Below are 144179 nucleotides of genomic sequence, written 5' to 3'. Positions count from 1 at the left end.
ACAGCTGATAAAAACATCACAAGTAATGCACACCACTCCAGTCCATCAGTTAATGTCTTGAGAAGACAAAAGCTGCATGTTTTAACAAACAAATCCAACATTAAGACGTTATGAACTTCAAACCTTCAGGCGACAGTTTAAAGTTAATATGCCTTGACGGAGTTGTCTTAAAATCTGAAGAAACACACTGATCTACTTCTTAAATTTCCTGAGGGTGAGTACATTTTTTAGCAAATTTTAATTTTTGGGTGAAATATTCCTTGAACACCAGTTGGTTAAGGATCATTTTTCATTCAACATAATTTCTCAATCTAGAGATCATGTTCATAGACCTATATAATTTTCCCTCAATTCTCTCAGTTTTCTCTCAAAACTCAAATCTTTGTAATCTACTATCCCCTACAGTTTTCTTCAGTGTTGATGATGCTTTATTAACGTTTACAGACTGCAGTGATGTCATGCGAAGAGTCCTCTTCAACTTAACTTGATGTGAAGATGTGTTGCTCGGCAACCGTAACCAGAAGTGAGGAGTGGGAGCGGACTCTGACTGAGCGGAATGACGCAAAGCAGCATTTATCATCGCCGCACAGCTCTAAACAAGGAGGGAGCAATACAAGCGCACGCTCAATAGGCCTTCAAAGAAATAAACATGGTTATTGCTGCACAAAGAATATGACCTATATGAATAAAATAACACGTGTGAGTGTCGCCATAGCAACTTTTGGAAACTTTATCACATCTGTGATGATCTGTAATATCCTCTTTAATCAGAGCAAAACAAGGTAATAAAGCAGGGCGATAATGTGCTTAGGTTTGTGAATCACGTAAATCCAAGCTTGTTGGAAACTCTGTGTTGTGAAATCTTGCATACAGAGGTCATTTACTTAATTGTTCAATCATCTCTGAAATCTTTATAATTTAGCTCTCATTTTGTTGCTATTGTCCTTGAGTGATCTTTAGTGATAGCTCAGTTTGTTTCTATACACTACAGCATAAAAGAGTGCAGCAATGTCAGGGCCATGAGTCCCTGCTGATAAAATGTACAGTATTCCTTGAATGCAGTGTTGCAAACTGCATTGGGTAAAAGAATCATTCATCTCAAATAATATAGAGCAGCATCTGAACAGATCTCTCTCTCCCAGGACACATAATTGTACCTGTTTATCAGAGCAAAAGAGTTTCTTTTTTCAAAGACTTATTTTTGGTGTTTATAACTTTATTATGATAGTCCAGTCTAGAGGAGACAGGAAGCGAAGTGGGAGAGAAATCAGGAAAAGTCCTTCGAACTCGGGACGACCATAACTCAACGGCACGATATATCGGCACGCAGCCCACAAGGCTATTGGCACCAACAGCATAGGAGTTTCTTATATATGTTTATATAGGGGTGTAAATCGGACGCTTCATCACGATACGATATTATATCGATTCTCATACCCAGTGATACGATATTTGCAGATACCTCACAAAAATGACGATACGATTTGATTCAGGAGTATCTCGATCGATTTATCGATATTATGATATTATATACTTATTTTACACAAACAGTCAAATTTTTACTAACCCACAATTCCAACTAAACTATGTAACATGAAGATTTATCTGAAATTTGCACATTGTACCTCAATTGGGGCATTCACACACACACACACACACAAAAGTTTTTTTTAAATAATAAAGAAAATAAAGAATAATTGGAAAAAATCAAGTCACATGAGATCAGTAATCTTATGACATGGCAATAGTCAAGAAAGTCTTTCAGGCTGTGCAAAAATGTGCAAAGTGTAAAATATAGTGTAAATCCTCATTAGGAAACAACAAAAACAAGTAATTGTAGAAAAAAAAAAAAACATTCAGGTAGCCTATACAGAAATGTAATAAAGTAATCAAATGTAAAAGTCTCCATGGTCTTCACTGTATAAATTAAAGATTAATCCTTATTAAAGTTTCAAATGCTATTCAGTGAAGAGCAGCTTTAGTTTAAGAGGAATGCACGGATCTAGTGTACTGATACACATGCGTTTTCTTTCTCATCTGTTCACGTTAAGATATAACCATCTGTGTGTATTTGTTCGTCCAAGCACAAAAATGAGCAAAAGAGAACTCAATTCGGAAATGCATACACAAACATTGCATGAAAATGTGGACAGTGCCAAAATAAAGGTGCGTAATTATACTACAGTTATCGAGTTTTCATGTGCTGCATCGATACATCGTATCGTAAAACGTTGGATTGATTTATCAATCGTTACACCCCTTCTATGTTTCACCCAGACAACTCATACGTAGGTGAGAAGCAGTTCACTTGAACACCCGTTCACATTAAGCAGCCGTTTTGACCCGTTCCACATACCCAGGTTGAAAGTTTGAGTTGTTTTGTGCCTGCAGCTGCTGGCCTAATTTTAGCTGTGGGTTGATGGCTGAGCTCTGGCCGCTCTGATGTAAGTTTGAGCCATCACATTAGTCGCCTATTGTGCTGAATGCAGCTGGAATCGGATGGTGATCCTCTGGCCGACTTCCAAGCGCCGACACCTAATCCAGTCGGCACTCTGCCTGCATGTATCTGCTCGTTCACGTGGAGCCCTATTGAAGGCCTGTTTATACAGCCACAAGAGGCCATGAGGTTCATTCATGCACCGATAGCCTTGGCTTCTGTGTCCCTGACAGATTCTCACACTCATATTGCTTGCGGCAGCTGCTCTGCAGTTCACTCGCCATCAAATCCTAGCTCCCTTCTGTCCTGATATAGCAACTAGGAATTCTAGTAAGGATGTTGTACAAATAAAGGTACTGGTTTCATAACATTGGCCCATTTTACTTCAAAAAAGTTGATTGTGATGGTACAAAGTATACTAAATTTTGATCAGGCAAAGTGTTGTTACAGATGGGCATGCTCGCACAGGTAACATTTAGGTTGGGAGCATTGTTTAGAAGTGCTTCTAAAACATTGAAATGTCCAGTTTTCTTGTTGTGATTGTAACATTTAAAAAGTACATTTGTTACCATGTATAGTAATAACTTTATTTTCACCCAAAATGTAATTTTATTAGAATTTTTATTTTACGAATGTTGAAAATGTCTTTTTTTTGGTTATAATTAGAATGTTATTTAAAGGCTACAAAAAAAAAATTAAAAAAAAAAAAAACATCCTAAAGACATTCTGAGAATTTTGTTCTGAGAATGTTCATCAAGTAAAAATCACATCGTGAGAACGCTCCAACAATGTTTTTCTAAGAATGTTTTCTCTCAATGTTATACGAGGACATATATCAAATATTAATAATGTTCAATGAACATTAAGAATTTTTCATTTTGTTTTAACATTTATATAACTTTTCAAAAACATTGTGAGAACGTTCAGTTAGCGGAGGACACCATGAGTTAGTTTTGCATGTGAAATTGCATTATTCCAGACATTTACTGCTATTAAAATGAAGAATGCATATTTTTCACTTAGCCGGAGTTTAAGGAGAATCTTGCTGTGAAAAAAATTCACAAATCAAACAGGTCAGTATAATAGTGCTTTTAGTCTTTTTTTTTAAGATTCACGCATTATAAAACTGAGCAGCAATGAAAAAGTCAAGACAAGTCACCTTTATTTATATTGAGCTTTATACAATACAGATTGTGTCAAAGCAGCTTTTCAGAGTCAAACAGGATCATAGTTTGTCAATAATGCAAGAGGACAACAACAAAGAGTCATTTTTCCAGTTAAAGTCAATTTATTGATGATTCAGTGATGTCATCACCCACAAAACCCCGATAATATTTAAATGTGTACGAACTGCAGAAAGAAATTTGAATTTCAAACAGCAAACTATGTTAAGTTAATGACCACAGTTGTTGATCAAATCTTTCTCAGCCATAAAGGTCAACTAAGGTAAAGCTTACGAAATTGTGTGAACGCACACATAGAAAATATTATGTGTTATAGTAATCAAGAAAAATGTTATAGGACAGGCTGAACAGTGCAATTAGCCTGTCAATCACACCTCGACCACGAGCTTCTGGCAAGTTATTCTAGTATAAATCAATACTCCTGTATTACTTAATGAAGTCAAACACCGAAACACTATCTATTGTGTAAAACGTTGTCAGCCTACCAAAAACTCTGTAGCCTATCTTTTAGAGAAGTGGGGCTCTCAGAAGAAGGTCACTGCATTAGAGAGAAACCTGAGCAGAAGGACCCTGCTGTTTTTTTCTGTTCTTCTGCCCCCTTGTGCTACAGAATGGTATTGATGATCTAGTTATCATTTTGAAACAAAGCTGGATAACACACATAACTCATAAATCAAAGATTACTGGAGTACGTTTTAAAAGAAAATACCATTTTAGTATTTCTACGTCACGATAATTCAATGTGTTTCTTTGAAAATATTTGTGAAATTTTGTGAATTTCAGCTGCTCATAGAAATAGCCTATAGATGTGCTCGTCTGTTCTACAGTGAAGCCTACAACATTTTTTCGCCCACAACAAATGAAGCATATGCTGTTATAATTTAAATTGATCCAGTTAGCTGAACTTAAGAGTGATTTTCAACCCACTTACAGAAGTAGGACTTCTGCATTTCATAACATAATAACATACTTATATTGTCTTTGAAATATGTACTGGCTAATGGACCAACAAGCATTTATGGTTAATGTCATTTCTATTGAAATTTGTATCTCATGTATTTTAATATATTTGTAATTACACCATTGTAATGATAATGTTTTAGAATATTTGAAATGTATTAACTTTTAATGAAGTACTGAATAATAGACTACAGTGAAAATTATCACCAAACACTTTTTACCTTCACATATTCATTTTAAATGGCCCAAGTATAAATATTGCACATAGTGTAATTAATATGGTTTTCAAAACTATACTGAACTCTATTCAACTCTATTCTATAATAATGTTAAAATAATGATCAAAATGCTGTTTGAAATGATTTTAAATGGAGTAGGCTAATAGCATGTCACAGTGCAGGACGTCAAATACCTTAGACTTAAGCATGTTGAATTTTGTCCATCAGTTACCAACAATAACCCAAGAAGCAGCAGTTCAGACCGACTCAGAAGGCCATTCTTGTGTTTTAGTGTTACCTATCTGAACCATCTCTGTGCCAGTAACTTTTCTCATTACAAAAAGCTTCTTTCCTGCTGTAACCAACCCCAGAAAACATATATTAATCTGAGGTGCTGCGCCAGTATATGTGCTTCAAAACCGCAGCCGGTCCTTGCACACTTGCACCTTTCCTCTCAGATATGAAAAGCGACCCATCGCTTATAAGACTCCTGCTATGAAAATGTGTTTGCGTGTGTGTGTGCGAGGGCCTTGATGGAAAGGCTATAGCAAGTGTGTGCCGGATGCCGGATGCGTGTTGTTCTCTGTGGTTCTGTCCTGTAGGTCTCACTGGTATGTGAAAAAAAAAAAAATCTGCATTGAAAACAGATTATCCAAATCTGTATTCAGTTATTATGCCCTAAAAATGTTTATAATTGTAAATATTTATATCAATTTTGTAAATAGTCCAATCACGAACACTATAATTATAATTAGTGTCACTGCAATAAATAAATAACGGAATGGAAGCTACAAAGAATCTATTATTGTATTATTGTAATTCAGTAAACATCCATCTGTAGTTCTCATATTCATGGTTATTATTGGTTGCATTGTTTAAATGATAAAATACAACAGATTCACCAAAGCGATGAGTGAATACGTTACATTAAATTGTAATTCCAGCCTCCCTAACAAAGATTCAGCTTTGTGTATGTATGTAGAGATGGGAAATGTTCCCATTTGCTTTGTTAGTGGAAATATATACTTTGTTCTGCTTTATTATAAATCAAATGGGAACAGCTTTTCTGTAAGTACATTTACTTTTTTCTCAGTACAAATGATTAATATAGACTGATTGCAGCTCTTTTAAAATATGATTTATTTCATATTTAGGTTATTGAAGTTTAGGTTTTATATAATCAGGGTTTTTCACATTGTTGCCTCAAGTAGAGAAAGAAAACTGCAAAACTGGAACATCAGTAATATTTTCTAGTCATCATCCACACACACACACACACACACTCACACACACTCACACACACACACACACACACACACACACACACACACACACACACTCACACTCACACACACACACACACACACACACACTCACACACACACACACACACACACACACACACACACTTCTGGAACGCCCCCTTCCACCGGCAGAATGCAGCTGCTGATATGAATGAAACATCTTATTCTATTCTTTGGCGTCACCATCTGAGTGTGATTAGAATCATAATTAAATTGGCACCCTGTCTTTATTATACATGCGAGTGATTTTTAAAGAGCATTATGACGTGGAGGTTGTGAGATGTCAGTTTATCTGAGGAATCAGTGTGTATGGACTCACCGCTGCAAAGCGACTGTTCCTCATGATGTCCTCCAGGGTTCCCATGGTGACAAGCTGCATGATAAACATGAATGAAATGAGAATATGTGTGAAGCATTCTTTTTTAACAAGATCATAACAAGTTTAGCTTTGACATTGAGACCTGTCAATTCATGAAATTACAATAAAACAGTACATCCTATAGAACTAAACAGAACTGAAAGAAGAAGAATTTTAACATTTTGATTAGTCATAAACAAGAGTAGAATATAAAAGAACACAGGAATGTAAACATTTGGATGGGACATATTATAAATATAGAATAGAATAGAATAGAATAGAATAGAATAGAATAGAATAGAATAGAATAGAATAGAATAATGCTTAAATTAGAATGGGACATAAAAATATAGAAGAGAACAGAATAGAACAGAAAAATGTAAAAAGCATTATGGAACATAATGAAATAATATTGAATAGGACAGAACAGAAATTAATAATGTAAAAGTTAGGAGGTATAATAAAAGAATAAACAGAAAAATAGAATAGAATAGAATAGAATAGAATAGAATAGAATAGAATAGAATAGAATAGAATAGAATAGAAATGTAGACAGGAAATAAAATAACAATAAAAAGAGCAGAACAGAACAGAATAGAATAGAAGTTGGCAAGAAAAATAGATGAAGTCCCCTGGAACGTGCTGAAGCTCCCTCTGATTGGGAATCACTGGTTGAAGGAATAACCGCTAGAGTTGAGAACACACACACACACGCACACGCACACACACACACGCGCGCGCACACGCGCACACACACACGCACACACACACACAGACACACACGCACACGCACACACACAGACAGTGTTGTGTTGTGAACACAGGCCATACACTATGCTGTCAGCAGGCAGGGAAGTGCAGCTTCTGCACATGCTCAGTGTGTTTCAATCACACAGAGCAGCCCCTCCACCTGCCTCCTCCTCCAGGAACTGATGCTCACGCGTCTCTCTCTGAATCGCAGTCATCATGTCGTGGGCACCAGAGGGATTTCTCTAACGGCTGCATCCGATCTGCTATGGAGTTCAACTCTTCATCTGTGTTTGAGCAGCATAAAGGTAAAGCACTACACACACACACACACACACTGATAACAAGGAGGGGTTGCTGCCACTGTTGCCATAGTAATGCTTATCTACGGGCTTTGCCATAGCCCATCATTTGCGTGCGTGATGTGAGGGCTGCCATCTGTTTGTGAATGAAGAGCAGGGTGCCCATGACCGATGATTTGTAAAGCACGAAGTGAGGGTCACCATCTCAATGTTTCATGACAGATTCTGGGTTTTCTGTTGTAGTCGATGAGGTCTGTGATAGCAGCTCTTCTGTGTTGTTATATATGTAATACACCCTACACACTCCCTAGACCAGTGGTCGGCAACAGTGGCCCGCCAGCAATAATATCTATATCTGAATATGAACAATAAAATATTATACTGCCTTTCAAAAGCTTGGGATCAGTAAGATTTTTTATGTTTTAATGCAGTCTCTTATGCTCATAAAGGCTGTATTTATTTGTTCAAAAATACAGAAAGAATAGTAATTTTGTGAAATATTATTTCAATTTAAAATACAAGTTTTCTATTTTAATATACTTTGAAATGTAATTTATTTTTGTGACGCAGCGCTGTATTTTCAGCATCATTACTCCAGTCTTCAGTGTCACGTGATCTTCAGAAATCATAATAATATACTGATTTATTGAAACTGTTGTGCTTTTTTTACTTTTTCTTTGATTCTTCGATGAATAAAGTCTTTACTAACACTTTGCTGAATAAAAGTATTAATTTCTTTTAAAAAAAAGAATAAATGAATAAACACTGTTCTTTTTAACTTTTTATTTATCAAAGAATTCTGAAAAAAGAAGTATCACTGTTTCCAACACTGATAATAAATCAGCATATTAGAATGATTTCTGAAGGATCATGTGACACTGAAGACTGGAGTGATGCTGAAAATATACATTTGTTTCACAGGAATAAATTATATTTTAAAGTATATTAAAATAGAAAACTGTTATTTTAAATTAAAATAATATTTCACAAAATTTTGATCAAAGAATGCAGCCCTGATAAATATAAGATCTTCTTAAAAAGAACATAAAAAAAATCTTACTGATCCCAAACTTTTGAACAGCACTGTAGATCCTTTCTGAAGTTGTTGGGATATTTCGGAGTTCATATTGAGATTTCTCACTTTTGCTTGCAGACCTACAGAAAAAGCTGTAGCTTGAGATCTCTAAAAGGAGACACGTGAGAATACTGGGATCTTTATCAGAAACATTTGAGATTCAAAATTCTCCTTTTGCTCTCCGTTTATGTCTAGGAGAAACTCTGAAGATATCTTATTTGAGGTTTTTCGTTTTCATGGGAAAACATCTTGAACACCTGCTTATCTTGACCTTTTGATTTATTAGGAATCACAATCATTTCAAACAATTAGCATGCCTTGAAAGAACAATGATCATTTGTTGATTAATCCGAAGCTGACAAGTCAATGATAGGCAAGATTTTTCAGACTGCTTGTTTTTATTCTTCTAAAATCAGACATATCTAAGGAATGTTCATCTTGCACTCAGCAGATATTATTGATTGATTCATTTTCCTCTCAGAGGCTGCTGAGGAGGTTGATCTGAATGTGGTGTACCAGGCAGCAGCAAACGGAGACGTGAACACGCTGACCGCCACGATACGAGAGGACCCGTCCATCCTCGAGTGCTGCGATAGTGAAGGTATTCTTTCACATGACATACTGCACTTCTACAGTCTTCGTGGAGCTCATTTTGATGCTAGTTTTTCCATTGTGTAATTAATTACCAAACTTAATTTCACTTAATTGAGGTCAGTGTGTAGGGTAGTGTTCTTCAAATACTTGTAAACTTCAAAGTACACTGTAAAAAGTGATAAGTTGACTTAACTTAAAATTGAGGGAACCTGTTGCCTTAAATTATCAAGTAAATAATAATTTAAAAAAATAAGTTAAGTGAATTGTCTAACTTAATTTTAAGGCAACAGGTTCCCTCAAATTTTTTAAGTTGTCAACTTATCACTTTTTGGAGTGATATGTAAAAAAGTGCTTTTTAAGAATTTTATAATATTAAGTTCAGACCACTTAAGTGCACTTAAAGACAGTACACTTTAATGACTATGAAACTTAAGTACACTTTTAAAAAAAGCACTTTGTGATGTCAGTTTAAGTTTAAAGGAATAGTTCACACAAAAAAGAAAATTTCCTGAAAATGTGCTCACCCTCAGGCCATCCATGTTGTAGATGAGTTTGTTTCTTCATCAGATTTGTATCATTGCATCAGTGTCTCAGCAATGGATACTCTGCAGTGAATGGGTGCCGTCAGAATGAGAGTCCAAACACTGATAAAAACATCACAATCATCCACACCACTCCAGTCCATCAGTTAACATCTGGAGAAGACAAAAGCTGCATGTTTGCAAGAAACAAATTCATCATTAAGACGTTTTGAACTTTAAACCATTGCTTTTATCTATAATACGAGTCCATAATCCTTAACAATGCTAGGGTGGGAAATTTTGCTATGCCAAGCAACCAGTCACTTAGAACGGCCCAGCAGCCATCCACAGCTCTAGCACTGAGGTTTTGAGTTTTGCACAGGCAAGCAAGCTAAAGAAAGGGTATTTCATGAGAGCTTTCATGGATTGTCTCATCAATCAAACAAAAACTTGTAATCATTGTCATGCAATTCACACATTCAGCAATCTGACACGGAAATAAGCCATCATCACAAACGGAATAATAGATTAGAGCTGATTTGAAGGAGAGCTGCTCTTAAGCATTTCTGACTGCGAATGTCTTGATGACAGGCTCCACACCACTGATGCATGCTGTGTCTGGGAGGCAGGTGGATACGGTCAAACTGCTGCTGAAGATGGGAGCCTCTATAAATACGCAAGATGCCTGTGGACGGACATCCCTCTCTCTAGCGACATACCTGGTAACGAAACTCTCTGAGGATCATTGATGAGCTGGATCCCTTTAAAAATGCACATTGTGTGCATTGATGTCAATGGATTGTGTTTATGAACCGCATGTACGAAGTTGCAGTGACCTGCCAAGCTTTGACTGAATTAAATGCTTGTTTAGTTAGTTTAGTCTGGTGGTTTTTCCCTGTGCAGGGCTGGCTGGAAGGCTGTGTGTGTTTGCTTCGCAACGGGGCGAAACAGAACATTCCCGATAAGAACGGCCGCTTGCCAATTCATGCTGCTACCGCTGAAACTGACTTCAGGTAACGAGGAAAACAGATTTACAAATAGGTTAATGAAACGAAAAGTAGTAAGTGCTACAGTAACATTCCTGTAAACAAAAACATTACATCGACCATCCTGCATTGTTTTGTATTGAAATCATAGCAGAACTGTGTTTCACACATATTGTACAGAAAAGCCATTTCCATTTTCTTGTTTAGCCAGTTGGCTTTATCTGAATTAAACTCCTGTAAGCCATTTATTTGCCCCTGCTAGTGTGTATGTGCTGTCTCTGTAGAAGTCAAGTCACTATTATTTGTATCGCGCTTTTAACCATACAAATTGTGTCAAAGCAGCTTTACATTGCTTGAAATAAAGCTGGGTGGCTTTATATCAGCTTTACAGTATTTAGACGGGGAAATAGTTTGTTGAAATAGTGTCATTCTCCTCTGGCCAGACAAAATCAGCAGTTTAAATCTAGGCTAAAGCAGAATCAGATTGTGCAAAGGACTCATCATATTCCTGTGGTCTTGTCCCGATGGCCGTTTAGGAGACAGGGTCTTCACTGGGGATCAGTCTCTGGGGCTCATCTAAGTGTCCAGGTTTCCACTGACGTTCAGGGCTGTAGAGGTCATCTCTAGTGCTGATCCACCATCTGATCTGGATACAGTCTGGATCTGGGTGGATCCGGTGACCTCGGAATAAGAAAGAAACAGACTAATATTAGCGTAGATGACATTCTTCTAATGATGTAACAAGTACATCAGGTGTTTTGGGAAGTGTTCCCGGTTCTGGTTGACCTAATTAATGCAGCCTAACAATCCTTTAACGGATTTGAATTATAGAAATGCAATAGTGTATTATGTGTAAGCCAGGTTAAAGAGATGGGTCTTTAATCTAGATTTAAACTGACAGTGTGTCTGCTTCCCGAACAGTGTTAGGTAGGTTGTTCCAGAGTTTGGGTGCTAAATAGGAAAACGATCTCCCGCCCGCAGCTGATTTTGATATTCTAGGTATTATCAAAAGGCCAGAGTTTTGAGATCGCAGCGGACGTGAAGGACTATAGTGCGATAAGAGCTCACTCAAATACTGAGGTGCCAAACCATTCAGGGCCTTATAGGTAATTAGCAAGATCTTAAAATGTATACGATGTTTAATAGGGAGCCAGTGCAGTGTTGACAGAACCGGGCTAATGTGGTCATACTTCCTGGTTCTAGTAAGAACTCTAGCTGCTGCATTTTGAGCCAGCTGGAGCTTGTTTATTAAACTTGCAGAGCAACCACCCAATAAAGCATTACAATAATCTAGCCTCTAGGTCATGAACGCATGAATTGAAGTTTCTGCATTTGCCATTGAGAGCATTGGTCGTAATTTAGATATATTTTTAAGATGGAAAAATGCAGGTTTACAAATGCTAGAAACATGTTTTTCGAAGGAAAGATTGCTAACAAAAAGTACGCCTAGGTTCCTAGCTGATAACGAAGAATTTACAGAGCAGCCATCAAGTATTAGACAGTGATCTAGGTTATTACATGCAAAAGGTTTTGGTCCAATAATTAACACCTCTGTTTTTTCAGAATTTAGCAGTAAGAAATTGCTAGTCATCCAGTTTTTGATATCAACTATACATTCTGTTAGTTTTGCAAATTGGTAAGTTTCATCAGGTCGCGAAGAAATATAGAGCTGGGTATCATCAGCATAACAGTGAAAGCTAACACCATGTTTCCTAATGATATCTCCCAAGGGTAACATGTAAAGCGTGAAAAGTAAGGGGTCGAGTACTGAGCCTTGAGGTACTCCATACTGCACTTGTGATTGGTATGATACCTCTTCATTTACTGCCACACATTGATGGCGGTCAGACAAGTACGATTTGAACCATGCCAGTGCACTTCCTCTAATGCCAACATAATTTTCTAGTTTATTTAAAAGAATGTTGTGATCGATAGCGTCAAACGCGGCGCTAAGATCTAGTAGCACTAATAGAGAGATACAACCACGATCAGATGATAAAAGCAGGTCGTTTGTAACTCTAATGAAATGTATTTGAAATACATTTTTTATATACTATGTATATTACAAATACATTTACATATTTATACTTAATAAAAATACCCAGCAATTGTACTTTTGGTATACTAAACTGGTCTACTTAAAGCCTGTTAAAACTAATTTTGTGCTAAATTCATTTTAATTGTGCTGAAGTCCAACTAAAGATATACTGAAGTATATTTGATTGTGCTAAAGTGGAACTATTGCAAGTATACTTCAGGTACACTTTAAATATCTTGCATTTAAAGGCCGATGTTATTCAAAGATCATACAATCCTTATCAATAGTTACATAAAAACACATTTTAGGCTTAATATTAACATGCATTGTGCACAAGTACTGCACTAAACAGAGTTTAATAATATTTTTTATATCAGTAAGTCTCAAATGATATGCCAGTAAATATGTTAATAGATTTGAACTATACTTAGTATGAAATAAATGTATTTTAAATATATTACTTTTTTTTTACTAGGGACTGTTGTCAACACAAAATATGTTGTTACGGTCAACATGAAACCAAAAATAAAGCTCATTTACTTGTCCTTGATTTATCAGTACACATTATTCTGAAAAAGGGGGAAACATTCACCAATCCCCCTTTTTATCACTACATTTTTTTCTTGTTGATTACCTTGGTTCGGTGTTATATTATGTAAGTAAAATTGTGTATGCAGCATTTATAGAGTAATAATCATGTTTTGTTTGTTTGTTTTAGGCTCATGGCTGTGCTGCTACAGCAATCCACACTGTGTGAAATCAACCATCAAGACAATGAGGTGAGTTTCATTTGAAATCATTTGAGTTTCAGCTTTGTAAAACCCTTTTAAATAAGAAGTGCACTTTATAGTATTGATTGTGCATGTGTAGTGCAATTCAAATCTTAAAAGTATTATAATATACAGTGCCCTCCAAAAGTATTGTAACAGTGAGGCCAATTCCTTTATTTTTGCTGTAGACTGTAAACATTTGGGTTTGACATCAAAAGATGAATATGAGATGAGAGATTAACATTTCAGCTTTTATTTACAGGTATTTTCATCTGGATATGATACACAAAAGTATTGGAACAGATAGAATTAACATAGATTAAAGTGAAAAAGACTTAATATTTAGTTGCAAATCCTTTGCTTTCAATAACTGCATCAAGCCTGTGACCCATTGACATCACCAAACTTTTGCATTCTTCTTTTGTGATGCTTTTCCAGGCTTTCACCGCAGCACTGTATATAAAGTTTATACATTTTTTAAAAAGAAATACAAAGTTCTGTCATGAAACTCTAGATGTTCTAACTAACTCAATCTGATATAATGGCATAATTATTCACATGGTGTAGCTGATTGGTTTCTTTTCACATCAGCAGCCAATGAGATTGCTGCTCAACATTCAAATAATCAGCCAGTGTTTGCTGTAGCAGCACGCTTCAGAAACCCCCCTCCTTCCCCAGCTCCACCTGTATAGATCTGCTACGGGGTGATTTCATATATGTTACATATGGGGATATTTTATAGTATACATTAAACAGTATGCAGCAGCAGTATTTCTTACATGCTCACAGCAGCATGTCTGTGGATGTACTGGCAGTAGCAAATCTCGGTACTTGTGTGAGAGGGTTATGAGATGATAGCCGCATCTTTAGTTTAAAAGAGTACGAAGACATTTTTATTTAGGAAAGGTATATTTTTTGGAAAATTCAAATTGGCTGGAAAATTTTAATGACAGGAAATGACATCATAAGGTGCAATCTATTTGGCATAAGCCAAGTGAATAAAAAAGAAAGCTGATTCTAGTCCTTACGTTTCAAAAGTTATTAGCATAGACATGAGTGCAAATTTGATCTGTTGGTGAACCTAGAAAGTTTTAGATTGAGACTTCAAATTAGCTGTGGGTAAAATTGAATCCGTTTCATTAAATTCTGCATTTTACTACAAAATTGAAAATGGTCAACAAAGGAAATTGGGTACCTTTCGATTCGGTATGCTGTTCCGAATCTAAAGAGATCAATCTCAGGATTTTAGGTCAAAGTGTTCAGAAGATATAAGCAAAGACTAGAGACTGTCCTCTATCTGTGTCAAATTTCATAACTTTCCCACAAGCGGTTCTATGGGCTGCCATAGACTTGAGAGCAGATGAAAGCTAACAGATACAAACAGATATTCCTTCGTAGAAATTAGATATCATGTACTTAAGTCCTATTAAGGTGGGTATAAAGCACTCTGAAGTTCAGCTAATAACATTTAATACACATTTTGTAACTAATACAGTTTAATTAAATGTTAATTAATATGAAATAAGGCGTCTGAAACATGTTGTTTTGTTTAAGTATATTAGGATATTATTTCTATAGTAAGAGCTCTTTTTAAAAGTTTGCTAAGTGCACTTCTTTCTTGCAAGAGAACGTTCACTTGAACAAATCAAAGTCACTGCTTTGTGCCAAAAGGAACATTCTAATGAACATTAGTGAAGACAAGAGACAAAACAGTGAATGAATCTCATTCTAAATATGTTATATTAATTTTCACTTTATTTAGTGTTATTCATGAACTTATGTCTTTTCATTTGTTTTTGAAGGGTGAATGTAATGAATGCACGATGTATTGACATGAGAACATTATTTTATTGTTTTACTGTAGATAACAACGTTTCCAGCATCTAATATATTCATATTATGCAATGCTTTTATATTACTGATTTTATATAATTGCATATATTAAGGGATTTATGGTCACCATTAAACTATCACTGGAGTCCTCAGAGGGCATTTAACACCCAGTCGGTGACCATTTTGAGATGATAATGCCAATTATATTTGTAACGGGGCGAACGAGACGCGAGACGTGCGGATCCAAGTGCAAGCTTTTATTTATAAACCTAGTCAATAAACAGGCAGGGTCAAACAACGGCAAACAGATATGGTATGGGCAAGACACAGAGCAATCCTAGGGCTAGCGAGAGTCGACGATCGGCGAACAGTATCCAACAGGGCAAGGCAAAGGGGTAAATCCAGGAAATGCGGGCAAGAATCAAAACACTAGAAAAACACACAAGGCAAGACTATGACAACAAAGTGGGTTCCGTATCGCAGCTAAAACTAGGAGATTTATAAATGCAGAACAACACTGGAACTAAACAGAAAAACACAGAATGGCTCGGTAAGGCAGCTAACACTAGGGGAGTGATAAACGCAATACAATACTCGGCAGAGAAGAAGAGGAAGTCCATGGTTTATGCAGGGTGTGTGATCAGTGCAATCAGCTGTGTGTCGTCAGTGCAATGGATGATGGGAATTGTAGTCTGAGGTGGCGTGCAACGGTTAGTGTGGTGCAAGAGCCCATGTGGTGAGCGAGTGACCTCTGGTGGTGAGTTAACGGAAGTTCATAGGCCAGATTCATGACAATATTAATGATGCATTTTTACGGAAAGACAGATGACCCATGAAAATAGCACTGGTATGAACTAGACAGCAGTACAGCAAATACTCCCATGATGTATAATATCATACTATAATAGTAATATCAGAGTAATATCATATATCGGTAAAGCCTACTTGACTGGATGTAGTCCTTGGGCTCAAATGCAGAATAGCTTTAATAGTGTTTCTCTTTCCTTAATCCCCCCGTCTAGCTTGTACGAATCTGAGCAATGCCTGAAATTTTGTATTATGAGCACTTCCTGTGTTTATTTGTCTCTTTATAATGAATTGCTTGTTGCATTCCTCAAATGTAAGCCGCTTTGGATAAAAGTGTCTGCTAAACGAATAAATGTAAATGTAATAGTGTACAGATTGTGGAAATGATCTGTGCATGTGATGAGGCAATGCACAGGGTAGAAATTCTACTGAATTTGCATTAAATCTGGGGTTTTTTCTCACATGAAAAGTTTCCAACTTTGAAAAATCCCATAATTCTGCAACCCTAATAGGAAGTAACAGCCATCAGTACTTGGTAGGGTGCATCTGGTTAACTCTCAGACTGTGATTGGCAGGGAATGGCGGCTCTTCACTGGGCTTCTTTCCATAACCGGCCAGAACATGTGCAGGCCCTGCTGCAGAAGGGAGCCGACCCCACGCTTGTGGACAAAGACTTTAAAACAGCTCTTCACTGGGCTGTGCAGGTACAAATCACAAACAAACACATCATTTTACTATTGTTTTCTTACACACAACATATTCTACAACAATAAATGTCTTATATGATGACTCTGCTTATGTCTGTTGAATTAAAAAGTCACACCTTTTTTTTACTGAGCTTCTATCTGCAAACAGCTCTAGCTGCAAACAGCAGAGACTATTGCTTTTGTTGCTATAGTCTACACTGTAAATTAGCACCAACGAGCTATTCTATAATGTGTGTTGATATGACAAAAGAGAGATCACAGAGAATAATTGTATTACCAGTACAATGCCATTGACAATGATTATATATGAACCTGGAGCACAAAACCAGTCATAAGTAGCATGGATATATTTGTAGCAATAGCCAAAAATACAATGTATTGGCCAAAATTATCGATTTTTCTTTTATGCCAAAAATCATTAGGACATTAAGTAAAGATCATGTTACATGGAAGATATTTTGTAAATTTTCTACCATAAATATATCAAAACTTAATTTTTGATTAGTAATATGCATTGCTATGAACTTCATTTAGACAACTTAGATTTTTTTGCACCCTCAGATTCCAGATTTTCAAATAGTTGAAAATGCAATTTTCCTAAAATGCAATCTCTCTGTAGCGTTTGTCTGGGCCTGGTTACATGCTGTATTGTATACTGTAGGTATACTATAGTAAGGGGTGTACATAAGTGGTGCGCATACGTGACCAAAATAAAAAATGCACTGTGTAAATAAGTTCAGACCGTTCATTTTCATACACTGACGTCTGTTAATGTACAGTTACCATTTTATATAGGCAAACTGTAATACAGTATAAGATTTCTATTTGAATGGAAAGCATAAATCTAGGCTATTCGATGTTGTTTTCAAAGCACAATGCAAAACTGTGACATTTCATTCACTTACACGCATATACTTATTTGCCAGCAACCCAAATTCTTTTCATAGTTATATTTAATGGGTCACACCCCTGACTAGCCTATACTAATTCAGAAATGCTCTCTATATATATATGATTGTATTTCTAATAATAATATTAGTATTTTAATTTATCTTTAAAGCTAGAAAACTTTCATATTTCATCACATAATACAATTTATGTCTTAAAAATTAATTGTGAAATATGTACATTGCAAGTTGGTTATTCCTTTACAGTATATGTCGCATTGTTTTTAACTCTTTGGCAGAGCGGCAGCCGGTTAATGTGTTCTCTCATTCTTGACCATCATCTGGGTGCCTCTGTGATAAATTACGATGATGAGAACGGGAAGACCTGCGTTCACATTGCCGCCGCTGCGGGATTCAGCGACATCATCTATGAACTGTCTCGCATTTCTGAGACCAACCTGCAAGCTTTAGATGTGGATGAACGGTACGGTAACGCTGTGTGATATTCACATTAGTTTGTCAGCATGTGGAGTGCAAATCATTATTTTGTTTACCAGAGGGTCAACCAGGACAAAATGTATTGCTTAAAATGCATTATTTAACTTATACTTCATGCATTACTAAATTTTGTGTTTTCAAGTTTCGTTTCTCATTATTGTACAACAATCTGTTTTTCTGTCAGGACCCCTCTTCATTGGGCCGCTGCAGCAGGGAAAGATGACTGTGTGCAGGCGTTGTTGGAGCTGGGAGTGGAGCCCAACCCTCGAGATATTAATGAAAATACGCCACTCACATACGCCATGTACTGCGGTCACACTGCATGCATCAAACTCCTCTCCACTGAAAACAGGTTTGTTGGAAAGCAAAAACATATATTTAAGTTGGCGACATAGAGCAGGTGAATAGAGAGCGGGATGCGTCTTCTGGGCCATACTCCTCTCAAGTTAAGCAACACAGGTGTGTTTGTTTAAAGGGTTCATGAACTGCCTTTGTTTTTTGTACAACAAAAAAAATCATAATTTAGAGGTAATAGGCTATTTTCTGTCCTGTTTTTGACCCCCCTCATCAGAACGCTCTGTTTGAATAGGTGTGGAGGATTGAAGACTCAGAAATAAACACCCACTGCTATGATACTAATAATTGTGTGTGTTTGACAGCCTACATTAGGGGTTGGCAAGTAAGTTTGGCATCGGGACAAAAACAAATTCACCACTAGATGGCGGGCCAGAACATAGTCGAAGGATAATGTAAGATATTAATTGATGAAAAATGCAACCAGAATTGCCTGTGACTGACTGTTACAGTGTATTTTGTAACTGTTAGTGAGCTGTTACTCTGTGTAAAATCCTGCGACAGTCATTAACAAAAAGTCACATTTTTGTGGCGGTGTCTGATCAGAGTATGTGAGCGGAGCGTCAATAATTTCCCCAAAATAATCTGGCTATGGGCGTGGGCCAGATATTATTGCTGGCGGGCCACTTTTGGCCCGCGGGCCACCTGTTGCCGACCACTGGCCTACATCCTTCATAGATGGACAGTGCTGTGATTTAGTTTAAAAACACATAAACAGGCAGCGATGTAGAAGCAGGCATTGATCTTCGTCTGCGGAGGCAGTGTTTAGCCACACTATTACATCATAAAGTGGCACATTCCACAAGCTGTCGTTTTGGCAGATTGGCTTCAATATAAGCTGCTTTTAGACTGACGAGAAAGTTTTTGAAGAATTCTGAAACTTACAGGATGTTTTTATATTACAATGACCTCTTATATGTCAAAAGATCAAGGGAATTTTGATTTCTCAGTTCATGACCCCTTTAAGGAGACATGCATAATGCACTGTTGGGGGCTTCAGGAATGTGGTTGGGAACTGTGGTAATTTGAAATATGTAGCATTAAAATAAAGCACACTTATTAAGTTCTTTTATCACTCAGATGTCAAATGCAGGAAGAGATCCCATGAAGTCCCAGAACTAAACATGGCCATACTTTTCACAGGTCTGAGTCAAGCAGGCCACTGCACGCCCAAAACAGTGACCCTTCTATACGCAAGGAGGGGAAATTTCGCATGCTGAACCACATCTTCTGCAAGAAGAAGAAAGAACTGCATCCTTCTCAGCAGACAGACTTGAGTGAAGAATGTCAGCTGAAAGAAGAGATGTCTGAGGTGGACGACATCATCACAATGTTCGACTGTTTCGCTGAACCGTCAGCCAGAGATGAGAGCGAAAACAGCTCTACAGTCAGAAAACTAAATAATGAGTCTGAGAAAGTCCACCTCGTTGAGGACACATCCAGCAAGGACTTCCAAAGTCTCCCACCCATACGCACACAGAGTCTTCCTCCAATCACTCTAGGGAAGTCCCTGCTGGTAAACTCTCAGGCTTTGGCCCACAGGACCAGCGGAGGTCATGTGGCAGGACATTTGGCGCACAGGTCGCAGAAGAGCAAGAGCGAGCATGACCTGTTCGATGGCAAAAGTAAGGACCAAAAAGCTGCCGGACAGACGTGGAAGACTGAATCCAGTCAGATGCTGACTCACAAAGCATGGATCTCAACTCCATCTGAACGGCTGCTTGACAAGCTGCTGCATGGATCCTCAAGCCCTTTAGACGTGCTGTGCTCAAATCACACGCCGTACATACAGAGAAATGACCAAGGTGAGATATCGAATATTGCTAGTTAGGTTATTCTTCAATTATTAGGTGAACATTTTTGACTCCTAGGATTATTAAGTCATTCATTTTAACAATCTTCTATACAATTATTATAATAGCCAATGGTTCTGAAGTGTTTACCACTTCTGTTACTTTTGCCTAGTTTTTAGGCATTTGGCAGAATTTCACTAATTTGGGCTCAAGTGCACTTTTTTAAATTTGTACTTTTTTAAGTTGAAAATTATTTGTTACAGTGTGTAAATCTGACGCTTAATTGTATGTTAACTACAATTAATTGAAAATGTATTATAATTTACATTTATATAAAATAGAATTTGCTTGACTTTTTTGTGACCCACTTAAGTGCAACTTAAGTACATGTAATTGCATTACATATAAATGACTTCTGGTGTCTTTGAAACATGGGTAAAGTACTGCTGAACGCACTGACAAGCATTTATGGTAAACTAAAATATATGTATTTAGATATATTTGCAAGTACAGTAAAGTACATACAGTAATGTTGTAATATAGTAGAGTCAAATCATATGAAATATAAAATAAAGGTAAATAATAAAGGTATACTATATTCTACAGGTAAAAGTATATATAAAAAGTGTCATTCTTTAAGCCACATTAAAAGATTATTAAAACATAATGATTTAAAATGTGCTTCAAAGTAAAACTATTCATTTGACAAAGTACTTTTTTTAAAAGTCTGATTAAGTGTGGTAAGAAACAGTCAAGACGATGTAAAGTGGGCTTTCATTTCATTAAAATGACATTATTTGCTAGTACAGTTTTTAAAAATGTACTTTTCAGCTTCGAAGTTCATGTTTTAACATGTTTGTTTCATATTTTTGTTTTTTTAAATAGTTTTATTGAGATTTATACATCATCTGAAAGCTGAATAAATCATATTTCCATTGATGTATGGTTTGGACAATATTTGGCCGAGATGCAACTATTTGAAAATCTGGAATCTGAGGGAGCAAAAAAATCTAAATATTGAGAAAATCTCCTTTAAAGTTGTTCAAATGAAGTTCTTAGCAATGCATATTACTAATCAAAAATTATGTTTTGATATATTTACAGTAGGAAATTTACAAAATATCTTCATGGAACATGATTTTTACTTAATATCCTAATGATTTTTGGCATAAAAGAAAAATTAATCATTTTGACCCAAACAATGTATTTTTGGCTATTGCTATAAACATACCCCAGCGGTTTAAGACCTGATTAAGGTTTTGTGTTCCAGGGTCACAAATCAGTGAATTAGTCTATGACATATATATTTGTCAAATTCAGAATCTGTGTCTTCTTCTCTGAGCAGCTCAGAATCATCTTTTTCCTCTGAGGGTCAGAGAATCTGCTCTCACACGAAACAGTCTGGCTCCTATCCGTGACCACTGCACTCACAGATGTAAGTTTAATCCTCATATCCCAATATAATATTTTCATGCTTCATAAGACTCTATGTAATGCAACCCCCAGTTCATAATACTCAAGAAAAGATTTACTAAAACTGAAACGATAGAGCTTTTATCGCCTAAAATCATCTATGTTGTTCCATATTTATTTGCAGGTATTTGTTGTTTTGCTATCTTTATGTTTATAATTCAAATAAAATAGGTCAAATTTGTATTGTATTGTATTACAACACTTCCCAATCTTAGCATCAATTAAATGTCATACACTCCCAACTGAACATGAGCATTGTTCACATCTTTTGTCGTCCACAGTTTCCTTGCCACCTGACCGGGTCTCTCAGGGAGTGAAGAAGTCGAAATCCTCTTTAGGAGCAGGCCTGGCTGTACTTCCACCTCCGTTTGCATCCAAACTGCACCGAGCCGGCGTTCCTCAAAGCCAGTCGCTCGGCTCCTTCCCGACGCCGCTGACAGGAGAACCTTTACGAAACATTCAAGTTCTTCCTGCCATTCCTCCGCAGAGAAAACGCAGCCCGTCTCCGCTCAGAGTCTCTCAGACAACAGACACTGATGGAAACCTGCCTAAACTGTAACACTGTTCAGCTTTTCATGGGTTTATTTAGATCATGAGGATGCTGAAGAATCACTGTTTGATAAAGTCCGTTTTTCATACAATTTTACAACTGTGATCTTTTTGTATGGATATGGTTGAAATTTTGACTGTAACACTTAAAGACGCTTATTGTTTACTTATAAATAAAGGAAATTGTTGAAGTATGGAATCGTGATAACCTACTGTGATATGAATATATAGTCAGTTTGAGTCAAAAACTCAAAACATTTACTTGAATGTTGTAAGAGGTAATACTTTTTTTTACCTTAAAATAAGCAACTGTACTGTAAGTTTTTTAACCTTGAAATATCGTTTCAAAATCATTCTGATGGTACACTGACTTATAAGGCGAAAGGCTGTGTTTTTCCCCCAATCTCCCTCAAATGTCTGTTCTGGGAGTGTGTAAGTCTGAAATTCCCTGAAAAGGGCAGATTGCATTACGGCAGAATCAAATGCACATGTGCAACTTTCCACTGTAATTATGAAAGCGTGTAGTTATGACTGAATTCAACTCAGCTAACTGTAGGGGGCTCCACAGTCAAATGCACAAAACTCCACACAGTTGCTGTGAGGCAGGGGTCCTCAACCCATCAGACTTCAGTTGCACCCCTGCTCCAGTCCAACACTCCTGCCTGTAATTATCACGTAGCCCTGAACACCTTGATCAGCAGTGCTGGGCAGTAACTGATTACATGTCATCTGGATTAAAAATCCAGTTCCAAAAATTAAGCACTTGTAGACTACAGTCACTTTTATATTGATTACATGATTACATATTATACACACAATAGCGGTAAATTATACATAATTTAAAGATTCTCCCTAATTCTTCTTTTTCATCTTTTAAATTTACTTGTCTATAGTAGCCTACTGCTTATGTGTGACCCTGGAGCACAAAACCAGTCTGAAGTCGCTGGGGTATATTTGTAGCAATAGCCAACAATACATTGTATGGGTCAAAATTATAAATTTTTCTTTTATGCCAAAAATCATTAGGATATTAATTAAATATCATGTTCCATGAAGATATTTTGTAAATTTCCTCCCATAAACATATCAAAACTTCATTTTTGATTAGTAATATGCATTGCTAAGAACTTCATTTGAACAACTTTAAATTTTCTCAATATTTAGTTTTTTTTCTGCACCTTCAGATTCCAGATTTTCCAAAAGCTGATGTATAAATCTTAATTTCGAAAAGGTCACATTTACATTCAGAATGTCTTCCAGTCTCTAGTCAGGTGGCTATAATTACATAAATATTAATTTATACATTTCTATTACTATTTTCTGACTTGTTTTCTCTGAGCACAGAAGATTTGTCGCAGACATCTATATTTAGGAAATATTTAATCTTGTCATAACAACACATCCTAAAGAAAAGTGCATGGATGCCAGTAAAACTAATAATACGATAATTATAACGCAAGTTTTCATATTGAGAACATGCCTAAAAAAATAGCTCTAAATTGTCTGTGGCTGTTTTTAATTGTTGTCTTTATATAAACACGCAGAGCCAGCGCGAGCTGCCATTGGCTGCAGTGAGAACGCTGTTTTCCGGCAGTGGGCCGTGACTAACGGGAAAACTAATAGATTATGAATCACGGGGCGTGTTTAAGTGACTGACAGCTCTGCCGGCCAATCACGAGAGGAGTTTCGGTTTCTAGTGCGCATGCTCAGAATGCTTCGATCTATAGAACACAGTCTGGTCTTCAGTGATAGTGAGCGCAGCTGGGGGTCGGTCCTGATGAGTGTCAGCTTCTGTTCAAAAAACAACGGAAACGGCTTACAGAACGACCGGAAACGACATGTCGCCTCGATCATCCGCGATGCTTTTTAAGTATTAAAATTTAAAATAAAGGTAAGAGAACATTTTAATGTATATATATATATTATAATGTATGTATGTAATTCTATGATGTCGTTTAGTACGTTAAGTTGTATTTTAACGTCTGCGTACTTTACAGGCATCGTGTTACTGTGAAATGTGCGTCAATGTTGTGCTTTTTAGCATTAGCTCAGTCAATAAATGTATAAATGACTTCATATATATAAATCATTTTTTAAAGCTTGAATAGACATTGCTGATATCCTTGCCAATGATATGAATGTATTGTAACCATGTTATATACTTTAGTAGGTTCTTATATAAGTTATAAGCTTCAAATGAAATAAAGTAGACAAACAATATAGTCTGAAGACGAAAATATTGAATATAACTGATAACTAGTAGGCCTACTTTTCAAAAACCATATATTATTTACAGACAGATCATTTTGTGTCTCTATATTTATCTATTTGTAAATTAGGGATTTGTGGACACATTAATGATTTTAGATGTTTTAATATACTGACGTAAAAAAGTGAAAATTAGACCCTTGGGGTAACGTTAGTGTTGCAATTATGACAATATTGGCGATTAAATATAAAAAATGTACCTTTTAATACAAGGCTGTTAAAATGCTTTAAAGTATTGGTAACACTTTATTTTAAGGTGTCCTTGTTACATGTTACATGTACTTACTATTATAATAACGATTAATTATGCATAATTACATGCAAGTAACCCTAATCCTAACCATATAGTAGATACATGTAGTTAATTAATATTACTCAGTGCTTAAATGTTTTGTTACTGTGTAATATATATATAAATGCAATAAAAAACACACAATACATTGACAAATGCATTTATAACCTGTGCTAGACATTTCGGCGAGTCTGTGGCAGATTTAATTGATTAGACATGATTTGAAAAGACCTCTCTATGTAAGGCCTAGCAGCTGAAAACACATAAGGGTCTTAGAAAGAGAGCTGACCGAGAGCCTGATGCTCCAGTGATCATGTGTGGAGATGCTTGTTCTTCTGAAGGTTTCTCACAAAACTGTAACACTGGACTTTATGGCAGAGTAGCCAGATGAAAGCCTCAGTAAAGACACATAAAGATACGCTTGGAATTTGCATAAAAGCTCTTAAAGGACTCTCAGACTGAGAAACTCTGGTCTGATGAACCTCAATTTCAAGTGTCATGTCTGGAGGAAACCAGGCAACACTCATCACCTGCATAATGCCATCCCAGTGAAACACACACAAACAATTTGAAGCGTTTCACTTTCTAAATGCACTGTGTATATATGTACAGTTGAGGTCAAAAGTTTACATCCCCCTTTCAGAGTCTGCACAATGTTAATTATTTGACCAAAATAAGAGAGATCATACAAAATGCATGTTATTGTTTATTTAGTACTGACTTGAATAAGATATTTCACATAAAAGATGTTTACATATAGTCCACAAGAGAAAATAATAGCTGAATTTATAAAAATGAACCTGTTCAAAAGTTTACATCCCCTTGATTCTTAATACTGTGCTGTTACCTGAATGATCCACAGCGGTGTTTTTTTGTTTAGTGATAGTTGTTCATGAGTCCCTTGTTTGTCCTGATCAGTTAAACTGTCTGCTGTTCTTCAGAAAAATCCCCCAGCTCCCACAAATTCTTTGGTTTTCCAGCATTTTTGTGTATTTGAACCCTTTCCAACAATGAGTGTATGGTTTTAAGATCCATCTTCTCACACTGAGAACAACTGAGGGACTCGTATGCAACTATCACAGAAGATTCAAACACTCGCTGATGCTCCAGTAGAAAAAAACATGCATTAAGATCTTTCAGGTAGGAACACAGTGTTAAGAATCAAGGGGATGTAAACACTTTCACACAGGGCCATGTGGGTTTGGATTTTGTTTTCCCTTTATAAAAAAAAACCCTTCATTTAAAAACTTCATGTTGTGTTTACTTGTGTTATCTTTGATTAATATTTAAATTAGTTTGATCTGAAACATTAAAGTGTGACAAACATGCAAAAAAATAAAAAAATCAGGAAGGGGGCCAACACTTTTTCCCACCACTGTATGTGTGTGTACTGTGTATATTTAATATGTATATATAAATACACACACATACAGCATATTTAGAAAATATTTACATGCATATATTTATATTCATAAATTATATCATATATAAATAAACGTAACATATTTTTCTTAAATATACACATTACACACACATATATTATGTACACAAAAACGTTTATTTTGGATGCAATTAATCGTTTGAAAGCACTATAAAAAAGGATAGAGCAACTTGTCACTATGGCAGTAGAAACAAGTTTGTAACTTAATTACCCCTAAAAGGTTGAAGTAGTACCCTAAGGGTACATATTACTACTCTTTTGTACTAATATGCACCATTTACATTTTCAATCTATATACTATCTTTTGATTTCCGTCTTTTCTCAGATACCTGCTGGAAGTCACAATGGGCTCTTCCCATCATTTACTCTTGCTCTTGATGTTTTTGCACTATGCAGTTGGTAAGCCAAAGCCATGTCATTTATTACCTCCCAGTTAACGCTTATATCGTTGTTGTTTTGTTGTGATACTCAGTTCAGTGTTTTATCACACAGGTTCCATTGATAATTGTGTGAAGATTCTTCCAGACTCCAGAAGTAACATTGTTGTTGAGGTGGGAAAAGACTTCACCGCGACATGCCACCTCCTGAAAGGGTCCCCTTACACCTCAGATGACATTGAATGGCTTTTGGAGAACGTCAGCATTGCGAAGCAGTTATACCACAAAATAAATGAAACATCTGTGAGTGTTACTGTTAACATCAGCAGTGACATGAGCGGATGGTTGCGGTGCAGAGCCGCCAAGGAGTCCCTGTCACACATACCAACGTGTATCTATGGAATCTCACTCCGTACAGGATGTAAGTGTTAAATCACACGTGGTGCTTTAAAAGTACAAGGCTAATTCTTCATAACTCCAGCTTGTGTTTTAGTTTTGTACGTATTGTAGGGATGGCTCTCTCCAGGATGAGCATTTGTTGGGTCCCACTTTACATTAAGTGGCCTTAACTACTATGTACTAACATCAAACATTAAGTACTTATTGTGTTCATATTTGGTTGCAAAACACTTCTGCTGCTATTGAGGTGTGATGGGGTGAGGCTAGGAACAGGTTTGGGTTGGTTAAGATGTAAGGCATGGGTCAACAGTGTAATTATTATAAATGTAATTGCATAAACTACTTACAGATGTAATTACATGCAGGTATTTTTCTTTTTTAAATATAAGTACAATGTAAAGACATGTATGTACAAAATAAGTGCATTGTATCAAATAATTAATTTAAATGCAAGTACAAAGTAGTTAAGGCCACTTAATATAAAGTGGGACCATTTGTTGTTCGAAAACACAAAATATTGCAGAATATCCAGTGATACTATAGTCCAAGTATTCAGAAACATTTTCAAAAATATTTTTGAAATTGATTAAGGCTCAAATTCAAATGAAGTACTTTCTTCAATAATGTTAATCATCATTGGTTCTCGGATGTCAAATCTGGCGCGGCAACCTTTTCAAAGCATTTAATAACTTAAATATTCTTTTTAAGTACGGCTTCAGAACATTTGGTTTATTAGAACGACTTTCAGTTTTCGATGAGCTGACACTTTAAGAATCTTTTATGCAGTTGTTTTTAAACCTGTAGGAGGAAAATAGCCCCGCTGTGGTGGCAAATATTGACAGTCTGATAGGAATGTGAAATCTTTTCTCATTATTTGAAACCTTTTGCATTATCTAAACACTTTAACTTCAAGAAAACTACTTCATGCATCCATTGTTTTTCTGTTTGTGGTCTCCAGATCCTCCATTGAAACCAAAGAATCTGTCATGCATTGCTGTGCAAGAGGACAAGGATTTTTCCCATAACTTAAACTGTAGTTGGGATCCAGGATCGCGAAACCCGCTGATCGACTCAACTTACACCATTAATGTGTGCGTGTACATGTTAAAGTAACAGAAGTCCTGATAACACTGTATCGGCTTTTACACCTTTAAAAACCTTTTAGATTTTTTTTTTGTCTTTTTCCAAATGACTCAAAGTGAAAGACTAGAGTATCATTTACTTCCTCTTCTTTTTCTATTTTAGACTTGTGTTAGATAAAGCACAAAAAGCTGACTGTAATCAGCATTTTGCAAGATCCTGCATCATCAACCTGGAAACTTTTCCAAATCATATGCTTTTAAAATTGTGGGTTGAAGTGAAGAATGCTCTGGGGTCAGAGCGATCAGAAGAACTTCTAAACGATGCTTCCTATTTTGGTATGATTTCATCTTGTGAATTAGGAAAGGATGCATTTTACACTCTGTATGAATGCATCACTTCAATTGGCTTTTTTTCCCGTGTGTGTGTTTTGTAGCAAAACCAAATCCACCACTGAATGTCCAAGTCCTCACTGAAGTTTACATCCCCACAAGTCTCTTGGTTACTTGGAAACATCCCATTGACAGGACCGCTCTGAGACTCTCTTATGCCATCAAATACCGCAAAGCAGCATCCGATGTTTGGATCGAGGTACGGGAAAGCCAAAAACAATTAAAAAATTAAGATTTTATTATTTACTGTGAATTAGTGTTGTCAAATGTACTGACTTCAGCACCAGTTGGTACCGAAATTTTAAAAACGCAAATTTCCCGATAGCATCTGAGCGCTGTTGAGCCGATCCTTTAAAAAAAAAAAAATAATTATCAATTTACAATATAACAACAATCAAAACTTGAAAAAAAATCTACATTAAGTAGCATCAGAGTATGCAAATATGAAAACCTACTGATATCTCATTTAAGTCCACCCCAAAAAGATATATTAGTCTTGTGATATTTCTTCCCCAGGACAATCACAGAGAACTCATGTACACTATTCCCAAAACTCCTTTAATTTTTCGCAGTCCCAAAAATGTGCATAATGGTGCCCTTATGTGCCTTACATGTGTTGCACAAAGGAGATGCACCAGGATATATCTTACTAAGGCGAACTGGGGTCGAGTATATTGTTGAGCCGATTTGGCCATCGTTGTTCACGCGCTCAACAGATTTGACTGTGATTGGCTACAATGAAACCAGTACTTTTGACTACACTACTATGGATAATGATTGTTAGTAAAAACATGTGATTTGATACCCATGAGACATTTTATTTGCCTACTGAAACATTTCAGTAGGTTTTCTCACACTGTGAGTCCATGTTATTGTCATTCTAAAGCCCCGTTCACTGCAAGAACGATAACAATAAAGATAACTAAAAAGTAGTGCTGGCTAACAATTAATCGCGATTACAAAATATATGTGTGTGTACTGTGTATATTTATTATGTATATATTATATATATATATATTATTATTATTTATTATAAAGATAAGGCAGCAGCTACTTGCACTTAGTGTTAATAGTATCTGTTGCTAAGAAAATATGCTGTTTGCACTTAGTGCTAATAGCAGTAATTTTAACGATATACTATTTACTAAGTGCTAGATTCTATTTACACTGTTAAAATAGCAAGATTGTCTGCTATTTATACGGAAAACATGTAAAGAAGGAATGAAGAGGCTGTTTTTTACTTTTCAGGAAGAACTTGATAGTGCAGTACTAGAGCCGTTATGTAAAATATATGCAAATCAGAATGCTATCCCGGGGTTAGGAATGTACAAACAGCAGCTTATGAAGACCCAGAATTAATTAGTGAACAGTGTTAAGCAAGATAAGCTTGGCTTCTGCTACCCAGGGTTAAATATTTCAGGTGTGGAAAGCACTAGTATGGCTCAAGGGGTGGGAGCGGGTTCTTATCTCAGGCAATGCAGTACAAGCTTGAATTATTTTCATCTTGCATATAACCTCTAAAAAATGCACATACTGTTCCAGTAATGAATGATGATTGTTTTAGGTACCGGAGAGGTTCACCAGAGGGAACATCGAGTCGTTCAGACTGCAGTCTCTGGAGCCGTACACTCAATATGTGGTGCAGATGCGATGCATTGGAGTAAATAACAGCAGTTACTGGAGCAACTGGAGCCCCAGCGTTACAAACAGCACTGCAGAAGCCAGTAAGATCTGTATTATTCATAAAGGGACGGAATTTCTCTGAAACGCTGATGGAACGATTTTAAGATTGGGTTATAAAATAAATACTCCTTAAGAAATGTGTTGGAGGACGCTAGTCTGAAAATGTAGCTACCCTTTTAAAGAACTAGTTAGCTACTCTAACACTACTACTAGTGTATCTTTACAAAACATCAAAACAGGGATGCAAAAAAGCAGTTGATCTACTGTCAGGCTACTGGAAGGCATAGTTAATTAGTAGCATAGCATCACTGTTTAATTACTTCCCAGCATTAATACTCATCGGGCCATCTTATTTTCTCAGAGCCAGCAAGCGCACCAGATCTTTGGAGAATCATTCAGCCCACTTCTAATAGTAGAAATGTCACATTAATATGGAAGGTAAATTCCTTTTTTCATCTTACAGGTGTTAAAATAACCATAATAGTGTTTGTACAGGCTGTGAATCTGTGTCAATTGCTGTTTACAAGTTAAATAGTGAATGCTTTCATATTGTCTTCTCTTGCAGGCTCCTGTAAAAGCTAATGGAAAAATGCTGGTATATAACTTGAATATCAGCCAAGATTACGAGATGTTTAGAAGCTACTATATAAGAGCAGATAAGCTCAGCCAGACGTATTCGATGGAGCTACCCCCAGGAAAAACTGCCAGTATTGAAGTAAATGTTAACAATTCAGTTGGAGTGTCTCCTATTGCAACTTTGTTCATTCCAAGATCAGATAACGGTATGTTAAAGACTGCAGTGGTTTTGAGTTTGAAAGCTGTAAATTGAACATTTAACCCTTCTTTTGTCCTCTGCTCAGTTGTGCCCTTTTTTTGATAAAGAATGTGCAGCATCACTTTTGGCGCTTAAACCAGGCTTTGTTACATCATCCAAACAAACTAAATGACAGCTAATTTGCTGAAATAATATTGATATTCAAAATAAGTGATCAAATAATCTTCAATGACTTTAATAATCTTTGTTTAATTTCTAGAAGAATCAGTAATAGCCATTTACAGTTGGCTTTAAATTTTAAATCTATAAATAGAATTTGCCACTTGCACATTGTGTTGTATATGATAGGGAACAGCCACTGAGCGCTTCACCAGATAGCTTTATGTGAGAATAAAGTCAGCCATGTTCTCCAATAGGTTCTCTTTGAAATATACATCAACTAAAATATATACACTCTTCCTTTACTAACAAATGAATTAAAATATTACTGATAAAATATGAAATGACAAAATAATTGAAATTAACTTGGAAAAGGGACACAACTATTACAGATGGGTGCATTTTTAGGATATATTAATAATAATAAAAAATTCTTGAGCAGCAAATCAGTATATTAGAATGATTTCTGAAGGATCATGTGACTCTGAAGACTGGAGTAATGATGCTGAATATTCAGCTGCAGATCACAGAAATAAATTACATTTTATAATATATTCAAATATAAAGCAGTTATTTTAAATAGTAAAAATATTACTGCTTTTTGCAAATAAATGCAGGCTTGGTGAGCAGAAGCGAATTCTTTAAAAAACATGAAAAATCTTACAGTTCAAAATCTTTTGACTGGTAGTGTATAAATAAATTATTTTTTGAATATAGATTTAGTGCATATTTAATAAAACTGCTTTGTAGAGGCATGTGGAAGGTGTAATGTGTGACGTGTTTGTGATTTGGCAGAGCTTCCTGGCGTGGAGGATATGAGCTGGTCAGTGCGTGATGAAAAGCTGCAGGTGAAGTGGACTCTTCTTCCCCGCTTGCATCTCTCCGAGTACCTGCTGGAGTGGGTGAAAATCCCACAGGCTGTGCATCAAACAGAGCTGCAGGCCGGCTGGCAGAGGGTCCCTAACAATGTCAGCATCACCACACTAAACGGTACCAGCTCTCTATTTTCTGAAGCTCTGACTAATACGCTGACCCACATGGAAACTATGCATGTTTATTTACTAGTGCTGTCAAAATTAGCGTGTTACGCAGATGATCCTTGTTAAAATGTACTGTATGTTTCTAATGTCTCCCCTTGCAATGTTACATTGTTTATTTGAAAGAATTAAAAGAGTAGTTTTATGTCTATCCTTGTATTGTTCAACTGGTTGAGGCTGACCTGAGAAAGCTTTAAATATGTCTTAGAGAGTGTAATAAGTGCTATAATCTAATTACACTGTTGAAGATGAAATTAGTAGCTAGTAATTCGTTACTTTTTTAGTCTAGCTTACCCAACACTGTCAGTAAACAACTTGTTTAGTATGTATGAGGCGTGTTGCGTACATCTGTACCGGGTAAGTGTTGCTTGTTCATTTCGCGGCGTGACGTCAAAAGTAAAGTTGCAAGTTTTGCAGTCTATTTGCAGTCTATTCTTGGCTCAATGCTAAAAATTAAAATATAACATTTTAAAAATATGCATGGTTTCAGAATATAATCCTATTATTGGCCAAGTGCCAAAAAGTAATTTACTTTTTCAAATAATGTATAATTGTTGTCAAAGCAATGTGGTGAGGCAGAAATCACGTTATTTTCCGTATAGAGTCACAGGTCTGTTATAGAAGCTGTGAAAGTGTGAAACGCATGTCTGCTGTTGCAGGTTCACTGTGAAACTAAATGTTTTGGGAGCAATGCAGGTGACCAAATGTCTTTTTCTCTTTCCCAAGCTGATTTGGAGAAATTCAAGCGGTACAACATATCAGTGTATCCAATTTACAAGCTCAACAGGCACTTCCAAGCAGGACGTCCAGTGACCAGACCAGCCTACATTCAACAAGGAAGTATGTATCTGAAGTGCTATGCAATTTTCTCATGTACTGAAGCACACTCGCCTGTCACGATAACAACTTTTTGTTGTGCGATATATTGCCCCGGAAATAATTGTGAGAAGCAATTTTATATCGTTTAATTAGTCATTTTAAGACCATTTTATTATTTATAATCGTAATATAACAGCATAATAATGCAAGAAGGCCTACACACTTTAAAATGACAGAAAACTTTTAATTCTTAAGAATATTTAGTGCGTTTTTGATTTAAAACGCATAACTTTTGCTACGGTTACGCCTGTCGTTTACACTACTCCGAGGTCGAAAACGGAGACTTTTGAAAACGCTGCAGACCCCGTTTTAGTTTGAAAACTCAAGAGGTTGCGTTTCAGTGTAAACGGACCAAAACGGAGACTTTTGAAAACGATGGCGTGGCTGCCCACATTCGCTCTGCGTATCCTTGATGACCTGTAAACAATAACATCATGCTCATAGTCGTACCCATAGATATGTACGGGTAGATTCCCCATTCGATCGCTCCAAGCACGCGTCTGCCATCTAAATAATAGGGAATCTATCAATACATATCTATGGTTGTACCTGCATGAATGGTCATGTGACATGCGTTTTTGTGTTGTGTAGACGGAGATCGTTTCTGAAACGCAGTGAAAACGCCAGTGTAGATGGGGATCGTTTTAAAATTAAAAGGCACTAGTGTAATCGGGGCCTTAGATCATGGAAATTAAGTATCAAAATAGTAAACACCTTAAAAAACTTGAATAAATAGTAAATAAGCATTTTATTTAAAAAAAAGTGGAAAGTAACAAGTAAAAAAAAGAAATTGCACTTGTATGGAGATTTGACTTTTCTCTGTAAATTAAGGGGCCACACTATTGCGCAAAAACACAAACCCTACTTAGCCGTCAGATGTCCGTTTGCACAAAGGCACAGATTCCTAAGCAACTAGCCTCTCATGACTACACCGCGTTATGTACGAGAAGCTGCAAAAGACACAGGTGCAAGTGGAATGCAAAAAAACATGGTTGTTGTGAAAAACATGTTGTGTCACCAAAAATGATTGAGGTCAAGTCACTATTTTTGTATAGCGCTTTTAACAATGCAAATTGTGTCAAAGCAGCTTTACATCATCTTGAAATAAAGCTGGGTGGCTTTATATCAGCTTTACAGTATTTAGACGGGGAAATAGTTTGTCGAAATAGTGTCATTCTCCTCTGGCCAGACAAAATCAGCAGTTTAAATCTAGGCTTATGTACATATATTGCTCGATAAGTCGATATATTGATTATTGCGACAGGCCTTCTCGTATAACAGTTGTTGTTTATCTAGCTCCATCAGAGGGTCCTACTGTCACAGTGAGAAAATCCAAGAAGAACAGTGCCGAGCTGATGTGGGAGGAGATTCCTCTGGACAGGCAGCGGGGATTCATCACCAACTACACCATAGTCTATGCCATCGGGAACACTAAGCAATGGAAATGTATGTTCAACACGTGCTGAATGTGTGATGTGTGATGGTTTCTCAAGCTGATCTGTGTCGAATGTGTTTGGCAGCTGTGACGGTGGGTCCTAATGTCCATTCACACGTGCTGACGGATCTGGCCAGTGAAACCGATTACGTGGTTAACGTCATGGTGTCGACAGAAGCAGGCTCTTTCAAAGGCATAGATTGTAATTTTAAAACTATGAAGTACGGTAAGTCTTTTATCCTCATTTTAATGCTTGATGATGCATTGTGATTTTAAGAAGCTGCTGCTGAAGGATGTGAGTTATGCTGATTCTCTCTTGACTGTAGGTGATGGAGAGGTGGAGGTGATTGTAGTGGTGGTTTGCCTCAGCTTCCTGTTCCTGACCGTCTTTTTTATAATGCTCTGCCTTCGGAAAAGAGAAGTGTGAGTCAGTGCTTTTCACCACTCAAAATGAAACACAAAGCAAGAATTCAACTTTAACTTGGAAATGCTTGTAAAAGATGGGCTAATAAAGCCTAATTGCCTAACCAGTCTTTGTAAACGTGTCATTGTGCACATTGTACACAATTTAGAAGTCCATTTAAAATAATTAATGAAAAAAACACAGTAAAACTAGTCATGTTTTCTAATTTTGTTCCATAAAACAACAGTTCATAGTGAACACATCTGTCAAGCTCCAAAACACAATTTTTTAGCTGAATGTTCATGAATGTATCAGTGAATGATAACCAGGTACTGTTCACATCAAAATGAAGAAAGGCACCAAAATGCACCATAAAGCTAGTCTTATGATTTGTTCGAGAGAAAAAATAAAATTAATGTTGATAGTTTCTCTAGCAAATCTTTTATTCTCATTCTTCTTTGTATATTTTAATATGGCAAGTATCACATCAGGTTTGATGTCAGTAATGCCAAGCATAATTGATAATTGATAAAAATCATTATGCATTTTTTGCATTGCTTAATTTAATACAGAAACAGAAGTTACTCGTAATGTATTGTGAAGAGTAGATCTATCACCTAACCCCACTTCTAATAGCAGTGAATGGCTAGAAGTCATTATTTTCTGGACTCTCTTTTCAGGATTAAGAAGCTGTTGTGGCCGCAGGTTCCAGACCCGTCTGACAGCTCCATTGCCCACTGGTCACCTGATTTCCCCGTAAAGGTCAGTACGGAATCCAAATCATGGGTGAATCACAAAACATGTCCAAAAAAAATAATAATAATAATCTTAAAATTATTACGACCTTAAAGATTGTTTCATTATGAAGATGTCCTGGCAGTATGCACATATAACCCCTCAAAAATTCTCTGCGATTATGTCCAGTATTTGTGCTGTATTTCAACATTTAGCCGTTAATATTTATGTGTAATGAAAAAAGTGTAGTCTTTTGACATGCCTCAAAACGCAATGAAGCAATGACTTCTATCACCGTTGCACTCACGTGCGTCTCGCTCAAAAGAGATGCATGTTTAGAAAGCCATGTAAAATTAATCTAATTTCAACTTTTTAAATGAAAAAGCACTTAGTGATTGGTTTTCGTTCCTTTGTATTAAACTAAGCATACATATATGATGCGGTTTTGTTTCTAATTGTTTAAGCAAGTTAAGTAATTATATATGGTTTATAAACATTAATTTAAACATTATGCACTTTTTTCAAAGATAGTCGTGTTATTTTATTGCTTTGAAGAAACGTGCATTAGTAATATTTTGCTCGATGCTCCCTCTTGTGGCCTCAGGAGAAAAGCCAGAAGCTTTTTCCCCCTAACAGAAATTATGCCTTTTAAATTCTAATATTGATCATATTTAAGTACAAAATTTAAATTGAGTTTTGTAGCCATTTTGCCAGCACACAGGGCTAACAGCTTCTGACCCTCTCTAGGCCGACCTGCCCAAGGAAGACGTCAGCGTGATGGAGGTGGACGTGTTGGACGGCAAGTCCCTGTGTGAGGAAGACAAAGGTGTGCTGCCGCTGAAGAAGGACAAGTATCTGTCGGAGGAGCACAGCAGCGGCATCGGAGGCTCGTCTTGTATGTCTTCACCCCGGCACAGCGTGTCGGACAGCGACGAGGGCGACTCGGGCCAGACCACGGCCAGCACCGTGCAGTACTCCTCAGTGCTGGCCAGCGGCTACAAGGGCCAGACTCCCAGCCACCAGCCTCCAGCGTTCGCTCGCTCCGAGTCCACTCAGCCGCTGCTGGACTGCGAGGAGCATCCGGACCACCTCAACGAGAGCCAGTCCAGGAGCTCGTATTTCAGACGCGGCCGAGAGCTGGAGCCGGAGTGTGAGGAGACCTTCTGTCCGGTGCAGGAGGAGGCGTCTCCCGTCGCCGAGGATCCACCCGCCTCTGCTTTATGTTACATGTCGCAGCAGAGCGGCTACCGACCTCAGTAAAAGACACTGGCGCTTTGGAGACGGCCCTAAGATACTGTATCTGAATGTGCCTGTCACCAACTTTTCATTTGGCATTTTAACAGGATTGCAAGCTTACGCCGGATGTGTATGTTAACACTAGACTTCTCACACTGCCACGTGCCTTCAGAGGGAGAACGACTGCTTCTAACTCCAGCCACTTCCTTCTGTCTGACTGTTGTGTTGAACCACATGCATGTTTCGTTGAAGCATTTGGATTTCAATTCTCATTTACACTACCAGTCAAAAGTGTTTGAACAGGAAGATCTCTTCCGCTCACCAAGCCTGCATTTATTTGATCCAAAGTACAGCAAAAGTATATTTAAAATAACTGCTTTCTGTTTGAATATATTGAAAAATGTAATTTATTCTAATATGCAGATTTGCTGCTCAAGAAACATTTATTGTTATTATTATTAATATTTAAAACAGTTGAGTACATTTTTTCATGATTCTTTGATGAACAGAAATCAGCATTTATCTAATATAAAACGCTTTTGTAACATTATACCATTCAAACGCTTGGAGTTTTTGGGAAAGAAATTATAGAAATTAATACTTTTATTTAGCAAGTATGCTTTAAATTGATCAAAAGGGATGATAAAGACATGTATGTGTTACAAACGTTTTCTGTTTCCGATAAATGCCGTTCTTCTGAACTTTCTATTCATCAAAGAAACATGAAAAAAATTCTACTCAGCTGTTTTCAACAATATTAATGTTTCTTGAGCAGCAAAACAGGATATTAGAAGATCATGTGACACTGAAGACTGGAGGAATGATGCTGGAAATACAGCTCTGAAATCACCAGAATAATTTACATTTTAAAATATATTCAAATACAAAACACTTATTTTAAATAGTAAAAATATTTCAGAATTTTCCTGTTCTTTGGATCAAATAAAAGCAGGCTTGGTGAGCAGAAGAGACTTCTTTAAAAACATGAGCAATCTTGCTGTTCAGAAGCGTTTGACCGGTAGTGTAGCTGTGGCTGATTTCGTGCCTCCAGCTAACAGCCGATTGGTCTGTGGATGGTGAATGTGCCGCTTCGATTTCGCTCGCTTCCTGCATAGACACAGTGTTGTTTAGAAATTATGAACCATTTGTGTCAAGGTGCGTTATGGTATTGACACATATTACTGATTGTTATTACAAATATTCATATTTTTAACAATATGCAACAGAATGTCGACCCTAGCTTGAGTTAACCTTTAGCTTTCATGTTCCTGGTGATCATTTTCTCTTAGGATGAAATTAACACTACACTGAAATGACAGTTATGAAATGCAAATATTTCATTGAATGCCTTATGACATGTATTCATGTATCTCTTGTTTATCTCTTAGGTGTGTATCACTGATACTAGGTCAAATAAAGACTTTATTCAAATGTTTTGCAGTTTATTAGCTTTACTACTTTGTTTATATGTTCAGTCTATGGGTTTTGTTTATTGGTAACAGCGGCTAGTCTGACTAGTGAGTCATGGCTGTGTGTAATGAAGTGCTTTGACTAATTTGGCAGTGTTTAAGGTTGTAATTTGTGTTCTTGTGTTGAGAAACCCTGATCTAAGCGATGAGAAATGAAACAACTGTAAAACTAATATGCATGATTATGAGGCTCATCATATGTGTATAATAGACTTCTTACATGTTACTGTATGAATTAAATCTACACTAATTCTCATTAAAGCTACAAATGTTACTCCGAGTCGAGTGCAGTGACTGATTTTGTTTTTCTTTTGTCGTTTTAAAAAAATGACTTTTTTTTTTGTCACATTATAGTACATCTAAACCACAGAATCTGCATATATCATCAGAATCATTATTATTTCTGTAAAAAAGAAACCCTACCATTTAAAACTTTGGACTTTTAAAAAGTATGCTCATGCACAATTAATTTATTTGTCATTTGAATAACACTAGCGAATGATACTTGGGTACCAATTGATGTTTCGTTAAATATGGAGCTGTTTTACTTGATGTCTTCAAATGAGAAACCAAAGACAATCATGTCCATCTCATATGCAACATATCTAAATAAAGCTCTATACAAAATGTCACTGGTTAATGAAAAGGTCTACACACTTATGGCTCGTCTGCTCACACTTGTGCTCTTTGCACTTGACCACTTATATGACGTATTTCCTGTATTTGGGCCAAGTGTTCAAGTGAGTGTGAAGACCACAAGTGTGTAGAGCTTCTCGTTACCCGATGGAACACACTAGTGTTGTACAAATGCAAGAGCTTTATTTACAGAGCTTGATTTTCAACCTTTGCATTTAAAATAAACGTCTAAATGTTCGGTATAGTGTCTATAAGACAACACAATTTAGTAATTATGGTGCAGTTGCAAACACACATTTTCATCTTTGCACCAATAAAACGTGCAACGTTACTGTCACGAATCTGGTCCATGCTCTCCCGGTTAACCACCACCAGAGGTCACCCGCTCACCACATTGACTTTCACTCACAACACACTGGACTCCATTTCCCACAATGCATTGCACAGATCACAGCTGTCACCATTCACACATCACACACCTGATGCTCATTTCACAATCACCACCACACACCATATAAGCCTGGGACTTGCTCTTGCTCAGGGCCGAGTAATGTTAGCGTTTATCACTAACCCAGCGATAGCAACTTTACAGAGCCATTGTTCTAGTCTTAGTCTTGCCTTGTTTTCCTGCCGTGTCTGACCCTGCCCGTGTTTACTGGATTTACCCCTTTGCCTCTGCCGTTTGGACTCTGTTCGCTCCCTGTTTGGATTATTGCTCTCGTTTCTGGATTATCTCTCTGCCTTGCCCCTTTGGATACTTTTTGCCATTCGTCGACCCACGCTTGCTCCACGGATTGCTCTGTCTTGCTCTTGCCATACCTGTTTGCCACTGTCTGACCCTGCCTGTTTCTGACCATGTTTTATAATAAAGCCTTGCATATGGATCCGCACGTCTCACGTCTCGTCAGCCCCGTAACAGTTACGATTTACTACCAAATTATATGTCATATCTAATTATGAATAGTGGAAAGGTTTCTGTAGCATCTTCTGTAGCATGATGGGATACGCTTAGCCTTGAATACTGCTCTGAAGTGCGTTTAGGCTGTGCTTTGGCGTTTTTAAGTCTTGGACGCTTACTTCCTGTTAAGTGTATATTTGGACAGGCCTTTACGGTTTCACTTAGGCCAAATACAGGAAATGTGTCATGTAGGCAGACGAGTGGTTAAGCGCACAGACCGAGACAGGCCTGAAATATTAAACACACAAAGAAAAGTCTATTTCTCTTTCCCGTTCTTTAAATCTCTGAGTCATATCTTGGGCCTTGATGTCAAAATCCTCCTCATCATCACAAATTCTTTTTAACCTCTGAAATTGTCCAAAAGGGATGTTATTAGTCAACCATGAGGGGTGAAAACTGCTCTTAGGATAGTATTCCTCTCCATTTCTTTTCTAAAAAATAGTTGTATGCAATTTTCCTTCATTATCCTTAAATATTTTTAAATCTAAAATCTAAACTAAACTTCAAATGTATATTAGTGGTGCTCAAATATGAATGAAAAGTCAACAGATCTATCTCAGAGCCAGACCATATCAAAATGACATCATCTATAAACAATATTCTTCAAATATGGATTAGAATCCGAAAATAATCCTTTTGATTAAAAGTAAATATTTTAAACTGTAATAAAATATTTGTATTATATATATATATATTTTTTTTTTAAATCAGACAAATGCAGCCTTGGTGTATGAATGGTATTTTGTGTCAATTTTAAAATAAAGATGAAAAAGAATGGCAATGGGAAGATGGTGCGATGTTCCTCCTCCATGGTCATTCATCTCAACCATAGATTTCACTCAATCTCACATGTATTGAAATAACTGTTTTAATGTATATTTTGATCTTTTTATCCATCCTTTTCTGTGAAATTATGTTTTCAGTGGATCATTTGTGGACATGTTAATTTATAGATTTGCATGGTAAAAACCTGACTTTTATGTCGATGTGAAAGGTTAGAGTCAAAATAGTTTATTTTGGTAGTGTAGTGATACAATATTAATTCATGGAGTCATTATTTCTTAATTTCATACATCTTCACGATTCATAACCTATATAAAAAGTCTGAATCTGAATTCACAGTACACTAATATGACACTGCCTTCAATTAAACAAAATATAGGCCTGAGTACTGTCTTTACATGACACACTTTCCAGCCTCTTCCCCTAAAGCACTATAAAGTTGCCCCTGATAAGCGGTGTAGTGTAAATATTCTCTCAGTATGCATGAAGATACATCATACAGCCGGTAGAAAGAGCTGATGCTTTGCAGACACTTTATTACACAAATAACATTGTTACTGAAAATAGTTTTCTTGCAATAAAACCTCAGTATCACAACAAATATCAGACACATCTCACATTAGCTTTGAAAATGTAGTAAACACAGCCTTAAATTTGTCATTTTTTTTCAATCAGATGCAAAAAAAACAACTCAAATCACAGGTGACAGTAGCAGCTCTTAAATATGTGGCACATCTGTAGTAATATATAGGCGCTGCAGAAGGCCAAATACATAAAGGCACAGACATACAGAAATGTTATGACACAAAATGCCTGGATCAATTATATATTAATTGCACTGCTATCAGACTGATAAATTATTGGAAGAGATTGACTAGCTGTTCATCATTAAAACGAAATAAATAATCTACTTTAATGCTCCTGTTAAAAATAATCACCAAATGTCTTTATCCTCAAAATGACCAGTGCTCTGAATCTCCACGTGGTCCCTTAAAAGCATCGATTAAAGTGGCAGTCGTAGGTCTCAGGGAGAACATTTTCACATGAGATAAGATGTTTCAGCAGCCGATACAAACAAATACAGAGGTGATTAAAGTACATCCCGACAGCACTCTTTAGGACGAGGACATCGGGGCCGGCGGAGCGGAGTACTCCTCGTTCTCGGAGTCGGTGCCGTCCTCGTCGTCTTTCTCCAGGTCGCTTCCCTCGGTGCTGAGCCTGTCGAAGCCCTGCCGGGTGTAGCCTTTGTGGGTGGCAAAGAAATTCCCCAGGTTCAAGCCTCCTGCAGCTTTGCCTGTGTGTGAGAGAGAAAGAGAGAGAGTCTTAAACCCCAGCAGCATCTAATGCTGGCTATCACTACATGATTTTAGGCCGATTTTCACTTGCAGACAGTTTCCTGGAGATAGCCGACAAGAGTCTGAAATCAGAGGCAATTTTGCGCTCATTCACGCGAGTGACATTTGTGAGTTAGGGCTGCGACGATAAATCGATGATAGATCTTCCGAATGCATCGCGATTATCTCTGGAATCAGTTCTGAGATTAGATTTTAACACCAGATGGCGATCTAATCTAGTTTTTAATCAGTGTTGCCAGATTGGGCGGTTTTGAATTTGATTGTTCTGGTAAAAATTGGCTTGGGCGGGTGAACAAAATTTGGGCTGGTTTGGGGTCAGTTTGGTGGTTTTCAAACATATAAATTGCAAAGGCTAATTGGTTAACAAACAAGCCCAAGTGTGCATGTACTAAACACACACACACTCTCTCTCACACACACACACACACACACACTCTCTCTCACACACACACACACACAGCAGAGGCGCTGATGTAAATGTCGACAGCCGCATTTACAGCCATTCACAAGGGATCAGCAGAGCAGACAGACGTGATGATCAGAGCACATTTGAATTAATCAATCAAAATCAAAACTAAATATCTCGGTTTATACGATCCTGCCTTTTGTCTTTTAAACCAGGGGTGCCCAAACTCGGTCCTGGAGGGCCGATGTCCTGCAGAGTTTAGCTCCAACTTGCCTCAACACACCTGCCAGGAAGTTTCTTGTATGCCTAGTCTTCCATCTACGTGAGACGATGGTGTAGTTTCCAGTGCCGCCACCTTGTGGTGACGCTGGAGTGTCCTCTCCTGTGGAAACTACGAAGCCTGGGCAGGGTAGTATGGAGAATCAGCTGTTGCCCATGCAGCAGACTCCCCCTCTCCGCGCAGCTGGTGGATCCAAGGGAAAGGCGAATGCCGGTACAGCTTGGCACCAGCGGCGTCGCAGGAGTTGCCGGAAGGACGTTGAAGACAACGTCGGACCGCCTTTGGGACTCCATCTCCGGATTTGAAATCGGGGTTTACTCCCCTAGCCTTCCCATGGGTGGGTATAGCCGCAAGGCAGTGGAGGTTTAGGATCGGCGTTTACCTTCTCCTAGATGGGCTACCAATCAAGGTTAACGAGCACCATCTGCCCGAAGGTTGACAGAGGCTATCTGAGACGCACGCCGTTTGGGCATTTCTAGAGAAGTGAGCGCTTATCTCCCACTTCCACCCCGGCCGTATCAACCTTGGACCACTATACTTGGACTTGTATGCCTAGTAAGAGCTTGATGAGCTGCTTCAGGTGTGTCTAACTGGAGTTGGAGTTAAACTCTGCAGGACCGAGTTTGGGCACCCCTGGTTTAAACGGTCCAGATTGGTAAATCCTTGAAAACTGCTAGACTTGATTAGTGCAAAGCTCTGTATAATGTTTTACAATATGAACTTCACAAGAGGCTTCATCTAGACACGATAAGCACATTACTGTTCTTTGTTTTTTTGTTAATTGTCGGATTATCATTCAGTATGTATCAATGGATGACACAGTTTTGAGTGTCATGGTGTGTGCAGGAATACCTGCTAATTACGTAGCTTTTCCCGATCACTTGTATTGAGCACTTTTTGCATTTAACTTGGATTATTCTGACCGCTGACATTGAATTGATGCATGTGTTGTTTCGAGAGTATAGGTTAATTTCTTGATTGCCGTTTTGACAGTGTCTGCTTGCATATTTTATTCATGTTCTTTAATGTAGGCTATTTACCCCGATTCGATCCATTTACCTGGGAAATTGATCGAACTTTATATATATACAATTTCGTTTTAAGGAGTTAAAAATGGCCCTTATCAATCTACATATTCTATCACATTATTTTGACAGTTAAAGTTTTGGGGCGGGTTTTTGAGAGCCTTTGGGCTGGAAATCATCCATTCAATTTGGCAACACTGGTTTTTATCCACACACTCAAATGTTCACGAAGACGAGCGCTTGTGCGTTCAGCTGAGTCTGTAATCTCACCTCGGTTCAGAATGCTTTTATGACGCCAGATTAATGTAAACACAGCCCACTGTGAACACCCTTGTAATTCGCTTCAACCTTTTTGAATTTTATGAATGATTGATGATGTTTCTAAAGCATGCAGCGCCATCTGCTGTTCAAAACTAAGCTCAGAATCGACTCGAGAAAGAATCGCGATGCGTTCAGAAAATCGCAGATTCTAAAATTCGCGATGCATCGATTTATTTTTTCCAGCCCTAGTGTGAATGATCAAAGATGCGATCTGAGAAGTGCCACGTCCAGTTTGGTGATCTTACATCATTCCCTGTATCACTTCGCACAGACTCATCAGGGTTTCCTCCTAGTGAAATATAGAGTAAAAAAGAGCCAGTCGCCGGTCCGTTGAGTAGCATGCAAACCACAGCATGATACCCAAAACAGTCGTGTAGTGTGAAAGAAACAGCGATCCGATGACTTTGACAATTATGTAGTGTATAGCTGGCATAAGCGCAGAAACAATATAGTAAACAGTGTTGGGGAGTAACTAGTTACATGCAATGGTGTAACGTAATTTCATTACAAAATAAATGTAACTAATCCATTACAGTAACTGAGAAAAAATGTGTTTAAATTATAGTTACTTATGAAAATGTTAATGATTACGAAGGGGGTTACATCTGAATATTTTCTGTAAAAAGCTTGGATATGTTGAATAAATTAATTAGTTGCTTTGCCTGTTTTTGATGTACATGATGCCACCTGCCATTTAAAGGCCATTTAGTAAAGCAATGCTATTCTGATGCTTTTGATTGGTTCTTTTGTTTGAATTTGCAGCGCAGCACATCTGCAATTACATCAATCCACATTGACGCTTGAAAGCTTTAGGATACAACCTGTCTGAGAGTTGATTAACAGTTGAAAACATTTGCTAGAAATTTAGAAAAGTAATCAAAATGTAAGCAGTTACATTATTTTAAAAGCAATTGAAATAGTTACATTACTTATTACAATTTAAATAAGGTAACTTGTAATCTGTAATCTACTACATTTCCAAAGTAACCTTCCCAACACTGACTGTGGAATAAAACCTCCATAAACTCTGAAACTGCATTTGTTCTCATGTGTCAAGCACGTTTCAGCTTTCCTTCACCGCATTTGATGTGCTTTCTGAATGTGTGTTCATCAGTGTTTGTATGTGAATAAAAGCCTAAATTATATCTGGTCATCATATAAAGTGTTTGTGTTTCTTCTGGAGACTGACTCCATTCATATGAATTACTTTTATGATCTCTTTATGAGCTTTTAAACTCAATGTTTTAGAATGGACTTTCAATGGCGGAACAGAAATCGGTCGCACTTTATTTTAAGGTCCAATTCTTGCCATTGACAAACCATTAACTACGACTTTTGTCTAGTTGTTAAGTTTGGGTATTGGGTAGGATTAGGGATGTAGAATATGGTCATGCTTTATAAATATTAATAAACAGCCAATACTAGCTATCCTAATAAGCAACTAGGTCTCTTTTCTGAGGATTAGGGATGTAACGATTCAATCAACTCACAATTCGATTCAAGATTTTGATTTCACGATTCGATTTTCTCAACTTTTTTTACAAAATGAGACTGAAGACATTATACAGTAAATGAGAAGGTGTCCTTTTATTAGGCTATTGCTGCACGTTTCTTTGTGAAATTGAAATATAACTAAACTAAATTGAAATTTTAAAACAAACCCCAAATCAAACAAACAAGTTACACAAATAAAATAAATCTCTTCATATAAACAAACTAAGGTTTGTGCTCTTTCCGTTTAAAATGAGAGACAACCACTGCATTTTAATCATGATCCAAACAAAGATGCAGCGTACATGCAGCATGTGCAGTTTTTAATCTAAATTAGATTGTATAGTTTCAGTTTTGTGAAACTATACTACATAAAACATATCAGACGAGCTGAATGAGACGCAGAGTCGATCTCTGCCAGAAGGTGGCGCTTATGAACAGCAGCAATACAGTGTTTCACCGCTGTTAACAAAGCAGAGCTGTGCTTATAAACATTAATATGCATCATTCAGAGGCAAGATGAAAAGAAAATGCCACGTAAACCTTTCTAAAGACAGACAGTTTCCCTCAGAGATATATTCATATAAACTCCTACCCCAACTGTATCGCGATTTGTTTGGTATCTCAACCGATTTGAATCGTCACATAATTGAATCGTTTCTCAACCGGCTTGCGGTTCATCGTTACATCCCTGCTGAGGATCTATGGAAAATAGTACTGGAATGTCTCTCCTACCTCTGATTTTACCCAGGATTCCTCCTGCTGATCCTGAAGGCTCCGACTTCACCTGACAATCATCTTAAAAGTAGAAATCAATCAAAAACAATCCCACATACAACAACACATGAATGTGATGGGGAAAAAAGCATATTCCACAATTACCACCGTACATCCGGCCCCTCTTCCAGCGGATGAAGGCACCGATGGTGATGACGACCACCAATGGGACGAGCAGTAGAGTGATGATGATGGCGGTCGACACGCCCTGAGTGCTCTGATTGGCTGCGGTCTTGGTTGTCTCCTTCTCCTCAGGAGCTGTCAGCGGCTGCTGATGCTCCTTCGGTGACGGCTCCTGGATCCTCTGCACGGCGGCTACTGGATGCTGAGCTGGAAACTTGGGTAACGGCTTCAGATTGGCCTGCACAAATGCTTCTGTTTCTAAGAGACAAGAAAGGGGAAATTAGATAAGAAACAAATATTAATTATGGATTTGTGGGAATGCTTAACTGTCAAGAAAATTGGCGAAATATGATTCTGACTGCTTTTGAGGGTTTGACCCAATCAGTCTATCACAGAAGGACATACTAAGATCATTATTTCAATTGTTGCATTAAAAGCATCACAAAGCCTTCAACCATCCATGATAGGGAAAGAACATTATACACTGCATTAAAGGTTAGTTTACCCAAAAATGAAAATTCTGTTATTAATTACTCACTCTCATGTCGTTCCAAACCCATAAGACCTTTGTTCATCTTCAAACATGAATTAAGATATTTTGATGAAATCCGAGAGCTTTTTGACTTTCCATAGACAGCAATGCAACTGACACATTCAAGGCCCAGAAAATTAGTAAGGACATCAATAAAATAGTCCATGTGACATCAGTGGTTCAACCTTCATTTTATAAAAGAAAACAAAAATATTTATTCTAAAATTTCTTCTATTCCATGTGTCTTCCATGATGCAATTACATCATCAGAAATATCTTAATTTGTGTTCTGAAGATGAACGAAGGTCTTGCAGGTTTGGAACGACATGAAGGGGAGTAATTATTGATTTTGGGTGAAACATTATATACTATTTGTTTCAAGAGACTATAAGGTTCACTTTGCTGAGACAGGTTGGGAAATTCTGTAAATAAACAATCACAATCAGACTGTGTTTATAAGTCTTAAAAGAAAGTCAGCATTAAAAAGGAGCATTTAATTCAGATCGTAATGCATGTAAAAAGATGGTGAACATTTAGCAATTGGCAAATTATTACCTAAAACTGAATATGCTCTGAATATGATAGATGTTGGCTTAAACAGTGATTTGTTTCCAGATCTCCATCTGCGCCAAATGACACCCCATGACCAGTTTATCTTTTAAAACATAAAAACTTGTATGAAAACGAGCCCTCTTTTCCCACAATCATTTGACAAATGCAGGATGTGAAGAAAACAATGAAACAAAATGCTGGTGTAATTAAGTCTGTCTTTTGGGGCCGACAGACGAGTTGCAGTTACACGGTAGATACCAAGAGGTATGGTTTAACCAGGAGATGTTTTTGCAAAAACATTACACTGTAAAATAAGTTTTTTTTTATACTTGAGTAGAATTCATAACTAATTTTATATAAGAAAACAACTGAAAAACAGCATGGGAGGACAGAAATGTTTGGTGTGAATTAGAGCCCTGACGGGCCTCAAATTTAGGCCCTAGCCCGGCCCTGGCCCGAGACGCTCAGGCTAGGCCCGGCCCACGTCCGGCAGCTCATCAGAATTACCCCCGAGTCCGACCCGAGCCCGTCTATTTTTTCCCCCCTTCTCCTAAAACAGTTTATACTACTGTTTCGGCTATTAAAATAGTTCAGTTTTGTGTGTAATGGCAAAATTATTATATTTCGTTTAGTTTTTTTTTTATTAAGTTAATTTAGAAAAACGTTTGGAGTATTTTTGTTCGTTAAATAGCCTATACGTTTTTTTTAAAGTAGCGGCCAGCGGCATGAGCTGATCATAGCCTATGTTTGATCAATTTAGCCTTCTCATATCATCACGACTTGCCTAAAATAAGATCTATAGATATACTAAAACAGTTCAAGTATATAACAATGTTTAAACGTTAAACCTGCGCTATAATAATAATGTAGGCTATATATATATATCTAAGTTTGTGCGGAGAGAGGAAGCTAAAGCGCGCTCTGCAGGACATGGAGGCACCAGACCAAACACATTTTTTTCAGTGGAAACAAATTAAAATAGCCTACGCTGTCATTTTTTTTTTTTTTTTTGATAAAGGTAAGAATAATACATCATTTGGACCTGTAAAGGGTCTACTTGTATTTGTGTGCACTCACAATACCAACAAAAGGTAGTTCTTTTATAAAACAAAGAAAACAAACATGATGTGCTTTCTGTCGTCTTGAACAGTAGCTTTGGTGCGCTTCACAAAAATGAACCGAAGCTGAGCGAATACATGCCTCACAGACATGATAAATATATCTATAGAAATCTTTAAATTATCACTTAAAGGAAAAAAAAAATTGAAAACAAAAACTCTTTTATTATAATCTTAATCATAAACAATAAAGATGCATTTCTCTCTACAGGCGCGTCTAATGAGGAGACGGCGAGTCAGGATCAGCATACATCCTTGTGACACAGACTCAGAAAAAGTTAGTTTATTAGTAAATAATTCAAATATCTCCTTACTATTTCAGGCAGACAGATTCATGGTTATGTTTGCTGGGGTTTTGCAGCAAGCTTTAGTCTATTGCGTGTATTTGAATGCAGAACTATTCCGCTGCGCTGAAGTCACTTGAGCACCTGCTGCTGCTGCGGGACACTAAACACCGTCGAGCTGCTCTCAGTCGCGGCACGGTCTCCTGTTGTTTCCACCAGCACGCCAATTTTTTTTCATCACTAATCAATGGATGTCTACAATATAAAAATAAGGAGAAACCCAAAACAGGCCCGAGGCCCGGCCCGCGTCTGAACTATGACGTGAAAATTGGTCCGAAGCCCGGCCCTAGAGGCGTAAAAAAGTCAGGGCCCGTCGGGCCCGGGCCGAAATGCAGGGCTCTAGTGTGAATAGCCCTTATTCACATTGACAGCACTACTTGAAGTTCCTCACAGCTACCACTAAAAAAGCTTTTTTCACTGTAAGCATCTATTTTATACAGCACTCATGTTTGTTCTTAAGAATCCTGATACTGTTTTACTGAGAAACAGCTCCACGATTCCAGTCTGTATCACAAAAGGATTAGGTTGCAAATGATTCACTGGGATCACTAGTTCTGATTTTAAACAGCTGTCAGAAATATTGGGACACGCACCACTGTCCACTTGTGACTGGCCCAATAAAGCTCGCTGTGTCATGAAAAATTAAGACGATCCAAACAATTTACCTTCAATTTCTTGGACCTCGATTCCTCCTTTTTTAACCGAGCGATGTTCTGCCTCTAAAATGAGAAGAAATAACCTTCGGCTTTGATTGTTGTTGTTAGAACAGGCAAAATCAGAGGATAAAACAGCAGGCTTGCAGTAACACTGATAAAGAATGACAGGCATGACAGAATAAGTGACTTTTTCCTCAGATCACCAATCAGTGTGACGTGAATAAGAACAGGAGCACAGCATAATGTTATTTATAACTGACTAAATATTTCATGTTTTCCACTAGACTTAAAAGTTGGATTTTCTTTGGTAAACATTGTTATTTTCTGTAATGTAACCTTTAACATTGTTTAAAATTAAACGACCTGAATATTTTTTCTGGGCTTGTTTATGGATTTCTTGTGATTGTAAATAATGTGTATCCTATTATGATTGCACTGCAACACATTTCTCATATTTTTATTAGAAATGTTATATTGGTATATTCACGTACTAGTATATTTATACTAACATAACTTACTTGCAGATTGAACAAACTTTATTACAGAATCTGATGCTGCGTCTCCAACAAAGACGCTCCCGTCTGCTGTAACAACAATGTCGTGTGGTAATTTAAATTCCTGAAGGAGAAACAGAGGCAAAAGATCAGCATCTGAACAAGACGACAAGAAGTGATTTGGTCCTGTCTTAGGCACGATATTTTGTGTTGCCACAATAGAGAGTATCATTAATATGGTGGCTAAAAAATAATGCGTTCATATTCACACTAGCGACACTCATGCAGCTTGTCGTGTGATCAGTAACTGCTTTGTAAGGTCAATGACAGAGCCTTGTGTGTTTTGAGTGAATGCTGGAGTGTGCAAATAAGAGTTGAAGCTGTAAACAGCACCTGTGTGTCTGGACTGAAGGAATCCAGGATCTCCTTGGTTGAATAATTGATAACAAAGCCTTGAAGGGGGGCAACCTGCCCGTCTGGAGGCACTCCATTCACCGCATAGATGAGACCACCTGAAACCACACATTAACATTCAAACAACGCTTTAGTATGTTTTTGAACATGTATTCACATTATAAATCAAAGGCCAATTAGACAATGTGTTTACAGGTAGGAGATGACGTCCACATTCAATGTTAAATTTGTTCAAATGAATATGACAACGTGATAATCCAATAAATCCACACTGATCTGCTCAGTAGAGAGATGTATCCTGCTTAGGGATGGGCGATACCACTTATCTTGTTTTCGATATGATACCGATACTTTTCAAGGTCAGTGTCGCCGATACCGATACTTCTAAACTGAACTTTTAAATTATGAAATTACTAAGAGTAAAATGGGTAATGATACCCACTTAACTTTATAACTGAAACACATTTTAACATTCATTACACCGTAATTGTAACTTATTAGGTTATATTTTTGTTTACACATGGTTCAAATATGTTTACTGTAGCAGTAACCATGGAAATCTACAAATACTATAGTTGAACTACGGTCACTTTAGTAAAAACCATGGTTCATATTCATAAGGGACTGCCAGTGACAGGATGCTGCACGCATAAAATGCAACCTTGTATGATTCATATTAACATTACAGAATATAACATGATCAATATTATCTTTTAACGTTCAGTAATTGCACAAACTATGTAGGCTACAATTTCAGTTTGTTTACTGTGAAATAACTCAAACATATGTTTTTTCTGTGCTCTGATAAGCATTGTTCTGGGCTGCCGTTTCCAAAAGCATCAGCTTTCTAATGATACTTTTGGGAAACAGCCCAGTTTGAATGCAAGCGAGTATCGATATATTTTGTTTCGATATTCACGTCAGTATCGATATATATCGATACGCCCATCCCTATCCTGCTCTCTTCATGCATACCTTGGACAGGTGAGTATGCGATGGCGAACACTTCTCCTCCAAACTGCTCTTTTTTGATTTCCTTCACAAACTCGCCAGTATCTGCCATGAAGCACTGAATCCGTCCATGGTCTCGATCAGCCACGCACAGCTCCCGTTTATCAGGCAGGAAGGTCAGACTGTGCGGGATCAAGAATGAAACGCGCCGTTTTCTGTCCGAGGAGCCTGTGCCATCAGCAGAGAATGAGTATTAATTGAGACTTAACCCGTTTAATCCCAATTTTTTTTCAAACATGAAAATATCCAGATAATGTGTCATTAGTAACCCTTTGAAATAATAATTATTTTTTACATTTTTGGGGGAAAAGTGTGTGAAAAATTGTGTTTTATGGTCGGTCACAATTGTGACCGATGGGATAATGTGTTTAACATATTCATACATGTGAATTAACATATTTCTGCAGTCATAAGAATTGTTATATATCTCAGCTCAGCTATGTGAAACTGTTTCATCACATCCCCTGATTACTATTATGCATCAAAACCCTTATACAACATGGATTGGAATACTGAGATTAAATACAAAAAAATATTAACATATTTCAAAATTGTTACTTTATTGTACCATATATCATAAAATTATTGCTACCAGTATTATAACATCAATATTGTAACATTTAAACTTTTAATTTAGAGCAATATTTTGTCATTGCAACATTTTAGTGCAATTTTCACTAACAACTAGAATTGGATTGATATTGTATACCTAAGTTCACTGTTATCCCACCGGTCACTATTGTGACCATCAACATGTTTACTCATTTTATGACCAAACTCAACAAAACTGAATACATATATTAATACTAGACACCTTAAAGATAATGTGTACCAAAAATCTTTGTCATATCTTCATGTTAACATACTTTACTAGCCTTTTGTTTTGGAGCTTTGCTGCAGCCATCATCTTCTCAAGGTGCAAACAGGAAATAAACTGCACATATTTCACTGAGACCCTTTATTTTTTCCATATTTGCAGGAAATGCACTAAAACATCAGTCGGTAAAGTTTTTAAAGCTTTATAAATGAAAACCTTCTTTACAGTACCCTATTGTGACCGGTGGGATTAAATGGGTTAAAACTAAACTATCCAAGTGTTTTATCTGATGTTCTGCCTTACTGATTCAATTCATCATACCTAGCAGCAATATCAAAGTATTTCTCATTGTAAAAGTATTGTGTTGTATCAATGTCAGCGCATTCTTTTGAACATGAAACTATTAGGAGATTATAAGTGTACCTGCTCCCCAGTGTGAGATATATTTGCCCTCTGGTGAGAATTTGAGGATCCTGGAGTTGCAGTAGCCATCTGAGACATAGACGTTTCCAGTAACGGGGTCCACGGCCACATCTGTAGGTTGGCAGAAATGTTTCTTGTCACTTCCTGGTTCAAAGGCTTCTCCCAAAACCAGAAGCTGCCGATCTTTACCGTCGCTGCTCAGTTTGAAAACCTATACATAGAGAAAAAAGGTGTTCGAGTTACATAGTTATGCCATATACATTATACAATATTTTTATACAGATACATATTTTGGCTTGACCATTATGATGTGTTCATTTCAATATTGTTTATCACAAATGCTTTTCCAATGAACCTTTTCAGGTGATAATTTTCTGGACCTCTAATAATTTTTTTTATGATTTGATAGATATTTAAAAATGCCACAACTTCATTTGTGTAAGAACCCAAAACAAGCGGTCTGGTGCTTTGTGATGCTGGCCCACATCTGAACGGTCATACCTACTTGTATTTTTTCAAAAACCTTGACCCTAGTGTTCTCTATTCTTTTACTATTCTGTCTTCTTGTTTTCTTTCTATTTATTATAAAATAAATAATAACTTGACTCTCTAACACTAACTCTCTCTATTCTATCTACTTTCCATTCTTGTTATTTATTATTAAAAAAAAAACTTGTTATATGTGAGACTTCATATTAAGACTTACTTATTGTGAGACTTGCTCACAGCACTTACATATCATTACTCTTTTGTTGGTTTGATTGCTTCCTCGTTTGTAAGTTGCTTTGAATAAAAGCATCTGCTAAGCGATTAAAAATAAATGTATTTTGTTGTGGCTTTGTGTCTGCCAGACCTCTTCCTGTCAGTTTCCTCCAGTTTTCAAGTGCATGGTGTAGTAAACGGTACTTTTATTTTCTTTAATTAACAATATCAGAAAGAAACAGATAAATATTAGAAGAACATAAAGTAAAAAAATAAAAAAATTGTATACAGTTCATTTTACAATCATAAAAGTCACAACTTATTTATTTTTTAATAAGATTGGATGTTTTTAAGGCTTTTTTATTAGAGAAGATTCTTTGAAGTGACGAGTAAAGTCAAAGTAAATCAGAAGGGAATATTTTACAGTTAGGTTTAAAGTTAAGGCATTGTGCTTTGTAAATGTGGAATTTTCCCATCATACAAATGAAGTCCAGGGCATCCTCTAGGAAACGCTACTCACTCACACTGTTTTTTATTTTTGCAGTTTCTCAAGGAAAATAGGGACTGTCCATCATCCTTAGTTTATCGCCTTTTTCTCATCGGTGTGATAGCTATAATACTTCATGCAATAAAATATTGTCAGTCATCATTACTACGTCTTACTGCACAGCGACTACTGCTTGTTATCGGTGCCAGCCAGATGAATGGTGTTTCCTATGATCGGTCTGCATCATTTCAGCGCACCATGATGGATAAATTCCTGCCATCACAACAGTGGAAAATCCCACACCTAAGTCTACACATCAACAAAAGATAAGTGCAGCCTTTAGCAGCAACCAACAGGAAAACCGCATCTACATGAACCTTTGCAATCAATCTGGCATTGATGTTATAGATATCCATACATGCATTTTCTGCCACCTGTCCTGAACTTAAGTAATTCACCCCACAAGGATGGACCTGGTTTCTTTTCTTTTTCACTTTTACATTAAGTTTCTTGAGTTCATTTGAGGGTCTTTACCTGATGAAGTGCTACATCGGTGACCCAGTAATTATCGTCCATGTCAGTAGTTATTCCATGCGGCATATAGAACCTGTTCAAACAAACATTTCATTGATGCATCAAAGATAGGAAATACAGCAAACAGCAGTACAGTGTCACTGAATGTGAAAACACACACATTCTCATTATAAACAATCTGTCTACAGTGCAAATGCAGCTTCATTGATTAGAAATGTACATTGCATTGTGGCTCTACCATGAATTGCAGACATGGTGCAATAACAGAATCTCATAGACTTACATATTTCTTCCTGAAGCTTTGAGCACTTTTCCTTTGACTGGATCCACCACCATGATTGTGGACTGCTGGATGGGACCCAGATCCTTCTGCTGGTAGATGCCATTGAAATTAAAGGAGCTGGAAGGGAAAACAACTTGATTATATCATCACAACATATAAGCAGCAATCCCCCCTTTAGAAGAATAGTTAACCCAAAAATAAAAACCTGTGATAATTTCCTTACTCTCATACAGTTACAAACTTATATGATTCTTATATGATACAAGAATCTCTGATCTTTCCCACACAATGAAAATAAATGTGGATTCAAAAAAGCTTGAAGTACTTATGATAAACATAGGGCAAATGACATTTTATTCCAAGTCCTCTAAAGCCATATGAAAGCTTTGTGAAAGCCTGAATTATAGACTTTCATTCACCTTCGAAACACAAATGAAGATACATACACAGAACAGAGATTCTTGTAGAAGCTCAAATGTGCTTGCGTGACATGCAAGAAGAAATCTCACAGGTTTTAAACCATATTTGATGTGCTCTATATATGTGTGTTGATCAGTGTTTATAAGTGAATAAAGGCATAAATTAAATCTGTTCAACAAATAAAGAAATCCCATTTGGATTACACTGCTTGATTATATTTACAATATCTTTTTAAAGCTTAAAATGTTTGCTTGCATGGACTTTCAACGGACAAAAATGAATGAGAATATTATGAGAACATTCAAAATATTTTCAATTCATAGCTTTGTCACGTGACCGGCTCGAAGACTTGGAGGGCAAAACATCATAGAACCGCTGCACAAGCGTGGCAATTTTCCATCTGGTTCCCAGCCGCAAATATTTAGATCACCTCTCAAAAGAATAAAACAAAACTATTTGAAAATGAAAGTTTTGGCCATTTCCAATCCATATTAAGCACCCGCGGCAATATTTCAATCATAAACAGTGCAACATAATGTTGTAAAAACACTTAAAGTGCCATAATATATTTAAAACTGTAAGATCAAATTGAGTATTCACCATATTAATGATGCATAGTTTACACAGGCAAGCAGATGAGACATGAACGCAGTCCGCTGAAGAGTTCAGTGTTTTCCTTCTAATGCTTTTCTATGGGAAGCCATTTAATGTGAAACTTTGCACATTGCGTTTATATTCTGGCTTCATCCTCTTGCCAGTCCAAAATACATCATCAATAAGGTGTTTACTGAATTTCAATATCTGCTTTTAATATCTGTGTTTTACTACATTACTAAATGTAATCTGTGTAAAAAAATAGCTGGCGGTCAGTGAAACAAAGCTTGGTTTTGTCCGTCAGGTGGGCGTTCCTATAAGGGTGAGACGTCATGTGAAAATTATCAATAGTGCTCCAAAGATGAACAAAACTATCATGGGAATGGTGACAATTTTAATTTTGGGGTGAACTATTCTTTTAAGCTACAGTACACAATGCAGTGGTACCATCACACAGTAACATTGTTCAGAATCAATGGCAAATTCATGAGCAAAAAGTCAGTGTTCTTTTGTTCTCTGAGCTTCTAGTTGAGAAAATCTTAAATGTATGGAGTGGGTTTATATTCCATAACGTACTTAATTCCCCATATGTGATCTCCTCTGTGGAAGATGATCAGGTTACTGTTAGAGTTGAGAGCCAGACCAGACACCTGTCCCAGCTGCAGCTCTGCCTCGGGCCAGTCTGACACCTCCACCAGATGAACACCTGCACACACACACACACAATCACAGGTTAAGACATACGGCCACACACCAAATACAGTGGCATAAGTTCTGTATATGAACACTATATGAGCTGAACTTTAGTGGGAAATGAGGAATTAATTTGCTTTGCTGAGTGCTAAAAACTTTACTCCGTATGTTTGGAATGTCATGTCATCTTCTATACGAGCTGTGTAATTTTTATACAGTAAGTTGTGCTCGCGGGCTGCACGCACACACAGCGTAGCCTGACTGACAAACAAATGGACCCGTGTGATTCAGTCTGAACAATCCTTCACTGAACAAACAAACAGGAGGGGGCAATACATTTTTCACAAAGGGCCAGGTAGGTTTGGACAGCTTTTTTCCCTTAATAAATGAAATCATTATTTCATACTGCATTTTGTATTTACTCGGGTTATCTTTGTGTAATTTAAAAATTAGTTTGATGATCTTAATCTAAAAATTAAAAACAGGAAGGGGGCAAAAACATTTTCACAGTACTGTATGTATGTATATATATATATATATATATATATACACATATATTGTTACGTCCAGTGACGTATTCACTGCACTGTGTATTGGGGTATGTTTTCTTGTTGTGGTTTCTCTCTCTGCTTCCTGCTTCTCTGGCTCCTCCCACTCTTTCCACTCTGGCAGGTGGCTGATTGCTCTTTCCAGCTGCACCTGCTTACCAGCTGAGAAAGCAGTAGCATAAAAGCCAAGAAGAACCCTCAGAAAAGGAGAACTTCTCTCCAGAGCATGTCTTGTGTCCAGCCCTGCCCAGCTCAATTTGTTGAAGCCTTTTTGGAGTTCTGTATGGTTGTAATCTTTACTAATACATATCATTTTATTTAAATGTAACATTTTTTTAAAAAGTGGAAATATAAACTTGCTGCAAGTGAAACATTCACATTTGCTGCAATGTTTGTCAAACATTTTTTATAAGTATAAAAAAGTGTGAGAGTGCTCCAATCTGAACACAAAGATTTCAATGACACAAGTATCTATTATATGTACTGAAGTCTCAGAGGTATTTGTACACTTAAAAAACACTTAATGGATGAATGCCTTCACACTATGTTAAATAAAATATTTGTTTGATTTCAAAACTATTTTTATAAAACTGTGGATCATGTCTGGAGGTCAAGCATGTCAAAAGTCCAATGTCAATAAATATATCAGTCTTTTATTCAATGCCTGTGTGAACTGAAGGGTCACTGTAAATGAGTACTGTAGCTCTTTTCACATTTGCACAGTTGATTTTGGGGAAATAAATCTCAGGAATTTTGAGAAACACATTTAAATATGGTAAAATGTGTTAAACAGAGCTCACTACTATTATTAGCTTAAAGCACATTCAAATAACTAAAATATTTTATAAACAAACATGTACAGTGAAATCAATGCATAAAGTGTGACTAACAATTATTCCAGATTTGCAAAAGCCTGTGGATACATGTGTGTAATTTATTTAAATTAGAACATACCTTAGATTTTTGTTGTTTTTGTGTTACAATAATTATAAAAACCACCCCGTAAAGAAGAACTTTTAATATTTTATTTTTTGTTAACAACTGTTGAGAACTTTTAATATTTTTGAATTGAACAAAACACTAAACCAATAGTTTTAGCCACACACTATGTGGACGCATCAATAGGAATCTGTTGCTTTATCCCAGCACGTCATCACGTCCTATATTTGTTTAGCTTTTTCTTGCTAAGTGTGGAAAGTCCTTCAGACAAAAAATGAGCGATATAAATCACTGTTTATAAATCAAGCTGTTCAGGTTTTAGATCTGGTTTAGGATAAGCTTCAAATGACAGCACAAGTGCACTGATGAATGACACTCTTTCATTATAATAGCTCCCAAAGTATTAAGTCAATGACGACCCAAACTGATTCATGAAATGCATATGACTTGGTTATGGATGAGGACAAGAGCAATGACAAACTACAATCCAACAACAATGCAAGATTATATACACTGAACAAAATTATAAACGCAACACTTTTGTTTTTGCCTCAAAGATCTAAGATTTTTGCTATGTACACAAAAGGCCTATTTCTCTCAAATATTGTTCACAAATCTGTCTAAATCTGTGTTAGTGAGCACTTCTCCTTTGCTGAGATAATCCATCCACCTCACAGGTGTGGCATACCAAGATGCTGATTAGACAGCATGATTATTGCTCAGGTGTGCCTTAGGCTGGCCACAATAAAAGGCCACTCTAAAATGTGCAATTGTACTGTATTGGGGAGGTCCGGGGGGTCCGAAAACCAGTCAGTATCTGGTGTGACCACCATTTTACTCACGCAGTGCAACACATCTCCTTCGTATAGAGTTGATCAGGTTGTCCACTCCTCTTCAATGGCTGTGCGAAGTTGCTGGATATTGGCAGGAACTGGAACACACTGTCATATCCAGAGCATCCCAAACATGCTCAATGGGTGAGTATGCTGGCCATGCAAGAACTGGGATGTTTTCAGTTTACATGAATTGTGTACAGATCCTTGCAACAATGGGCCTCAGGATCTCGTCACGGTATCTCTGTGCATTCAAAATGCCGTCAATAAAATGCACCTGTGTTCGTTGTCCATAACATACGCCTGCTTATACCATAACCCCACCGCCACCATGGGCCACTCAATCCACAACGTTGACATCAGCAAACCATCAGAAGATGCTGGATGTGGAGGTCCTGGGCTGGTGAGTGCAGACAAAACGCATATGTTTTGTAAGTGGTCTGCGGATATGAGGCCGGTTGGATATACTGCCAAATTCTCTGAAACGCCTTTGGTGAATGCATACCTTGACTCTAGGGGTCAAACAACTAAAAATCAAGTCAGAAATCTTGGGGTGATTCTGGAGACAGACCTTGTTTCGGTAGTCATGTCAAAGCAGTAACTAAATCAGCATACTATCATCTCAAAAATATTGCAAGAATTAGATGTTTTGTTTCCAATCAAGACTTGGAGAAACTTGTTCATGCCTTTATCACCAGCAGGGTGGATTACTGTAATGGTCTCCTCACCGGCTTTCCCAAGAAGACCATTAGACAGCTGCAGCTCATCCAGAACGCTGCTGCCAGGATTCTGACTAGAACCAGAAAATCTGAGCATATCACACCAGTCCTCAGGTCCTTACACTGGCTTCCAGTTACATTTAGGATTGATTTTAAAGTACTTTTACTTGTTTATAAGTCACTCAATGGCCCAGGACCTAAATATATTGCTGATATGCTCACTGAATATAAACCGAACAGACCACTCAGATCATTAGGATCGAGTCAGTTAGAAATACCAAGGGTTCACACAAAACAAGGGGAGTCCACTTTTAGCTATTATGTGGCCCGCAGTTGGAACCAGCTTCCAGAAGAGATCAGATATGCTAAAACATTAGCCACATTTAAATCAAGACTCAAAACTCATCTGTTTAACTGTGCATTTGTTGAGTGAGCACTGTACTATTTGTCCGAACTGACTGCAATGAATTTTATGTATAATCATTTTCTTTAAATTTATTTTAAATCAATTTCTATATCATTTTAAAATTCCTTGTTTTTATTATTTTTATTTCCATGTTTTTATTGATTTTTAATGTCTATTTCACTTTCTTTTATGTAAAGCACTTTGAATTACCACTGTGTATGAAATGTGCTATATAAATAAACTTGCCTTGCCTTTGGCGATGGCTTATGGTAGAGAAATGAACGTTCAATTCACGGGCAACAGCTCTGGTGGACATTCCTGCAGTCAGCATGCCAATTGCACGCTCTCTCAAAACTTGTGACATCTGTGGCATTGTGCTGTGTGATAAAACTGCACATTTTAGAGTGGCCTTTTATTGTGGCCAGCATAAGGCACACCTGTGCAATAATCATGCTGTCTAATCAGCATCTTGATATGCCACACCTGTGAGGTGGATGGATTATCTCGCCAAATGAGAAGTGCTCACTAACACAGATTTAGACAGATTTGTGAACAATATTTGAGAGAAACAGGCCTTTTGTGCACATAGAAAAAGTCTTAGATCTTTGAGTTCAGCTCATGAAAAATGGGGACAAAAACAAAAGTGTTGCGTTTATAATTTTGTTCAGTCTATATATTAATTTTTGCACATTCACTAATAAACCTTTACACAAAACACATATTAAATGAAACACTGTTTGCATTATGTATATATCCACCACTGTCTGACCCACAACAATAGAAACAGTAAATTAAAAAGAAAAATCACATTAACATAAGTATTGCCATAACACTTTAAATTTAGTTATACTACGGGGCCGTTGAATGCTTGAATCTGATTGGCTGACGAACGTTCTGAGGTGTGCAATTATTTTCAGGGAAACGCACGGCGAACGTAGTTCCAGGCAGCTTTCTTGACCGCATTACAGTTCCATATCACTTCGCATCGTTGTCAGCGCTGCCCTGACGATTTTATCAGTTAGCCTAGTGTAGCAACTTAAAGGCTACACATGACATTTCTCACTAGCGAGGTAATAACAGCGCTGCATCTTAAAGCAGACTTCCAGTTTAGAGACGGTGCTTCAGAACACTGTTGAGGGACACACAGAGGTAGCCTAATTCATACAAGCTCTCTCTCTCTCTCTCTCTCTCTCTCTCTCTCTGTTTCTCTTTCTCTGTGTCTCTGTCTCTCTCGCTCTCTTTCTAATAACTTCATTATTAACTGCATTAGTCTGCTATCAACGGCTCAAGCCTCCATTGCCAGCTTTAAAATGACGTTTTGGAACTAGCAAAAGAGTCGTTGGATGAGATGCGGAAGAAATAATCCTACTCACAATAGCGATTTAAGTAGAAAAACCGGACGAATCCCTTGAGATATATAATCTGATCGATGTCTTGAGGTGTGGCAACCGTAGTATAAGCGGAATAATTGACTCCGGACCGTTGAATTATTAGAAAAATAATGCACACCCGAGGTGTAACGGCCACTCCGCTTCGCGTCGTGGCCGCATCACCACCTCGGGTGTGCATTATTTTTCTAATAATTCAACGGCCCGTCGTCAATTATTCCTTACATAAGGTGCATCCTATTTCTCTGTATCATCTCTATTGATTCTGCACATTGACTGGAGTCCATTTGTGGCACATTCAACTGTTTACACACAGTTTGAAAATACACAGTATATACAGTATAATGTCTAATAGCTGAAAAGACATACAAAAACCAAGTGTGCTTCTCAAAGCTGCATCCTAGTAAAGCTGTGTCCTGTCCAGTCCAGTCCTTCTGAGGCCTCCAGGCCACACATCTTCTCAGTAGTTAATGTGTAATTTAATGTATAAAAATGTTCACCTCTACAGTCAAGCAGTGAAAATACTAGGGCTGCCCTCGACTAAAGATATTTCTGGTCAACTGGTCGTTCATTTTAAGCATTAGTCGACTGATCGCACGTTTATTAAAAAAAAAAAAAATTAAATCATAATAATGCCTACATAAGCGCTCAAGTGTAATGATTATTAATGAGTCAGGAAAAACAGCAAGGAGGCTGCATTAACAATTTCATTTATTGATAAACTAGTGCTTTCTTTGTTTTCGGCTTAAGAGATGAAGTTGGAGACACTGACTCGTCATCGCTGCCTGTATGCATGTTTCATACGGATTACAAAATCTGAAAATATGTTTTCCATTTGAATTGGTTCATTTAAAAGTAGACATTTCATTCTCTATAGATATAGATATATTTTTAATGTCTGTGAGGCAAGTATACACAGAGTTTTGCGTTAAAGTTCACAGAGACCGAGACGGCAGAAAGCGTATCCTGTTCGCTTTCAATATATTACAAAAGCACAATGTTTTGTTATTGTGAGTGCACACAAATAAACGTAGAGTCTTTAAAGATTCGAAATATGTGACCCGTGCTGGCAAAATGAGTAGTAATGCGTACGATACGCTAATTTTGAGCTACGGGCAAAAAAACAAGCTCATTAAGCCCTCGTCTAGCGATCTCAATGCTCCAAATAGTAATTAAACATCTAAAAGTATCTTTATTTGTATGTTTTCTGAGAGTAGTACATTTTCTCTACTTGCATCTCGCACTGACTCTCATCTGAATCGCACACTTATAAAGATGACAGACACTGACGGCGCTCTATCCCGAAACACATACACACAGATTTACAGTAGGCTAAATATATTTAGGTATTCACACAAACACAATGTTACCGAACGTTTGGGGAAAAACATCGGATGTGTGACATTATATTAGATCTGTGCATTACACTAGGCCATCTATTTGATTAATGTAAATCAAAAAATAAAAGTCTCTTGCTGCTTGATTGAACTGCTTTTGTAGTTTTAATAATCAATTTATTTTGTGTGATGAATGAACACACAAGTGATTTTTACATTTTACAATTTGTTTTTCTTACTTGAATGCTTATGTTTAGATGTAAAATGAAAAAAGTAGGTAATACACTTGTTTCTTTCTTATTTGTTTATTTTTTTGCATCGGTTCTTATAACAACAAAGAAAATTAAAAATAGCTATATTGCGATTATTAATCTAGTAATAATTATTAAGAAAAAAAGTGGGGGAAACAATGTAATGTTGCTGGGTGATTTTGCTTTGGAACCTTCAGAAAACTATATGTTAGTTTTTTTCTAAATTTACTTTGTTGACTCCATTGACTTCAAACAGGTGTAGCTCAGTCATTTTTCATCTGATTCCAACAAATCATACATCAATTTGAAGGTCTTTTAATAGATTGTTTATAAAAATAAAAATAACTCATTTTTGAAAATTTGCCAGTACAGGTCACATATTTATTACTCTTATCTGTATGAGCAAAAATGAGGGAGTATTTTAAGAGCAAGTGAGCGCGCCGGCACCTCCATCTGTCCTGCAGTGAGCTACTGTTCAGCTTCCACACAGATTCTTGAGTAGTGCATATTTTTCTATTTTTTTCTGCGACCAAGTGACTAATACAATTTTGGTCGACTAAGCCTCTTCTTGTCGACTAACGGTTAGTCGACAATTAGGGGGCAGCCTAATTAGTTTAAATACTATTAAAAATATATTTGGGGAAAAAAAAACTTCTTTATACTATCTGACTTTATATTAATGCAATACAGTAAATGACAACAACGTGTGGTCTCAACACAACAAATGAAAACAAGGCATTCATCTCCAAAAACATTTTTTGTCTGGCATGTCATCAAGAAATCCAGGGAGCAAAGTGTTGAAAAGTGCTGCCTTATTTTTCTTTTTCGTGAATTGGACAAAGGATTGTGGGTGTTTCAAGGACGGAAGGATTTAAAATATGCCTTTAAACTATGCCAAGTGAAGAATGTGAAACAAAGGCTGTCTCCCAAGGACCCTTCAAACTGAGATGGCCTTTGACGGAGCATGTTGACGTGACTGCCGAGCTATTCAGCGTTACTTAGGATGAAGCCTTCTGACTGAGAAACAGCCCAAGCCGTGAGGTCACAGCAACTGCCTGCAGACCTCAGAGACGGACTGTGTTGAGACACAAAATTTGTGGAAATCTACAAAAACTCTGCTGCAATGAGCAGAGTGGACTCCATAACTCTTAGATGGAGTAAATTGATGCAACCAAACTGCCCGCCTGGTCAAACGAAGCAGTTGGTAAGAAAACTCACCAAAGATCATGTGTGGAAATGGAAGAAACTTACAAAAGGACAACTGTCACTGAAACACTTCACTGATCGGGGCTTTATAGCAGAGTAGCCAGACGAAAGCCTCTCCTCGGTAAAGACACATGAAAGCCTACTTGAAAAAAAGCACCTAAAGGACTCTAGACTAGTATCTAAACTTGATTCTCTGGTCTTATCAATTCCAATTCATGTGTGCCACTCATCACTGGCACAATACAACCCCAGCAGTGAAATGTGGAAAGCACTGTCAGTTTGGAAGCAAGGTTCAACATTGTACCAAATAATTGCTTCAACTACTGATGAACAACAAGAATCAAAGTGTCCCAGTCAGAGCCTGGACATGAACCCAATAAAAACTTGAATATGGCTGCCCCACTGATGCTCACCAAACAACCTGACAGAGTTTGAAAGAATCTAAACAGAAAAATGGCAGAAAATCTCCAAATCTAGGTGTGCAAACCTTGCCACATCATACCAAAAAAGAGTTGAAGCCGTAATTGCTGCGAAGTAGAGTTAAGAGTCTGAATACTTAAGCAACATGAAAATGTGGAAAACGAATGGTCTGAATATTTTCTGAATGAATTGTACACATGATTGTATAATCATGACAATCTTTCTCTTCAAAACCGACCAAAAATGACTCGTCTTGCTCACAGGGGTGATGTTTTGACCAACCAGATGAAAGCTTTTAACGCATCTTGAAATCCATTCTGTAGCAAATTCTCATGTTCCATATAAGAGAATTATTAAAACCACATGCTATAATATTACACATTAAGCAAACACTCAAAGTATAATGACAGCAGTGAGCTGGGTGGAAACAGGCATCAAATGGAAAACAAATGGATATGTGGGAGACAAACTCTCGGTGTCTCAGTTGAGGCCTATGTTTTGAAAGCTCAACGGCCACACAGTACTGGATACACTTATGTCCTTGCTTTTTATTGGGGTAAAAAAACGAGGCCGAAACCCACCTGGTTGGTCCCTCTGAGCCGCCCCTGTGGTCGGCTGTCTGGCGGGAACCGTCCTGCTTCTTGAGGGGCTGACAGTGGACTCTAACTGGTGAAACTTGTGCACTCTGTCCCTCACCAGAATTGCATCCTCTTTTGTTTTGTAGCCTAAACGTGGCCAACCCAGGTCTTTTTTTTGCATTATGCTATCAATCTCTGCCATCAGACGTGTCTGGGCTCGGGCCGCCTCTGCGGGGCTGTACTTATGCATGTGGACAACGTCCTCCCTCTCCCCCAGCAGTTTAGAGAGAAGGGAATAGAGGTCACCTGCACAGGAGGAAACAGAGGTGAAGCGGAAAGACAAAAGAGGAATGGTGGTGTGAATAGAAAAGTGAGAAAGTCATTGGAGTGGAGGAAAAGAGTCTGTGCTGGTGGTGTTATACGTATACTGTGCTATTTTTGTCGGTCCTTTACAATTGTTGCTTAGCAGATAGTATGACATGCCCAAGTGAGATCTTGCGTAATCGGCAGACTGTGCAACATAAACAGCCTTTTATTTATTAGACGGTCTCACACGGTACATCTTTTCTCATAATGCTGACTGGCAGTTTTAGTGTTCTGACATCTTCACTGTTGCGCAAAATAAAAAGCCTGCACCTCATTTATCAAACCTAAAAAAGTTATATAGTACTGAAATTTGAAAAACGCCCATTTCCCACTAACATTTGAGCGCTGTTGAGCGGATTCATAAACAGCACTGATTGGCCATTGTGTTCACGCTCAACAGATATGACTGTGATTGGCTACAATGATCATCGCATCACACTCTTCACCGAGCGCTCTGTCAGCGGATCCCTAATATATCTGCACATAGACCGATCCGCTGACAGACGCCTGCTTTCAAATGACAATATGTTATGATGCCAGGCACATATATTTTGAGGATCAGTGGCTCAAGCTGGGAGAGAGGACACAACCCTGAGACAGACTGTCATGTAACGATCCCTATATTAAATTACGATTAAATGGCAACCATGTTAGGTGGCCTTAACTACTATGTACTTATATTTAAATTAATAATTTGGTACAATGCACTTATTGCATGCATACATGTTTTTACATTGTACTTCTATTTTAAAAATGCCTGCATGTTATTACATCTGTAATTAGTTTCTGTAATAACATTTATAATTACACTGTTGACGCATCCCTTACACCTTAATCCACCCTTAAACCTGTCCCTAACCTTACCCGTATCCCACCTCAATAGCAGCAAAAAGTGTTTTGCAATACAATATGAACATTGTACTTATTTTTTATGTAAGTACACAGTAATTAAGGCCACCTAATGTAAAGTGGGACACCTTCAACTTACCGATTAATAGAATAGCAATGAGGTTGCAACTGATTGTGGGAGATGAAATGAAATTTCCTCAGATTACTGAAATAATTAATGATTCGAATGTCAAAGATCTGCAGGTGGAAGATTCTTTGACGAAAGAAAAAAAATATTGTTCATGTTTTCATGAACAATGTGAGATTTCTAAGTGACCCCAAACTTTCAGAACATGAGCAGATCCCTACCTGACAGTTAACTAACAAGTTTAGTGTGCTGAACCAGCCAGCACCATCTGGGACTCCAGTGTCTCAGAGATCAGTGGCACTGGATAAGTATCAATGACCCTTTCTCTAAGGCCTGGTGAAATATTCTATCAAACAGAAACCTCTAATGGTCCTAACAGGCAACTTTCGTAGATGATATTCTGGCTTTGTACAGCAGGTCCATTTTATGGTGATTTTACCTTTAAAGTGCCCCTATTATGGATTTTTGAAAATGACCTTTCATACAGTGTGTAACACAGCTCTAAGTGAATGAAAACATCCAGCAAAGTTTTAAATCTGAAAGTGCACTATATAAAGTTATTGTCTCTCAAAAAAAAAAAAAAAAGTCGACTCTGAATCATTGAAACGAGTAATTATTAAAATTAATCCCAAGCCATTTTATGTTGACGTCAACATGAAACATGAGCATATTGCCTGGCCACTTGTTGGTCTTTTCACGTTGGTCCGAATGAAAATTCATTCTTTTCCACTTTTGGAGCAGTAAAAATAGTGGTTTCCCTGGTAACGCTGTCACAAAGCAGCACTGCGCTCACAATTACAGCTCACAATCATTCCACGCATGATGAAATGAAAATGAGACCAATCGGACCAATCACCGCAGATTAGCGTCACGCAAAGAGGGGTTGGGAAAAATTAATCGTTGAGTGAATCGTTTGGGAGTCGTTGAGCAAGTAAGGTAAAAATAAATGCATTTCATAAGACCATGAAAGTGTTTTTGACCTTGCATGCATGTCAACCTGTTGTTGGGGACTCCCAAAACCAAAATATGAACCTTTCATAACCAATAATAGGGGCCCTTTAATGTGTCTCTGTTTTTGGCATTTCTCCCTTGCACTCCCAAACAGTCCACAGAACCAGCATTTATTAGCTGCTCTACTTGGTGATTGCACCCCTAATAAATTCCTTCCACTTTAGGATCAATGTTGTTTCATTTTCTATATACCAGGTCTTTCTCTTTAAACTCTGGCTTCTGTCACACACAAAGGGCTCTGTAATCACAAGTAAATCCCTGAAGCATTGCCCAGGTTTCTTTACCATTGTTAACTTTTCTTCTGACGACGACTCAGTATTTCATGATGAACTTGAGCTGGTTTGGTGGTTTTGTCTATGAATTGGGATTGTGTGCAAAGGATTCTGGGTGATTAGAGAATGAGTAGGATACACCTGATGCACCCTTTAAAACACCATTGTGTTGTGCCTCTGTGTAGGCTCTAGAAACACTCATCCAATCTGTTCAGCTTGGGCTTTAACAGCACTTTAATTGAGAAAAGCTCTTTTCATTGCAAGGCAATTGTAAAATGCCTTCTGCAGCTACAGTATATGAGATTTAGTGCGACCGTGACGCTTTTTAATGAAGTGGCGGTTGATGTTTTGTTTTATCTGAAGATGTGATATCACCGCACAACACACTCCACTCTGTTGGTAATTTAATTTCACCAGCTCAGAATCAAATCCACTCTGATTTTCCATAATCAATAATCATTAACAAATGAGATTTTACACTAATTTAGAAAGATTACTGGTCAAATATATATAACATACATTAAGGGCCAACAGTGTAGTTAGCAGCAAGGCCCTTCTCTGACTGCCAGTGGTGAAATGTTTGATAGATTTCCACTGAATCTTGGACATTAGCACAAATTAATCCAGATAAGTCTTCTAAGACAACTGCCAGACACCTCCTACAGGGCACCAAGAAGATCCCATTACCACTGAAAAAGATTTCTCATTGGTCCAAATGTTGTTTTTTTATTAACTAATGGCCTTTTAATGCATCTTAACTCACTCCAAGGTTCAGGTCAGAGGCCATAAAAAAACTTCAAGATGCAGCAAGGTATTTTACTGGCCATGCAACAGCTGTGGCTTAAACAAATATAGCCAAGTCTCTACACATTTCTTTACACAAAATGTTTACAATCCTTGAACAATTCCAATCCAACAAAACCATACTTATTTAGAGAAATAAGTATTTTTAATGACAGCTGTCTGTAGTACAACAATCCATACAAATAAAAGCATGCATGATAGGTCCACCTTTTTCAATCATGTTTGGACTCTATGCATTTAAAACAATGCCAAAAGTGTTTTGGAGGTGGTTTGGGAAGTGAGTAATGCATAGGCAAAATTCAGTCACTGTTCTTGGCCTGGCTCCACAGGGAGATGCTAATACATAACATTCATAAATCTATTAAAAAAAGCATTAAAATACCACAACATGGAAAAGACCAAGTCGGCACTATACACAGCCATTTCTTTAGCATAAATAGGATTCATAGCCTAGACTTCTAATAGGAAGGGGTATACATTTGTTCTGAAGCTAAATATAAGGATAGGATCAAATTTTGCAAAAATTATGTTTTTAATTCATGCAGAGAAATCTCTGAGATGTTCCAGTGAGCTCTCAGCAGGTTTGAGATGAGTAAATGTGTCATGATGATATATTTTTCCTGAGGTCAACTTATGGTGATAATTTCCCCAGAACAGCGTTAACTTAGAAATGACCATTTTAAACCCTGTCTTTGATGATGTGAATGAAACATTTGCTCTACTTTAACACTACTGCCCACTGCTGGCATAGCATCAATGCCTTCCACCATATATGCATTAAAAACTGTTGGTAAATGGCAAAACGCTTTGAATGCAGTCTTATGTTTGAACTGTGGTGGATTAACTGTTTACCTGTTCAACTGATGAAAAACAGGGTTTCGGTGATAACATATCTAATAACTTCAGGAACAACGTGTATTTATAGTTTATGGTGTTGGTGCATTCATAATCAAACAGTTGCAGAATTAACTTGAATGAAAGTAAACATGATTTTTTGGCTCCTTCATTCATGGCCTCTTTAAAACAATCTTCGATAAACAAACATGTCAATGCACACAGCTGAATTTCATGGACAGCTAGATGGAGTAGTAGGTGGTGGTGGTTTTTTGTTTGTTTTCCATAATAATCGCTTTCTTTGAAGTTACTCATGTCACTAATAAATCATATAATGTGTGAAGTGTTTAATATTTTAATCAAGCCTCATGCCACTCAAAACCTGTTTTTTTTTCCATTTGGACATCTCCCTTATCTGACACACTCATGTCTATGAGCCTCTGAGTTGTACTACAGTTGTACTATTAAACCACTATGTTTTTCACAATAAAAGAATGTCATTCAGCCACTGTGTCTGTCAAATGAGATTTGTAATGGTTTTCCCGCAGTGATTGTGTGTTTCAGTCTTGATCATCTCTGTAATATGAAAGTATTTTTAAACATCTTACCCTGATCCAGAACGTCCTCTTCTCTCTTGGGCTCCTGCAGCTCCACAACATCTGTGGAAATCAAGAAAGAAATAAGAAAAAACAACAACAAAATCTCATTTGCGAGAGATTAACTGGATTCTGGTTTCACTGGATTATCCCTAAAAGTAATGCATGGTATAAGACTTCAGCCATATTGCCCACTCATAGTGTAAAATCTTCAACCGTCTATTTTTGGATGGTACCTTTATGAGGAGCTGACTCATGCTTCATGGACATCATATGGTCTGGACTGACTGGGATGGGAATATTGGCCTCAGAAGGGATGTTTCGGAAGAGCTCACTACTGCCGTCATCTCTGCAGTTCATGTAAGGCACACCACGGCTGTTGTCCATGTAGTACATGATGTAGAAGTTACACATCTCATCACCGGAGGTGCCTCTGTGAGGAAGGAAACAATGACACATGAACAAACTACTAGCACAAAATGACAAATTACAGCACCAAAGCTGCAAGTAAACTGCAAATAACCAACCGAACTGCATTCGGCTCAAATGACACACCCACAGACCCTCTCAAAACGGCATACTCCAGTTGGGTTTCCACTGTTTTTGGGGCTTAAATAGTAAAGGAGATTTTGGTTTGTTCTCAGACGCACCCCTAAATATCAAGAAAAAAGTAAACTGTTCCTGGTTGTTTTACATGAATAATAATAATTCTAATTGCGATTTCTTTTCTGTTAAAATGTATGTCTTTTTGAAACTCCAGGTTTGCTGTGTTTTGTTTGGCGGCACAATTTGGCCAAAAATCCTGCGATTATATAACAATATGAATATAAAATATTCCCAACGATAATAATAGTAATTTTATTTTACAGTACAACTGTAATATTACAATATTTAATTTAATCACTTTTAAATGTGTAACCATTTAGGTTTGGGACGGAAGACTGCAGAGAGCCTTTAAAGCTCAAAAAGACAAGAAATGGATCATGAGCTGCTCACACATAAAAGAACACAATGCCATACTGTGTTCTTTTACTACAAAGATTAAATAAGTTTCCAACATGTTTGTGGCTTGAACTCCTAATTGCACTTCTCATGGGGTGCACTTTTTCACAGCACTGTATGTATTATAAATGTATTTATACATGTGCACTTCTGTACATATGTCTCTGGCACAAGTGGGCAGTTCTTGGTGCCAAAGACCAGACTGTACGTCAGCAGTCATCTTTACATCGTTATATTGTGGAGTTGGGTGCGTGGGCGAGAGCGCTGGGCTTCCTGGGAGATCCGTCAATGCACTATTATGTGCTCTCCCTATCTCCATGGTAACAGGAATGGCAGGGCAGAGGCGCACATACGTTCAAGGAGTCAACCTACTGCATGTTTAATCACTCTTTAAACACCACACAGAAACACACAGTCACCACCTGTCTCACAGTGTCACTCTATCAGATGGACATAATAAGAGAGGTGGTCAGACACACAATGACACCAATCCAACACCATGCAAACTGTGAAATGGGGAAGCTGGAAATGTCAACTGCATGCACAACATCACCTCTCATCTAACACACTTACTGCCACAGTAACTCTACATAGGAATAAATGAACAAAAATAAAAGATGAACTCTCCCAGAGGAAATCTGACATCGGTTACACATTTAAACAATGCTATTAAACGTTACAAAACAGTAAGTGTCTCATTAAAACAACAACACAATAAGAATCAATGATTGGCCAGAACATGGACTTACCCGATTTGGGTAATAGTGGTTCTTCCTTCTCCTGTGAACACACAACGGGCTGCCAGTATGTCTCCATTTCTTACATCAATGGTGTTGGTGACTGGATAAAAAGCCTAAATACAAGTGAAGTTTAAATGTTAGCTCAAACAAAAACAGACATTGTCACCCTCATGTCGATCCAAACCCGTAAGACTTTCATTCCTCTTCAAAACACAAGCCAAACAGTTTTAATGAAACCTGAGAGATTTCGGCTCATAATTCAAAGTAAGTCAAGGTAACCAAAACTTTCAAGCTTCAAAAAGTTCATTAAGACATTGTAAAAGTCATCCATACAATTCTGAATAAACACGATCACTTAATAAGAATAGCAAACAGAAGATCAAAAGTGCTTGCTTGCCAAGAAATATCTTCATTTGTGTTTCAAAGACGAACAAAACGTCTAATCAGTTTGCAATGACAAGAGGATGATGACAGAAATGATGACAGAATTGTTTTAACTAAACACGTTTAACATTAAAGGAGACCTATTATGTCCCTTTTTACAAGATGTAATATAAGTCTCAGGTGTCCCTAGAATAGTCTGTGAAGTTTCAGCTCAAAATACCCCACAGAACATTTATTATATACAGTAATTTTGAAAATGCCTATTTTGAGTGGAAGCAGGAACAGGCTGTTTTTGTGCATGTCTCTTTAAATGCAAATGAGCTGCTGCTCCCAGCCGCCTATTCCAGAATAGAGATGTGCCTTTACAGCTTGTACCTCAGATAATCTGCTAATAAACATCTGTTTGGTTCTGATTATCACGTCTATAATGCTGAAAACATGCATTTTAAAGCCATATCAATTTAAACTTCTGATATTCGGTTTTCTGAGCACACACATCTGAAGAGACGGGTCTCTGCTAATGCGGCAGTGTCTGTCAACAGTCGTAGGCGGGGCCTATAAAACATGACATCACATTTTACAGATTCTGCGAACGGCTCTTTCTAAAACACTGATTTAGATTTTTGGGGATTAAAAAAAAAATGAGCAGGTGGATTTTTTTATCATTATAGGGTGGTTGTGTACACACACTGCCATCACACATTTATGCTCAAACAACATGTAAAAGTTAATTTTGCATAATAGGTGCCCTTTAATATATTTGCAGGCTATTCACATCGCCAGTCATTCGCAAAGTTCTACACATCTCTGCTTACTGCATATTTATGCAGTATATACCTCGAGTACAATTCCAATACAAAACCCAATTATTTTGAAGTATACAGCATAGCACCAGCAATGCCAAGGACAGGTCATGGGTTTCATTCCCAGGGAATGCATGAAAATGTATGGATTTAATGCAATCTAAGTTGCTTTAGGTAAAAGCATCTGCCAAATGTAAATGTGTAAATGTTGTCTTTAAAATATCACATTTAATCATTCTCTTACAGTTTACATGGGCCAATATACTGCTTTTACATCTTTAGAATGGGGACCATTGCAAGAGTCCCTTGGCATTGAAAAGTTCAAAAATTAAACCTTGATTAGTTGATTCAGGTACATTGGAGTTGGAACTATACAGCCATACTACACAGTCAGGTGGCTCTCCAGAAGCAGCAATTGTCTAAACAAGAAAAGCATGCTGGACTCTAGTAATGCATACTATGCGTATATGTGTGCACTCAACATGTATGCATGCATTGGATACTGTGCTTACTGGAAATTGCGCTTACTGATACCTTTGTAAATAACATTTGGAAACAAGTCTGACAGCAGGCAAAACATAAAACACTGATGGGTCATTAACATGACTGATAACACTTATCAGAGACAAATCATGCATTAACTTCCCTCTATAGATGCCACGTATTAATCATGCTCAATCAGGCAGAGTGGACACGTTTAGACATACCTGTGGCAACAGTGGAGACTGGCGTCCAATCTGAGTCCACTGTCCATTTCGAACCCTGTACCCACTCACAACTTTACCTGAAGAACAAGACACAACAGCAAGATCAAGATATGCTAGCACCATAAAATGTAAAACAATTTACTAAGACTAAATCGGAACTTAGTTGATATAAATAAATGCAATAAAGCAGTATCTCACCGAGGCTGTGTGTGTGTGTCCTGAAGGCAAACGGATACATCGGGGAAGATGGGTAAGTGCAAGCAATGTCTGCATTGGTAACTGCAAACACCAAAAACATCAGACGTCATAAATGAGATGACAAGCACTGCTAACCAATCACAACAGTCAATGTAAAGCTCAGACACCTTTCACAACCCCAAACGACTGCAAGATTATTAGTGACAAACTGGAAAAAAGTTAAAATGTCACAGATTGGGTGTACCTTTCTTCCCAGGAGGAATGACAGTGTCCACAGACATCATCAGATACATGCCAGCAATAAAGGGCTGTCTGCACAAAGCACACAACAGGCATCACATTGAAATGAATTATAGTTAATAAAACACCACACTTTTATTGACTTCCATATTGAATTGCTTATATATTACATCAAATATATATTACAGTCTTAATATGTATATGACTATGTAAGGAATAACTAACAGCATCACATTATTGAAAAATAATGCACACCTTAAGTAGTAAAAATACTAAAATGTATTTGAAAAACATTTATTTTGTGTTAAGTATACTACAAATACATTTACATATTTATGTTGTTAATAAAATACCCTGTAATTGTACTTTTAGTATACTAAACTAATTATGTACTAAATGCACTTAAATAGTGCAAAAATAATACTGAAGTCCAACAGTTTGTATCAGTAAGTCAAGTGATGTCAATAAATGTGTTAATGGATTTGAAGTATACTTAGTATGAAATGTATTTCAAATAAATTATGGCATAGTGTTTTTTTTTAACTACAGTAAACATTTCACTTTTAAATATAGCATCTACCCTAAAGGTCCTTTGTTTTTATACAACAGTCACCATGTAAAATAAATAAAAAAATCTTGTATTGATTCAGTTGTAACAAAAAAGTGAGGATGAAAAAGTGGATGACTTGTTTACATAAGTATTTTCACAAGTGTATTGCATTCTCACTGATTTATGTACCTTTTAGAAACATAACAGGCGTACATTATGCTGTTTAAACCGTTTAGCCTGTATTTTGTGGTTTCTCCACTCACATTAAAACATGCTTTAGCAGATCAATGAGAACACAATGGACGCAATGGAAACAGGCACTCTCCAGTGATATATACACAGTAGAATCACTCTATTGATCAGAATCAAGGAATAGAACTAGCAATTTTATAAAATAACAAACTAATGCATTGACAATAATACTGTCATTTTCAGGTTCCATCAACACATTCATATTTTCCAAGACATGGACGTGGCCCATTTTCCAGTTGCACCTAAAATAAGTAATTGTGCCCTTTGGCCTGTGTGACATAAATTAGGACAGACATGAGCTGAACTGGAGCTGATTCAGTCACTGTTTTCACTCATGCTCAATCAACATTTTACTAACTGCAATTAGCAATGTTTGACTGTGCTTTTGGATCTTTTTTCGTCAATTTGAAGTTATAATTAACCACAGATTCTCTGAAGGCTTGAATAGATGCTTTTTTTCTCAGTCTCAGCTGGAGTTAAGAGTAGCAGGAGCTTGAGTTGGGATGCAGATATATATTTGACAGCACCATTGTGAAAACTGTAACAGCCTCATCTTTTATCCAGAACCATAATGTGCGTATTGATTATTGTAATGCTTTGCTGACTGGAGTTTCAAAAGCTACCCTAAGTAAATTACAGTTGGTACAAAATTCAGCTGCCAGAATACTGACTAGGACCAGTGCAAGGGAGCACATCACACCTGTCTTGGAAAAATTGCACTGGCTTCCTGTTAGTTTTCGTATCGATTTTAAAATTCTCATGCTTACTTATAAGGACTTGAATAATTTGGCACCTCAATATTTGTCAGAGCTTTTAACCCCCTACACACCTACACGTGTTCTACGCTCCTCTGAAGCTGGTCTTTTAACTGTTCAATCAACTCGGCTTAAAACTATGGGTGATCGGGCTTTCTCTTCATTGGCTCCTAAATTGTGAAATTCCCTGCCCTCTGAGATTAGAAATGTCCCTTAAAACGTACTTTTTTAGGGTAGCTTTTATGTGATTACTTTGTGTTTTATTATATTGGCCTTGTATTGTTTTATTTGTTTTTTACTGCCTGTATTTGTGTGTATCTTTTTTACTTCATATTTGTATTTGTATGTAAAGCGCTTTGAGATGCTACTTTTAAAGGCACTATATAAAATAAAGTTTATTGTTATTATTATTAAAAGTACAGCACCTCATTATCATGGTAAAAGAGTAGCCTAACTATATGGTTTCTATGGTGTTTGCATTGAAGAATAGCCTAAAGACATTCAGTCAATTACAAATCCACATCAACTGATAGAATAATTAACAAAATAATGTCATTATATTACATTACTCCTTTAACATATTTAGTATATTAATAATATAATAATACTCAATATGAATATCCTTCTTTGCTGCCACCGTGCCATTGTTACCGTTAGTGTTACAGTAAAACTATGGTAAATGTGGGTGATTTGTGGATTGAAACGTCTTCTAACTGGATCGTTTTTGCACTGTTTCTGCATCAGTGTTGATGAGAATAACAGCTCCGATTTCTTTGGCTTTAAACTAGTTTAAATTAAAGAGACGTGATTTGTACTGGAGAACTTCTTACTGGATTTCACAGCGTTGTTTAGTGTGTGATCATGACTGGTCACTGTAATAAACGCATTCGCTCTAAGCTCACGCTACGCTGTCAGTGTGGCGCGCAGTTCAAACGAGTACCGCTATATTGTTCCGCTTTTGACACATTTGGCATTTAACATATCTATCATGCACAACAGAGTGACAAAGACTATCAGTTAGACAAAATGTCTTTTATCCAGTGTTTTTTGACTTTGTTCAATCCCACGCTGCAAACACCTCTTAAGCACACAAGTGGGCATTTTTAATGTATGTTTGTAATCGCGGCTTTGAACGATTATGTAATCGTGGTATCCATAATCGTACTCGCGATTAGAAATTCGATTAATTGTGCAGCCCTATTACACACTGTCAGTCTATCACCATAGAAGTACTTCATTCTCAATAAATCCATACATTATCTTTGTGTGATAATCCAAACCAAATTTACGTCATAATTCTTTGATAATCTTCCTTCTTCAAACCTCATTTTGCAAAAAAAACTCAGTCATGTCAGGCTTAACATCATCGACTGAAGAAAATGATTCTTGTTTGCAACAACAGGGAAATGAGTAAATGATGACAAAACTGAACAAGTAGGCCACATCTTATGAATAACTCACAGATATTCTTAGATCTAGTGGCGATTATAACGTACCGTTTGGAAGTCATTCTTAAAGTGAGTCCTGAGCAGTCTCTATGATGATCTAAAACCAAGCCAAGACACATCAGTCACATCTCATGTCACCAAAATGCTGTCAGACATTGCGCAAATACTGCTGTTTTATGTAGCAAATGGCATGCAGACAAAAAATGATGTCACAATGAGAGATGAGTGAGTAAATGTTGATGAAAATTATAATTCTGGACATTTTCCATCATTCATAGCGCATTCCTGATCAGCAGGCCAAGTTGGTTGATGCCGCTGTCATTAAAGCATGCCGATCAGCTCTGCGGTGTACATCAGTATTTACCTCTGAAATTTTGGATATCACCATAGTGAATTTGCAGCACAAAGTAGTTAATTCTAGTGTCTCCTCCAACTTTAAAGCCAACATCTGAAAAAAAAAAGAGTGCAAAACAAGGTGACTTCAGACTTTCATTGTTTTTTCAGAAAAGAGGCATTTACTCATGATCACTTGTACGTTATAACAGCACTGGCTGATTGATCTGGCTGCTGCGACACAGAGACGAGAGAAAGAAATGAGGAGGAGACAGGAGAGCACCTTTAGGTAGTTTGGTTGGTGGAGCATTCCTGGCCCAGGCATACATGATCTTGGCCTGATCCCGACACGTCCCCAGCTCTTTCCCACAATCCCTAAACATTCCAACCAAAATATGTCAGAAGTGAATCATTATTACTCATTACAACACATACAATTGCAATATGGTCATTCTGTGTCAACTGAACCAGAGGTCCTCAGCTACAAATGTTTTCTGGTGAAAGAAATACACAAATGAAGAAAATGGCAAAATATTAAATGCCTTGGATGAATATTTGCTGAGTAATCCACTATTTTGTAGAGGGCAGTCAAAATGACAATTTCCACCTGACATATGAAGCTAAATATCAGGGAGGAGAAATGACTTTCGAAAGATAGCAGCAGCACTGTTGTTTTTACACAGGGATTGGTTTGTCTGTAGATCAATTAGTAAAATCTGTAGACTTTAACCATCTTTGTTGCATTTTTGCATTTGTTGCATGTGCCAATTAGAAAAAAAATAAATAGTAAAAAGCTCGTTTTGTTTTTTCCAAAGTTTACATGCTTGCAAGTCAAGAAACAAAGTCTAGAAACATTATATCTTTTCTTTTTCTTATTCAGTTAGACAGGTATGGGGATTTCTATGTGGCTCAGTGCGTAAATTGTTAAACTGTATACTACACAGTGGTCAAAAACCAAACATAAGTCACACATTTTATTGTTCAACCACTGAAAGGGGGTCAAATTGAACAATGCTCACATGGAGATGCGTTGTTATTCCTCCATGACATTTAATATTTTGACTTTTATTCAAGAAAGAAAAATATTACCAAATCAATCATTTTAGCTGGGGAAGTTTTTGAAATGAGGTTGATTTGACACAGAATAACAACAGTTATTTTTTTCCTCATATGACTACAAAACTCATATGTAGTAAATCTGACTGAATGACATCTGCCACACAACCACACAGCCCTGCCCCAAACTCCAGTGTCACAGGCCGAGCCTATGAGCAGTACTGGTTGGGATGCTCAAACACACATGCTGGTCTGAGCATTTTAGCATTTTTTTTTTTTTCTGAGAAGTGTTTCCTGCACTTTGTTGCAAAAGAACTTCCAGATGACTCATGGCCTCTCTGAATCTAGTATTTCTGAGCATTGGCAGGTTTGGTATAATTAGTCTATTTTCACGCTGATCCTCAGCGCTTCTGAAGCCTCACATCTCTCACTATGAAAGCGTGCCATGCAAGCCATGCGAAGCGCCCTGCAATATCTGCACGATTAATTTTTTATAATACACGGTGAAGTCTGATAGCAGGGAAATGAAGCCACTGTGGTTAAAATGAGACTGACACACTGTATACCTCAGATATGTTTCAACTTTCTCAAAAACCCTGACTTTATACCAAGAGTATATGTGCCTTTTTGATTATATTTGGGGTTACTGTATTGAGGATTGTTTATCAGGTAATATGGCTGCTGTACTGTATTTACTGCAATGTTTTTGAGTTAATTATATCTAATCACACAGCTCATGGAAACTGAAGAAAGGATGAGAACCAAGCCTCTATCTCTCCTCCCTTCAGGTCATCTCAGATGCTGTTGTCAAGGTGTAAATGGTTGCTGTAGTAACAGGCAGTTTTATTAATTTTTCTCTCTCTTTCTAAAGGGAAGCGGCAGTTGTTGCAGCGCTGGCCAGAAGAAAGCTCAGATGAGATTTAATGGCACAATAATCATAATTAATAATAAATAAATAACCAATTATTTTGGCCACCACTGTATCTATACGTACAGAGACAAATGTCATCAAAACTGTAATGTTTCTTGTGCCCCTTGAATCACCAAAAAGAGTAATAATAACAGAAGGTGTTTCCTGAGCACTTCTACTTTCCCACACCCATCTGTCATTGGTCTGATAAACAGATACTGTAATCCAGCCTCAAACTCACACTTTTGGTTGATTCAGAAGCTAACATGTGTCAAACTGCTCAAACAAAGAGACTGATGTTCTGAAAGCACCACAAGGTCACAGGAGCTCAAGCTGACTGTGGTTTATTCATAGCTGACTACACACATAAAACAGAGACAGGAGTAACACTGAACAAATTAAACACTTCATCACTAACAACTGTAATTACAGTAACTTGTGCAACTGTTGCATGTATGCACGAACCATTCAAAGCTTTATTTGATCATTAATATGATAAAAAAGTAATATTGGTAATTATTAGGGTTGGGAACCGAACTCGGTACTTTTAAGGGTACATACCGAATTGTGTCGAGTACCGATTCACCCGAGAGAGAGAGAGAGAGAGAGAGAGAGAGAGAGAGAGAGAGAGAGAATAATTATTACAACTACATTAACCATTTAATTGTAGAAAAAATACAATTATAAAAAAAATTTAAAGGAATATTCACACAATTTTTCTACCATGTATTAATTTTAACAGTAAACCTTTGTTTGTTTGCCAATAAATAAAAGGGTTTCATTTTCATTTGATTAAAAATAAATAAATGCCTTCATTTGATTATCAGAAAAAATAAAATACAAGAATATTTTTTTCTGGAAGAAAAAAAAGAAAACAATTGTAGGGCCCTATTGTTCAAAATATTGAAATTCAGAGAGTGTAAAGTACCGAAAAAAGGTACCGATACCGGTACCGTATTGGTTCAGATGTGAAAGGTACCCAACCCCAGTAATTATTATTATAATATATAACAGCTTTCATCTATTTTAATATAAATGTTATTTTTTTTCTCAAATACACGTTGGACACAATTATTGGCACCCCTAGAATTTTTTTTAAGAGTAAAATATCTCTGAAGTATATTCCCATTCATATTCACAATTTTGAGCACTCCAGGGTGATTATGAACATGAAATTATCTACCCATGGCTTCCTGTTTCACAGAAATATAAATAGGAGGGAAAACAAAGCCCAAATTCCCTTAATCATCCATCACAATGAGAAAAACCAAAGAATATATTTCTGATGTGCAGCAAAAGATAATTGAGCTTCACAAATTAGTGAAGTGGCTTTAAGAAAAGAGCTAGAGCAGTGAAAATTCCCATTTCCACCATCAGGGCAATAATTAAGAATTTCTAATCAACATAAAATGTTACGAAACTGCCTGGAAGAGGACGTGTGTCTATATCGTCCTAATGCATGATGAGAAGGAGAGTTTGAGTGGCTAAAGACTCTTCAAGGATCACAGCTGGTGAATTGCAGAAAATAGTTGAGTCTCAGGGTCAGAAAACCTTTAAAGAAATTGTCAAACAGCCCCTACATCACCACATGCTGTTTGGGAGGGTTTCAAGAAAAATTCTCCTAGCTCATCCAAAAACAAACTCCAGCATATTCAGTTATCAGACACGACTGGAACTTCAAATGGGACTGGCTTCTATGGTCAGATGAAACTAAAAAATTAGCTTTTTAGCAGCAAACACTCAAGATGGGTTTGGTGAACACAGGGATAAAAAGTACCCCATGTGTACAATGAAGTATACTGCTGTATTTTTGATGTTGTGGGCCTATATTTCTGCTGGAGGTCTTGGACATCTTGTTTAGACACATGGCATCATGGATTCTATCAAATACCAACAGATAAAAAAATCAACAAGTGACTGAAATCTTATAATGGGCCATGTTTGGATCTTCCAACCGGACAATAATCCAAACACAAAAATAGGTCACTATGGCCATTCCAGTCCTCTGACCTGAACCCTGTAGAAAATGAGTGAGGTGAACTGAAGAGAAGAAGCACCAACATGGAGCTGTGAATCTAAAGGATCTGGAGAGATTCTGGATGAAGGAATGGTCTCTGATCTCTTGTCAGGTGTTCTCTAACCTCATCAGGCATTATAGGAGAACATTTAGAGCTGTTAAACTGTTTTGAAACTTGGTTTCAAAAAGTATTGAATAAAAGGGTGCCGTTAATTGTGGCCAATGTGTATTTGAGAAAAACATTTATTTCATAATGATATTTCCCTCCATTTTAAATTCTTATCCAATGAAAGGTTAGCTTTTTGTGATTTTTTTTTAATAAAAGATCAAATGGATTAACAATGCATATTAATTTTCACAGCCTTCTTTGATCGTATTTACCAAGGGTGCAGGTATTTTTGGCCATGACTGTATGTATAATATATATATATATATATATATATATATATATATATATTTATATACACACACACTTTTTTTTCTCAGCGATAATGTAACTATATTTTCATTTTTGAATGTTGGTGTATCTGTACAATATGTATGGTCTTTTTGTTTGCGCATCCCAACCAGCCTGAAAATGTATTTTCTGAAAAAGCATTAAAGATCCTCCAGTCACTCCAGTTCTCAAGGTGTCAGACTTGACTCACCAGTATCCCTGGGAGGCATAAGGGGTTTTGCAGCCATATAAAATCATGTGGTGGGCTGTGTCCATAGTGGCATGGGGAACAAAGTCCACTGAGAAGAGAAAAGAAAAGTGTTAAGTGTAAAGTCAGGACTGAAATCTTAACACAGTAAGATAGTAAGGTAAGCATCTTGAATCAACTGTTTCTCGATAAATCAGTGTTGTAGCATTTCTGCAAACAAACAGCTGAAAGGTCAGCTCTATTTAAAAGTGGTTTCACACACAAAGCAAGTTTAAAAACAACTATTTGACCCCTAAACCAAGCATAAGAACTCATGTTTTAAATTAAATATGAAATTAAATGTAAAGACTGAAATAGTATTTTGAGAAACATACAATCTTTGTTTTATTTACAATTTACAAAAATCATATTTTACAACATAGGTTTGCATGAAACCTCTGTGAAGAGTTTGAAAGGCTGAATGCTGTTTGCTCAGCATAAACCACAATGAACATCAATATGCTACCTATATGAAAAGTGATGGATATCTTCAGAAAAGGTTTCTATCTTTATTGAAGCTATGAATAATAGATGGGATGCTGATTGATGGCAGTAGCACGACAGAGATAATGTAACTCTCAGATACATGCAGAAGTCTGGGTGGACCTGCTACTCTGTAAACTACAGCCTGCCTTCTCTAAAGACCACCCCAATGAAAAAAAAAAAAAAAACATTCATGGAAAGCTGAAGAAAGACCACTCAGCGATTACAACGTCTGAAATCTCACAAACCCTCAGTACACAAAACACGCTTCATTTCAAGATGGATATTGCTGAAATTAAATGATAACATGCAGTTTAATAAGTAACTGCTTTGACTCAGCGGGTTCCTTCAGTGAATGATTTACTTTCTGAATGATTCATCAAATACACCCGCTCAAATGAGTCATTTCCAGTGAATCAGACTACAATGCTTGCACTGTATGTGTTTGTTTGTGCTTGTAGCTCGAAAGGACAGGACAGTTATAGAAAGGCATACACTGCCTTATCTCATCGCATGCAATTCAGCCTGTAATCTCATATCCATAACTCAGGTAAAATATGATATCCATCTGTTTACACACACAGAGCAGGACAGAGAGTTATACTTTGATATTACCAACAGAAAATGCAAAAGGAGAGACCGGCCTGAATGCGATTACATCTTTAAAGCCTGATCAGATTAAACATTCATTTCATCATCAGGATCACAGTTAACAAATAACAGTCAGGTATGAATTCAAGATGGCGGCGCACACGGACGTAGCGGCCGCTCCTTGTCTAAACAATACAGTGCACATGCACTCATAAGAATAAAGAGACCAGGTTTCTTTTATTGTGTTTTAAGTCCACATGACGTCCTTGTTCGGTCTCATGTTTTATCTGTTAGTAGAGGATTCATCTGGTGAGTCTTAGTTCTTGTTCTCTCATGGTTTTGTCTTAGTTTGGATGTTTATTTAATGAAGATTACACATCTCTGTGCTTTCCCATTGTTGATGGCACATGTACTCACCTATGTAGGCCTCCTGTGACGTGGGGACTGGAACAGCCATACAGTAGTAGCTGTCAGACTGTTAAGAAGCAAACACACTTATTAGGCACTTCCATACACATTCACTATTCATCAGACCATGTTAACAAAAGCTGACAAGTACTGAAGTACTATATGCTGCATTAATTACCTAATAAAGTGTGATATGCTGCTCAGATATTAATAAGGGTCCTTATTACTATAATCAGTGTTATAAAGAGTTTTTGCTGCTTAATATTTTGTGGAAAAAAAAATTCAGGATTCTTTCGTGAATAGAAACTAAAAAAAAAAAAAAAGCATTTATTTAAAATAGAAACTTTTGTAACATGAGAATGTCTTTATATGTGGATCAATGTTTATGAATTTATTGTATTGTTTCTTGTTTGTATGGATTCTTGGTTGTATGTTTTTTTTTTATTACTTGTAAGGTGATCTTGAGTGCCATGAAAGACGCCTATAAATAAAATGAAATACTGTAGGGTTGCGAAATTCCAGGAATTTTCAAAGTTGGAAACTTTCAATGGGAATTAATCGGAATATATGGGAGTAAGCAGGAACATATGAAAATAACCAGGAATACATGGGAATTAACAGGAGTATACGGGACTAAACAGGACTATTCCTGTTTAGTCCCGTATACTCCTGTTAATTCCCCTTCCCGTTAATTTCCGTGTATCCCTGTTTAGTCCCGTATACTCCTGTTAATTCCCACGGGACTAAACAGGACTATACGGGACTAAACAGGAGTATACGGGACTAAACAGGACTATACGGGACTAAACAGGAATATACCGGAATTAACAGGAATATACGGGACTAAACAGGGATACACGGAAATTAACAGGAAGGGGGAAGGGGGGAAGGGGGAAGTGGTGTGTGGCCAAGTATGGTGACCCATACTCGGAATTTGAGCTCTGCATTTAACCCATCCAAGTGTACACACAGTAGTGAACACACACCCGGAGCAGTGGGCAGCCAATGCTGCGGAGCCCCGGAGAGCAGTTGGGGGTTCGGTGCCTTGCTCAAGGGTCTCACCTCAGTCGTGGTATTGAGGGTGGAGAGAGTGCTGGTTATTCACTCCCCCACCTACAATCCCTGCCAGACCTGAGACTCGAACCCATGACCTTCAGGTTACAAGTCCAACTCTCTATCCATTAGGCCACGACCGCCCTATATACCGGAATTAACAGGAATATAGAGCACTAAACAGGAATGCACAGAAATTAACAGGAACATACGGGACTAAACAGAAGTATACGGGAATTAACAGGAATATACAAGACTAAACAGGAGTATACAAGACTAAACAGGAATACACAGAAATTAACAGGAATATATGGGACTAAACAGGAGTATACAAGACTAAACAGGAGTATACAAGACTAAACAGGAATACACAGAAATTAACAGGAATATACCGGAATTAACAGGAATATACGGAACTAAACGGGAATTAACAGGAGTATACAAGACTAAACAGGAGTATACAAGACTAAACAGATAATACACAGAAATTAACAGGAATATACGGGACTAAACAGGAGTATACAAGAATAAACAGGAATACACAGAAATTAACAGGAATATACCGGAATTAACAGGAATATACGGGACTAAACAGGAGTATACAAGACTAAACAGGAGTATACAAGACTAAACAGGAGTATACAAGACTAAACAGGAATACACAGAAATTAACAGGAATATACCGGAATTAACAGGAATATACCGGACTAAACAGGAGTATACAAGACTAAACAGGAGTATACAAGACTAAACAGGAGTATACAAGACTAAACAGGAATACACAGGAATTAACAGGAATATACGGGACTAAACAGGAGTATACAAGACTAAACAGGAGTATACAAGACTAAACAGGAATACACAGAAATTAACAGGAACATACCGGAATTAACAGGAATATACGGGACTAAACAGGAGTATACAAGACTAAACAGGAGTATACAAGACTAAACAGGAGTATACAAGACTAAACAGGAGTATACAAGACTAAACAGGAGTATACAAGACTAAACAGGAATACAAAGAAATTAACAGGAATATACCGGAATTAACAGGAATATACGGGACTAAACAGGAGTATACAAGACTAAACAGGAGTATACAAGACTAAACAGGAATACACAGAAATTAACAGGAATATACCGGAATTAACAGGAATATACGGGACTAAACAGGAGTATACAAGACTAAACAGGAGTATACAAGACTAAACAGGAATACACAGAAATTAACAGGAATATACCGGAATTAACAGGAATATACGGGACTAAACAGGAATATACGGGACTAAATAGGAATTTATGGGACTAAATAGGAATTTACAGGAATTAAAAGGAATATATGGGAATAAATTTGAATTTGCAAAATTGCAGGTTAGCCAATAAGAGAGAACTTAAATCTTTAATGTAGTTGAAAAAACATCTTGCATCATAGTCTTGGCTAAAACTCAGTTGAAACTCAGTTGAATTTCTACCCTGCTCATTCCTCAATCACATGCACAATAATTTCTAGAATCTGCACGGCTACAGCAGGACTACTGAGTCACATTTGAGCATTACCATTACTATGGTAAAAACATTTGATATATGGCATTACCGTTTAACTAGCAAACACCAAAAAAACTATGTATATTCAGCAGCTAGCTAGCCAGTAAATCGGATATGCTAAATGTAAGCTAGCTATAATGGTGATTCCAGAAATTTACTGAAATTTTTCTGCCTCTTTACAACCATGCTTTATCACTTTTGATCAATGTAATGCAAAATTTGCTGAATAAAAGCATTTATTTCTATTAACACAAACAAACCAAACATTTAAATTGTAGTATATCATGATTTCTGCATAAATAATAAGTAGCACAGCTGTATTTAAGATAATAATAAAATATGTATTTAAGGTAATAATAAGAAATGTTTCTTGATCAGATTTGTACTTTTGTATATGTTTTTCAGTCAATCTGATTTGGGCTTGCTTGTAATTGCTGTAATTCTCTCTTTCTCCAGCTGCCTGAGTAACAAGGTTCAGTGCATTCAGAACTGTCAACTATACAGAAAACTAGCTTAAAACGGCAGCAATGACTACAGCTCTAATAATTACAAAGTGTGAGGAGATGCAGCCCAGACCTTAGCCCTGCAGGAAAACTGTTACTATCAAGACATTAAAAATTAAACCTCAATGCATCTGGACGCCTTTGAACAGCAAATAATACATCACAAATGCGGTTAAATAGTTTACAATCTTTTTAACAGTACTGCACTACAAAACTTGAGACGTTAAAAGAGGTGTTTCTTGCTGCATATCATAGAAAACAATGTTAAAATCCATTAATTTTAGAGAAAACTGGTTAATTTTGGTCTTGTGGGTTTCAAATCTTCATTATCCCTATAGTACATTTGATGACTCATCTGTGTCTCATAATTAGTCATGAGACTGTGTGACATTATCCTATTAGAAGATGTTTCTCTTAAATATTTATAACAGCATGTGTTTATTTCCTATGACAGATGCTTCAAACTCTAAGATCGTGTACAGTAGTGGACAGACACGTTCATGGATTGCAGTGAGTATTTGTTTTTATATACAGGATGTGTTTATTTAAGCATGCATAATATATTTGTTCATTTTGATGCAGGGAATAATGAAGTGCAGCATTCGTTTATGGGAACCTTTGATGCTTTTAACTCAATGAAAGTGAAATAAAAAAAGAAGACATTATGCTGCTGGTCTCCGCTCTTCCCCTCCTCTCCACGACCTAATACGCTCACTTTTATAGCAAAACTGTGGTGAAAACTAAATGGAGATGAAACAGGGGGAAATGTGAAGAAATGTACAAATCACAAAAAAGACAAAGAACGCTTACCTCTGTTGGAATCACCCCTGGTATGCGAATATCGAGGGAAAAGTTGTAAGGATTGGACAGGACAAATGGCTGTCTGGTCCTAGAGCAGTCATTGGGGTCCGACCAGGCATTGTCCTGAAACCTGTTACCAAAAAAAAGATTGTGCATTGCTATCTGAGTTGCTAGGATGCATATTTGACAGTAAAGTACTGATATTAAGTTGAGATGTCCTAGAACTAGTGATGCCTGCTTCAGCAATGTTTGAGAATATAACTTTTATTTGACAATATTTTGCAATATGCCTGTGTCCAAATTGTTCAGTCCTATTTCAGAACCCTTTTGATGGTGTTAAACCATACAACAGATTTCAGAAAAATGTATGATGAAAATGCAGATTTCATTTCAGGTTTGAGAACAGATCAAAGGGAATTTCATAGGGCCTTTTTATATTCAATATGGCTAGGTCGCCTTTTTTTAATGTTCTTTTTGGACCGGCTTTATCATCCATCGTGTAATCAGACTGATAAGAAAAGAACAGAACAGTGTAAACACACCTTAAAATTAACTAATGCAACAGCACAAATAAAATAAATTAATTAAAAAGGTAATGAAAGTGTTTTAGAATCACTGCCCAAAACAGTGACGTTTAATTAGCTCTTCTCCAACGGAGTGTTTTCTGTGTCAGTGTCTAATTCGTGCCCAAAATCTGGATCAACTACAACATGCCAGCTGTGTGGATGCTACGGCTGAGTTTACATCAATTTCTCCAATTTAATTGATCTAATTGACAATCAATGTCCATAAAGCTGAGTCAACTAGAAAAAAAAAATCTTAATAATAACTAAATGTATAGAATGTTAATGATTTTTTTATTTAATGCATGTTTGAATAAATCTGTCGAGAATTTTTTTTAACTATTTAAACAACTGGTAGAACAGAGTGATATAAAACTTCCTTATGTGCAATTTAAATGTTTCTACGTAGCTTAGTTTTTATTTGAGTTTGGATTAACACACTTGATTGTATTATAAATATTATTTTTGGTTTCTGTTTGTTTCAGTGTGTAAAATATTCATTTCAGTGCATCACTAAAATAAAACTCTTGTTGGATCACTTTAAGTTCAAATAAAAAAGGGTAACAATTTACTTGTGTCCATGTACAGTATTTACTCTAGTATCTACAGTAAATTATGTGTAATTAATGTGTGAATTTTTTACTCAGTACTCAATGTAATTATTAGGACACATTAAAGTGAAGTGTGATCAAAAAAGCATTAAATATCCATTAAGGAACTGAACTTTCTCACCTCTTGAACCTGAACATGGGGTTTTGGACACTGCGGCTATGGCACTGAAAGAAGAGCGCAAACACAAGCACGCTGCACCCCAGAACGCCCATCTCTGACAGAAGAGCGATCAACAACAGAACTGAAAGTGAGCTGATGCGTTTCAATCCTGCCCTGCCGCCATAAGCCACGGCAACACTCAGCGACCACGATTCGCTCTTTCTGCTCTCCTCAACAAAGTGCCATAAAAACAGTCCACGTCTCAGTCGCCTCCACACTGAATGAAACCAGGGCTGTCCAGATACAGTGTGACACCGCCACGCGTGATGAAGAGGAGGAGGAGGACGAGAAAGGCTTCTTGCTTCTCACGCTGGGCAGTGCATTTCACGAATCAGGCTTCTGTCACAACCTGCAAAAACAGCATACAAAAAAAGAAAAGATGAAAATAATACAAATAACATTACCCCTTTTAAAATATGATCCAGCAGAATCATCAGCGAGATCAATTCTTACATCCCGACCAACATTCATGAAATATACATGCAGTCCATATCTGAAGAGACAGACAGAGAGAGAGGGAGCACACAATAATCTAATCAAAGCGGATTCCCCTAACAATACCCTCAGCTTGCTCCCTAGGAGACGCAGGAAGAGAAGGGGCCTCAGCAGTGCTTCGTGACGGGGGATGTCACTTCTGCAGGGTGGTACCATACTGAATATCTCTGCAAGCCTGTACTCTTTGGCAAACGTCGGTGAGCTGATCTGGATGTAGAGTTAATGAGCAGGGCTGAGCCACAGGGAATTATGGGAGGTATCACCATGCAGTGTGTTTATCCTGAGAGCACCATCATACAATACATCCACATTCAGTGCCAGCGATAAGAAATTTCAATACAATCAATGGGATGCAAAAACAGACGCTGCCACGCTAATCGTGACTGATATCATTTGTGTAAAGGCAGATGTCTCATGATGAAGAGGAGAGGCCAATCCAAGGAAAGACAAATGACAGGAAAAACAAGCAGACGGGGAGGAACTGAGGGCTTACGCTCTTTCAGCGTAGACTGAATTAATCACTGAAATAATCTTCTTGTCACTGTTGGAAATTAACATATTGCCAAGGAGCTGTTTGGTCTTTCTGGGCCATATGACTTCAAAAACATACACAGCTGAATAGACATGGCAGACTCAGACTCTTAACTTGCATATTCTCAGAAATAAACCAGCATATTTTGACAAATTTTATAATTTATTTTAAACAATGTAATGGCATTTTTGTGTTTTCTCTTTACAAATCATTAACAAATAAATAAATGACAGTAAGTATTAAACCAAACTAAAAAAAATAGCACTTCTGGCCATTTTACCCTAAAGGTCCTTGCACAACGAGTCTCAAATTTTCGTATGCGGTTTTTCAGGGTTTTTTTTTTTCGTATTCGTCATCCTTTCCTATCGAAATGCTTGCTACGGATGCGAAAACTCAGAAAATCAAACCTGATCCGAATTTTTTTATGACGGACGAAAGTTTCGGAGGCAGTGTATAAACGTGATTGACACAACGTGAGCTCGTATTTATTTTTTAAATTTATTTGCGTGCTAAAATTTCGGACGGTAATTTTGGACTCAGTGCGCAAAGACCTTAAGGGTCTAATTTTATTTTCACAATTTAAGGGGGCCTTGACGCGACACCATTGTCGATGAAAAAAACGGTATACTTTTTATGCATTTCAGCCAATCGTTAACACAACAACAATGTTTTGGGGGCCTGAAAACAGGTTTCAAAGTGTAGATTTTTGAAAACAATACCGGTATTGTCTGGTATAAATGAGTAACCAATGTCAAACCACTTTCTTATTTCTTGTATCACCCTGATTTTAAAAAGTCTGTTTGATGTGTTGTTTAAAAAAGAAGGAAATTGTCTTCTAAGCTAATGTCAATTTAAAACACTGCACTTCCAAGTTGTGGCAAATGCAATCTCTAAAAGCAAAGAAAACAGCAATCGCATGTTCCTAAGCATCATTTATTTAACTTCCAAGAATGATGATGTGATGTATAGAGCTACGTCCTTTTCTAAAACCACAGTGAGCATCACTTATAAGACTCCATTATCCATACATTAACCATGACTTTACATAAACAACTCATCAAGGCTATGGGACATTAACTGGAAGGTTCATTGAGATCTTTCCCTGCTTTTGAAATATGAATGATTTCCACTTCTTTTCAAAGATTTTTCAAGGCAAGTACAGGATGACAGTGTGAAGTAAAATGTGGATGTTCAAAATGTTCACACAAATTCCTCATTAAGCTATTATACATTAAGCATATTGTTAGGCTATTATTAAAGATCAGTTTTTACAAATGTTTCATTCATAATGTTCAAGGTGAGAAAAAGAGATAAAAATACATTAATATGATTGCATTTCAGTCATCACAAACTGACAACATCTTCTTTTTTATAACATCAAAACAGAAACTTTAAATCAGTGAATCGCATCCATAGTTGCCAAGTCCAGGTATTTTACGCGACTTTGGGCTTCTTCTTTTTTTGCAAAGTTTTTGGGCTTATTTAAAAAAATATATATGGTTGCTTGTTAGGAAAACCTGACAAGCAACTTTGTTTCTTTACATTTATGGTCGATGTTTTATTTTCCAATATAGTGTTGACACTGTCTGCTCGCAGGTAAAAGCCAATCAGTGCAATAATTAATGTGCTGTAGGGTTATTCGTCATTGCACATCGCACCCCCTCCCCCTTATTGGAGTAAAATCGCATTTAACTTGCAGACATGTGAGGCTAGTAGATGTAAATAGACAAACAAGGCCAACAACAGAGATGTACAGAGATGGAGGAAACATCGGAGAAGGTGAACATATATAATAATATTGGGCTTGCTTTGAAGCTGCGGTTGCTTATTTAGCTTGCGAGAGTTGGCAACACTGGTCGCATCACTAGGTGAGCATGAATCATCTCGCACACGCAAGTCTGCACGTCATTTGTACCTGTTATGAAATATAAACTGCAAACTATAATCTCAAATAACTGAACAGAACACCAGGGAGACATCTCACTTTCCATCAACCAGTGATGCTTCTTACTTTCAGAGAAATCCATTGCAAACAGCCGTTATTTGTTATGTGGATGGATCACGGGTGAATAAAGACAAGTACCAGGAACAAACAGCCGTATCACTTCCTCAAACATACACCATTGATCATCCAGAGTTTCTCAGAATAAATGATCCACACTATGTAGAGCAGCTCTTCTCACAAAGCATTCACACATGCACTGCATTAAACAGAAAGCACAATAAGGAGAAAAAACTAAAATTCATAACAGACTGCCTACCTCGCTCGCTCGTCGCATTAAGATCTGAAGAACAGCAGAAAATGAGAGATGAACTGCTGCTGTTTCAGCGCAGCCTGACTCAATTAGAGAGAGAGAGAGAGAGAGAGAGAGAGAGAGGGGTAGGGAGAGAGAGAGAGGGAGAGAAAGGGAGAGGGAGCGAGAGGGAGAGAGCGAGAGAGGTAGGGAGAGAGAGAGACAGAGAGAGGGAGAGAAAGGGAGAGTGAGCGAGAAGGAGCGAGAGGGAGGGAGCGAGAGAGAGAGAGAGAGAGAGAGAGAGCAAGAGAGGTAGGGAGAGAGAGAGAGAGAGAGAGAAAGAGAGGGAGATAGCCCAGCATGCTGGCTGACATCATCATCACACCCAAGACCTGAAGAGAAGGTAACTATGGCAACCGCTGCATTCACCATCAATTACCATAGTTACGTTCCCCATGAGTCTCTCTCTCCTCATTGATCATCAGTGTTTAAGCAGCAGCCACAGACCATCAAAGCACTGCAGCGTCTAGGTTGAACTATTTAAGGAAACCACATTACATCATAAAACTACTGATTTATATTTGAATAAAAAACAAGAACACTTTAAGGTTATTGCTTAATGTTTAATATATACTACATGTAAGCAGGAGTATAACTCTGATGACATCGCTATACAGAAAGGGGTGGCTACCGAGCTCTTTTGACACAATTTCCGTTTCCATGGAAACTGCAGCCTCTTTGATGGAGCTCATGGGTAATGTAGTTCTTCACTGGGAATTAGGTTACTGCCCTTTATTTGTATTTTAATAAAGGTAAAATCACTATGACTTGATATATGCTTCTGTTGAAACCTCATTTCAGAGCTCAAGGTGGGATTGTGTTGAAAACTACAGTTTCCGTCCTTTTAAATTTGCATGCACTATTTTAAAGATGCATACACTATAATCCTGTTTTTAATTTCAACAGAAATACAGAACTACAGGCTTTTTACAGTATTTGTTGTATATTATATTTGAATTTGTTTCTCATTTTTAATATTTACACAGTTGCCTACAGAAATATATTTTGTGTTGGTAAGTTAGCAGTGTGTAAAGGCAGAAGACACCCATTTTAAAGATTGTTTTTTGCTTGTCCTGTTCAAACTGAAAAAATAAAATTGAAATAAACGGTTTCTATTTACTGTTTTCATTTCATCCTTTTTGATCCACATGCAAACATGAAAAAAAAAAAAAAAAAAAATTATTTGGCCTTGTAATTTAAAGTTTCATTTATTTCATTACAGTATCTTCATTGTACATCATCTAAAAAGGTAAGAAAAACCTAAAAGCATGTAACCAATGACATTTTTGATGTTCAATAAGACACAAAAAAGAAAACATTTCATTCAATGGGTCATGAAACACTGTTAGATTTTAACAGTAACATATGTTGCAAATCATAGAATATTTGTTCATTTTAAATTCATGTTAAAGGTTAGGTTTAGGTTAATTTAAGTTTTTTTTTTTGTATTTTCATCTTACATTTACATTTATGCATTTAGCAGACGCTTTTATCCAAAGCGACTTACATTGCATTCAAGTTACAGTTTTTACATTTTATCAGCTCTTGCTTTCCCTGTATTTCCCTGTATCTTCCGTGGTATTTTAGATTGTGTCAACAGGATGTGACAACAGTGGCGATTTCCTCTGACAGACACATCAAACTGTGAGAGACTGCAACCTTGTTGAGAGACGCAAGTTTGAGGGTTTTGCACGGCTTTCTCCACAGTCACTGTTTCTATGCAATCCATCTATACTTTGAGCGTAACTAATCAAACGGCTTATATTTGTGAAATACTTGCAAATATTAATTAAGATAGCAAAGAAGAGAGGTGTTTTTTTCTTTTTTCCATGCAATGGTAAATTGAAGTGTGTTGTTTATAAGAGCTTGATGTTTTGAGGTGGTGTTGTCCCGTACCAGAGATCGCTTGCCTCTTCAGCTAAGTCTCGGTATGGGCTGCACAACCCTTAAGCATCGTAAGCCTAAATTGGTTTCATTGTCTCTACGATGCACTTAAACTTACGATGCTTTTGGGAAACACAGCCATGGTTGTTTGGTCCGCACCCGAGTGAGATTGCTGTATTCACACCAAGAGGGGAAACAATTCAATCGAACCAAACAAGACATGTGTGTACAACAATCCACAATAATATAATATAATATAAAGAGTAATTTTGATGTAATGATCCTGAGTGACATTTCTTGCCAATTCCTTTCCAAATCTAAGGCAATTTATTTGGGATACTACAGGAATTCTTCAAACCTAATGAAAAGTATTACTGGCGTGATACACAAGTGAACATGAGTTAAAGCTACAAAGAGACTAGGATTAGCTAATAACAGCTACAAGCAGTGGCATGTCTTTGTGTAAGCTCAAACAGTTATAATGCTTTCTTCCCTTTCCCAACCCTGGTCCTGGAGGAACACCAACAACTACACATTTACAAAATACACCTGATTCAACTCATCAGCTCACCTGAAACCTCTCATGGCTGCGTGTTTATAATGAATAACGTTAAAATTAACTGCAACTGACACGATACTTAAAAAACAAAAACTGTAAAAAGTATCCAAAGCATGAGAAACGACATGATAAACACCATCAATGATAAAAAAAACATAAATAATATCAATTTTTTAAACGTAAACGTGGTTGATGTAAATAAATTTGTTAAAACCAGAATAAACATTTCATCCGAATAAGCAACAGCTGTCTTTTTAGCCACATCCATAACCTTAATTGCTAACACTTTACAATAAGGTTAATAACATCCGAACTTAGAACAGTATTTATTCATCTTAATGATCATTTCAGCATTTACTAATGCATTATTAAAATCACAAGTTGTGTTTATCATTAATGCACTGTGATCTAACATGAAAAATCAACGAACAACTGTATTTTTATTAACAAAGATTAATAAATAGTGTAATAAATGCATTGTTCATTGTTTGTTGATGTTAGTTAACACATTAATGTTGACAAATGACATCTTATTGTAAAGTGTTACCCCTTAATTCAGTAAACCCTCTGTTTGAGAGTAAAACGTCACATTTGCTATAAAATGCGTAATAGTTGTTATAAACAAGTTGTTAAATGTTACAGAACATATTTAGCACAAGTCCGAAAGTAAACGGCTAACTTAGTTGCTTTGCTAACCGATGACATCGTGTGAAGTTCAGTCTCAAAAACTGAGAAAAAAATGACTAAACGACGGGCTTATGTGAGACTAACAAATGAACATGAAATGATAATATACTCTACTCACAGAAATGACCCGTTATTTACTTTCCTTTCTTCCTTCTGCTTGTTTAACTGATGTTCAGAGTCACTCAGACCAGTGCAATCGATCCGTGAGCTCCTGAGCGTGCGAGACTACCGCAGAGACCTATACTTGAGACTACCAGGGATCGGGGACGGTTGACACTTATTAGCAGTCTAATAAAACAATATAATTGAACAAAATCACTTTTTTAAAATTGAAATATGAAATATAGTTAAGTAAAATAATAAAATGGTAAAATAATTCATGGAAAAATAAATAGCCTGTATTTAAAAAGTCAGCGATCTACAGTTCTGTAGATATTTTATTAAAGTAGTAAAGGCTTGTTGCGTTTGGTGCAAATTTGTGCAATGACTCAATTACAACCAATTAATAGCTCGGTCATAAATCATGACACGTTCCTTTGTCGCTACTTTTTGGAGTAAATATGAAAGATCGCTGAACGAATCGATGAAATAAAATCTTTTTTGGTGAAAGAATTCAAAAGAGTCGATTCATTGGGATGAATCAAAAGACTCGTTTGAGAAGCAAACTTCAAATTTTTTGTTTAATAAAGACGCCTGTTTTAGATTTTCCTTTGTCTTTTTTCTAAATAATAATTATTCCATACAGAAAATGTTTGGGGATATTTAAACATGTAATTTATACAAAAAAGTAACTGAATTCAGAAGCACATACTAGCACACCTTTATTTATTTTATATAGCGCTTTTAACAATACAGATTGTAAACCTGTTTAGTATGTCCAATTTCATAATCCAGTAGCCTAGGCTAGTAGGTTACACCTAGATGACCTACGAAAGTCCAGACCAGATACAATGTTGATTTTGGTGTGGTTCGCTTTCACACTGCCCTTTTCGCAAGTGAACCAGAAATTGTAAACAAAACCACACATGTGCTAGGGCAGGGGTCTCAACCACTGGAGTGCAGTTCCTGAGATGCCCTTTGCCGATAGGGTTATGTTAATGATGTGAGTGAGTGCAGGAGAAATGGCTTGAAGGAGATGAGATGGAATAGGATCAAGTGGACAAGTAGTAGGAGGATGATTAGAAAGGAGTTTGGAGACTTCTGCCTCAGAGAGTGAAGAGAAGTGTATGTTTATGTATGGCTATGTTTGATTTAGTTCATACATTTAATTTCTAAATAAAATTGAATTTGTTTTGACATCTTTTGTACCTTTTTTTCTGAGAATGTGTTATCAGATTTCTGTGTTGACCACATTATATTAATTAAAAGAAATTAATATAAGAGCTGGGTATAACTGATGTAATCTGGATTACATAATCAGATTACAAAAATGAACTATTAATTTGAAATCAGCCTATAGTTACTTTTTTATGGATTACATGATTCATAATTTATTGGTTCTCCCTAATTCCACTTTTTCATATTTTAAACGTTAATTTTAAAACAGCCTACTGCTTATACACACAGAAAGTCATTAGTCAGGTGGCTACACAGCATTTCACTGGATTTACAAAATCATTTCAGTGTTTCAATATTGCATCAACTGAACACATTCATTTTCATTTAAATAGATCACTCTGTAGGTGATTTAACCATGTATTTCTATGTCTTTACAAGGCTTTTGTGTTTTAAACACATTAAAATGCACAAATTCATAAATGATAATAATCACCTAATATATTTACTTGAAATAACACTGAGATTTTAAAATAAATATTTGTATCAATTAAGCATTAAATTAGCATGTTCATGGTTCTCTCACGTTGCTTATAGCAAATACCTATTTTCATATTTTTTTAGTAAGTGTTTTATTTTGATTGATTTTATAATGACTTATTTTAACTGATCTTTTTTATGATTTAATTAATTCATAGCTTTTCATTAAACTCATAAACCCCCTGAAGTTGTTAATAACAGGAAATCTTTTCTTAATCTTTGTATTTTTATATCAATATGGTAGAATATTCTATTTAAATCAATGCAATAATCGAGAGAGGTCAAAAGTACTAATCTAAAAGTAGTCTGATTATAGGCTTCCTATAATGTGTAATATTATGGATTACATTAATAACTACAATTTTCGTCGTGCAATTTGGAATCAATAACGGATTACAATTTGCACTGTGACTGATTCAATTTGACAGATTATTAGCATGCATATTAAATTATTGGCTCCTATAGGTGTCACTCACACAGAGAGAGAGAGAGAGAGAGAGAGAGAGAGAGAGAGAGAGAGAGAGAGAGAGTGTTGAGATGGGTAATGTGCGCTTTCTTCTCATCTCCACACACTTTCGTAAGATTGGTCGTGTGTGAAATGCGGCTTACACGGAAACGGTGGACTATCTGCACCATAAGCATCCTGCTGATATTCTACAAGACGACAGAAATGGGCAGAAATGAAGTGCATCAGAAGACAGGATTGACAGGGTAAGGGCTCATCTTCTGCTGTTACAGAGGGAATTACCACTCCTCTTCTAATGAGCATCGAGTCTGATGAAGATGTAGCCTATATGTATACCTCAATAACAAGGCATTCATGTATGCTCATTCATTTATTGGTTTGCATCGTAACCCTTCTCTTGTAAACTATAGCTCATGTGCCCTGCTGTTGTTCATCTCAATTCAATTAAGATCGACACACTTTCCTTTGTTTGAGTCGAAATGGCCATTAACCCCTTGTGAAAAAGAAGTGCAATTAATTGAACGTTCACTTGTAGTGTACATTAAATTAAAAAAATATATATAGCCTACTTTTAAGTATATTTTATACACTTTTATATATTTAATTATATATATATATATAATTGTTATTTTTTTGCAGACAATATAACAGTACACAGACATGTCATTTTTAAAAGTGCCCTTTAAAATCATTATGTTGTAATAGCATAACAAATAGTAGGCTAATAACATTTTGACCATATCTGTATGAAATTACATATAAAGATGTATTGAAGTCAAAAAAGCACTCATTCTAATCATTTCTATCTAATTGTAATAGCATGCAGTTAAGTGTCAGAAAACATTACATTCATGTGGCACTTAATTATTTTCATTTCAAATGTAATTTTTAAATTAGTAGGCTACTGCTTTTAAGAGTATTTTTTTTTCTTGATTCAGTTTTCTGTTATTGATGTGTCAAATCTTTGCATCAGTAAATCTAGTATTATAATCCTAAACATAAGTGTGTGTTAAAAGATGTTGCCGTTTCCCAGGACTCTTGAAATGGAGTTCAGCGTTGATTTTAGAGGATTTGCTGACAAACTTGCACTTGTTTTGTTCCAGGAACTGAAAAAAATGTGGTCAAGTTCATACTTGCACATAATCTGCTTCACTTTATACACGCACATAGCATTGGGTAATTTTAGTTTTTCACCACAGATGAGTTAATTAACTTTATTATGGTGCCAATAAACATAAGAACATGCAGATTTCAGTACAGATGTGAGTTTATGATTTGCTTCTGACGTGTGTGTGTGTGTGTGTGTGTGTATGACTGTGTGTTGTCGGGTATGTGAGAGGACAGCAGACAGCTTCTGCTCATCAGATGTGGTTTCCTTTAGTGTCTTGCAGACTCGCTGCACATGATTTAACAGAAGTGAAAAAAAGTAAATGTCAACTGTTTCTGAAGTTGAGTCTGCTGTTAGGTTTCTATTTGATTTCACATGATACAGATCTTTGACGCCTTGCAGAGACAGTTTGCTCATTTCCAACCTGTAGATTTGTACAAGCTCACCCCTCAAAGAAAAATAAAAGTTTGTCAATAACTTAATAACAAGCACTTTTAGTAAATTTTCTGAGTATTTGTTTACACAGCATCTTACGAAACACAGACAAAGCAAAACAAGATGATGATGACAACTGAAACACAGTATACTGGATAATAATAAGAAGAAACAGATGTGCATCAGGGTTATTAACCTTAACTAAAACCAATAATAAAGAAACATTTATTACTTTAAATAAACATTATTTGAAATCAAATCAAATATTTTAAAATATTTGTTTTATTTCAGCTAGTGGCAAAGCAACATTTATAATTCTCATTTAAGGGAAGTACTAAAATATCTAAAAACTAAAACTTTAACTAAAATTTCAATTGAAACAGGAAAAGATCAAAATAAAGGTATAACACTTTATTTTGAGGAGAAATTCGCTCTGTTTATTAGCATGCATATTACTAGAATATTGGTTATTTATTACTACTTATAAAGCACATATTAATGTTTTATTCTGCACGACCATATTTTACATCCCTTAAAGGGATAGTTCACCCAAAAATGAAAATTTGATGTTTATCGGCATCCAAGATGTAGGTGACTTTCTTTCTTCAGTAGAACACAAACAAAGATTTTTAACTCAAACCGTTGCAGTCTTTCAGTCATATAATGGCATTCAATGGGACCCATGGCTTTGAGAGACAAAAAAAACATACACAGACAAAACCAAATTAAACCCTGCAGCTCGTGACGATACACTGAGGTCTAAGGACACTAAACGATTTGTCTGTGCAAGAAACTGAACAGTATTTATATAATTTTTTACCTCTGATCCATCGCAATGTCCAACTGTCCTGAGCGCGTTCACAACAGCGGCGCGTGTAGTGATGGGCACGTTCGAAACACTGCTTCATGAAGCTTCAAAACATTTGTGAATCTTGTTTTGAATCAGTGTTTCGTAGCGCGTTCAAAGTCACCTACATCTTGGACGCTCTGGGTTTTAGGAGTCCCCAACAACAGGTTGTAGCATCTGCTTATGATCCTTGATGGTCATTGGGACTTTATGTCTTTAGAGACCCCTTTTAGTCTTTTGACATTTGCATATAATTCACAGACCTGGCCCCACATTCGACCTTTATATGGGTGCTAAATTGCCAATGGCTGTCCCCCCCACTGTCAAAAAGACGCTAAACAGACTAGATGCCTTCCTTGCGTTGGCATCTATGTTTAATGTGTGTATGTTTGTGTCTAGTTCGATGTTGCATATTCCCCTGTAGTGTAGTTTAATAAACATCCATATGTATTCACGCTTGGTTGTCTGTCTGCTGCTCACAGAAGGTCACTTTAACGTTCCGGTTTTGTTACATACTCTGTGAGCAATGTATCAGTAAGGAAATTATTTTCCGTGGCCAGAGAAATTATTTTCCTTAGAGTCAATAGATGATTAAAACTGTCCGTACTGCGGGCGAACAAATCATTTTATTGGACTATTAATGCTACAGTTTCATTTTTCCAAACCCCTCCTTTGCGTGACGCTAATCTGCAGTGATTGGTCGATTTCATTTAAAGCAGTGCAGTGCTGCTTTGTGTTACCGGGGAAACAGCTATTTTTAAAGTTCCAACATGCTAATGAAACGGCTTAAGATTCGTTTGAAAAATGACTCGTTTCAATGATTCAGAGTCTACTCTTTCTTTTGAGAGACAATAACTTCATACACGGTGTTCTATCAGATTTAAAACTTTGCAGGATTTTTTCATTCACTTTCATACTGTATGAAAGCTCATTTTCAAAAATCCATAATAGGGGCACTTTAAAATGTAGTGTGACCAAAATCTAATTCAAAATATAAACAATATGTTAGTATCAATGATAACACTGATATGCATAATTGATAACTAAGGAAACCAAGCAAAATAAAAAAACTATTAATAAAAAAAACCAAATATAAATACAAAATAAGAGTCCTTGGAGAAAAATGTACAATAGGCCTGTGACAAATGCCAAGGTCTCTGGTTTTGAGTGACATTTCTGTTATTTGGCGAGTCCAATGGCAATATGTCTTAAACTCATTGTACAGGGGTTTTTTTTTCTTGATACTTGCAGATACTGTGATTAAAACCTGTACACTGTGTGATACTTTCTTTTTGTTATCAGAATACATTAATTAGTTTGACTACATAAACACAATATCGAACCCAACAGAATTACTATGCCACATTTCCATTTGAACAGGAGGTCTGAGCCCAGTTCTACTAGACTGATGGTCAACGCCTCCGAGAAACTGTTCGGCTTTAGTTTAAGTGATCTGAGTGACATGGGAGAGGGATGGAAGATTAATGCCACCCTTGTGACCATCATAAGGTGAGTAATGATGAGTTTAAAATGCACACAGCACATAAAGCACAGATCCGAGAGGGGCTAGTAGAGATATTGAGAGCATGACTTCATAGGGTCATTTCTAGAGCTTGTTTTGCAGGATGGTATGGTTATGAACTAATAAGTAATCTGTTCTCTTTATGTGCTTCAACACGTGGAAGGAAGGACGTGCTTCGCTTCTTGGATGCGGAGAGAGACGTGTCTGTTATCAAGAGCAGTTTCAAACCGGGCGATACCATCCACTACGTTCTGGACCGGCGCAGGACATTCAATGTTTCTCAGACTCTACACAGTTTACTTCCCGAAGTCTCTCCACTAAAGAACAAGACGTTCAAGACCTGTGCTGTGGTGGGGAACTCAGGCGTTCTCCTGAAGAGCGGCTGTGGGAAGGAGATAGACAGCCATGGTTTTGTTATCCGGTAATGTCTTTACTTCTTTGCGGTGATCTAATCATTAGTGTCTTATGGCAAGGCATGCAGTCTAACAAGGTCTAATGGTCATTTATCGCTCACTGAATCAGTGTTTTCCCGTCGGGCTTGAATACTATTTGATCCCATTTTTGGAAACCTGAACTAGGAACAAAAGCTCAAAGTACTTCAGAAGCTTCACATGACTTCTGTAGTACTGCAAGATTTTCATTGATTTCACCCCAAAATGAAAACCAAATTTCCTTATTTTGGTTTCATTGATATACAATTATATACTTTGTTTTATTAAACATATTTTTAATAGTATTTTATAAAAATATTTCCTGTTTTCTAAGTAGCCATTTTGTTGTGTTTTTGTAATTTTTAGTATTCAGTGTTAGTTATTTTAGTATTAAGTTAAAGTAAATGAAAATGAGTTACCTAGCTAAAATAAAATAAGCTAAAGTTTTTTTTTTTATATTTTATATTTTAGTTCTTTAAACTGTCGTTTATTTGTCTTATTTTCCACATATTTTCAAAGATCCCTGTCTCTGACCATTGCCTGTTCTTTCATCCCTGAGCAGATGTAACCTCGCTCCTCTTGAGGATTTTGCAGATGATGTGGGTTTGAGGTCAGACTTCACCACTATGAACCCCTCCGTGATCCCGCGGGTGTACGGGGGTCTGTGGGACGAACGACAGCGGGAGCGATTCATCCGGCGTTTACAGCAGCTAAACGACAGTGTGCTCTGGATCCCTGCCTTCATGGTGAAGGGTGGAGAGAGGCACGTGGAAATCGTGAACCAGCTCATTCTTAAACACAAACTCAAAGTGCGCATGGCGTATCCTTCACTCCGCCTGATCCACGCCGTACGAGGGTGAGTTAGGACATTTACAATTCCAGTATTCAATTTAATTTAAATAACACAAAAGAGTGCAGCATTCTAATTCAAATTCATAAGTAATGAAGTAAAATTTAAAATGAATCAAAATTCCAAAATTGATGTCATTTTGATTTTTAACTAGAAAACTAACTTTTCTAGTTAAAAATCAAAGTGACATCAATTTCGGAATTTTGATTAAATTCAAAAAACATTTTAAAAGTTGGAAGATTTTAAACCCTTAGGTCCAGATTTACTAAACAGGGCAAATTAGCGTTAGAGTGCAATTCCATTAAAGCACCAATGGGAGGGGAAAATTCTGCATGTGATTTACTGACAACGCGCAAATTAAAGAATACAGACGCAGCCAGATTTCCATAATGACCAGCGCAATCTACCAAGTGCAGCGAAAATTACCGCCTGCTTTAAGACATGCTTTTTTGGGCCGTTAAATAATGGCACAAATACCAGTGCAAACCTTAGTAAATCACATTGCGTGATCCATTTTAATACTCTCCTCCCATAAATTTTGTGTCTGAAAGGGAAACACCTACAAATGCATATTCAATATGGTCAGGCACAAAAATAACTGTCCACGCCTTTTGAGCTCTAATTCTTCACTGTGCGTCTTTAGTAAATCCTGACAGTACTATTTTAACGCCAAAAGACGGTTTGTGCTAGCGCAAGCTGTTATTACATCTGGCCCTTAGAAGTAGGGATGCATGATATTGGATTTATGCCTATATCCGATATGCCGATATTTTTCAACTCATTTTGGCCGATACCGATATATTTCCTTTTGTTTGGAAACAACACCAAGTCTCTTCTGTGTGGAAATTATAAGCAAATAATTTTTTAATTTTCGTTACTTTTTAACAAGAACTTATTTGTTAGAATTAAATAAACAATAATGAAGTTCTTTTATAATGACAGTACATTGAAGCTTTGAAAATAACTATAAATAAACTTCTTATTTTTTCCAGAAAGATGCAGTAGTAACCTTAACATTTTATTTTAATATTTAACATTTGTAGATAGTTTAAATCAAAAGAGTTGAAAATCTTTTAGAGATCATAATTTGTTTAAAAAAATGTAACATATTACACATTAATGAATAAATCAGTATATATTCTTTTGGATTCATTGTTAAAATACCAAAAGGCTTTGAGAGCAGCAAGATCAAGTTATTTTACGAAACTTATTACTAAAACTTACCATAGACCAAGAACTCTTTTTACTGTTTTTAACGCTGTTATCAATCATAAGTGTTTATGAGTATTCTGCTGTATCAAAGACTTATATTTTTTGTGAATAAGATCAGTGACATTAGAATGGGGAAATCTTGTCACTCTTTTGATCCTTCTATCTCTACAGCTTGTAAAGCGGAGTTTCAATTTGAACCTATTTCTCTCTCCCATCTTCAAGAAATAGTGGGTCATTTAAAGCCGTCAGGCTCCTCGGTGGAAGCCATCCCTCCATTTCTTTTGAAACAAGTTTTCGATGCTGTGGGGCCCTATCTTTTAAACATAATAAATCGATTTCTGGAAACCGGAAGCTTTAAAACATGCTATAATTCGGCTGTTATTAAAGAAACCAAATTTAGACTTAAATGCTTTGGCTAATTTTAGATCTGTTTACAATTTGCCTTTTATTTCAAAGATTTTAGAGAAGACAGTGTTGCAACAATTGCAGAGTTTTCTGGATAAAAATAAGGTATTCAAGCTTTTTCAGTCAGGTTTTAAAAACTATCATTCAACAGAGACTGCTTGTCAGGGATCTCCCCTGACTGTCTTGTCTGTCTTGTCTTTGTTCCATGTTTCAGTGTTTGTTTTGTGTATGAGCACATGGCTTTAGGTGTGTTGGACTTCATGCAGTGCCGCACAGACCTATCGGCGAAAGCAGCCGCTTGCAGTCGGGGGCGGAATTGAAAGCGGAGATGTGAAGTCTGACTCTTTCTGCTCCCGGTAGTGATGCTCTCACGGTGTTTGGATACTCTTATCACAGATGAAGTGAATAATATGCAATATTTGTCAAATGCACTGACGATGAAATATTTTCATGAGCAACAGAAACACTTTTTATATACTGCTTAATACAGAGGCTGTCACGTTCCCTCTCGGGGTTCAAGGAGCGAGGAGACGTAGAGGTACCAATAAATCCTTTTATTGAATACACACACAAGGAGCTTGGGGAGAGGCGAACATCACTGACGTTAATGACGATAAGACCGGACACAGGGGCTAGGAAACACAGGGCTTATAAACACAGGGAAATTAACGAGGAAGAACAGAAACAGGTGAGGGCTAATCAAACGCAGGGCTGGGGACACATGAACTACTAATTAAAGGAACGAGGATGGCCAACTAGGGATACGAGAGGAGGGGAAACACAAGACAAGGACTGACAGAGGCATCTGTTCAAGAATAAAGTTCAACATAAACATATACTATTTAAATACCAATAAAGTGGGGGTATATTTGCTTTTATCAGTTTTTTTATTAAATGTGACTCAATATAACATTGTGACTATAGAGTAAAAAAGCTTTTACTGTTCTAAAAACAGATTTGTGAGCAGTATTTTTTTATTATTATTCAAAAATTATACGAGGGTTTGCACAAGCAAGTACAAAAACAAATAAACATTCATAAGAATAAGTGAAACAATTCATGCCAGGGGTACAATTACAACAATTTTAACAAAAAGCTTCATAGGTCTTTCTTGCTTTTTTGTTCTTAATTTTATCTAATGTAGTACCATATTGTTTAATCTCCTTTATAAAATGTTCAAAGTTTGGCTTAGCTTTAGTCCATTTTTTCACATGTCATATTTTCCAAGTAAAATAAGATTTGTGAGCTGTATTGGATTTGAAGACGTTAGAAACACACGTCATTGTTGTCATGTGGTGAATTTGGCCAATCGTGGATCACGATTAACGTCTTCAAATCCAGCTCACAAATCTGTTTTTAGAACAGTAAAAGCTTTTTTACTGTAGTCTCAATGTTATATTGAGTCACGTTTATCATAAAACACTGATGGAAGCATATATACCCCCCCACTTTTTTAGTATTTAAATAGTTTACGTTGAACTTAATTCTTGAGCAGATGGCGCTGTATTAAGCAGTATATAAAAAGTGTTTCTGTTGCTCATGAAAACGTTTCTGAAACGTCTGTGTATTTGAAAAATATTGCATTTTATTCACTTCATCTGTGATAGAGTATGCAAACACTGCGTGAGTGTCACTAACAGGAGCAGAAAGTGACTGCAAGCGGCTACTCTGGTTGATCGCCGCCTGTAGCCGTGCTTTAAGTCGAACGCACCTTGAGTGTTGTCACCTGCCCCTCATGTCTCTGATCTTGTTTGTCTGAATGTTCTCACCTGTTCTTTGTGTTCTCCTCTCCTTCATATGGTTCTCACTTTCCCTCTTGCTTTGTCAGTTCGTTGTTCTAACCGCTCTGTGTTACAAGTTCTTCTTTCTACCTTAAGCTACTGAGTGCTCCCCGTCTATTTACTTATTGAGCTTTGTCAAGTCAATATTATTTGTATAGCACTTTTAACAATGCAAATTGTGTCAAAGCAGCTTTACATTGGCTTGATATAAAGCTGGGTGGCTTTATATCAGCTTTACAATATTTAGACGGGGAAATAGTTTGTCGAAATAGTGTTATTCTCCACTAGTCAGACAAAATCAGCAGTTTAAATCTAGGCTAAAGCAGAGTCAGATTGTGCAAAGGACTCATCTAGTTCCTGTGGTCTTGAAAGCTAACACCATGTTTCCTAATGATATCTCCCAAGGGTAACATGTAAAGCGTGAAAAGTAAGGGGCCAAGTACTGAGCCTTGAGGTACTCCATACTGCACTTGTGATTGGTATGATACCTCTTCATTTACTGCCACAAATTGATGGCGGTCAGATAAGTACGATTTGAACCATGCCAGTGCACTTCCTCTAATGCCAACATAATTTTCTAGTCTATTTAAAAGAATATTGTGGTCAATAGTGTCAAACGCGGCACTAAGATCCAGTAGCACTAATAGAGAGATACAACCACGATCAGATGATAAAAGCAGGTCGTTTGTAACTCTAATGAGAGCAGTCTCAGTACTGTGATATGGTCTAAAACCTGACTGGAAATCCTCACATATTTTTCTCTAAGAAGGAACATAGTTGTGATGATACTACCTTTTCTAATATGTTTGACAGAAAAGGCAGATTCGAGATCGGTCTGTAATTAATTAATTCTTTGGGGTCAAGTTGTGTTTTTTAATGAGAGGCTTAATAACAGCCAGTTTGAAGGTTTTTGGGACATATCCTAATGACAATGAGTTAATAATATTCAGAAGATGATCTATTACTTCTGGAAGCACCTCTTTTAGGAGCTTAGATGGAACGGTCTAAAATACTGTCAGACTGTGTCTCGTGTTTCCCCGCCTCTCGTGTCCATATTTGGCCTTCCTGTTCCTGTCCTATTTCTGTTCTTCCTCGTTGATTTCCCTGTGTTCTTAAGCCCTGTGTCTCCCTGTCTCCCATGTCCTGTATTGTTTGTCAAATCCCCAAGCTCCTCGTTCCGTCTTGTGGATTTCAATAAACCTTGTGATTAGAATCTCCGTGTCTCCTTGCTCCCAGTGCAGCGTGACAAATACAGGTTGTTGGTTTAGATGATTTAACAAGTTTATACAATTCTTAATTTCCAATAGAAGAGAATTGAGTCGAATTGTTCCTCAGGGTATCTATAGTGCACTATCTGATACGATACTGTAGCTGACAGCTGCATGGTTACAATTTTATCTCTAATAGTTTCGATCTTGGAAGTAAAGTAGTTCATAAAGTCATTACTACTGTGTTGCTGGGTAATGTCTGCACCTGCTGATGTTATATTTTTTGTTAATTTAGCCACTGTATTGAATAAATACTTGGGGTTGTGTTTGTTTTCTTCTAAAAGAGACGTAAAGTAAGCAGATCTAGCAGTTTTTAATGCTTTTCTGTAGGATAGGGTACTTTCCCGCCAAACAGTACGAAATACCTCTAATTTAGTTTTTCTCCAGCTGCGCTCCATTTCTGGGCTGCTCTCTTTAGGGTGCGAGTGTGCTCATTATACCACGGTGTTGGACTCTTTTCCTTAATCTTCCTTAAGCGTAAAGGAGCAACTGTATCTAAAGTGCTAGAAAAAGAGAGAGTCAATAGTTTCTGTTACATCAAGTTGTTCTGAGCTATTGGATATGCTGAGGAATTGAGATAAGTCAGGAAGATTATTTATAAAGCAGTCTTTTGTAGAAGTGATGGTTCTACCATATTTGTAACAAGGAGTTGGCTTTACAGCTTTAGCTATATGGAATATACACAAAACTAGATAATGATCTGAGATCTCATCGCTCTGCTGCAATATTTCATGCCACTGACATCAATTCCATATGAGAGTATTAAATCTAGAGTATGATTTCGACAATGAGTAGGTCCTGAAACGTGTTGTTTAACACCAATGGACTTTAGAATGTCTATAAATGCTGATCCCAACGAATCTCTTTCACTATCAACATGGATATTAAAATCACCAGCAATTAGGACTTTATCTGTAGCCAGCACTACCTCAGATAGAAAATCAGTAAATTCTTTAATAAAGTCTGTATGGTGCCCTGGTGGCCTGTATACAGTAGCCAGTACAAACATCGCAGGGGATTTATCATTAACACTTGTTTCTTTGGATAACATTATATGAAGCACCATTACTTCGAACGAATTTTACTTGAAACCCGACCTCTGAGAAATACTGAAAATATTGCTATAAATTTTGGCAACACCTCCCCCTTTACCTTTTGAACGCGGTTCATGTTTGTAACAGTAATCTTGGGGGATAGACTCGTTTAAAGTAATGTAGTCATCTGGTTTCAGCCAGGTTTCTGTCAAACAAAGCACATCTAGTTTATGGTCAGTGATCATATCATTTACAAAAAGTGCTTTTGTAGAAAGGGATCTAATATTCAATAAGCCAAGCTTTATCATTTGTTTCTCTGTATTATATCTGTTTTTTATTTGTTGAACATCAATTAAATTGTTACTCTTACTTTGGTTTGGATGTTTTCTGTATTTTCTAGTTCGGGGAACAGACACAGTCTCTATAGTGTGATATCTAGGTGAAAGAGTCTCTATGTGCTGAGAATTAACTGACTTCTGTGACGTGAGGCGGCTAGCAGACGGTCGGTTTAGCCAGTCTGTCTACTTCCTGACCTGGGCCCCAGTTAGTCAAGTACGAACTCTAAGACTATGTGCCATATTTCTAGAGAGAAGAGCGGCACCACCCCAAGAGGGATGAAGACCATCTCTTTTCAACAGGTCAGGTCTGCCCCAAAAATTCTTCCAATTGTCTATGAAACTTATGTTATTTTGCGGGCACCATTTAGACATCCAGCCATTGAGTGACGACAGTCTGCTATGTATCTCATCTCCCCGGTAAGCAGGGAGCGGACCAGAGCATATTACAGTGTCTGACATCGTACTCGCAAGTTCACACACCTCTTTAACATTATATTTAGTGATCTCCGACTGGCGAAGTCGAACATCATTAGCGCCGACGTGAATAACAATCTTACTGAATTCACGTTTAGCATTAGCCAGCACTTTTAAATTTGCCAAGATGTCAGGCGCTCTGGCTCCCGGTAAACATTGGACTATGGGGGCTGGTGTCTCTATTTTCACGTTCCGTACAATAGAATCGCCAATAACTAGAGCACTTTCATCAGGTTTCTCAGTGGGTGCATCACTGAGTGGGGAGAACCTGTTTGATGTTCTGATCGGAACAGAAGAGCAGTGTTTTGACCCGCGACTATGCCGCCTCACAGTCACCCAGCTGCCCTGCTGTCCTGCAGAACATTACTCTTACCTGTTGGTTAACACTGAGTTTGTGTTTTTATTCGTCTTTATTATTATCTTTATTATCTTAATTTTTAATAGAGGTTTAAACTATATTCAATTTTTACAATGCTTAACAAATTTATGTAAGTTTTTTAACAATGTGTTTATGTAAGGTTTGTGCCACTGCTGCTCTAAAGATTCAAGAGTTTTATTCGTCACATACACAATTATACAGAGTATAACCAGCAGTGAAATGTAGGAACAGTAAAGTAAAGTAACAGTATTGGTGATAACCAAAATCATTTTTCGGCTTTCTGTACTGGTTAGTACTCCAATATGTGTAAGCTCTTTAGTAACAGTAGTAGGCTATTTTTAATGCTATAATATCATTATTGCTGTTATCTATGAAAGAAAACCAGAGCACTTATTTTTTCTTGTATTTTTTATTTGAGTATTTTTTTTTTCGCGATACCCAATTGCAGTCAAAAAGTACATAAACAATACCAGCAAGAATGCAAGCTGTTATGAGGCCATTTTTTATTATTATGTCTAATAAATGACAATAACATTTTTAATTTTAAACAAATTTTTGACAAATTTCTAAAATATGTTTTCTCTTTATTATGATAAGTGGTCTAATAAATTAAGCACTGTATGTTTTCATAGCATTCAGTTGTCACGTTTGTTTGAAGGACATTGGGCAGAATGTGGAATAGTGTTTTTTTGGGTCAATATTTTTTTAATCCGATTAATCGATTAATCGAAAGAATAATCGGCCAACTAATCGATTATCAAAATAATCGTTAGTTGCAGCCCTAGGCTGTACCCTACGGCCCCTCTCTCAGCCTGTGTGACTATTAGTCGTCTCCTGCCTATTGGTTGAGCTGTGTTCACTCCCCTCCTCACCTTCTCTCGTCTTGTCTGCAAGTTTGTCTAATAAATCTGTTAACAATCACTCTGCATTTGAATCCTCCCTCCAGATCCGTGACACTGCACTCCTGAAGATGTGTGACATAGCTACCAATTCTGGGGATTGTACCGTACTTGTGCTGCTAGATCTGAGTGCGGCTTTTGACACGGTAGATCATGCTATACTACTTGCTCGCTTGGAGCATTGTGTTGGTATCAAAGGAGCTGCCCTTGAATGGTTTAGATCGTATCTTTCAAATAGGAAGTTCAGTGTTAATATTGGGGAATATTCGTCGGAGGCAGCTGTTCTGTCTTGTGGTGTAGGGTTGTAATGGTATGTGATTTTCACGGTATGATAATCGTCTCTGAAAATATCACGGTTTCACGCTATATATTAAATAATAATTCTTATCAGTAACAATGACTCTTAAAAGAATAAGAACAAGTTATTTGAGTGAACAAATCCTTTATTGCAACAAACTTGAAATCGTTTTAATGAAAGTAAGCCTCCCTTCTGAGGGAAAAAAACAACAAAACTAATTAGAAAATAAAGCTATAAGCCTTATGTATATCTATATCACACTTTAACATTTTAATGAAAATTTAACAACACTTATTTTTGGCAAAGTGCTGCACAACAGAGGTATTCTAAGTTAAAACATGGACAAACATGATATTCCTTAAAAATAATGTTTAAATTAATTATTATAAAGAATATTATTATTGTTGTCATAACTTTTAAGTGCTTTGTACAATGCTAATTTATTTCTGTCAGGACTTCAAGTTAAATTGAACATTTATTTTGACGGGTTGTAGCAGGCCTTTGAGTTTAGTGTATCTGACGATGGTTTTTCTCAAATAAAACAGTTTTTCTCTCAGAGCAGCTCTGCTGATGTGTTTATGTAGACGCTGAAAACACCATTAGTGTCATGCATGCATACTTCAGTATGTAGTAGATTAAACGGTGCCGCTCATATCTACTTTTGATTTATCCATCCATCGCGTTTTAAGTGACAACCTCGTTAACGTTATTCTGTAAATCCCATGTTCACGACTGCACTGGGATTCCCTCTGTATCACAGAAATTATACGGCCTTATAACTTGTTATAATTATAATTATACGGCCTTATAACTTGTTATAATTATAATTATACGGCCTTATAACTTGTTATAAATGCGACATACCTTTATCTCTGTCTCTGTCATTTCAGCAGAGTGAAGCAGCCAAAATAAATTGCATATGCGCGGGTGAGATTATTATATATATTATTTTTTTTAAACCGCAGATATGCAAATGTTTACGGTATTATAAACCGCAATAGACCATCATACCAGTATATTGTTACAAACTTATGTTCCACAGGGATCTATTTTAGCCCCCATTCTCGTTATATATGCTCCCATTAGGGTCTATCTTCAGGAAATATGGGTTGTTGTTCCACTGCTATGCGGATGACACTCAAGTATATTTACCCTTAAAACCTAATACTGACCAGTGGGAAACACTTAGGGCTTGCCTATATGACGTGAAAGTTGGTTATCTTTAAATTTTCTCAATTTTAATGAGAATAAAACTGAAATCATAGTTTTTGGCTCATCTGATTCTCCTAGTCAGATAGGTAATTCAACACTTTCTGTAAAGCCTTGGCTAAAGAACTTGGGTTTTGTTTTCGATGATGGTTTAAAATTTGACAAGCAGGTAAACTCAGTGGTCAAATCCTACTTTTTTCAGCTTCGTCTTTTTTGCTAAAGTAAAACCTATATTATCTTTTAATAAATTGCAACTTCAATGCATTCTTAACATCAAGGCTAGACTATTGTTATTCACTGTATTACGGGATTAGCCAATCATCTTTATTCCGGTTACCGATGGTACAAAATGCGGCAGCAAGACTTCTGACATGTACTAAAAAACGGGACCATATTACTCCAGTGCTACGCTCTTTGCACTGGCTGCCTGTATGATACCGTGTTGATTTTAAAATTATTTTCTTCGAATTCAAATCTTTAAATGGTTTGGCCCCTCCTTACCTTTCGGATTTACTGTCAGAACATTGTCCTCTATTCTTATTGCTACGTATTCCTAAATCAAAGCTGAAAAGTAGGGGTGACCGTGCTTTCTCAGTAGTGGCTCCCAGATTGTGGAATGCACTACCCTCCATCTATATCTGTTTTTAAATCCAGGTTAAAAATGTACTTGTTTGAACTGGCATATGGTCAATGATGAAATGTAGTGCACTGTGTTTTTTTGTATTTATGATTTATAATCTGATATTTCTACTGTCTTTTGTATTGGTGTAAGCACTCTGGTCAACTGCTGTTGTGTATAGTTGTGCTATAGAAATAAAATTGACAATATATAGAATTATTTAATTTACAAGTGTCATGTTTGTGATTTAAGGTATAGCTTCTGACCTTTAAATCAAAACATACTCATGATTTTATGACATCAATTGCTGCTTTATTTAATCAGAAACACAGTCTAAATGTTATTTGTGTATTTTACTTTCATTTTATTAGATGTAGGCCAACAGTGCCCCCTACAGAATTAAAACTCGTTACTGAGCAGGCATTAGGCCCCGGGGGAGGCTGCCGCTGCACGTGCTATTACTGTTTACTCTATCACACACCACCTCATTCTGTAAATGCTTTCTCAGTTTAAATGCAGGATCTAAAACAGTGAATCTAATCATCATTCAGGCAAAACTTTGCTTTAAGAATGAGTCACACTTCTGGCATGATCTAATCGCTAGCACAACCTGAGCACATGTGAGTTAATGTATTCCTCGGCAAGACATATCGGCAGAATTTTTCATATCGGGCAGATGCCGATATTTTAGGGTTGGGCATCTAAGGTATAATGCCGATCCGATACGCATCTCGATACAAAGTATCCGATCCGATATATTAACGATACATTTGTGACATATTGCGATGCAATACGATACGATTCACACCCATATCACGATACGATGCGATAATTCAGCACTAACTAATTAGATCAAGTTTATGTGATGATGTGAAAGAAGATGCGGTGCCATTGAATGAGTTTGATTATTTATTTGATTATTTATCCAGGATCATGTTTCTGGCGTTATCTGTGACTAACGCGGGGCTCTTCTCTTCAATCTTCCACTCGCGGCACACATCCTGAAGTAAAACGGCTAGATTATTCCCTGTGTGAGCCTCGTTGAACACTCTGGTCTGCAGAACGTGGTTTTTGAGAACCCACCCGTCATCTATGTAGTTTGCTGTGACCGTTACATATGATGCTGTAGCGCACGATGTCCAGCCGTCCACTGTTACAGCAACTCTTTGGGCTTTGTGCAGAGACTCCTCTATCTCTCTTCTGCATTTGTCGTACAGAGCAGGAATCTGTTTATCGGAGAATAGCTTTCGGTTTGGTATCTTATAACGAGGCTCCAAGACATGGAGGAGGTGTTTAAAACCTTTGTTCTCCGTGACACTATAAGGCTGAATATCTTTGCAGATGAACAATGCAATAGCATCCGTTATTGCCGTAGAGCGCGCAGAACTGTTAGCAAGCGGGGCGTGGAAAAAACTTTCAATGCTTTTCTCACCACTTTTGGAGCTGGTAGCTACAGGTGAATCAGAGCAGGAGGCAGGGGATGCAGGGACACTGGAAGATCCACAACAACACCGTGGCGCCGCTTCAAGTGAGATATCAGATTAGTCGTACTGCCCGTGTATTTTACAGATGCGCGGCACATTTTACAAATTGCATCTGTCTTGTCAAGTCGTCCATCTTTCTTGTAAAATCCATAGTGTTGCCACACTTTAGATTTAAAACTCGGTGGGGAATAAAATTGTCTCGGCGTCCGACATGTTTGCTTTGCTCCTCGCGCTACCTGACAATTAGGGCGCACCACTAGCTTCATCCGCGCACCTGATACATTGAATTGTAGTGTACACATCCGGAAGTCCGTTGCTAAGGCCTACTTTATGTAGGTCGATTAAATTATACTCCAAAAACAGGTTGACAACACTTGTTAATAAACAAAGAAATACATTCTGTATTAAAAAGATAAGCTGTATCTTGGAAAAACCGATGCATCTCGATTTGTTTCCAAAATTTCATTCATCCTCTGCTGCTCTACCGATGCACTCGCATCGTGCACGCGCATGACCGCGTATCGATACATATCGGTTAATCTTCCCATCCCTACGATATTTACATTTAAAGCCATTATCGGCCGATTCCGATATCGGTCCGATAATATCGTGCATCCCTACTTAGAAGTAGTGATTTTATATTTCATAATACATGGAAAATCATTTATAGTACTGAAAATTGGTAGCACACTCAGCAACTGATAATTCAATAACTTCAAGCAATGTCTGTTTATTTCTTAGGTACTGGCTCACAAATAAAATAAATATCAAACGACCCTCTACTGGATTATTGATGTACACAATGGCTACGCGCTTCTGTGATGAAATCTACCTGTATGGATTCTGGCCTTTCCCCAAAGATGGCAATGGAAATCCTGTTAAATATCATTACTATGACGGACTGAGATATCGTTATTTTTCCAATGCGGGTCCTCACCGGATGCCGCTGGAGTTCAAAACGCTGAAGGGACTACACAGCAAGGGTGCACTCAAACTGACCACGTCTAAATGCACATACCCTTGATGTGCAGCTCATGAACGGACGGACACTCAGAACTCAAGTGAAGACTAAAATGTATTTCCAGCTTTGGAGAATGAGTGTGCCTGTGAGATTCGTTTACTGTAGAGAAAGTGCAATGCTTTACACACTGAACAAACTACTGTTGTTTCCAAATGACAAATGAAACAGTCCTGCTTAGTGCGTTGATATTACAATCTTGGTAAGCGATATTGTCTGAAAATTTTTTACACAAAAGTTGCCAAAGATACTGTATTTTTAGTATATAGAAACATAATTATTTTTTGATTCACATAATTTAGAGACTCCCAACCTAGTCACACATGTCCAAACAGCTACTTAAACAGGTTCTTTGCAGCTCCCTTTTAATGGCAAAAAAAAGACCCCAAAAGTAAAATCATGTGTGTAAAATAAAGGTTTAATGAATTTGCGTTGAATTCCAGTCATAGCATATGGTAACTTGGTGAGTCTGATTTAACCCACAGTATCCACTTTTTTTAATAGACTGGAAATTTTAATAATAAGTGCAAATTATTTTCTATTAATGTGAAATAAAAGGAACACATGTCTGGTTTGTTGTCAATGAACCTTATGGTTACACCTAAAAAAGGGAAACACTGGTATATATCAGTCTCAGATTAGTGAATGTATTACATGTATGTTGTCGAAGTCATTTAGACCAATCTGTCTTAATCAAATGTACTGCTGTATGTCAGATTGTGTTGGCATGCCTGGAACAAATGACTTGAATATAATAAGGCCTCACATTATTTATGTGGCATTACATTGAGTGTGTTACTGGTGGCTTAAGTAAAAACATTCTGAGCAGATTATTGATGCAGAAACGTAAATGTATAATGTATGTACGTTGAAGACACGCAATGCCTTAGAGCAGTGGTTTTCAAACCTGTCCTGCAAGCACCCCTGCCCTGCACATTTTGTATGTCTCCCTTATCAGACACACCCAATTCAGGTCTTGCAGTCTCTACTAACGAGCTGATGAGATGAATCAGGTGTCTGATAAGGGAGGCATACAAAATGTGCAGGGCAGGGGTGCTTGCAGGACAGGTTTGAAAACCACTGCCTTAGAGTATTCATTTACAGTTGTTTTTTCAACTTCAGTGCATTCTTTTATTTATATTGTAATGTATTTTGTATTTTAAACAGATGTAACATTTTTGTGTGTTTTAAAATTTGATAGTATTTGTCTTGCTGTATTAATTTGTTTTCACATCTTTAAAGTTGATTTGAGTTTTTAATGCCAAAAGCAAAAATCAACTTAATCTCCTGAATCTTTCTGATTTCTTGACCAGAAGACACCTGTGACATGACATGAAAGGACATAGGACATATTGGAATTGTTTTGGAATTTTGCTAAATTTGCTAACTTATGGAGGCCTGTTTCCAAAACAATTCAGTATCTATACTTCTTAAAATCTTACTGTGATTCAGTTACTCTAAATTATACTAATTAATTGAAAATATACTGTACAGTAGGAGTCACGTGACGTGCTCATGAACCTAGTCACACTTGAGTAGAGCTCTGTACGTTTGGCCATTTTTGCAGTTTTTTTTTCGTTTTATTTTAAGTTTTATTCATTAATAATACTTTCACTGATGGCATACAATCGGAAACAGCAGGAGTTGTTTCCGTCGGCTTCTCTGATTAAGAAAAAATCCAAGCCACCACCTGCAAGTGATATGATGGACAAGATGAAGAACACTTTTACACACTTTGAGGACATTCTAAGAACCGAGTTGACGGCGAGTTCGCTTCTCACATGTCAGTTGTTCAGTCACTATGCTCTAAACTGGATCTTCTTACAGGGGAGATGAGAGAACAAAAGAAAGTCGTCACAGATCACGATAGACGCGTTGCCGCACTCGAGCAACAGGTTGTGGACTTACAGGATCGCAATAGGCGCAGCAATCTGCGTCTGATTGGATTGCCTGAAGATTCCGAAAATGACAACCCTATGGGCTTTTTGAAAAGATTGTGCTAAACCACGGGTTTTCATCTTTAAACTGCTGTGGTACACAGACAGGGAGCTCATTCTGCAGGCCACCAGACTTCATGCCCCGGTGAAATGAGAGAAGCTGGCATCCAGAATGTTCTCCTTTATCCTGCAACGCTGAAGGTCATTCTCAATCAAGGTGAACCTAAAATGCTACACTCCCCAGAAGCAGCAAGAGATTTTCTCAGATCCCTTTCATCCACCAACTCTCAGTGAACTCCAGCTGGACATTTGCTGTCTAATCGGAGAAGAGATGCTCTAAATGGTTAGGTGGCTGTCTTTCACTGTTCACTTTAATGTTCACTTCTTAATTCATAGTTACTAGATATATATAAAAACATATTTTATTTATGTTTCTAGTTGTAGTCTTTCTCTCTCCCTTTTTTATATATATATTTATTTTATTATATATTTTTTTTAATAGAAATACTATCTAGTCAATATGTGACTATGGGGCCAAATGTTGGTGCTACAGTAATATTTGTTGGGTACTGGGATATGTTTGACTCCGTGCCATTTTTTCATGAATGACTTTTGTGACTTCACCTTTTCCGTGAAGATGTTTACTGTTAGCAGCAAAAAATTGCCTGTCAACCGTTGGAGTCCTCCTCACACAATGGACAGATGAACCTGGACTGTGTTTGTTGGACATTGTCTCGATGGAACTCAACTTCTCGTGTCCATGGATCTAGTATGGAAACTGTAAGTTTGTATCATTCAGCGTTTGATGTTGTGTCATCTTTTCTGAAATCCATGTGAAAATTATTTTATTGTGGGTTCTGAATTTGCACAGTTGTTTTTTGTTACTGCTGTTTCAGGACGAAAATTTAATAAAAAGTTCTTAACAAAAAAATATATATACTGTACAGTATTGTGTATTTTACCACTCAGTGACACCACGTGACCAGTCAGACTATTTCAGAAAACTGTAATCATGAAACTCATAGCACAAGAACAGCTTCTGTGAGGTTAGAACATAATGCAAGTCTGTATTTTGGCAAGCTTCATTGGCTATTTACATGCAATACAAGCACTTAAATGAACACACCACATCAAAGTCTATAGGGAAATCATTAGAGGATATTTCCACTTGGTCACTACATGTGTTTTACTGATCAAATAGCTATCCAGTCATTAGGTGAATTCAATCTGAAATGCATTTCAGCCAAGTGTAATGAATCTGGTTGATGAATGGAATGAAATGAATTAAAATGAATGAAGTGACCAAGTATAAATACTCCCTTAGGTTGTAAAAAAAAAAAATCTTATCAAACTGTAAACTGAAAGATAACCCAATACTAATAAAAATATTAATACATAATATAAAAAAAACAAATGCATCATTAGTTATACAAAGAATAGCAAAAGTCATAATATTGCCATGAAATATATAAATGAGCTAAAACAAGAATTAAGATGCATCTCTTCACTGCATGCTATCTAAAGAGGACTAAAGGTTTGAAGGAACTGGCCTTAGAGAAAATGTGTTATATACAATAACACTGGCAGTGTCTTCACATAATTAGCAAATGCTGAAAATGAAAAACATCATAAGAATTCACAAACAGGTTTACAGAAATGCATGCCATCCTTCTTTCTTAACCTCTCCTCTGAATGCAAAGAAACATGCAACATCTGAACGGTTAAGTGGAACTAAAACAATCATCATTTCAAATGAAAGACAGAGAATTACAGAAGAGTTTGATGTAACTCTGAGGTTTCTACTTATATTTCTATGCTTCCAGTCATCGTCACTGCACAGGTTGCCATGACGACTTCATGCACTTGCTGCTGCTGCATTGTCAAAAAAAAGCACTTGAATATTATATATAGAGTTATTTTAGGTTTCATCATGACTGTTTACACTAGAGGATTTGATCATTGTAGTTTCAATTTGTTAAATTGTTTTATTATTTGTATTCATAATCAATTATCAATTTGTCGTCAATGTCAAGCCAATCTCAAGATCAGTTCAACATTCAAAACAGTAAAGATTTGATCATAAGTTTTAACACTGTCCAGCTAAACTTTCTGATATTGTACTCAATGCTAATTTGGCGTCATGCATCTGTAAGGCTATGCATTTGAGTCATTTAGGCATAAGAGCTTCACCATCATCAACTTTTGAGGACAAAGTGATGCCCTTGTAGTCCACCAAGACCCAACCTACTAACCTGCCAAGATTAAACTAGCCTGAAGTCTTCTGATAAACTCGTAACTTTTGTTATTGTGCACAATATTCACAGATCTAATTTTAAGAGTTTGAACACCAGGCTGTCCTTTAATCAGTTTTGTTCACATTCTTGTTTCCTCGGATGGGCGACTCATGTAGTCCTGAATTGCCTGATGCAGTGGCAGCCATTTTGCTGTAGATGATTTTATTGCACTAATCCATCTGAAAACAGAAGCGAAAAGGATGATGTTAATTCCTACCATTTCACCCATGTGCTGCCTAATGCCTTCCAGTCACAAATTAAGATTTGCATACAAAAATGCATACTTTTTTTTTCCATATCATGGGCAACAGGATTTTCAAAAGATTCAAAATTGTGTTTCAAGATCAAGCTTTCATGGTTTGGAATGACATGGGGGTGATTTAAATGATGTCAAAATTTCATTTTTGGGTCAACTATTCCTTTAATATATTTTTTCATTGAGTCGTTTTGTAGACTGATAATTAAAAAAAAATAGTTTTCAGCCCTTTTGACAGTCCCACTTGTTCGAAAAGTTTAATTGTAAAATAATACTGTCAAAATCTTTACTGTTTTTTGTGTAAGCAGTCTTGACTAGCATTATGAAGTGGATTTAATGCATATAGTCTACTGAATGCTTTTATAATTCAATATCAAGCTAATTACCGCTTGTTCTCGTTTGCATTCTCTGCACAGAGGTAGAACACTTTGAACTCTTCAGACGGAGGTCTGAGCTCAAAAGCAGATCTTCTGGATCCCACTGGCTGATCCCTCACTGTGTAGCCATGCAGGTAGATTCCTCCTGCAACAAGACAAATGAGAGCTACTGTTTTAGCTGTCATAGCAATACTAGAATGAAAAACTAAGAACATTTGCATGAAAGAACATAAATAAAGCTATACCATATGTCTGATATATACACTATTTGGAAAAGAGTATTGGGACACCTGACCAGCAGGTACTTTAATGACATTGTATTCATATGCACTTAGTCCCTCCTTTTGCAGCTATAATACTTCCACTTTTCTGGGAAGGCTTTCCACAAGATTTTGGAGTGCTTCTGTGGGACTTTTTGCCTGTTCATCCAGTAGAGCATTTGTGAGGTCAGGCACATTCACTACTGCGCAAAAAGTCTTAGGTCATTAGTATTCTCACCACCAAAAAATGGTTTTAATCAGTTGTTTCTATCTTTTGTTGTAGTGTCTCAGTAGGAAATATCAGTTTACATTTCACAAACATTCTTCTTGCCGTTAACTGTAATTACATTTACATTACATTACATTTTTGCATTTAGCAGACGTTTTTATCCAAAGTGACTTGCATTGCATTCAAGTTACAGTTTTTTTTTTACATTTTTATCAGCTCTTGCTTTCCCTGGGAATCGGACCTATGATCTTGGCATTTCTAGCACCATGCTCTACTATTTGAGCTACAGGAAAGCTCAAATATAATAATCATCATAATTGTGAAGCGTTCTAGTAGATACACTGTAACAGACGTACCTATTGCGCAGGTTGACCGAATGCTGGCGTAGAAATAGAGGCATCCGTCCTTCAACACACAGTAGTGCTGCACCCATGAGTCCTTGCTCCTGTCCAGCTGGTGCAGTAACCCAAGGCATTCTGGGTTCTTGACTGCCAGAGGGGGCAGGTTTGAGTTGTGTCGAGTCACATCCACCCACACGTGATTCTGCCTCAACAAGCACCATCATTAGCATTATGAGCATTACAACAACATCATTAGTCACTAGCTTTCAGCCAATGCGATTCAGTTTATTAATTTATCCTGAGTTGAAATTTGGAACGAAATACACTATTTTGTGTAATGATGCCACAGCAAATAATGCATGCACAGATGAATAGGAAGTTACCTGTGTAATAGGATGAACTGCTCTACCCATAGCCTCCAGCCACCTGAGAAACAAAAAATTACAAACTCATGTTATTTGTTTTTACCAGATTGCCTTACAGTACTGGCAGTCCCTCTGAAACAAGCTGGATGGCACGATGCAAACAGCAGCAACATTAAGTCTTGTTGCATGGGAAAGGCTCTATGAGCCTAATTCATTTCAGTGTTGGGGAAGCTACTTTGAAACACTTATGTGACAAGCTACACTGCGAATCCTGATTCTTTACAGGTATTTTCTCTCGGGACCACCTTCAAGTACCACCCCTACTTTATGTGATGCTGGAGGATGATTGTGCCAGTTTTTTTTTCAACTGCTTACACACAAAATCTTTACTCGTCACACAATTTCTGAAAGCTGACACTCAAACAGCAGAAGCACACACCAAATCTGCAAAACCAGACACTAATTCTCAGCCTTTGACTCAGTTTTCAATTTCATAAAACACTTTTTGCAAAACACAACACACAATTCTCTATGTAACACACAAAATTCTAACAGGAATTAATATTATGGTAAAGGTGTTAGCAAATGTTTGCTTTTAAGATGTGTTTGTGATATTTCGAATGCAGTGCTTCATTTTGCAAGAGATGTGAGGCATTTTGCATTTTGTGTGTGCAATTCTTAAATTGTGTGTAAAGTTTTGAAAAAAAGAGGCAAAGTTCTGAAAATGTGTGTAAGCAGTTGAAAAAAAAACTGTAATAAGCTCACAAATTTTAATTACTGTCTTTGGGCCATTTCTTTAACCTTTTGTAAGAGCAATTTTTATGATTATCTCATTAAATCTATCTTTGTTAATTAGCGTTTATGAAAACTTCTCGGCATGAAAACAAAAGTTATATAAAATAAGAATAAATGATATACAAAACATGAGCAAGGGACGTTGAAGCGGTTCATGACTTCAGTCTAGCGTGAGGTCACGGAGTTCTGCACTCTCGCAAATACTCCCATTATACCCCTGAATCAGTTTACACTATGAAATGAATCTCTGGTTTACATCGCACCTGCATCTTTTATGATGGGAGAATCTGTATGAGAGCTGAATTCAGGAAGTGAGCTGATCTGATTGAACATTGCATCTTGAATTTGGGTGCATTTTTGGTCACACCTATTCATTTCTGATCCTGGTAAGACTGCAGTTTTTGTTTAATTTATTTGATGAATTTATACCCCCGGTTTCACAGATTTTAGTCTAGGACTAGGCTTAAGCCTTGTCTAAGTCTGAGCTGTTTCAACTGAAAGAAATTTGCACTGACTGATCTTAAAATACAACAGTGCCTTTGTTTTGCCTCAAGATGCACACCAGTAATGCTTTTTTCTAAGTACGTTTATAAAAATGACTTAAATGTCCTAATTGAACAATGGCCTAATCCTGGCTTAGTCTATAAGCCCTGTCTGTGAAACCGGGCCATAGAGTATTACACTATAAGGCTGTTATCACATTCAAGACACTGAGTCATACATTTCTTTAAAGCTGCTAGGAAATGACATGCATTATGAAAGGAGCTATATAAATAAATACAAAAAAATCGACCAATGCTTGTTTCATGACCACGCCTTTTAATAAAGCTCTGCAGATGGATTTGCATGCCTCACACTTCTGTCACTCCGTTACAATAGCCATTTAACTATAAATTTCAATATCAAAACAGTAAAAGCTGTGAAGGAGCCATAAATCAGTTATCTAATTCAGTGTTTGTTTAGCAGACTAACCAATTTACCAAAATGACTTTACATTGCTGATCATAGTGCAGTGTTTTGTTATGCTACACCATCACTGCAGCTTGTTACTGAAGAGCCAAACTATTTTGAAAACAGCTGAAGTGTCACATAGTCTGACTACTTCCAATAAATCTCTCGGTTTATAAAAGCACTGCGTGTTCTCACCTCTTCATCTCTTGGTTTGATGTGGCACACAGGTAGTAAACTCGGTTCCCGGACACAGGGCAGCATCTGAACACAAACGGCTTTCCTAAACTGCTGTCGGCCTCCACCAACGCCCCTTCCAGACTCACCACAGACAGAGCTTGGCTCTTCCCTTCATCCTGTCGACGAGAAACCAAGTTTATATGGCACTGCACATTCAGATTTTACAGGTGCATCTGTCAGGATGAACAGAAAACTGCACTCACACGCTTGTTTCTGTAGTAATAGAGGCAGCAGTCGTGTCTGAGCACAAACCACCTCTTTCTCCAGCCTTTCAGCAGACTGGACTGAGTTCGCTTATGCAAGTAACCCCTGCACGCCGGTCGAGGAGTGTTCGGCATTCGACCGATATCCGAGCCAATGGTCAGTGTCAAAATGTCTGGGCCTTTATTATTCGAACCAGAAATCACAAAAAACAATTAGACACAAAATTATTTCATGAAGTTGTACAATAGCACTGGTATGGCTTCATTGATAGTCCACGATAATTAATTGCTATACTTATATTATTGTATTGTAACTGATTACTTTTAATTACTTCCCTAAATTTCTAATGTTTTCCACTGTTAATCATTTTCAAACATGTAAATCAGGCAGGGTTAACCTTACAGTAATACTCAACACTGATTACTGTCACTTTCAAAATCCTTCATCACTTGAATTAAGATTATAATCATTTAATTTTAAAGCACAGCCACCAAAAAATCAGACTTACTTTAAAACCATTCTGAGGTTAAATACAGATTTAAAACCATAACAAGATATAGTTTAGTAGCTATGATACAGTTTTTGCAAATCAAATCTTGCATGGCTATGACAGGAAACACTGGCATCTAACAATAGCTTGGAAAAAACTTTTAATCTTAAAAATATAAAGCATAAACATAAACGTCTCGAAGTTATCGAAGAAGCATCTATTCTGTGTCCTAAATTCCTAAAACATTGGTGTCAAATAGTAGTCCCTGCAAGTTATGAAAAAAAATGAATTAAATCTGTATGTGCATGTGTGAATATATTCAGATGCAACCCTCTGTAATAATTAATATTTTCATAAGAAACTGTAATTTAATACAATTACATTCTCTGTAACCGTAACTGATTACAATTACATTTATTTTGGGTAACACTTAATTTTAAGGTGTTTTAGTTACACAAGTTACATGTACTTACTATTATAATAACAATACATAACGCATAATTACATGCAAGTAACCCTAACCACATAGTAAGTGCATGTTGTTTATTAAAATTACTCAGTACCTACATTTATAATTACACTGTAACAAGGACACCTTAAAATAACCTTATTTTGTAATAAAATGACATAGTTTAGTTACATGTAAGTTACTTCCCAAAACTGCAACTATATGTGAAACTACCAGTCAATATACAGTAAATGGTTACAGAGAAAACCTCAATCTAAAATCACCTCAAAATATCAAAACCTTGTCCGTGAGAAATGCAGTAATAATGTTGTCTGAGTGTCCACCCTACCTTGCCGTGCGAGGTCAGCCGCTTCTGAGTGTGGCACCATAGTGACATCGGTGCCGTTTACCGCCAGCACAAAGTCTCCAACCTGCAGGCTTGCCTCCTCCGCTGCTCCATCTGAAACACAGCACACCAGCAGCTCTATCTGACTCCATCTGAGCGCTCAACTTCTGAGGAGCATGGCCCATGAACAGCGCACTCTTTACTACTTTACACCAAAAATAGTTATTTTATGGCATCGCTGTGAAGAACCTTTTAAGCACCTTTATTTTTAAGAGTGTACACAAATGAGACCGTACATATTCATATGAATTTACTGACCGTTTGTAATGTAAGTGTTACTAAATGCACTGTAAGTGTTTTGACTCTTTAGTCATGAATTTGCGGCTAATTTGCCATAGTTTTAGTACTACAACCATAACAGCTCTTTTAGCAAAGTAATCTCATGAAAATCTAGTGCATTTTATTTTATGCATTTGGCTGACACTGTAATCTACGTGATTTAAGGGTCACCAAGATTATTAACAATAAAGATAATTTAACTAAAATGCATATTCAGTATTTCAGAATATATTGACGAGTATATTTTTTTAATCATTATTGAGTTATGTGTAGGTCATTGCACAAAGACATGTTTAAACTTTAAAGATGTATTTAAAACATGCAGTACAATGTACGTGTGTTAAAATATCCACTATGTAGTAAGCTTGAGCGCTTTAAAGCAGGATGGATTCTGATTGGCTTTGAATGTTGTTATCCTTCATCAGCTGGAAAACACATTCTGATTTCTACGATATTGTTCCTTTGTGTTGTTATCATTATAGTTGTGTTGTGGGCTTCTCCTATTCCCTCTCTCTATTTGGTGTGAACAGGCCTTATACAATGCCTTCAAGCTATTTATTTATTTATATATTTATTATTGAAATGTTGTTATATGCATGTGTCAATTTTATTTAATCTCTTTATTTTCTTAAATATGTGGGTATATAGTATAGAGTTGTAACTTTTAGTTTTAGTTACTTTTTCTTATTTGTAAGTCGCTTTGGACAAAAGCATCTGCTAAATGACAAAAGTAAGCTATTATTTTTATAAAAAATTATAAAAAAAATAACTTGAGTTTCTCATTCTTTTACTTTGACATGCACCAGATATGCATCCTTGATAATAACTTACTTGTGTCCACCTCAGTAACCACGATGGGTTTGGAGAACTGAATCCTGAAGCCCCAGGGATACTCGCCCATGCCTTTGCTGATTTTCACTGTTCGCTCACGAACTGAAACATATAATGCATCTTTAAACACAACAAATCATAAACAGCCAATTCTAGCCTATATTCATCCGAGATGGCCATGAACCCACTTGCTGCTGGTCGAGTACAGCTGCTGAGACGGTGTGCACCTTCATTCTGGTTAACTTCTTCTCCATGGTATATCCATGATACTGAGTGAAAGGTTTCTGTGTAAAATCCTCTGTCCTCAATATCCCGCATTGACATATCCACTGAACGAGTGTCCTCAGAGTTCAATGTGTCTTAATAACAAAACAAGACAATGTTTTAAATAAAAATGCATTCTACCTACTGTAGTCTACATTTCGATAGTCAATAGTAATTTTCACAATAACTTTCTACCAAATATATGCCAGAAATCTGAGGTTTCAATCAATACTTCCTTTGAAACCAATCAGACAATTGACACATATGTTGAGCGTATATGTAAGTGAATACCTGATTCCTCTGTGATATTACTAGCAATAGAACTTCCTCCTGCAGAACTGCGCTGTTTGCTCTCCTTGAAGAGCTTGCGTCTCCTTGCCCAGTGGTCTGAATGCTCCTCTGAATCTTTATGAATGGAGTCTGTTGGAGGCCTGAGGTGTTCTTTGACCTCTAATGAATCTATGATTGATAAAACACACAAAAATCAATAGGCCTGATTGCATCAACATTGTAAAGCCACAGCCAACAAAACACTGGGTCTCATTCACTAATAAGTGTGTATGTTTTTCGTATACGCACATTTGAACTTCTCACGAAAACTTTCCGCCTAATTCACAACACGTGCGTACGCACATGAGCTTGTTCTTAAACTCGTTCTTCTGTTTGTGAATCTGGGGTCTTCTAAAAGAGCGCCCGCGTGCACGAGGTTAGTGATTAGCATAATACACGACCACACAAGCTCCATATAAGGGCTTTCCCTTTTTTTTTTTTTTTTTTAGGGTGTGGTAGGTGTAGACATTAATAAATCATAATGTAACAGGTAGCATTTTTCGTTGTCGAATTGTACTACCTACTGTTTTAATGGGAGGTAGGAAAATCTGACAGGGTAGCACAAATCGTCAGAACACCGGCCCTGCTGTGCGCTCTCTAAAGACGCGCTCTCTCCTTCGAGCACGCGCCGCAATGTCTTCAAGCAGTACCAAGTGCACCATGCCTCCAAACATAAGGTGAGAAACAATAATCACCGTTTATATAAGGATAGATCAGGTGATTTGTTGTTTGGACCTAATTATATATATATATTATTATATATATAATTGGACCTCTATACTTTATTATCAATTTTAAGGTCTAGTTACTTTTCACCCACCCTGTACATAACATATCTAATTATATGTGGGGTTCTTTATACATGCTTATAAGGCCCCGGGCGTGCATGATTATTGCGCACGTGTGGTATAAGTTGTTCTTGAATTTTTTCGTACATTTAGAATAAATTTTACTACGAAAGTTTTTGATGAATCATGATTTATTCATGAAAACGTCCGTACGCACATTGCACGCAAAACTTTGTGCGTACGCATGTTTAGTGAATGAGACCCACTGTTTTTAGTCATTTTCAGCTTCAGGACACAGATTGGTAATCCAACAACACAGATCCAAATTTAATGATCCTACAAAATAACTGTAAACAAAAATGTGCAGAAATCATTGGTAAAACAATCTGCAAAATTATTAAAATTACCATTTTGGTTTCTAAATGACTCTAAACTTTGGTTTTTAAATGTGTTTGTCTCCTTTGATGTAAATTCTTCTAACCATTTTTAAAATGAACGTAAACTATAAATATGAACTAAAACTGAACGGAAAGTCACTGGCTGCGTCCGAAATCGCATACTTCCCTACTATATAGTATGCGAAAAACAGTATGCGAGGCGAGTAGTATGTCCGAATTCATAGTATTCTAAAAACAGTAGGCGAGAATTACCCGGATGACCTACTACTTCCGCCCGAATTCTGTAGTAGGCATACGATGGACACTTTACTATCCCATGAGGCCACGGGAGAGGCGTCATATTCGAAAAATGGCGGGACGCGGCTGTTTTCAAGTACAAGTACCTCAAGGGAAATCGTTGTCATTGTGGTTAAATTGCACTTGTTTAAAATAATCAAAGTAAACGGCTGACTTATGAAAGTTTAACCGTTGTAAATCGATGAGATGACTTCATGAACATGGCGGATGTAGTATGTCCGAATTCTATTCATACTACCCTCATTCATACTATATAGAACGTACTTTTTTAACGGTCGAGAAGTACGTTTGAATTCAAATGTAGTACCTACACAAGTAGTATGCGATTTCGGACGCAGCCAGTGTCTTAATTAGCGAGTCACTGATTCATTCATTCAATGATTCAATATGACTCATTCAAACAATTCATTCAAAGCAAGTCACTTTATGAATGGGTCTTTGAATCATTGACTCAACCAATTCATTCAAAAAGGCCGAATCATTAAAATACCACTGTGACTTTTTCATGGGCAGAACAGAGCAAAAACAGTTGATATCAACAATATTGTTTCTAAAATGGGTCACTTAATATTAACGTAAACATTGAAAATTTAACTTATTTATTTAAAGCTGCAGTCCATAACTTTTTTTGTGTTCAAAATTTACAAAATGTATATATTAAGCGAGTACAGCATGAATCCATTTTCTTGAATCGCTACGGTACACCTATAATAAGTGTTTATATTCGGACTATTTTCGACTGGTTCGGGTCGGTACTGCTGTGGAGTAGCCCAGTACTTAATTCGTCAGACATCAACAGAGAGAAGTAGCTCCGGCTACAGTCTTCTTCCACAAGACGCATGCAGTTCTGTTTATTAAAAGTTATGGACTGCAGCTATAAACTGTAATCAGACAACCACAATATCATAACTGAAACATGAGCGAGAGAGAGAGTGAAACTGTTCGAGTCTGTTAGAGGGTAAATATTTTCAGTTTCAGTCTCTCCAGCATTCAGAGTTTTAAGGAGGTTGTGACCCACCAGTGAAAACCACTTTTATGAAAACATACAATATTTTAGTACTCACTTTTTGAGGCACTTTGCCGTTCAGACAAGTCATTTTTATAAAGTTTGTTTGTCCCATAGACATCTGTGCTTATTTTATCCAGGGGTTCATTTGGTTGCACTTCTCCAGGCTGTTGAGAGGACGTGCCCATATGTAAGATTAGCTTACTGTTTGCAGAGGTTGTGCTTTTTTGTGCTTGTGAGTAATCCTGGAGCTCCTCCACCGCTTCTCTGATGCTGGCGAGGTCCTCTATTGGAGACGGACTAGGAGACTCACTCACAGGGCTCAAAGCATCTATCTGATGCTCCTCATCAAAAGGGAAGACATGGTTGCCCTGCAGAAATCTCTGCTCACAGTCCCCAGTGATTATTGTCATTACCGAACCTCTTCGTTTCTTCGGAGCGTTGGCTTTGTCTCCATCACACGTGTAATGCTTGACACCGTTGGGTAATCCTTCATCGATTTGTTCCTCAGAGTTGCACAGGGAAGGTGGGATGACATGAATAAGAAGCTCCCTTTGATGTCTCTCCATGGTGTCACCTGGAGAAATGGACTCATCCAGCTCCACCATCTCCTCGTCAAAGCCACTTTCATTGACTTCATTCAGCTCAGGCGCACCATCAAGGATCATCAAACCAGAAATCGGTTGCTCCATCTCATCCAGCTGTGCTGGCCCCTGATATTGTTCGCCTCTAAAGAAGACTTCTTCTGGGCTCTCATCGGACCTGGATGGATAGAAGGGGTTCTTCGTTGAGCTGTAAGCTTTAAATTTGTGAATACAAGAGTCGGGACCTGTTGTGGAGCTGGAGCTTGGTCTATAGCTGCTGCTGCTGGAAGATTTGCGGCTCCCAAGGGGACGTAGTCTTTCGTCTTCCGCGTAAAATCTGCCCATCTTCTCTACCTGAGAGGGAAGCGACTGCATAAAATACGACGACAGTGTGCCAGAGGAAAACGACTCTCTGTATGAGGGAATGCTGTCTCTGGCTTGACTCATATGATTTGTCACTCCCGGATACGTCTTTCGTCTTTTGGGTGGTATGTCCATGTAGCCTGCAGGATCAGTTTTGCTTTCTAGGATGGCGATGCTGTTGTTGCGCAAGCGAGTTTTCCTTTCATGATTGTCGATGAAGTTTTTAGTGAAAGAAGATCTGTTTATTGAAGCTTTGGGATTCGTGAACAAACGCTCCTGAGGACTCAAGGACTCATTTGTCCTGTTGTCCAGTGTATTCTGGCACGTGAACTCTTTGCACAAGGTAACCTCAGATGATGTCTGCGTGCAGTTAGTGTTGTTGGGGTCAGCGAATCTTTCTCTGGGACTGATCTGACAAGATGCAACATTTTCTGAAAGGAAATCCAGTGCATTACTCTTCCCATCAGCAAATTCATCAGGGGGAGGGATATCCCATAATGCCTCGTTACTGAGACTGCTGGGCAGTGAGCGCTGTTTCGGATGTTGCCAGAAATCAGAGGGTGATGAACAACGGGAGGATCCATCAACCAGTGTGAAATCTGTGTCCGTCTGGCCACCTGTGTTTCCCCAACGGTAGTTGTTTTTACAGCAGCTTTTACGGCAAGCCATTTCTTCGGGATCGTCCCATGAACTCTGACTCTTGGAAGCATGTGATGGCTCCGAATTCAGCTCTGCAATGCTAATCTTGTAGCTGATATTCTCACTGATGTTTTGTTTGTAATCTGCTCCATGTTGGTTCCATGAATAGACGTGGGTGTTTTTTTGATGTTTTTCAGTTCTAAAATGAGTTTCTTCTCTTTGGTCTCTGTGGTTTTGAATGATAAAGGTTGCCTTGATATTTGAATCATCAGAAGTCACGACTTCATTGATCTCAAGCTTCACATTTGGGCTCATGCACTTGACCTCAGTGATTGTGACTGCTATCACACTGCTAACCGTTGCTTCATGGCACTGTTCGAACACAACTCTTGGAGAAGACAGTCCAGATTTATCGATGGTCACAGAATGTGTGATTTTTAACCCTGGACCTCTGTCTACTGGTTCTGAGTTTGGCTTTTGTCTGTCGTTTTTCTCTTTGTTCAGAAAGAAATCTTGGCTACTCCCAGATGTGTTTTCTTTCTCTGTGGTTGTAGTCTCCGTCTCCTTCTCGTCTTCAGACACTGATAGTTCATGCTCTTTACAGAAAGAGTCAGTTTCTCCCTTCTCTGCAGCTTCCACAGTGTCCACCATAGTGTGTCTTTGAAAATTATATGGAGAGATGCATCCTGTACAAAAAGAAAAGAGATTTAGATGCATTGCATTGTTCATATCTTTCTTCAGTCTTATTTGTAACAGAATACTTGTTTATGTTTGAAGGAAAACCCCAAAAAAGCTTCATTTTAGCAATCATAAAGTTGCTTAACCTATCAAGAATATTCCAAAAATTAAGTACTTGTAATTAGATTACATTACATTTTTTAATTATTCATAATCAGATACAGTTACTTTTTGTTGATTACATGAATACATATTCACACAGTAGCAATAAATTATTCATAAATGATTGATTTTTCATCTTTTAAATGTTCTTTTGTAAAATAACCTACTGCTTATATATACTCAGAAAGATTTCCAGGTTTGTAGACATTCACACAAAGACCAGTCACTAGTCAGATGGCTATAATTACACAGAAAATTGAAAGACCACACAGCATTTGACCTCTGGATTCACAGAAATCCTTTAAATTTTAAGAAATGTTTTCTTAGTATTTCAACATTGCATCATGAACACATTAATGTTTATCTGAAATATCACTCAGTGGTTGTTTTAACCATGTATTACTATGCTTCGGAAAACTTCTGTCTTTCAAACGCATTAAAATGCGTAAGTAACACATTTGCATGTTCATGGTTCTCTGACATTGGTTAACAGTCACACGACATGCAGGTAAACAAAAAAAAAGAAAAAAAAGAGTTATTTTTAGTAAGCGTTTTCGTTTGACTGTTGCTTTTATTAAACTCATGAACCCTCTGCTGTCCCAGTTTGGGAAAACTTGACGCAATATAATGTTTAATGCTTTTCAGGTTAATAACAACGAATCAAATTACGGTAATTTTCTTTCTTTTTCTAATTTTATACCAATATGTGACCCTGGAACACAAAACCAGTCTTAAGTCGCTGGAGTATATTTGTAGCAATAGCCAAAAATACATTGCATGGGTCAAAATTATACATTTTTCTTTTATGCTAAAAATGATTAGGATATTAAGTAAAGATCATGTTCCATGAAGATATTTTGTAAATTTCCTACTGTAAATATATCAAAACTTTATTTTTTATTAGTAATATGCATTGCTAAGAACTGCATTTGGACAACTTTAAAGGCGATTTCCTCAATATTTTTAATTATTTTTCTCACCCTCAGATTTTCAAAAAGTTGTATCTCAGCCAAATATTGTCCTAATAAACCATACATCAATGGAAAGCTTATTTATTCTTTATGAGATGATGTATAAATCTGCTTAATATTTCAAACTGGTATTTGTTATCATATTATTTAATTTTATTATTATAATCAAACACACTGGTTTGTAGCACAAATAGTTTTACCTGCACTTTATTACTAGTTATTTACTTTTAGCAGCCAATAAATCAGAAGTCTCACACATTTAAAGATAACCGTTTACGTCCGTGTTCCTAAACAAGGTGGATACAGTATAGCCTCAAGTAGTATTCGGACACTTAAGCCACACTTGTCTCGACGTCTGGATGTTATTGTAAAGAGCTCTAGTATCAATCATTTGTAAATGCCTCTAAGTTTGATATTTTGTTACCAAATGCAATGATTTTTTATGTGTGGCTTAGTATCCGAATGCTTTTTTTGGCCATTATGATTTCTGTTATACAGTATCATAATTATATTATACACATAGTCAACTGCTACATTCTACATTCTGTAGTTACAAATATAATTTGGTAAATTTTTATTGTCATTTTAGAGCTCTCAAAGCAGATTTTTGTGTGATTGCGAGTGCTGTGAGTCCTAATCGGGCACCCGTGTCTGGGCTGTGCTGCAGGCGTGGGGCTAAGCGTGACTCAGACAGTGTTTAGAGGATTACGCTCCACACATGGCCCCGGAGCCACATATAGATCAGCACTCACGTTTACTGCTGCTGGAGCTCCGCCTCCTGCGACTGTTCCTCCTCTTCCTCCGACTCATTCTGCTGGATGACCTGACATCTACAGCCCTGTACACTAAAACATAGAAACATGGGGCAATTCCATCTTCTGTGTTGTTTGTTTATAAATGATCTTGTTCATTCATAACCTTATCAATTAATGAATCAATTCAAACTAATGGTCATTCATACAAGCTGAAATGTTGAAAATGAAAATGTTTTATTATTGTAGAAATGAACATGAATCTAGATGAATAAATGCTGTAAAGTATCGTTCACTGTTATTTCAAATGACCTCATACATTAAAAGTCCAAATATTTCATAGGGTCTCTCAATATAATCATAAAAGCTGTGTGCATAAATGCTGTCGGTCAACAAACAACAAAAATCACTCCATAAATGAAACATTAGTTCGTGATTCAAGAACTTTCTCATTTAATTGTATTGGTTTGATATTCCAAAAAATATATTATTATTTTAATGGAAGACAAAACATGACAAATGTGTATGTCTGCCTTGCTAAATTTTGCAAGAGTCAGCAAAGTCCTACGACAATCACTAACTATAAGAGACGCATTATATAGAACTATATGGATAAATGTACATTCATACCTTAAGGCAGTCAGTGCACGTTTCCACAGAGGTTCCTTTAGAGAAGTAATGATGTAAAGCCGGTATTTGCATCAACAGCAGCTGATATCAGGGCACTGCTCCACTTCTTATTGTTCTATTCTTGACATAAAGCCCAGAAGGAGCTTAAATGAACTAATCCTCCTCAGACCCAGCCCTGTGTCAGTGCATGAAACACCCTTTTGTAAGGTAGCCAATAACAGTTTGTCTTTTGTAAGGAAATGTATTTAGTTATTTATTGTTTGTGGAGGAATAAGTGCAACTTAAAAATAAAATGAGCGAATCAATTAATAACTTATGTATTTTAAATATATTTATTATATTCTGTAAAATAAAACTAAATAATTCACATTTCAAATGGACAAATAAATAGACATATCTAAAACTCCCTTTTTTTGCATTTATAAAAGCACCTAACATCTCTTTTCGCCAGATTATTCAACTATATAAATTGAGAGCATATAACATGGTCACAATGTAGCAAGGTTCTCTCTGGACCACAACAACTTTGTAATAACATAATCACTGCTGTGAGAAGCGTATGTGTTATTATAGCCCTTGGTCTGGAAGCCAAGCTTTGTTTTATTAATTATATTTATTCAGTATATATTTGTTATATCGAACAACATTTTAAACGAGGAATAATTGGACGGTTTTGAATTATTAATTTTTTAAAGTGGCACCCAGAATCCTCTATGACACACGAGTGAAAATGCTTCAATTTTTCAATAACTTAATTCTGCTTAAACTTAAATCTTCTTTCTACATTCGCAACCCCCATCTTCCCCAAAAGACCTACAGTATGCATACATGGAATAAGATAACAAATAATAAAAAAAGAATAAATAAAATGCAAATTATTCTATAGTCACAATACTGAACATCATTAAACTATACATTCAGTCTGCATTGACTTCAAAATATCAGGGCTACTCGTTGTTGTTATTCATTATTTATTTTTTTATTAAAGCTGCAGTCCGTAACTTTTTTTGTGTTCAAAATGTACCAACTTTATGTAATAAGCGAGTACACCATGAGTCCATTTTCCAAACCGTGTTTTTGGCTTGTCCTGAATTACTAAGTTACACCTATAATAAGTGTTTATATTCTGACTATTTTAGACTGGTTCGGGTAGGTACCGCTGCGGAGTAGCCCAGTACCTCAAAGACATGAACAAAGAGAAGTAGCTCCGGCTACAATGTTCTTGCGCAACACGCACGCAATTCTGTTTATTAACTATTTGGCGCTAGAGCGCCAAAAGTTTACAGACTGCAGCTTTAAATAAATAAATGTAGATTTTTGGGGTGAACTGTCCCTTTAAGGATCAGAGCCTGAGTTGACTGAGCTGATATATACATCATGATACCAGCAAAGGCTGATTGGATTGGTTTTGTCAGCACAAAACCATAACAGAAATAGATATGAACAGAATAGTGCTGTAAACTGAATACTATCTGCTGCTCATTTTTATAACTTAAAGCATATTTCCTCTTTTGAACTCTAAATATAGCTCACTCCAGACTAGCTATCAAACACGTTGGAGATTAAGGGACAGGCTGTCAGTTCATTAAGTATTAAGCTGTTTAAGTTGTTAACTGAAGCCGCTCTTCCATTGACATCCATTCAAAAACGCAATTCAGCATCTGCACACCATTCCATTGAAAATACCTGAACCCCTAATTGAATAGCAATGTCATTTTATAACTCTTTTTACATTTAAGGGATCCTGAAACACACTTTAGGTCAGGATGTCTGTAGACTTCATTGGGTTCTATGACATTTTCATTGTCCAAGACAACTGCATTCATCAGGCATGGTTGAAAGAGCAAAGCAAACTGGAAAAACACAGAAGACAGGGCTAACATTAGTAACAGTTTATGAGCTTATAAAAACTGGACTGATGTCAGTCAGTGTCATTAACAGAGATCTTGCTGAAGCAGATGTGCATTTAATGACAGATGTTCTTCTAATGCGTTTCAAGGATCAAAACCAGATTTAGGATGTGAGGCGACAAAGCCTTGTGGAAATGGTTTGTTATGAAACTACAGTATTCAGGCTTAGGATATAACCTGAGCTGTGTTGTCTTCACAAGTGGGTTAGAGATAAGGGAGTGTCTCCATCTCAAGGGTTTTAACGTCCTTTGGGAGGGAACGTCTCCTGTTCTAATGGCTTCCCTGCACTTATTTTGTTCACACTTTAGTATCTCACCCACTTTCACATACTGCTTGCCTCAGTTTTGTCTGTGAGAGGCTGTTATTGGACTTTGACAGGTTGGGAGCCACCGGCGTGAGACTGGCTTTTGTGATAGGGCCTGCACTTCCTGTCAGGGAGCTTTCAGTTTCAGACAGAGTCAAATTAACAACAGTTTAAAGAGAATATGTACAGTAAAATAATATGCTTTAGCATTTTATGTACTGTTAAAATAAAACTAAGTTAAAATAGATCAATATATAAAACAGTTAAACCACAAAAAAAGCAAGATGTCCAAAATTAACAAGTAGACAATAAATAAATAAATTATATATATATATATATATATATATATATATAAATTGATTAATATTGACTTTTTTCACACTGTTCCTTGTATACTATGCTATGTCCTCAAAATGCTTTTATCATAATACATGATTTGTAAATGAATGTATTTGATGTTTTCATCACATAACCATCTCCATATGTATGGCTTTTCTGATATAGTAAACTTGCTCAGTTGCGCACCCGGTACAGCATTCGAGTTGCGATGAGGAGTGCTCGGGTACGAGAAACACTACTATTAACAGCCACAAAGACATTTAGAAGCAAGCTAAAATGTCATGTTTGTTTGTGCAAATGCATCTTAATCTAAAGTTTGCTTTAGTTAACACTTTCAGTTAGGCTTGGGGTGGGGTTGAGTGTGAGTGGAACGTTGTTTATAAAAACAATGGAGCATTAACATTTTAGCGCAGATTCACGTTTATCTGTTTAGAATAAACTAAATGCACTTTTAGTTCCACTCACTGCATATTTCACTTTGAAAGTGTCGCAAAATGTACAAGAAGCAACATAATATAATTTTGCAGTGACACTGAGCTTGGATTACACTGCTAGAGTACACTAGAGTAGGCCAGATCGGTCCTGGTGACTCATTTGTGCTGTTTTGCACTGGTACATGTGGTCACACATCAAGGCAGTAGGTTCATTGGTGAACAGATGTAATGGAGAATTTATGGCGCCAATGATGAGGTGCAGTTAAATACCAGTTGTGCGTCATCCCATTTTCAGTATTCTTGTTTACGCAGTGAACCTACTGGCGCAGCGACTCTCTCACAGTCAAAGCCCTCATCTCATGGGTCCATTACTATCAGGAACCTATCAGGATGCATTTGCCGCTTCGACAGGAGCAACAGCTGCCGTTTAATGGGCATGAAGTCAGTGGAGAGCCGTGACTTGTTCAACTCCCCAACCTCCCTCCCCACTTTTCCATGACACAACCAATCGCAGCTGAAATGGCTTAGGAAAAACCCAAAGGCAGAGATAAAACAAAGGAAACACAATGGCATTATTTCTATTTTCTTACCTTATTTGTAGGATATTAATTTGAGTAACCATTACTTATCTTGCAATTAAGTTAACTGCATTAAGTGAATCCATGTTGCCAGATAATGTTTCCATTGTCTATGTCAAAAATGGGGAGGAATACGTTTTCTGTGGATTGTCACAAATTGTTTTGAGAAAAACATAAAAATATACATTTATGGTTTACTCTTTATTTTTGTAATTTGATTCAGTTGAGTCAGTTTGGCTTAACCTGCATTTAGGTGATTTTATGTAAGCAATATCTGGCAATAGTATGTTGTTTTTCTGCTTGCGTGATCATATTAACTTTAACCTTAGTATAGCATTGTTAGCACATTCTGACTGATTGCATTAGTCTACTGATTATCAATATTGTATCTATCCATCATTTTTCTTCTGTCCCAATTCAGAGGCTGCATCCTTTGAAGGATGCATTCGAAGACCAACTGTGTCACCATCCCATTTCACAATGCTCCGTCCGAACTTCACGGCCTTCAAAGGACTGGAGCTGTGTCCCAATTTGAAGGTTGCATCCTTTGCTATTGGTATTCGAATGCAGCCTTCGAAGGATGCAGCCTCTGAATTGGAACGCAGCTCCAGTCCTCAAATTCTGACTGACAGGCAATCTCACCAATCATAACGCTGTATTTGCCATTTGTCCAACAAACAAATCAGACAGGAGAGTAGATTAACATTGGTGGACTTGAACTTGAAAATGGTGTGTATTGATGTCATACCGCAGTTGAAATAAAATACCTTCTGATGTTCATTCATGTTCATTTGCTATAACTAGTAAATATAAGAGGAAGAGATGATCGGTTCACGTGCCGCTTGAACCAAGGCGCTACAGCGATCTGTCACGACACATTAACGGTAAAAATGGTATTTATTGTTTGAATTTCTTACAAAATGACAAAAATTGAAAGCTGAGACTTTGTTTCTTGCCAAAAGTAACCTGCTTTGTCTTGTCTGTCAGCATGTTGGCAGTTTCCTCTTTGCTCTGCGGTGTATTTTCACAGCGTGAGAACATGATGTGTGGTGTGAGAGCACCATGACTTGTTGGACATAGAAACAGTAACTAAGGGGGGTGGATCTTTGTGAAGGGTCAACTGAAATAGTGCGTTGACGCCATATCGTAGTTACCGTGATTACGAGATACCAACTCATAGAAAGCATTCATGTCCTCGTAGACCTCGTAATTACAACTTGTGAACTGGGAATTTTCTGAGAGCAACCACCTGACCACCTCAGATTCATTAGCCACTATGTTTAGGCATTGATAGTGCGATAGTCCAAGGGTGTGAATAGCTCCAAGTAGAATGTCACATGTTGTCACCTTGAAATTACAGTAATTACGACATGGTGTGAATGCAGCAACAGCTATAGACCGGAAGTCATTCATTTCCAATGTGAGCTGTGTGGAGCACCCATATGCATACGCAGAATTTTCAGGTCTGATTTGTGCTGCAGTTGGAAATATTTGAGTTTATGCAGCTGGACCACCTGACCATATGATAATTAGTAATACTTGTCCATCAAACATTCAAACACTATTTCTGTAAAATGGGTGGTTATGAATAATTTTGTCCAAAATATTTTTTTCTAATTATTAAATGGGCTGATTCATATCTTTTGTTTTGTGTGGATATGTTAGTAGTAGATAACTTTATTATCCCCGTGGGGCAGTTAGGTTTGCAGCACAGTCGCATAGGCACTTTATGACAGGACATCAAACATATAACACCAAACAATTAGTCCATACATCAGACACAGACAGACATAACATAAAGAACATGCATCACACCCTACATTACACTATACAGCCAGCTGGGCATCTAGCTTATGGACTGATTTAAAGCTTTTATGGCTTGTGGTATAAAAGAGAATTTAGATCTGTTCTTAGTCAGGAAGGGTAGACAAAAACGACGCCCAGATGGCAGTAGTTTAAAGTGAGATGCTAGAGGATGAGTATAGTCACATATAATGTTATTTGCCATTTTCACCAGTCTATCTTTATAAATGTGTTCCATGCTTGGTAGTGTTATCCCAAGTAATTTGCTGGCAGTTGTAACTGTTTTTCTGATTGTCTTTTTCTGTGACTCAATAGCATTTCCAAACCAGCAAGTTAAAACACTTTCAATAAAAGCAGTATAAAACATTTGAAGCATTTTGTTATTAACATTAAAAACAAGCAGTTTCTTTAAAAAGTACATTCTTTGCTGTGCCTTCGTGTGCAAAAGGTCAGTCCATAAATCCCATTTAAGCTTGTTGTCCAGTACAATGCCAAGGTATTTGTAATTTGTGACAACCTGAATAGTTTCCCCATTAATAAAAGTGTCGGTAGATTGCTGTGATTTTCTCAAATTTATGGGCATTTCTTTAGTCTTGTTAGTATTTAAAATTAAATGTGACTTATTGCACCATTCTAAAAAAAAGTCTAAAACTGGCCCATGATCTACCTCCCCATCTTGTAGCAGACTCACTAGGGCGGTGTCATCTGCATATTTAATAAAGTGCCTATTTTGAAAAGTACTAGTGCATGAATTTGTATATAAAATAAATAATATAGGAGATAAAACACATCCTTGTGGAGAGCCTGTGGAAATTGTCATCGCATCAGACAGAACTGAGCCCACTCTGACCCGCTGGACTCTACTGGTAAGAAAGTCCATGATCCAATGAATAATCCCTATGTTAAGATGGAAGTCATTGGCTAAAATCTCTCCAAGAGTCTCAGGTTGCATAGTGTTAAAAACAGATGAAAAATCCACAAATAAAATCTTAGCATGAGTTTTTGGTTTCTCAAGATGAGTGTGCAAAAGGTGCATTAATGTCCAAATTGCATCATCCACCCCCCTGGAGACCTGATTTGAAGGGGGTCCATAAGATGGTGGGTTTGGAATACAATGTGCCTCTTTACCAGACGCTCCAAGCACTTCATAACCAGGGATGTCAGTGCTATTGGCCGGAAGTCATTTGGCTCTTCGGGTCTTGACAGTTTTGGCACAGGTACAATTGTAGATGTTTTCCACAGGATAGGGACTTTACAAAGGTTAAGAGAGGAGTTAAAAATATCAGTAAACACAGGGGCTAACTGTTCTGCACAGTGCTTGAGGATATTACCACAGATTTTGTCAGGGCCAGGGCTTTTCCGTGGATTACAGCGACTAAAAAGGTGAAAGACATCCGATTGACTGATGTTTAGGACAGATACAGGAGATGGAGAGGGCAGCACAATGCCAATAAGTGCATTGTATCAAATAATTACTTTAAATGTAAGTACATAGTAGTTAAGGCCACTTAATATAAAGTGGGACCCATAATTTTAACATGATGAATAAGAGGAGGGTTGCAACTTCTTTACGACCAATTTGAAAGTTCTGTGTGGCTACCCACTAGTCGGCAATATTTGATGTAATATTTTGCCCACTAGGGGGCAAAATATTACAATCCCCATCCCCCACTTTCTCCCATTCATGAGTGCACCATCTTTGTGTATCTAAAATGTTTGCTTCAGTGCAGCCTTGGAAGCCGTTCGCATCGAGGTGACTAGCAATGAACAATCCTTTAACAACATCTTTGAAATGTGTTTACTCTTATTATGCACTAATATGTATTACTAACGTATTATCAAAAAAGATTATTTAAATAAACGAACAAAAGTATAAACCTGGATTAACCTGTTACCCTGCGCCCCTATTTTTGAGCATTTTGTAAAAAACGATATAACCAAATAAAAATGTCTGTAGCTCTTGAACCCTAAGGTCTATATTTAAAAATCTGGTGTTGTTTGAAACTAGACACTTGATCCTTTGTTACTCTAGAGTCATAATAACTCAAAATTAGTATAGCAATAGAGTAAAACAAGGTAAAATATACATGAAATTGACTCGCGATATGTTTTAATGAAGCTCACTAAGGGAAAAATGGATGAGACTTTCATGCCAAAGGCCTGAAAACACCATAAAGATAAAGCTGAACATCTGACCATGTTTTGATTCAAATTTGAGGATGATACTCCCAAAAATGTAGTTTCTGTAAGCTTTTATTTAAAAAAAATCTAGGCGTCCTTTCAAAAAAGCCATTTGGAGACCCCAAATAGACACTTTGTAAACAAATGTCCAAATGAGTCAAAACTACATAATACATATATGTATATCAATTCAGAACTGCTCTGCCCACCAAAACACACAATAAAAAACTATTTCTGAACAGCATTTGTAGTGCTGACTCATTTAGTCATTTGGTTAGTCTACAAATGGCATTTTTGAAAAAAAAACGCCTAAATATTTCCTGAAATAAAATATGAAATAATAAATTTTTTATAGGTAAAGACTTACAGAAAGTACATCTTTATGGTATTTCATTTCAAGAAAAGCTTTGGAAAAGTCATTTGGATATTTTATTTCAAGAAAAGTCTAGGAATCCTTTCAAAAATGCTATTTAGAGACTCCATAAGACACTGCATACTACATATGTATATCAATTCAGAACTGCTCTACCAATGAAACCACAAAAAAACACAAAACTATTTCAGAATTTGAACATAACTAAACAGTCTTTATTCTGAACAATTCCAATAATGAAAACAGTGAACCAAAACAGATTTGATCATTTTTGAACTAGTGAAAACACAAAACATGCAAAATACATTGTTTTTACAACATTTGTATTTTTTATTTATTTTATATGGTGAATATTATGAATATTACTATTTTACTAATATAGTAATAGATTACTATTACTAATATTACTAAATAATAAAAAAAAAAAACTATTTACAGTATTTACAGTGGAGGAAGACGCTCTAGCAGCCACTAAAATGGTTTTTTTCTGACCATCTGGATTCACCAGACCTCTGAAAAGACAGGGAAGAGTGAGAGAAAAAGAGTGAGAAAGTGTGTAAGCAAAACAAATCAAACTTGCAACACTGTTTACATTTTGTACACACACACACACACGCGCGCACGCACACACACACAATAACCGGGACATACCCACAAACAAACACACCCACCCACCCACACGAACAAAACTCATGTAATCCCCTCATATTATCCCTCTCCGTTGTCATTTTTAGAATCTAAAACAGCTAACATGAAACAAAAGCTGCAAATACATGATAAAGACACATAAACATTCAAGAGGAGGGTGGAGACACTTACGTGCTAATGCTATCCACGCTTCCCAGCGATCTCAGCGCGTATTCGGCTACTAAATTAGCCATTTTTCTCCCCACGTCCTCCAAAACACCACCAAACGCCACAGAAACACTTCTCAAGTCGAAGATCCATGATGGAGAGATTCAGATGTGAGCTTTGGACAACATCTGTTCGCTGATAGCCAGTCTGTGTAGCGCTGCGACGCCATTATGTGTACGCTTCATGCGTAACCCGAGAGCGCACGAAAACACACGGACAATACGCCGAGCTATTCTCTAAACAATCTTACGTAAACTATTCAAACTGTCAATCACTTTAAACGTCCTTGTGGTTGGCTAACACTTCCATCCATCAAAACTGTGCTGGCGAGGCATTGGCTGGGTTCAAACACCCCTATTGTGATGTGTCCGGATTGACACCTCGCTGACCCATTCACGGACGCGCTTACTGTCCCGGGTTATAACAGCTCCTGCGATTGAAGGAGAGAGACGAGGGAGGGCTATTCTTACTCGGAAGAGACGATTCTGCTGGAAATAGATGGCGTTTCAAAGCTGGAATACGAATTATAATCGATATTTATTGGAAAATGGACGCTATCGATAACTATAACTCGAATCGCTTATGTAAACAAAGGAGGATCTATCGTGTTTTCCCCTATTTTTTCGTTGTTTTTGATTAAAAAGTGGATGCATTTTGAAGAGTGGACCCTTCTCTTGAAATGTATGCTGGTGTGTCTTGGAAAAGTCTGAGCTGACCAGCGCTATTGGCGATCAAACGTGAGTACTGCGGTTCGCTTTGTTCATTTTAAATGGCCGGTCTTTCAGCATTTCTGTTAACCCTTTCCTCTCTGGTGTATTGATTTCAAAAACAAGCTCACATCGTTAATCTTGAGTGTTTTAGCTTTCAAATGATATATAGTTAATGATAATTGATTGAATATTGTTCTAAAACAAAGGTAATAAAAAGTCCGACCACGCCCGACCACGCCCTTCCGGCCCGCCCGCGGGCCGATGCGGGTTAACAGGTTAAAATGCTTTAAAAGTGTATGTCATGAACCTGTAATAGAAATAAGTGATTTTTAAAAACTGAAGTATGGAGCTCTCTAATTAAATATAGAGCCATTCAGTATTTGGTCTCATGTCAGGTTTGACTATAAAAGACGACATTTATTTTGACAATATTGGTGAACAGCAACTATATTTCTGTCTGTTCCTCCTACTGACTACATTTCCCCCCCCCTGTTTTTTTATGGTCCATTTCAGGGCTTCACATGTGGTCATTATAGATTGTTGTTATAAAGGATTATAATTGTCTGGCTGCTGCTAGTTTTTGTAGTTTGTAAATAACAGAATGTTCTACTCAGATTAATGGTGCATGATGCTGGTGGAGTCTACTGGCTTGATGCTTGTTAAGTGCTGGCAGGTGCTCTATTATACTGCAGGCCACTTGACTTGCCAGTAATGAGGCAGGCGGGCTTATTACTCTGACATAATAAGTCTAAATACCACACACATTCATCCCCCGCCTTTCCCCACACACCAGCAGAGTCAAACCATTCATCATCTGTTTG

The 144179-nt window shown here is 37.1% G+C and overlaps 5 protein-coding genes across 9 annotated transcripts; 3 read left to right on the top strand and 2 right to left on the bottom strand.

The window, feature by feature from the left end:
* Positions 1-7476: 7476 nt before the first annotated feature.
* LOC306864404 (ankyrin repeat domain-containing protein 55-like) lies at positions 7477-22405 on the top strand (the record flags this gene model as incomplete). The annotated part of the gene is made up of 11 exons (XM_079408414.1): positions 7477-7516; positions 9067-9186; positions 10292-10422; positions 10604-10713; positions 13443-13503; positions 16710-16838; positions 18028-18212; positions 18411-18578; positions 19724-20385; positions 21719-21808; positions 22128-22405. The coding sequence occupies 11 exons, from the start codon at positions 7477-7479 to the stop codon at positions 22403-22405; spliced, it is 1974 nt and encodes a 657-aa protein (XP_079264540.1).
* Positions 22406-24139: 1734 nt separating this feature from the next.
* Positions 24140-38735, top strand: LOC306864167 (interleukin-6 receptor subunit beta-like). 4 transcript variants are annotated; one of them, XM_079407922.1, is made up of 17 exons: positions 24140-24286; positions 25985-26095; positions 26722-26795; positions 26889-27194; positions 28131-28263; positions 28418-28590; positions 28689-28843; positions 30209-30368; positions 30689-30765; positions 30893-31109; positions 32057-32251; positions 33025-33138; positions 34474-34623; positions 34698-34838; positions 34939-35035; positions 35696-35777; positions 36498-38733. In XM_079407922.1, exons 3-17 carry the CDS (start codon positions 26741-26743, stop codon positions 37008-37010), a joined length of 2568 nt encoding a protein of 855 aa, XP_079264048.1. In that variant the 5' UTR covers positions 24140-24286; positions 25985-26095; positions 26722-26740; the 3' UTR covers positions 37011-38733. The 4 variants fall into 4 exon arrangements, 2 of the variants coding, with proteins under 2 accessions (XP_079264048.1, XP_079264047.1); XR_013783749.1 differs by lacking the exon at positions 25985-26095 and having other exon boundaries at positions 24201-24286; positions 36498-37279; positions 37939-38735; XR_013783750.1 differs by lacking the exon at positions 25985-26095 and having other exon boundaries at positions 24203-24286; positions 36498-37344; positions 37762-38734.
* A 2298-nt stretch (positions 38736-41033) lies between these two features.
* On the bottom strand, positions 41034-95634 carry LOC306864490 (peptidyl-glycine alpha-amidating monooxygenase B-like). Of its 2 annotated transcripts, XM_079408528.1 has the most exons (26): positions 95536-95634; positions 88928-89315; positions 87642-87762; positions 83738-83795; positions 82211-82298; positions 77864-77955; positions 77612-77695; positions 77296-77344; positions 74247-74314; positions 74003-74083; positions 73805-73881; positions 71920-72023; positions 70405-70601; positions 70181-70231; positions 65313-65615; positions 56568-56697; positions 54978-55094; positions 54695-54767; positions 52972-53182; positions 51696-51899; positions 50700-50818; positions 50331-50430; positions 49822-49875; positions 46593-46868; positions 46446-46508; positions 41039-42126 (listed from the first exon to the last, which is right to left on the bottom strand). In XM_079408528.1, the coding sequence occupies exons 2-26, from the start codon at positions 89017-89019 to the stop codon at positions 41948-41950; spliced, it is 2991 nt and encodes a 996-aa protein (XP_079264654.1). In that variant the 5' UTR covers positions 89020-89315; positions 95536-95634; the 3' UTR covers positions 41039-41947. The 2 variants fall into 2 exon arrangements, with proteins under 2 accessions (XP_079264655.1, XP_079264654.1); XM_079408529.1 differs by lacking the exon at positions 65313-65615 and having other exon boundaries at positions 41034-42126.
* Positions 95635-97755: 2121 nt separating this feature from the next.
* LOC306864191 (CMP-N-acetylneuraminate-poly-alpha-2,8-sialyltransferase-like) lies at positions 97756-115682 on the top strand. The gene is made up of 5 exons (XM_079407983.1): positions 97756-97943; positions 101469-101597; positions 101774-102031; positions 102604-102897; positions 115033-115682. Exons 1-5 carry the CDS (start codon positions 97777-97779, stop codon positions 115313-115315), a joined length of 1131 nt encoding a protein of 376 aa, XP_079264109.1. The 5' UTR covers positions 97756-97776; the 3' UTR covers positions 115316-115682.
* A 2450-nt stretch (positions 115683-118132) lies between these two features.
* On the bottom strand, positions 118133-133988 carry LOC306864183 (uncharacterized protein). The gene is made up of 13 exons (XM_079407960.1): positions 133872-133988; positions 133242-133334; positions 129151-131364; positions 126565-126732; positions 126198-126368; positions 126010-126111; positions 124843-124953; positions 123555-123733; positions 123310-123467; positions 121387-121429; positions 121019-121205; positions 120183-120318; positions 118133-119719 (listed from the first exon to the last, which is right to left on the bottom strand). Exons 2-13 carry the CDS (start codon positions 133297-133299, stop codon positions 119620-119622), a joined length of 3627 nt encoding a protein of 1208 aa, XP_079264086.1. The 5' UTR covers positions 133300-133334; positions 133872-133988; the 3' UTR covers positions 118133-119619.
* Positions 133989-144179: the final 10191 nt, after the last annotated feature.

This window comes from Barbus barbus, assembly GCF_936440315.1.
Source record: "Barbus barbus genome assembly, chromosome: 45".
Classification (NCBI taxonomy): Eukaryota; Metazoa; Chordata; class Actinopteri; order Cypriniformes; family Cyprinidae; genus Barbus; species Barbus barbus.
This window is presented reverse-complemented; position numbering and strand designations above follow the sequence as displayed.

Bases quoted from the DNA above. Each gene is read 5' to 3' on its own strand.
- LOC306864490 (XM_079408528.1), bottom strand. From the start codon at position 89,019: ATGGGCGTTCTGGGGTGCAGCGTGCTTGTGTTTGCGCTCTTCTTTCAG. The intron at 83,796-87,641 runs GTAAGCGTTCTT...GCTTCTTAACAG, and splicing joins CAGGGGTGATTCCAACAGAG to TCTGACAGCTACTACTGTAT. The intron at 56,698-65,312 runs GTGGGTTTCGGC...GTGTGTGTGCAG, and splicing joins GGCTCAGAGGGACCAACCAG to GTGTTCATCTGGTGGAGGTG.
- LOC306864183 (XM_079407960.1), bottom strand. From the start codon at position 133,299: ATGAGTCGGAGGAAGAGGAGGAACAGTCGCAGGAGGCGGAGCTCCAGC. The intron at 126,369-126,564 runs GTATTCACTTAC...TTTGTTATTAAG, and splicing joins TAATATCACAGAGGAATCAG to ACACATTGAACTCTGAGGAC. The intron at 124,954-126,009 runs GTAAGTTATTAT...GCTGTGTTTCAG, and splicing joins GGTTACTGAGGTGGACACAA to ATGGAGCAGCGGAGGAGGCA.
- LOC306864167 (XM_079407922.1), top strand. From the start codon at position 26,741: ATGGGCTCTTCCCATCATTTACTCTTGCTCTTGATGTTTTTGCACTAT. The intron at 31,110-32,056 runs GTATGTTAAAGA...GTGATTTGGCAG, and splicing joins CATTCCAAGATCAGATAACG to AGCTTCCTGGCGTGGAGGAT. The intron at 35,036-35,695 runs GTGAGTCAGTGC...CTCTCTTTTCAG, and splicing joins TGCCTTCGGAAAAGAGAAGT to GATTAAGAAGCTGTTGTGGC.
- LOC306864191 (XM_079407983.1), top strand. From the start codon at position 97,777: ATGTGCGCTTTCTTCTCATCTCCACACACTTTCGTAAGATTGGTCGTG. The intron at 97,944-101,468 runs GTAAGGGCTCAT...CCATTTGAACAG, and splicing joins CAGAAGACAGGATTGACAGG to GAGGTCTGAGCCCAGTTCTA. The intron at 102,898-115,032 runs GTGAGTTAGGAC...TTTATTTCTTAG, and splicing joins CTGATCCACGCCGTACGAGG to GTACTGGCTCACAAATAAAA.